Genomic DNA, 144,179 nt, shown 5'->3' with positions numbered 1-144,179 from the left:
CTCAAGTTTGATATCTGTGGGTTTTTTTTCATTGCAAAACCATGTTCAGCCGCAATTTCATTTATAATATCAGTGTTTGAAAATCTTACAACTTTGCCCCGTTATGCCGCTGTGCTTTTTGCGCCATACATGGAGGCATAACTCTGGAAGGCAATGGAGTCATCTGCCCCCGGGCTCCTGCTCCCAAGGGGGCACCCCTTCTGCCCTGCGAGTTTGAATCAGTTAATTGAAAGCCATTGATATCGCTTCTGTGGCTAACTCCCCATTTTTTGCATGTGTCACACCCTGTGTTAGAACCCATGACTTGTCTTAATGGCACCTTACTGGCTGAGCTATTTGGGGGGAGCCAATATTTATTTTGCCTCCGGGCAACTGGGACAAACTTACGCCACTGGCCATACAGTATGTATAATTGTACCAAACACATCTCCCTGATGTTGTGCTATGTATTTTCTGTATATTGTTATATACCCAGTTGCATAGATTTTCTTGTACTGTTGTATACGAAGAGTGCACATGAACATTACATACATTTTCAAAGTTTTCACCTGAGAAGTCTATGCATAGTTGAAGGCCTTTAAGCCACTTGGTGAAGCAGCCTGACCAGGTATGTCTTTTACATGCTGGGTGAATGTCTCTACTGCAGTTTCCAGTTACTCAAAATTAATCCTACGCATTTTGTGCTTAATCTGTGGAGACACAAAAAAAGGTTGCAGGGGCAGGTCTGGACTCTACACCAGATGACAAAGCTCCTGGCACAGAAAATCCACCACCTTCCTGGATTTGTGGGCAGGTGAATTGTCGTGTTGGAGAAGTGCACCATGAGTGTGAGTTCTCCAAAGAGAAGGGCACTTAGGTGTTTTTTTAGGGCGCGCTCCCCACTGGGCAAGTTTTTTTGGGGTAGTGCTCCCTCAACCCCCCCCCCCCCCCCTTCACTGTGTATTCTGGGGCATGCAAGCGTCCCTGAGCACTCCATCAGCTGCCGCCTGGCCCTGCCCCGGCATCCCAGCTGTGACATCCCAGTGTGACATTAGCAAGGTATCCTACTCCTTAGTATACACACCAGTGCTCACACTGCTTCTCAATTAAAAACCACGCTGCCAGCAATACCAGCAGATGTACTTCTTGTCAGTACGCTACACAGAAGCCATAGACTACATTCTAGTGGCTTTGCATCCTCACTTCTGGCGTTTGCCCCAGAGGCGTAGCTACCGTAAGGCAGCCACCGCGGCTGCTTGGGGGAGCAAGCGCCAGCGGGGCGCCTCCGGTGCCCGGGCACTCTGGTCAGACCCCCCCTTACCCCTCCACATGCCGCCGCCACCGCATTCAGTCCGGCACCGCAGATAGCCTCCGGGCTCCGTCTCCTGCAGTAATGAAAAATGACACGACAAAATGGCTGCCCCCTAATAGCAGACAGTTTTTAAGGATGCTAGAGGAGGCCGCCGCCGCCTCCTCTAACATCCCTAAAAAAACTGTCTGCTGTACGGGGGCAGCCATTTTGTCGTGTCATTTTTCATTACTGCAGGAGACGGAGCCCGGAGGCTATCTGCGGTGCCGGACTGAATGAGGGGCCGGCGGCGGCATGCGGAGGGATAAGGTAATTTTTTGGCGGGGGGGCGCCACAATATTAGTTACGCCTCTGGTTTGCCCTTCAGCATCACTAGAAGCATGTGTTCCACCAAAGAATATGTTCCACTGAGACGCGAGTGCAGAACTTGCAAAACAGAGCAGAGGCTGGCTTGCAATGTTCAGCCTGAGGGGCAGACACTGCCAAGTGGCCCAGCTTTTCACGGAAAATGCAGTGCAAAACTAGGCGTGACTGTAATGTTGGGGGCATGGCTTATATAATGTGGGTGTGGTTTAAACAGTAATTAGGTGCGAGTTTACAAAAATAAGTGGCGGTTTACCCACAGATGCAAGATATTTTTTTATACTTAGTTTAGTGCAAATTTTTTTAGCACCTCCAAAGCAAGTCCAAATAAATCTAAAATTCATATTTTAAGAAAAGCTGTCTGTAACCCTCTCAACACCCGCAATTACTAAATAAGTAATTGGAAGTTTCCAATTAGCTTTATTTATCCTTAATTACACACTTTCTGTAGTGCTGTCCTGCTCCTCATGTTCTCCTAAAATACGGGGGATCCCTAGTCATTTTGTCCCCCTTATTTTGGGAACCAGCCCCGGACCTGGAGCCTGGGTCTGGTTTTAAAAAATCGGGGAACCCCTATTTTGTTGGTTTCCTGATTTTTTTAATACCAGCCCCGGCTCTTTCAGCCTGGTGCTGGTTACGGCAGTGAGGGGGACCCCATGCCGGTTTTTCCATTTATTTATTTATTTTTATTTTTTTGAAACACTGAAGCCTGCAAATACAACAGGAAAATAAAGTGTATTTGGCACACCATTCGTAGGCGTTTTACGCCATTTACGGCCGCTTATTAAATCGGGAACACCATTCTTTTGAATGGTGATTTCTGTTGTATTCTATCGATGGCGTATTCATTCGTATTTGTAAATACAAATACGAATGTCCCATCAATACCAATACGAAAATTCTTATTTTTGGCATAGTAAATGCCAAAAATACGAATACGGCAAAAAAAAATTTGTAATTTCGTATGAAAATACAATTTTCTTTCACGAATTTATCTTAGTAAATTTCCCCCGTAGGATCTAATGCTTGTGGCGTGTGAAGGAGACTTTGGCTTTAGACTGCCCAGCTGGCGCTATAGCACAATGTACATAGGGCCTTATTCTGGTTCACTTGCAAAAGCAAATTCTCTCTCTAATGGACAAAGTCATGTGCACTGCGAGAGGGGCAGATGTAACATGTGCAGAGAGAGTTAGATTTGAGTGTTATTTTGATTCTGTGCAGGGTAAATACTGTCTGCTTTATTTTTCACTGCAATATAGATATCAGTTTGAAGTACAAACCCCACCCAAATCTAAAACTCTCAGCAATGTTACATCCACCCCCCCCCCCCCCCCCCCGGCAGTGCACATTTTTTTTGTCCATTATATAGAGAATTTGCTTTTGCAAGTGAACCAGAATCAGGCCCATAAAGTAACGGTTCCATCATGAGTTGTATTGGTACAGCCATCTGGCAGTCACCTTCAGAACTTCACACCCACAGTGACAGCTAACAAGCATGGGGAAAAAATAGGCCTTCATTTTATTCCCCCTGCCCCCCGCCAGTTCTACCGCCCTAGGCTGCAGCCACATCAGGCTACTGGTTAATCAGGCATTGTCAATGTTCACATTTTGCACTACACTATAAGGTAGGTACTTTGTATTCTGTGCCCATAATTATAAACTCCAGAGTACTTTCACTCTGTTTGTCCTTGACCAAATGGAAATATTTGGTATGAATTAGATCATTGCTTCACTGTGATTCTTGGCTCACCCACCAAGCGGTTAAGTGGTGCTACATACATTCTGGTTGAAGCAGTAGTTTGTTTCTTTTTAGTTTTTTTTTTTTATACAATAACCTCTGTTTCACTTTGTCTGTCGTACTTGTCCAGTCATTCTGAACAGACATCATTTAAAAGCATGTATTTCTTTAGAAAATGATATTCTGAAGCTCACCTTGTTGTTCTCAAGCCATCACTGCTAAATGAATTTCTGTGTTCCAAAGCTCTCAGCACTGGGCAATAAGTGGTGTTAGGAAAATCCATCACACCATGTTTTCCTGTCGGTGACTTTGCAACTTTTTGATGACTTTGTCCTAAATTTTCAAATTAATACTGAAATAGAAAAAAACACTGACCCATTTTCTCCTGATATCATTATATATATAGCTGCCCCTGATTTCCAAGGACACTGATAAGTTTTGAAGCTTTGTCTAGGGCCGTGATTATTGTAGGGGGGGAAAATGCTGGGCCCAAAATAAACCTAGTCAAAACGACTAAATTAAATATGATTTTTTTTAAATCTAATTATTAAAAACACAGCACCCTAAAGTATTAGAATTTTTTCATGACACCCCTAGGCATACCTCCCAACTGTCATAGTTTTCACGGGACAGTCCCGTTTTTGGGGACATTCCCACATCCCACCTGCGGCTGGCAGTGTCCCGCCATGCGTGGGATGTGGGAAAGTCCCAGAACAAAGGGACTGTCCTGCAAAAATCGGAACCCCACCTGCCCATCTCTGCTCTGCATGCACACAGTGTCTATTCATTGGGACAGGAAGCATATCCAGTAGCTTAAACAGCGCTGGCCATGCCCCCACAGAAATGGGGCGTGGCCTCACAGGAAAGCTGCAAGCTTAGGTCATGCCCCCTGACCACAAAAACACCCCTATTTTGGCTGCATTTATCGATCCTTCATTTTGTGCAATGTTGGGAGGCACAGATACCAAAAGTTTCTTAATGAGGAATTTAGAAAAGAATATAAAGTAAATTATATTTTTTGGTACTTGTGTATTATCTGGGCGCCCGATTTTTCCACTACTTAAGGCATGCGATGCAATGCGATTTTTCATTGTAAAGACCCAATTTTTAATTGTATAGTCACCCATGGGTGATTTCATACCTGCACTATCCAACTACACATGGAGTTGATTTTATATAGTGTGGCGAGCACAGCGAGCCCCGCGAGGGGACCCGGATTACTTTACATATATTCTGCGTGCGCTCGCCACACTATATGAAATCAACTCCATGCGTAGTTGGATAGTGGGGGTATGAAATCACCCATGAGTGACTATACAATAAAAAATCGGGTCTTTACAATGAAAAATCGCATCGCATGAATTGTATGCCACTATATTGCATGCGATGCAATACAATGAAAAAATCGGGCGCCCAGATGTTACACAAGTACCTATTTCTTTATCCACCTTAGGTTTAGTTATATGATGAGGGACAGGATTTGCTCATGTTTGGCCACATATCTTGTTATTGGCAGCCATCAGCACCGGTTTCACCTATCACATTGACCATACATAATTTGAATTGGCAAAGGATCACCAATCCAAGGCATCCCTGTAAGTGTCCGGAGGAACCCCAGGGTGCCATGGCACACAGTTTGTGAACCACTGAGTTAACATAATGTGATTTACATGAGTGGAACCAAAGAACAAAGGCATATTCCTGGAGTCTGCTACAATGCGTGTGGCCAAGAGAACATTCGAGCTTTGCATTGCCATAAACTGGCCTTTGGTCTTGTCAGATGCACATTTGGTAATTTGAATGTAAATCTCAATATTTAATTGATATCAATCCAATAATATTTATATTTGTAAATAATTAAAATAAAATTATTTTATATGGGTCATTTGCATTTCTGTATAATTTTTTTTTTAAAAGCGGGTGACAGACTGGTGGTGTGGGTGTGTTAGGGGGTAGAAGGTGGCAGGCTGGTGATGTGGGTGTGCAAGGGGGCCACTTATGATATTTTCAAGGGCCATATCAAATTCCCTCTAATCCCATGATGCCAGGAAAGGGCATTTTAGTTGAATTAGCATAAGGTTGAAGAAAAAGACACAAGGATAACTGAAACTGTGTCCAACTCAATATCAGGCCTGATGAGGAGGGATCCTGCCCCTTGAACAGACTCCACCCCCTCAACAAACACCACCTCAATGAGGGCTGCTTCCCTAAATTTCCTGTGCTGATTTTACAACCCAATCCGCCCCTGGAGATATGTCATAGAAATATAGAATTTGACGGCAGATAAGAACCGCTTGGCCCATCTAGTCTGCACTTTTTTTAAACATGTTACCTCAAACCATATTTGATCCTTATTTTTTTGTAAAGATAGCAATATGCCTATCCCAAGCATGTGTACAGTGCTCTACTGTATGTGCCTCTACCACCTCTGATGGGAGGCTATTCCACTTATCTACTACCCTTTCTGTGAAGTAATTCTTCCTAAAATTTCCCCTGAATCTTTCTCTCTCTAGTTTCAGTGAATGTCCTCATGTTCTGTTGCTCCTCTTCCTGTGAAGAATGTCTCCCACCTGTACCTTGTTATAACCCTTGATATATTTGAACGTTTCTATCATGTCCCCCCTTTCCCTCCTCTGCTCTAAAGTATACATATTAAGATCTTTTAGTCTTTCCTGGTACGTTTTGTGATGTAGGCCATGCACCATTTTAGTTGCCCTTCTTTGTACAGTCTCTAATGTATTTATATCCTTCTGGAGATATGGCCTCCAGAACTGAACACAATACTCTAGGTGAGGTCGTACCAATGACCTATACAATGGCATTATTACTTCTTTCTTTCTACTGCTGATTCCGCTCCCTATGCAACCAAGCATCTGACTTGCCTTCTTCATTGCTTTGTTACATTGCCTACCTGCCTTTAAGTCCCCTGAAATAGTGACACCTAGATCCCTCTCTTCCTCTGTAGTTTCCATTATAGTGCCATTTATACTATATTTAGCCTTTGGATTTTTGAGACACCCAAGTGCACTTAATTCCATTTGCAATATCACCAATAAAGATATTAAAAAGCACTGGTCCAAGTACAGATCCCTGGGGTACCCCACTTGTAACCTTTCCCTCCTTTGACTGTACTCCATTTACTACACCTTTCTGTTTTCTGTCCTGCAACCAAGATCTTATCCATTCAACTATCTTAGAATCCAATCCCAATCTTTCAAGTCTACGATGTTGGACAGTGTCAAAAGCCTTACTAAAGTCCAGATAAGCTACATCTACAGCCCCACCTTGATTACTTTAGTCACCAGTCAAAAAAGTCAGTAAGATTTGTCCACCAACAATGTTACCTGTTCATGAATGAGATTGTTACAGGGCAATTTTGGCCCAAATTTGGCCCATGGGAGCTATTATAGAGCCAATTGGATTGAGAAGAGCCCTTCAACTCCTTAATCCAATGAATAAGAGGGCAAGTCAAGTGTGTTACTTATTGGCCTTGTTACCTAGTGTTATGTAATTGGTGTGAAATTGTTATCTAGTAAGGCTCTGGAAAACCCTTGCTGTCAATAATGTTCCAAATCAAGAAAAACCTTTTCTTCACTAAAACCGCTTACCCCTTATAACAGATATGGGATGTGTCCCGCGCACACACACATTGGATTGACTCAGTCCTTCAGTGGTGCAAGTTTGGTTATGTTCTGCGAAACCATAAATCAAAATGATTTTAATATTAACTTAACTTTTAATATTAGCCAAACCGAAATTAACTTTTTAGATCTTTCCATTTATATCAAAGATAATACGATATGTACCAGAACATATAAAAAACCTACCGATTCAAACTCGTACATAGATGTGCAAAGTGAACATCATAAAAGGTGGCTGGACAACATTCCTTTGGGCCAATTTAAAAGGCTCAAGAGAAATTGTGCAGATCCAGGCGTCCTTAAAAAAGAATTGGGGGACATGAAAGGATGTTTCCAACAGAAGGGATACAATGAACATGATCTTGATCAAGCCATTGTAGAACTAGACAAGGTAGAAAGAGAAAAAACTGGAAATAACAGCAAAAAACATGAATGGTCTTTTATAAGCCAGTACGGGAGTCACCACAAAAAATTAGAACATGTGATATATAAAAATTGGAACATTTTAAGAGATGATCCCGTAATAGGCAACATCATACCGCCCAAACCCTCTTTTATTTATAGGAGAGCGAACTCTCTGAAGAATAAATTGGTGAAAAGTGCCCTGCAAGAAAAAACCCCAAGCACAAGGAATTTGGGCTTCCACAGATGTGGAGAATGCCTAATGTGTAAAACCACTACAAAACCAAATATTGATAGAAAGAGTACAGAATTCAATATAAAAGGGAAAAACTATAAAATCAAAGATTTTATTACGTGCCATTCACGGAACGTAATTTATTTCCTTGAATGCGAATGTGGTTACATATATGTTGGCAAAACATCCAGAAGTTTAAAAGTAAGACTATCAGAGCACATTTACAATATTAGAAAAGGTCTGGCAAGCCATTCAGTCTCTGAGCACTTTAAAACCAAACATTCTTGCAAAGAAAAGTATATAAAAAGATTTCTGGGGATCCAGATCATAAAAAATAGTTGGAAAGACAGAGACACTGAAAAACGTCTGGCCCAAAGCGAGATGCGCTGGATCTTTGCACTTGACACTTTAGTCCCTAATGGGTTAAATATAGAGTTTGAACTCAAATGGTTTTTAGAATGACTTTTAATGTGGTTTGTGCTTACTTTTTATCTGTTATTAATATTTTCTTTATTGTCCTTTATATCGTTTTAAAATCAGCCAACCCATCTGGAAAAAAGAGGATGCCACATATAGGGATGGACATAACCTGAATATAAAGTAGGGTTTAGCTTTTAGATGTGGCATCCTGTCTCTTTAGGTCCTTCACCACAAGTATTGGAAATTGCTGTATATAAACAAAAGAATGCCCATTTCCAAAATGGCGGAATCGGCTTCCTATGTCCGGAAGGGAGAAACAAAGAAATAAAAGATCAAACTTCATGGCAGTGTATAGAGAGCTCAACGCACATGTACCATGAAGATTTCCCCACAGAAAAGTTCTATCTGAAAGAAATTAAGCAGCAACACAAGACTGCCACGTTAAACGGAGCAGTGGAACACAGAGAGAATAGCTTGACACGCAAAAACGTCACATCCGGCATCTAAAACCCGGAAATCGTGCGTTCAGTATGGATGATGCTGCAAAGGGGAATCTATTCCCAAACGGACTCATTGGAAAACGTCACTTCCGCTATAACGCGATATGCGGAAGTAGACCACAGGTGTAGGACATCTGTAACAATCAAATGGGTTTAAATACCGGAGCCTTCAACGTATTAGCATCCACGTCTGAAGAAGGAGTTACCTCCGAAACATGTTACGCGGGATGCTAATACAGTGACGGGAGACTATCCATCTGATACCGGTATTGACCAAGCCTGTGCGGTGGTGCACCCAGCTGCTTCCCCGGGATTACCAACTGCCAAGCACCAAGCCCACCGCACCACCTTCTTTTGGTGAGATCAATACCCTATCTGTCCCCGTGTTTTCTGTGATATACATTTGTATATTTATTGCATTTGCACTTTTGTAAAAAATTGGCACTTGCACTTTTTACTGTTTTTAAATTGTGTTTTAACTGTATGTACAATAAAATTTTCTGGTTAATATATTCCCTAAATGGGTCCAGATTCTTTTTAAACATATCAACTCAAACACCCCTGCGCCAATACTCTGCAGACCTAAAAATCCTTTTTGCTGCTTCAGTGGTGTATGCCTCCAGTGGTGTGTTCAGGTAACTGCAACACTGGCTACCTACCTCATAAGGTACAACTACATTTGTTGACCATTGTGGCATATGTGGGCTGCAAGCAATCATTATACATAGTCCAAATAGGATCCTAGTGCAGAAGATTTTACCAGCTAGCACAGGAAAAGCACACGAAATTGAAAATTGATTTCTGTAGAGAATCCCCATTTTATGAGGTCAGAGTAACATAGTAATATTTGTTTCGCTAAAGAAAGATTTATTAAGTAGGCTTTACTGCCGGCAGTTCTGTTTGCTCATTACGGATACATTTCTCGACCATTGATTCTCCTACAGTGACCTCGGTGGCATATTTAGGTATCTGCTTGAATAAATTCCCCTTTCTAATGAGAGGAGATGCTTAAAATATAACGTATTAGAATACAGCGGACCACCAAGAATGTAGATTTTAATTGAGATACCTCCTGGAAGCAGTGACACAAATGGAAATAAGATACATTTAAAAGCAAACAAATCCTGTATTTTATTTTTCCTGTTAATCCAGCTAATAAGAATATTGGTACAAATGCAAATGAGCTGCCAAGGAGAGCAGGAAGAAGGGTTGGGCCTGGGGCATTGACAGGGCTTGCACTGGCCCTGTCAGTGAGTCATCCAGCACCCACATTGCTTGCAGCAGGGCCCTCCAACATCTATGTCTGTCTGTTTTACCCAGTTTGTTCTTTCAGTGTTGTCATCAGTTGTAAAGCGCTATATAAGAAACTAAATAAATAAAAATAAATAAATATGGGTATGGTAACTGCTCTTTTACACTGTGCGTGTGATGCAATCAAAACACAGTACAAAAAGTATGTGCAGCACATGGTGACTGGGTTGACATTCGGGTAAAAAAAACAGTGAACAGCCGTATTGCTTGTGTCGACCTAATGTACTGTCGACCTAGACCCATGTCAACCTTACTGCCTGTCGTCCTAGTAGCGTCGCCCTAACAACCCACACCCTTCCCAACTGCTGAGGTAAATCTCTGGTCGGAGTTGTGGTAGTGATGTAGTTACCTTTGAACACCTAAGGCCCGGTGTAATTGTGTCCGAATTCATCAGCTGTGTAGTATGCCCGACGGACTTGGAGTTTTAAAGGAACGGGGAAATTATTTACAAGGGCCAAAACATAACTTGTACATGACTGTCCCTTTCCAAAATCTTCCTACTTCAGCCTGCATCCCACATGGCCGCTGAACTCTGACGCTATAACATCCGGGCCCCTGGTCTGTTAAGCCGCCTTGTGGGCACAATTTGGTTAACCCTATACTTTTGCACTTTATTTAAATTTGTATATTTACATTGTTTATATGCAGCATTTCCTCAAAGTATGCTTTATAGAGTTTACAGTTTTATAATGTTTGTATAGAGCGAATAAACTCAGCAAAGAGTTTACACAATAATATTACATGTCTTGTGTGAAGACACTTTTAAATAAGGTTTTCATTTTAACTTTGGGACTAAAATAAAATCCAAAACTTTTTCAAATAAATATTTGGGTGTATGTTCTTTTGATCTGTTGATGTTTTCTTTAATGGTGGCCCTTTTCTGTAATGTGGCGCTCTTTTGTGACCGCCCCCTTTTTATAGCCCTTTGAAAAGACCATTTCTAATGTAATCCATCGGAATAAGCAGGGCTGACCCGGGTTTACAGCATTACAGCATTTACTAAAATGTGTAATGGGCATTACAATGTGTGGTATAATGTGTAATACCATGCCCCTTTTTTGTGATGCCAAGCCTCCTTTCCATGAGTCCACGCCCCCTTTCTGAATGTGTACCGATTTCTGCCCTTCAGATGTTGGAGGGTATGCTATGAGCAGCCACAAACAAGATGGCTAGAACAGGGAAAGTACTAGGGCCCTTATTCTGGTTGGTGCGGCCAGAGCCGCACACGGTGCTCTGGCCGCACAAACCAATCCCCGCCCACGAGACGGATCGCCACGGCCGTCCGTACACGGACGGCTGGCGATCCGCATAAAAATGGTGGAGGCGTACGCCTCCACCATGGTGGGAGCTGCCCCCTGCATTCGATGGTCGTCGACCATCGAAGGCAGGTCCGCACGCCCCAGCAGCTCCCGCAAGCTGAGACCACACGGACAATCGTCCGTGTGCTAGCTTGTATGGGGGCTGAGAGCTGACATCCGGCGACGTCAGCTTTCCGCCCCCATCACTGGCGTCATACCCTCATTAGCATGCGTACGCCCCGCGTTTGCATGGGAACGCCCATGAAACGCGGGGCGTATACATAGGGAAATGAGGGCATGAAGCCCCTCACTCCCCTATACGCCCCCTTTGCGGCGTAGTAACGTTATGTGCGGCGAATTCGCCTGCACATGCGCAGATTGACCTCTGCGCATGTGCAGACGGAAAACATCGGCGGTACGGCCGCACGCGGGCCGTACCGCTCGAATCAGAATAAGGGCCTAGGACTTGATACCTACTTTGCATCATCACTGATGCAAACACCTCCATTACTATTTTGCAGCTATTGGTGCTCTCATGCCCAATAACTTGACCAGAGTACTGAAGATACAGTTTTCCCTAGAACCCACATATATCAGGTAGTCCTTGCCTACAAAATGCACATGCATGTAAGAAGTCAGCAGCATTTACCATATCAATATTTGATAGTGGTGTACAAGGACCTGGCGCAGTGCAATGCTGTGCGTCAGGCCCTTGTGTATAATACACTTCCCTGCATGATGCCCCGAGCCCCGCCTCCAAGTCCTCCCACTTCTTCAGTAGAGTCATCTAGTTGCTGCACCATCTCGGCAGCACACAGTCTGTACTGACGGTGCGGCGCCAAGTTTCTTTGCCTGGTTGAAACAGAATCAGGTGAATGTAAAAGCTGAGATTAGAAACAAGGTCAGAAGTCGTGCCCAGGCATTTTTGGGATGGGTCTTTGACGTCACCAATGTTCACTTCCAGCCCTTTCTCAGTCACAGGTCGGTGGAAGCCTCAACCCTACTCACATGTGCTCAGACAACAAAGTCTCCTCGATGCTCTGGGATTTGCATATGAATCTGCGAGTGGATAGCGTCCTGCAATCAGTTTGCACATTTGTGCGGGGTGTTTTCTCTGTCCGGGCGGTGGCTTTCTAATAGCAATCATCTGCAATTTCTCAGATTAGTGATTTATGCTGAATTAGGCCCATGATTGCACGTTCCATTGTCCAAATGTTTATTTTAGTTTGTATAAAGGATGAGAGAGGCTCCATTTACATCGCTGGCACAGACATCAGAAGGCCTTGGCATTGCTGTGGTATTGGGCACTGGATATATAACCGTTGCTGTTAGCTGTGTGTGATCTGGAAGAAAGATGCCATCTGTTTTCCCCGGCACCATCATTAGAATGTGTTAGCTTGCCATGACATTTAGATTTTAATAATATATTTGAACCTCATTACATTCATATTTAACCTGATTTTATCTAGAACATTAGCATATGTGACAGTATAAAGCACCTATCCCCCCACTGCACAAATAAATAAGTTGCACCACATGCCTGGTGCGGGCCAATGTAACTCACTGCCAATTCCTCCTCGAAAGAAGTTCCCTCACTGGCCAAAGGTGGATTTAAAACTCATGGTGCTAGATACGAGTTTGGAACCATCCACCAACAATCCATAGCACTATATTTGTACTGCTGATTGCTGGTGGCATAGATAGAGTGCCTTTAGTCTACCGATAAATGCTCAGCTACATGAACATCGGCATTGAGTATAAATCTGAATCAGGCTCTAGGTCTTTTGGAAGTAGGCTTAATACGTGTGACGCATGTAAATTAAACTGACTTCCCACATAGAGTGGATGAAACCAATTTGTATGTGCAAACATTTTTTATCCTATCTAAGCGACTTTTGGAGTGTGAGCAGGTCTGTGTGATATCATAGCAAAAACACGGTAATTGTGGAATGCTCCTCTCGGAACGTTTTGGACGGCCAATGTATCTTTATGGGGCCCTTCGGGACCTGCTTGGGCCCTAGACAGGTGCCTAGGTGACAGGTGGAAAATCTGCCACTGGCCATTGTCATTTAGGGCGGGATGTATTAATATACATCGCTGCCCTTCACCTGACAGCCGCCGCGATGCTGCCGCATATGTACTAACATATGCGGCTAGCATCGGGTTGCGGTGACGGAGACCCCCGCGATACCTTTGATGTGGTCTGCGGTTGTCTCTGACACATCCCGGTGGCTGCCAGCGCCCCCCTGCGTCTCCTCCTCCCCCCTGCAGCCGGATGTCCTGCCGGCTGTGACACCAGGGGGAGGAGGAGATCTGCCAGGCGAAAACGGGGCGGACGGGTAATGGTAAATAGGAAAATGCAGTAAAACCCCCGTTTGACTGCATTTTCCCTTTAGTACATCCCGCCCTCAGTGTCAGGCTTTCCAGGCAATTATTTATATGGTGACCCAGTTCCGTAGGATGGATAGATAGCTGATCATTCCTGTCCGCAAGGCTGTTGAAGTCGTCCCGAACATTAAAAAAAAAAAAAAAAAAAATTTCCTTTATTTTCCAGAACGTAAACAACCGAATTACTAAATGCACTGATCATTTAGATATTTTTATTCTAAATAACAGGATCTATAATATGGCTGTGTTGTTAAATTAAGATAAAATGTTAATATAAAACAATTCATTTTCTATAATTGCAGCTCTTCCGACACCTCTTTGCTAATTAGTGAGTATCAAGCAGTGAAAGTAAATGAACCCAGAACTTCTGAAATAAATAAATATTGACTTGCAAAAATTGTTGTCGGAACTCTCTGACCAATGTTTCCTGATAGATTTCTGCTGCTGACGGTGACTGTATGACATCCCTTCAGAGAGCAGGCCGACAGCAAACCTATCTGCCTGTGCATTAATCATCTGACCCAGGTGTCCTGCTTCCTATGGAACAAAATAATGACATTTGGAAACCCCAGAAGAGGCAAAGTGCAATGGAAACACAACACTCCGAGGCACAGTTTAGCAAACCGAAAGGAAACTCAAGGGATTCACACTGACACAGTTAGTTTTTTTTTACATAACCAAAGAATATGACAAAAATAGTGTCAGAAAAATGAAAACAGAAATTGGATATATTTTGTGTTCTGGTCTACACAAAGGGGCTGATTCAATCGTAGTGTTTTGAATTTGGCCCTGCCTTGATAATAGGGGTTTGCACATTGGCATGCACATACCTCCCAACCTTTCCTGACCAGAGAGGAGGGACAGCTGCACGCGGCCAAAAATAGGGGTGTGGCTTCCCGGTAAGGGGGTGTGGCCTAAAATTGTGTAAATTTTTGCAAGGGCACCCCCCATTTTCGCCACTTTTGATGCTTAAAATTGTGTAATTTTTGCAAGGGCACCCCCCATTTTCGACACCTTTGGGGCCTGACCACCGGCTCTGTAAGCTGCTGGCCAGCCCCCAGCCTCTCTGCTGCGGGAATAGATGTAATGCGCACAGTGTCTATTCACCGGATTGTAGGGGGGACTCCCAACTCCCCCCCCCCCCCCCCACCGCGGGACACTGCCTTTCCCAGGAGGGACACGGGAATGTCCCCAAAAACCAGGATGTTCCCATGGTATGCAGGACAGTTGGGAGGTATGCATGTGCATGCGCACTTCTGCGCATGTGCAAACCCCAACTATGAATGGCCATAGTGAGTAACGCAGATGCCAGGCCGTTCACAGCAGGGAGGGAGGGACGGGTGGCGGTGCATGGCCATGGGAACTACCAGCGTTTTATGGCATCCCCATGAAAACACTGGGCGTTCCCATAGGTACGCAGGCAGTCCACTGTCTGCCAGGGGAAGGCGGCTGACAAGCATATGACATAAGCCGCCTGCCCTGTCTTCAAGCCGGCGCCCACAAATAGAAGTCGGTTTAGACTGACTTTGATTTGCGAAGGCAGGAGAAATCAATCGATGGTCATTCCAGTGATTTCTCCTGCAGCGCCAGCATGCAAGGGGATGTGTCTACTTTACACATCCCCTCGCATTGGTCGTGGAGGGCATCTATTCGGCGGGGCGGTGACGCAGGTGCTCGGTGCCGAGCTAATCAAAATCACCCTCAAAGTCTGTTTATTAATGACAACCTACATTAGTATATCTGGTGCAAGGCATCTCCAAAGAAGTCAAAGTGTTATAACCTTAAAACATTCAGCAGCAGGTTACAAGAATAAAAAGGGAATCGTTGCCTAATCAAGAAAAAAATTACAAATCTGTGCAGTTAATTTTAAGTAAAAAATGTAATTCCTCAAATGTACCGGACGCAACAAACGTATTTATTAAACATCATGAAGATGCTCTCCCTATAAAAAATATAGAATAATTAAAAACAGCATAACAAAAAGCACAAATTCAGTTAAACCTATTTCAGTGTCCGTGCAAAAGATACAATTTAAAAACATTACATCAAAAGAAAAAAAAAATATTCCTTTTTCATTATTTTGTATTTGGGCATATGCACCTAAATAAACAAATTGGAATTTTAATTCAAATGACCTTTTAAGAATCACATAACTTCCTTATAATTTCAGTTTAAACAAGGCGCCAGACACTGACATAGGGCCTCCTGACTCTTTGCCGTGGTGCCTATGTGTTTTCAGAAAGATGATTTATGAGTTATAGTAAACCACATTTACAGTACTGTAGTATCATTTTACAGGGACTTCAGCCTTTTATGTAGAAATAAAGATAAAGCAATCTACTGCAGGGTTCCGTTAACATTCGTTAGAACCTACTCTACATCCATTGCATTTGTCAAAACACAATTACTGTACTTCAATCGAAAGTGATAAGAAGGTGCAAAGACCTGATGCATCTTTAATTGGGTATCATTCACCTTTTATCCCACTTAATAGAGAGCTTAGATTGTCTGGTCATTAGAAAAGGACAAATACACATCCAAACGGGCAGACAAAAAGCACAGTCAGCAAGGTGGCTAATAATGTCTAGAAGCACAATCAGGCCTTTACTAATTTGAATGCAATTAATTACTTTTCATAGAGTCTTCAGTTCATTAACTTCTTCACTGCTAGGGGTGAATGGAAATAATACAAATACAAATGCTCATTAACAGCATCCATGCAATGATAGATCTAATATTTTGTGTAGCGGCTGATGTCATCACGTGCACAGACAATGACATCACTGTGCTTGCCCAATCATCACAATTGATCCGTTAAGAGCCCAGGGACGGTGGAAAATTAATAAGAAAACCCAAGCTTCCATGGTGACTCCTACAGGTAGGTTCCAACACTTCTTTCATTATTTAATCTGTTATGTAGATACAAAACACTTTACTGCAGTAAATAAAAAGAGCGAAAACATGCAAATCTACATAAAAAAGAAAGAAAAAAAAGGAAATAAAATGGTACTTGTTTCCTAGCACGGCCATAAATCTTGGCCATCGGGGGTAATTTTAGCGCACTGCGACGCGACCGACGCGATGCCCCCGATTTTTACATTGAAATGCATTGAAAACAGTGAAAAATCGGGTCGGTCGCGTCGTGTGCACCTAAAAATGGTAAAATGGTCCAGACGTGATGCCCCCGATTTCCCCATAGGGAACAATGTTAAATGCCTCAATTTACCTGCGATGACCCGATTTCCCATAGGAAACAATGTTAAATGGATCAATTTACCCAAATCAGCATAGGGAATAATGGTAAATGGGCCAGAAACCCCCAAAAAACCCACAGAGCAGTGGAATGTCCCCCCAAAAGTAGTTGACGCCACCCCGCAATCAACGTGAACCCGAAGCGTGGCGAGCGCAGCGAGCCCGCGAGGGGCGGCGGTACGCGTCCTCCGACCTTTTCATGCCCTACTATCCACTAGGGCAGGGGTGGCCAACCAGTCAGAGGTAAAGAGCCGAAAAATATCGGTAGTCAAGCTAAAGAGCCGACATCATGCGCGTGCCAAAGGCGCATGCGCCAAAAAAAGGGGCGTAATCTATTTTGACCCCTTGGGTGGGTGTGATACAAATATGCCTCCAATAGTGCAGTGCCATATATACATATGCCCCCAATAGTGCCAGATACACATATGCCCCCCACGGTGCCAGGTATGCACCACACGGTGCCGGGTATGCCCCCACAGTGGCAAAAAGCTGGTATGACCCCACAGTGCCACAAACTGCTATGCCCCCACAGTGCCACAAACTGCTATGCCTCCACAGTGCCACAAACTGCTATGCCCCCACAGTGCAAATTTCCCAGCAGCAGCACTCACCGTTGTTGTTGCTGCTGCTGCCGGGCGGGGAGAGGACCTGGCGTCCCCCTGCAGTCCTGTGATGTCACCGAGGGGAGGAGAGCACAGCACACCGCGCGTCTCCTTCCCCCTCACTTCCCTGTGACTGGGCCGCCCACCAATCAAAGCTCGCTGGCCGGCTCCTGATTGGCTGCTGGCCCACGAGCTCTGATTGGCGGACGGCCCAGTCACAAGGATGCACAGTAAGGGGTAGGAGAGATGCGCAATGCGTGCTCTCCTCCCCTCAGAATGAGAAGGGATTCAGGGAACCGGCAGCAGGGGGGACTGGGACAGACGGTGGGCGGCGAGCAGCAGTGGGAGCAGGAGCCACACTTTACAAGGGGGAGAGCCGCATGAGGCTCAAGAGCCACAGGTTGGCCACCACTGCACTAGGGCGTGGAGTGAGAATAGAATAGTGTGGCGAGCGCAGCGAGCCACCGAGCCCGAAGCGTGGCGAGCGGACGCGGATACCTTCACAGGTAAACGCGTCCCTTCGCGGCCTTCACAGGTATCCGCGTCCCCTCGCGGGGCTCGCTGCGCTCGCCACGCTTCGGGCTCGGTGGCTCGCTGCGCTTGCCACACTATTCTATTCTCACTCCACGCCCTAGTGGATAGTAGGGCATGAAAAGGTCGGAGGACGCGTACCGCCGCCCCTCGCGGGCTCGCTGCGCTCGCCACGCTTCGGGTTCACGTTGATCGCGGGGTGGCGTATAGTACTTTTGGGAGGACATTTTTATGTTCAGGGGTGTTTTGGGGGGTTTATGGACCATTTCACATTGTTCCCTGTTGAATTGGGTAAATTGAGGCATTTAACATTGTTCCCTATGGGAAATCGGGGGCATCGCGTCGGGAGCATTGCATACGATTTTTTAGCACGCATGCGATGCGACCGACCCGATTTTTTATCCTGCGATGCACAAGATTAGAATCGGTGTGGCCGTGCTAGGAAACAAGTACCAATAAAATCTTCTCAAGACTGCCAGTTATTTATCAAAGGTTTGTCAATTAGTGTAATGCATGCATGTCCAAACTATGGCCCTCCAGCTGTTGTGAAACTACAAGTCCCATCATGCCTTGCCACAGTTGTGCTATTAGCGAATGCTAAAAGTATGGCAAGGCATGCTGGGATGTGTAGCTTCATAACAGCTGGAGGGCCGCAGTTTGGACAAACATTTTTACATCTTTTTTTAGCAGATGTAGCAAAACATAGATTGTAAGCTTGCAGCAGGGCCCTCCTACCTCTATGTCAGTCTGTTATTACCCAGTTTGTTTTATCACTGTCTGCAATTGTAAAGCGGAACAGAATATGCTGCTCTATATAACAAACTATAAATAAATAAAAAAAAAAACATTTATTCGACTTCTATGGTATTTATTAGAGGGGACATATTTAGCACAATCTGTGGATATGATGAATATTTTTGCCTAAATTTGCAATGTGAAAATACATATTGTTATGCAAATCACTATAAAACTGTTGCTGGGCTCCAATAAGAGCTGGAACCAGGATGAAAGTTTCTGCTTCCTGGGTCAGTGTTTATTGGGCATGACCGACAGATGCATCACTTGGAGGCGGCGACAGAGAAGGATCCACTTCAGTGGCAGAACTATAACCACCTCACTGTCACTCCTGTGGTCTAGCTCTAGCTAGATGTTACCACAGGCATATGAGGCTGACTTGAGGGAAACTTGGGAGCCTTGATGAGGCCAGTGGCGTAACTATAGCTCCGCAGCCCGGTCCCGGCCGGCTCCTGCTGCAATGAAAACTGACAATTAGAAAATGGCTGCCCCCATACTGCAGACAGTTTTCTGTCTGCAGTATGGGGGCAGCCATTTTCTAAGAGTCCATTTTCATTGTAGCAGCAGGAGCCGGCCGGGACCATGACGTCAGGAAGGTCCCGACAGAGAGCCGGGCGAGACCCAGACCGCGGGTAAGAAGGGGGGGCAGGTTAGGTGGGGGGGGGGGGCGCCGAATAAACGTGCGGTGGGGGGGCGCTAAATAGTTAGTTACGCCCCTGGATGAGACTGTTTTGTGCATACCAGCAGGAACCCCGTACAGTAGCTTGAGATTTGACCACAGGAGTAAAATGTAAAAGTCTTTATTGACCACAGAAGTCAATATTAATAATTGAAGACTTTGAAGAAAGGTATTGGTAATAGTAACTAATAATAGCCAATGAAGTATATACATTACTGGTAAATAGCAAGATGATAAATAGCTGCAGTGAGAACATTGATGAAGTTTAACAGTATTATATAGCATAGGTGTTGAAGAGAAGTTGGTGCAGGGTAATGATACTGATGAAGTCCAGAGCATATATGAATACTGGGCAATGACTGGTGCAGTGTAGGAGGACTGATAAAGTCCAGAATAAATGCAGTAATGCAGATGATAATGTCAGTAATGGAATACTGGCCGCTGTGGACCTGTAAGATACCACGGAAGCAGGGTCATGATATGGGAGCACATATGGTGAGGAACATCGACAATGGGCTCACCGATGATGAGGAATAAAGCTGATGCTGTACAGATGGTGAATAGTATCAATGAAGGAAGCACCCTTAATGATGAATAGCGGTAAAGAAGCACCGATGGTGATGGGTATCGATGAAGGAGACACAGATGGTGATGAGGGTCAATGATGGACACACCGATGGAACTGAAGTATTGATAGTGGAACACATGACAGGCAGGGATTGCAGCAGTGTCAGGTTATGTCTGGAGACACACTGTAGAGGTAAGAATATACGTCTTATTACCTAGATCGTGACACTCACACAGTATGGCCACAACTATTACCACTGTAGACAATGTGGCGACTATGGGATTCAGAATTAGGGACATTGGGGACGTACTGTGTAGGTGCCACCACTGCACATGCTCAGAAGAAAAAAAAGAGTCATGTCCTTTTTTTATCTTTTTAGTTATGTAATGTAAGAAAAGCTGCCTTGGTCCCCCACACTGGGAAGAGGACATAGCACTTTAACCTGAGTTTCTTTAAAGTGCTGTGGGTGTAAAATGTTCTTGTTATAATTGTGTTTAATTGTTGTAACTGGTCTCAAAAAGATGTAGTCACTAATGTACTGACTCACAAAAGAAGTTCTTCTGGCATAACCTTGTTCTCGGAGTGACAAGTACAGAGTCCTGGAGCTATATTGTATGGGGAGAGGTCAACCCCCCTGGAAGTGGTGGAGAGGTGAAATAAATACTCGAAGAGGTTAATTGCTGCGGGGAATAGACGCGGTGTGCATGCGCACACATCTATTCACCATTGACAAGCAGGTGGCAGCGGGGACTCCCAACTGCCCCCTCCGCCAAAGGACACTGCTGGCCCCGGGTGGGATGCGGGAACGTCCCCTAAAACTGGGACATTCCCGCGGTAAATGGGACAGTTGGGAGGTATGTATCTAGTTGTACTTATGGTTTACTGACGGTCTATGAGGAATTTGTGTTGCTATACAAATACTTAATGATGACGATCCACAATTCTTATTCTATCTTTTTTTTTGTCATTGAAGAAGTTAACTACAATTTGCATCATTAGACATGGCGTGCACGTCTCAAGAAAGCTTGGTTTAAAAAAGAAACAAAGTCTGCAAACTATTATGTGCTCCACTGAAGTCTCCACTGCTGGTTAATCTCTGTTCAGTTCTACTGATTCCACCAGCTCCAAATCATTCTGTTCTCTCCGCTGATACTCTCTGGACAGAACTGCAAATTTAATTTATTTTTGTTCCAAACCTTCAGTTTGCTTAACATGATGTGGACTAGAAAATCTTCAGAGTAATGGAAATGATTTCTGGACATGCGGAAAGAGATATGCAGAAATATTGACTTTGGGCAACTATTTTTGACTTCGTTAAAAGTAATTTTTACCAATATTATTGCTTTAATGTATAATGGCTGAGGACCTATGAAACTTATAATAAATGGCCCATGCTCTGCAGTACCAATGAAATAAAAAAGTGCAGTATCATTATCATCAGGTTTATAATATGTTATGTCATATTTCACTTTTAAATTATAAAGAATATACATTTATTTATTTATCTTTATTGCTTGATGAATGCATCATCTTATTCCTGTTACATCCAAATGACATTGGTTACTTTCAGTGAAGATAATTTGTCAAAATAAGTCATTATTTCCCTGTTCCCTATTCAATAGATAGTAATCATCGGTGAGATATTATTTAATCTCATCTATGTTAGCTGGGCTTTAGCTAGGGTGGTGCTGTCTGTGCTTTCACCAAGGGTCTGATGCCCTAGGGGTGCCCCATGGTGGCTACCCCAGTCCTGGATGGACCTGTCAACACACTCGTATATGGTTGACGGATCGACGGCATCAAGATCGTCAGTCACACAGTCGATCACTTTTAGTCAGCGGCATCTAGTTGACTAGTCTAAAGATAGTTGACAGCATCTAGATCGACAGTGACGAAAGTTAGACGCAAGTGTTAGGTTGATGGGGAAGGGATCGACAGTCAGGCCTAGCAACAGGGGGAGTCAAAGGGGATAGCTAACCTGGGCCCTGACGATCAGAGGGGCCCCAAATTCAGCTACTCATCCCTGCACTCAGCCGCCCGGCAATCGATTGCTGTGGGCAACTGGCACTTAATCCCCCCTAACAAGAATTTTTGCAGGTGCGGTGCCGCTGGGACGCGGGAGGGGAGAAGAGAGGAGGCCTCCAACTGCAGTGGCAGAACATGCAGCTCCTGGCCGCAGCTTACACACACTGACATGAGCCGGTGCTGCTGCAGAAGGCCTCCTCCAATACGCCCACCATCCCTCATTGCTCCACACAACTACTAGTGCTTAATGGGGTGGGAGGCAACCAGAAATATCAGTGTATGGGCCCCCAAGATTTCTGTTGCTGGCCCGTGTATCATAAAATACAGAAGAACAGAAGAAGAAGAAAAGACTAGGAAGAAGGCAGAAGCAAGTAAGGAAAATGCTAAGGGTTGTCCCATCAGAATTTACCTTTGCACAAGCCCCTTATATGCCACTCAGACCCTCCCACTTCCTCTTTTATGCCATCGGTCCCCTCCAGATGCTCGCTATGTGCCATCAGGCCTCCACTATGGGGTAAATTTACTAACATGGGAGTTCTACTGAAGATGGGATGTTGTTCATAGCAACCATATTCTGCTTCTTACATTTTTAGCACCTTCTAGAAGATAATAGATAGCATCTGACTGGTTGCCCATAGCGACCTCCCATCTTCAATAGACCTCCTATCTTAGTAAACTTAAGCTGGCCATACATCAGAAAGATCGATCTTAAGATCGATTGCGCTCATGATTGTGTACAATTTTCCTTGAAATCCCTGGCAGTCCTTGGTGGTTTTTGGACACACAATCTACACACAATCCATCATACAATCAGTCATACAATCCATCTGCTGCATGATTGTGTATACAAGATGTGCACACAATCTGCATACAATCCATCATACAATCAGTCATACAATCCATCTTATGATTGATTGTATGATTTGTGTACACAAGATGTGCACACAATCTGCATACAATCCATCTTACAATCAATTGAGATTGTATGATTGGGTACAATATCTTTCAGATGTATGGCCAGCTTTACTCCTACAGTATAGTATGTCTTTTATGTGCCCCCAAAAGCCTCTTTAGGCATGGTATAAGCAACATAAAACTCTTACACGTTTCCCTTGTGTGTTAGAAATATGGGGATTATTCTGGTTTATTCGCAAGGGTGCGAATTCACAGTCCACCAAATCCCCTCCCCCCCTCGCAGCATGTGTCCCCACGCACAGGCTGTGAATGGATGATTAACATAAACATCCATTCGCATGCTGCGGGGAAGACCCACATCTTTCACCGACCATTGAAAGATGTGGAAGGTGCGGGCATAATAAAGTGACTTTCACTTGCATGCTGGGACGGAAATGAGCTGGAAGCTGACATCCGGTGAGTGTCAGCTGCCCGCACCCGCATCACCGCAGAAATGTGCATGCACACTAAAGAAACATCGGCCCCTGTGCGAACGCAGACTAGCTGCGTACGGACCAGAATAAGGGCCTATGTGTGAACAGACTTGAGGATGTACACACCAGATGATTCCTTACATCTGCATGCAGTCCAGTTACTAAACCAGTGGATTCTTTTAATTGATGAGAAAGCGGGTACAGCCGTACACACTATTATACATACTGGTTGAAGGAGTTGAGCTTCTGTGGGGCAGGGTCATACAGCTCAATAGCCTGTAAGTGTATGTAGGTACCGGATAGCAGAGCAGGATGCTGGAACAGTGTCTACAACAGCAGGTAAACTCATATCTCACTTGAACGAAGTGGAAGACTACTGTCTTACCCTGTAGCACTGTTACACAGTCCCAGGATGTAGTAGCCTCTGTGGCCATCTTGGTAGAAGGAACAAAGCTTCCTTCGAGTAGCAGCTTTATAGTGTGCAGAGTAGCGCACTCGTCTGTCAACTACATGTGCCATTAGAACCCTGCACATGCCGCGCTCAGGAGTTTCTGGCTTTGTTTGGAAACCCGAGTGTGGCCGAACACGGAAGCTGGCGTCAGATTCTCGTGAAACGCCGAGTCTATAAAAGCTTGGTTTCCCAAGAATTCCGCTCCATTTCGCAGTCACGCTTCCTGCTGCTCACAGCTCTGCTGTTCACGGCGGTGGCGGACTTCTGGGGTGTTGTGCACTAGGGTGTTTTAAACTTTAACTGAGGGGTGTTGTGCAGACTGCAGAGGGGTGCTGTGTGTAGTGCATGCAGAGTCAGACTTCAGAGGGGTTTGGCACTGGGGTGTTTAACTTGAAATTGTCATCATCAATCACTCAGAGTCATTAGTGTGCAGAGGGGTGCTGTGCAGTGCAGACAGAGGGGTGTTGTGCAGTGCAGAGTAGACAGAGCGGTGTTGTGTGCAGTGCATGCAGACTGCAGAGGGGTTTGGCACTGGGGGGTTTAACTTGAACTTGTACATTTTGTCATCAATCACTCAGTCATCATTACATTAGTGTGCAGAGGGGTGCTGTGCAATGCAGACAGAGGGGTGGTGTGAACTTGTGCAGTGCAGACTATACACCATATATACTGTCAGAAACAGAACAAGTTCAGTGTGTGATTGTTCTGCATCCACGGTCCACACATTGTTATTCAAGGGCCCTCCATAAAAAAGAAATACAATATAAAAATAAATTTTGCTATAATATAACAATTATATAAAAAAAAAATCCTAATAAATTTTTCTTGTCTTTAATTATTCATTCTTTGTGTGTAGTGCACCCATAGAATACACTGTCAGAAGGTGGCTGTGTGATTGTTCTGCGTCCAAGCAGCGTTATACAAGCTGCGCATTAAAAACATTTTAAAAATCCTCTGCCATTTTTCTCATCTTTATTCTTTGTGTGTACTGCACCCATAGTATTTTTTGCCCATTTTTTTTTACAAGCTAAGGGTGCGTGGGCTATGTGCTTTTTGAGGCCTACTTTTTCAACCTGCCATCCTGTTTGCTGCTGCAGTGACACTCCTAGATGAGCCACGTGTTTGTGCCGCACACTTGTGTGGCTAAGCATAGTTATCCAGCTATCTCTGTGCAACCTTTTGCCCTAAAAACAATATTGTGAGGTGTGAAGTGGTCAAAATTGTCTGAAAAGGAAATTAATGTTATTGAGGTTAATATTACTCTAGGGACAAAAAAAATAAATTACGTGATTTGGGCGTTTTTTGACCATTTTTCATCCAAATCCAAAGCTTTTCACCATTGTTCGACAAAGCCAAATCCAAATCTTCGGCCCCAGCGCTCATCCCTACTAGGTACATCTCGTCCTGTGTAAGGAGGAGAGCTTACAGTAAAAAGTTAATCGGAAAGGGGACATGCTTAACATGTATAAATATATCAGTGTACAATATAACGAACTGTCAGGCACCCTCTTTGCTTTGAGGAAGGACTCTTGGACACGTGGGCATGAGTTTAGACTAGAGGAGAGAAGATTTCGTACCCTTAAAAGAAAAAAACGTATTAACGGTCAGGGCAGTAAAATTGTGGAACACTATTCCTGGAGAGGTGGTGTCGGAAGAGACAATATATTCTTTTAAAATAAGACTGGACAGTCATCTATTGGGAAAAAAACATCCAGGGATACAAATAACTATTAAAATCTGTATATAATTAAATCAGATTTCAGTTATGTAAGGGGTGAAGCAAATATATCATGCACTTTAATAACGATGGTTGAACTTGATGTATTCAGCCTTAACTACTATGTAACTATGTAGAGTGGGAAAAGTTTTGGAATGAAAGACGTTGAGGAGTTTAAGAGCTTTGTAGGTGAGGGAAAGTAATGTTACAAAGCATGGAATCTGTAGAGAACAGGAATCCAATGCAGGTATTGGCAGAAAAGAGAGGCAGAGAAAATGCATCATAATGGAAAGTCTAGCATAAGACAAGTTTAGGAGAGGAGGGTATTGGGGGGGAAGAGAAGGTTGCAATATTTAAGATGAGAAATAATAAGGGAATGGTCAATTGTTTTGGTAGTATCAAGGGAGACGGCTCCTGTGAGACTAATAAACCATCCCCATTCAATGCTTGGAGTGGAAGAGTTGTAGGCAAGGTGAAGCACCTTTAAATATTCAGGGCCGGCGCCACCACTAGGCAAGTCTAGGCATTTGCCTAGGGCGCCGGCCACTGGAGGGCGGCATTTCGCCCCCCATGCCACGGGGTACCTGTTGTGCCGCCTGGGGAGGAAGGGGTGTCTATTCCGGGATCTGACAGGAGCCTGCGCGGGTACCTGTCCTGCGACGCTTTGTGTATAAACCTGGCGGGGGTCCCTGCAGTGAATAATAAATAACTAGCACTATGCGGCAGCGCGGGAAGCGCTTCTATTTTGAAAACACTGGCCGCACGCTGATTCAGCCAATCAGCGTGCGGCCAGTGTTTTCAAAACAGATGCGCTTCCCGCCCGACCGCCGGATAGAGCTAGTTATTTATTATTCACTGCAGGGACCCCCGCCGCCGCTGCCAGGTTTATACACAAAGCGTCGCAGGACAGGTACCTGCGCAGGCTCCTATCAGATCCAGGAATAGACACCCCTTCCTCCCCAGAAGGCGCAACAGGTACCCCCCCACACACACACACACACCATGGCACTGTGGCGCCCCCACCCCAACTCGCCTGGGGCGCTCTGGTGCCTTGCACCAGCCCTGTAAATATTGCAAACAAATAAGAGTAGAATTGTTAATACAGGATGAGTATGGCTTATTCAAAATACTCAGAACCGGAAGCATTTTGGATAATGGATTATTCCATAGTACTAAATATTTTTATATTTCAATGAGGTATCTTGCATTTATGTTGTAAAAACACACACACAAATATATTTTATTTGTGCATAAAACAAGGTTTTAAAACATGAGTTTTGTACTATCAGACACTGAATTTAAATGCCAAGCAATCATTTTCTTGCACATATTTAATGCCAGTTACATATCATGTCCTTAGTAGTGCCAGTTACATATCATGTCCTCAGGAGTGCCAGCTACATATCATGTCCTCAGGAGTGCCAGCTACATATCATGTCCTCAGGAGTGCCAGCTACATATCATGTCCTCAGGAGTGCCAGCTACATATCATGTCCTCAGGAGTGCCAGCTACATATCATGTCCTCAGGAGTGCCAGCTACATATCATGTCCCCAATAGTGCCAGTTACATATCATGTCCTCAAGAGTGCCAGTTACAGATGTCCCCAGTATTGCCAGTTGCATATCATGTCCCCAGTAGTGTCAGTTACCTATCATGTCCCCAATAGTGTCAGTTACATATCATGTCCCCAGTAGTGCCAGTTACATATCCTGTCCCCAGTATTGCCAGTTACAGATGTCCCCAGTAGTGCCAATTACAGATGTCCCCAGTAGTGCCAATTACAGATGTCCCCAGTAGTGCCAGTTGCATATCATGTCCCAAGTAGTGCCAGTTACAATTTCCCCAGTAGTGTCAGTTGCATATCATGTCCCCAGTAATGTCAGTTACATATCATGTCTTCAGTAGTGCCAGTTCCAGATGTCCCCAGTAGTGCTTTTAAAAAATAAATTCTGGAAACTACAGTACGGTTTTTGGAATAATTTAGATAACTGATATCTGGATAAGGGATACTCAACCTGTAATTTGTTCCAGGATTACCTCTCAAAGCAAGATTATTTGCAGGTTTTGTACAGTATACTACATGAACATGTAGATTTCGGGACTGGCTGTAGGTGATGCTCATCTTCCTTTACCATTGCAATAGATCAATGGTCCTAATACAGACCTGATAAGGGTAAATACTGGCTGCTTTATTTTTACATTTTAGTTTCAACACACCCCACCCAAATCTAACTCTCTCTGCACATGTTACATCTGCCCCACCTGACGTGCACATGCAGCCTAATTCAAACATGATCGCTGGGCAAATTTGTTCTCAAAATGGACAAAACCATGTGCCCTACAGGCGGGGCAAATGTAACATATGCAGAGAGAGAGAGAGAGAGAGAGTTAGATTTGGCTGAGGTGTACTGAAACTGAAATGTAAATTGCAGTGTAAATACAACAGCCAGCATTTACCCTGCACAGAAACAAAATAAGTCACCCAAATCTAAAGCGCACACTTATCTTTAATGTTGACACTGGGGACTGCGCATCACTGTCACTAGAGGGTGTACACATGGAGCGACCCATACTTCCATTTATAGTCAGATCACAAATACAGTAGGGCTTAAATTGCCCCGTGTGTATGCCCCTTAACTCTCTATGCACATGTTATATTTGCCTCACCTGCAGTGCACATGGTTTTGTTTATTTTTAAGAACAAATATTCCCTGCAATCAAGTCTGAATTACAGTAGGACAAATATGAGCACTGTCTTAATGCTCTCAATGCTGCTAGTGCGCAATTTCTGCCTGTTGATTCCCAATAACAAAGAAACATTTTTGTTATTCTGTAAGTTAGATCATTCGAAAATCTTTATTGCTTGTTATACATTTTTGCTAGTCTGTAACATAAGGACTGCAAATAAAACAAACTTTATTAGATGTCATGCTTTTTTTGCTGCTGTTTGCTCTGGAACATAAGAAATGCAGCTGTAAAAACTTTATTCATTGTTCTGATGTTTTGATGCTGTTTACTATGGATGAAAAGGAATGCAAATGTAATATCTTTATAAGATGCTGTGCTTTAAAAAAAAAAAAATTAAGCAAAATGATCAATGCAACCAAGGCATCATATACAGTACACAAAAACATATGACAAGCTCCCCATTTTGCACTCGAATTTTTGGAGGTAAAGTAGTTACAGACATAGAGACCGCTGATTCCTTCTGTAGTGCCAGTCACATGTGTATGTTGGCAGTAATGAACAACAGTAAAGACTAAAAAGCTAAATATATGACGGAACTGCGATAAAGGGCTGGAAGAAGCAGTGTAACTTTTTTTTTTGCAAAGCACAGGAAGGTACAAATAATAAATTAACCAAGTATTATAGAAACACCTGGAAGCAGTATTTTCTCACCCTTATGTGGTATCAGGGCCGTGTAACTATATATTTTGGTGCCCTGTGCCAGAAAGGGAATTGTTGCCACCCCACCATGTCATAATAGGAACAGTGTGCACCCCAAAAAATTAGAAGCATGGGTTCCAGGGGAAGGGGCGTAGCCATATAATAGTACCAATAACACCTTAATGCCCATTATACATTATGCTGCGCACGATAATGCCCATTACACAATATGCCACACACCATAATGCCCATTACACATTATACCACACACAGTAATGCCAATAACACAATATGCCACTCCGTAATGACCATTACACATTATGGCACAAACACACATAATTCCCCAGTAGTGCCCCTCATCCCTCATACAATGCCCCTAATAGTGCCCCTTACACAATGCACCAGGTAAATTATATATACAGTATACATATATATATATATATATATATATATATATATATATATATATATATATATATATATATATATAGACGTGCGGATGGGCGTCATGAGTGACGCCCATCCACACGTCAGTATCTTGGTCACCAAACCGGGGAAGGCACCTTGCAAGTTGATATCACGTTTATCTCAGGAGTGCCAACCATCACCACATTGCTATATATATATATATATATATATATATATATATATGTATGTATAGGTGACCTGTTTCCGCAGGCTCTGTTGCTGCTCCCCCTACCCCCACAGCCAAGCACCCATCCACTCCCTGCCGACAAGCACCCGTCCACTCCTTGAGTCCCCGTCCACTGCCCTTTACCGCTGCTCCTCTCGAACAAACATTTCAAATAGCATCGGTTCATGAGCCAATCAGAAATTGTGGTCTGGCAGATAATCTCTAACCGATGCTGCCGGTCCACAAGGTCTGATAGGCTGGCATTTGAAATGTTTGTTGGCAGGGAGAAGCGGCAGAGGATGGGGAGAAGATGGGCGCTTGGTGGAGGATAGTGGACAGGGAGCGGATGTTCGAGTGGTGTAGTCAGCTGGCGCTGTGGGCAAGGCAGATGCACTGTGGGCAAGGCACCACTGGCACACACATAGTTATGGTCCTACGTGGTATGTACAAATGCAAAGTACAAAGATGGTAGTAATTTAACACTAAAGGCTCATACACACTGGGTGACTTTGACCTGAAAGGCGCTCAAAACTACTAGTTTGAGTGGCTTTCCTGGCGATGATGCGTGAGTGCCCATCACCGCTCATCGCTGGTATTAACAGCACATAAGTGGCTTTGATGACGGCTTTGCATAGCGCTGCCATATGTTTGCCATAGAGAAGAGACTATTCCTGGAAAATACAATGTTTGCAGATCGTTTGTTATTTTTTTACCAGGTATATTGATGACCCGCTCATCATTTGGGTAGGTAATAAGAATTATTAATATGTGATGAAGAGATGGTTAACTACTTGGACGTCTCGATTCATAAAGAGGGCCACCTACTCCATACTAGCATTTATTACAAGAGCACAGACAAAAATAATGTACTACACTCCAGTAGTCAACATCCGCTAGCTCTTAAAAAACCATTACCTTATTTGCAGTTTTTGCATGTCAGACGGGTAGCTAGTGACACTGAATCTGCTCAGAGACAAATGGAAGAAATGGTGAAATAATTCCTTCAAAGGGGATGTAATAAAAAAAGGACTTGGAAGCTGCTAAATTAAAGGCCCTCTCTAAAACATGAGAGAAATGTCTAATGATTAGTCCTGTGCAGAAAAAACAAGTACTACCTCATGTAAGTAAATTCACCCCTGCCAGTAACATTATTACATCCACCTCAATCAGCCGTTGATTACAACAGATAAACAGCTACCTGGTTTACAGAACACATGTCTTCTCAATTGCCACGAACATGGGAGAAACTTGCGTGATTACCTGGTAAAGGGTGATGTTACTCTGGGTACCCCAGAACGGTCCCATTACCTCTCACAGGACCTTATTCTGGTTGCGGCGGCCAAACGTACGTACATCCCGTATCAGCGTACGTTTCCGGTATGCGGCCGTGAAGCGAAAGTCTACCCACAAAACATCCGCATACGGACAGCCACAAACACCGAAAAAGGGGAGTGGCGTACAGTTGAGCGTACGCCGCCGTACACGGACGGATCACCGATTAGACTCCGACAACTGGCGTACAACAGAGCGTACGCCACCGTTTACGTCTCTCGTCCGTCTTCCCACCGACATCTTGCGGCTATCTGAGCATACGCCACCGTGCACGGACGGGTCTCTATTGTTTTCAATGGAAAACTCAGCGTATGTCACCGATCGTGAGAGTGAGCGTACGTCCGTGCACGCTGGCATACCCTTCACATATATGGACCTGCTAATCTAGCCTTTCAACTACGATTAAGACAATTAAATGAAATTCTAATTGTTATTCCATTATTGTTTTATATTACCTCAATTGTCTACCTTAATGAACACCCTAATATAAATACATTTTAACCCTCCTTACATGTATATTTATTATGTTCTAATGTTGCATTTTAATCACTATCTATGTGTCCCCACATTGCTTTTACTTTTAAATAAAATCATGGTGTTGTTTGTGTGTATGTACTGAATTATGTCCATAATTAGTTTGTTCCGATTTTTTTACATGTACACCTACACTGATGTTATGTGTGATGATTTCATCTAACAACATTAAACATTCATGCATTTTTACTATGTTATTTTACTCAAAAACACACACATTCACACATCAATCGTTACTCCTCACCTCAAAATACAAATATAACTGACATTACACATCTGTATGTACCTGCCCTTACAAACCCTCAAACATATTTTTGATTAACAACACAGGCAACTTCTAACTGTACCGAATTTTTTTTTTTTTTTTTAACAAACATTAAAACTTTTTTTTTTAAATTAAATGCGGGCCTCCAGTTGGGCAAAAAGTATATGTAAATAGAGGAGGGTCAGGAAGATCTCCCTAATAATCCGTGCCACCTCCTCCTGGTGCTGTTCAGTGTCTGTAGTGAAGGGAAAAAAAATAAAAAAATAATATATAATATACACAAATGTTTGTTGTATTTTAACATAATAACAAGTTGTGAGTTAAGTGTGAAGGCCACATACGTTTTTCAACTACATTGAAGATGGGTCTGCTGTAAACACAGTACTAAAAATTAATATGTTTACACACACATACTGTACATATTACATAACATTAAATAAATTCCTCCTTCTTGGATGAATGTATGCTGTATCCCAATTGGTAGGTTTGTGTTGGGGGACTCACCTCTAACCTCACAATTAGGCTGTGCTATTTAAGGGTTATGACATTGTTGCGGCTTAAGCACTCCTTACTATTTAAAATGTAGGACACTGCTATACAAATTATAGGCCTACAGCTATGTTTGTAAAGCATGCATCCGCATGGTCTCACACACTATTACCAAACCAATCTATAAATTAACGTTGCACATCATGCTTGGAAGTGTAGTTACACAACACCTGGACCCACATAACTTCCACACCACTAATGTAGGATATGTCATTGGATGTACTGTTATGTCAATTATTCAAGGGGTGAGGCATGGCCACACTCAAAAAATCCACCAAGGGGACCCTTGTTCCTGGAGAAGGACAGGCCACACCTCAGGGTCGACCTGCAGTGATATGTTGCAACTAATGATGATGTTGTTGTGATTGTTTATGTGTAGAAATGTGTAGGTAAACATTAGGCACATTATTTACTTACGGCTAGTTGAGGCATCCTGCTCGCCGCTGGTTGGGTGTCCTGTGTTGGTGGTTGGGGGAGTCAGGAGCAAGGGGGATGGGATTGGAGTTGGGATAGAGGTAGTGGGTTGGAGTGGGGATTGGAAAGGTTTTGGGGTGGGTGGTGGGGAGTTGTAGGGGGTTGGAAATTGGGTGGGGGTAGGGGTGTGGGTGGGGGTAGGGGTGTCGCTGGTGAAAGGGGAGGTTAATATGGGGTGGGCACCAGCAGGCCCCAATGTCTCCTCCTCCTCATCCTCTTCCTCCTCCCGGGCTGCCTCCTCCTCCTCTTCCTCCTCCCAGGCTGCCTCCTCCTCCTCTTCCTCCTCCCGGGCTGCCGCCTCCTCCTCCTCTTCCTCCTCATCCTCTTCCTCCTCCCGGACTGCCGACTCCTCTTCCTCCTCATCCTCTTCCTCCTCCCGGGCTGCTGCTTCCTCCTCCTCTTCCTCCTCCCGGGCTGCCTCCTCCCGGGCTTCCATGCGTGCCCTGGCGTGTGCTGAAATGTTCATGTTGATGGTATAGAAATAGAAGGTTGGGTTTCATGAAAATGGGGGACATAAAAATTCACATTAGTCATGCTCATAACATTACAAACGATCATTTCAGATATATTTAATACATTTTTCATGCTAACAAATTGATATGCTACACACAAAATCAGAGGGTATACATATAACCCCCATATACCCCCCATATACACCCCATATACCCCCCATATACACCCCATATACACCCACATACTCATGCAGGTCAGACCAGCGCCGCTGAACCTGCCCCAGGCTTCTGCGGACGCCGGTCCGGCTGTAGATTAAGCGGCGGGCAGCATTATACGCCCGCCGCTTATTTTGATTTGAAAGATATGGGCCCCTGGGCCCCATGCGCTGGTCCATTACTTGGACCAACGCCAGCAGCTCCACATTTGTGAAGGGGTTAGCCCTTGAGGAAAACATATTGGCAATGGCGCAGTTATTCATTGCAGGTACATATATAACTTTTGGTGGTTGCTGATTGGTCTAAAACCGAGTTTTATATTAATTAACTTTATTAATCCATCTTACATTAACAATATGTATGCAAATAAAATTTCCACGGACCGTTCAGATATGCACACCATAACATACATTATGCTTTCAATGTAGAGAGAGACGTACTGTATATACAGTGTGCGAGAAATTATACACGCAACCATCTACTAATACATACGCTGATAACAAGGCACATACAACATGTTGGTGTATGACAAATTTATCCTCATAACAACTGTAAGGAAAGCATTGTAATGTTGGTATGTTTATACATTTGTTTAAAAAAACATACATGTACTCCCAACAGAGACCACCTGAAAACACTCATCATTGGAATAACATGTGCACACATTTCACCATGTAGCACACAATGGTCAACAACCTGTGTATGTGCATGTACAGGTGAATGCTCAGGTGCATTGAGACCTGCGTAATTTAAGCAGTAATTATCAGCCAAGATCATTGGCGGAAATTATGGGCGGGAAATTTCGCCAAAAATTAGCTAATACATTGTGCGTGGAAAATATACGCCCCTTTTTCAAGGCGGGAGTTTTGATTATAAATATCCAGTCAGATGCAGGCCATCATTGCTGCAAACATGTCTAGCTCAGATGATTCCGCAGCTGAGGACGCCCTACAAAGAGCAAGAGCAGAATCGATTATTGAAAGTTTGAGGCAGAGGGAGCAGGAGCGGAGAAGGAGGGCCCAAGAGCAAGGGGGCCCCTCACTAACAACGCCACCAGCTCCACAAGGGCCAAGCAACCAGCCAGAACAAGAGGTTGCATCTTTCCAAACATGTGAGACCCAGCAGCTGCATGGTGAGAGAACTGGGGCCACCAGAAAACGACCTGCACCATCTAGGCCGAGTACTGAGCAGGATACCACCACCAAAAAAAGAAACCCTGCATTTCTAGATGCAGAATTGCGAATTTTAGTTCCCAGGGCACAAGAATGGATAGAATTACCTACCAGGAAGCCGGGTGCCAGTGCAAAGAGAAACCTTTGGGAGAAGATCACAGAGGAAGTGAACCAGGTGTCAACAGTGGTCAGAGATTTGACATCAGTGAAGAAAAGGCAAGTGTGTTTCTCCCCCTGATAATGTCATATGTGTGTACATATGTTACATGTATGTTTGGAGAATAATAGAAAGGTGTGTTTGTAGATAGTGCTACACTTCAATGACACATGTGAACACAACCATGTCTAATAACCCACATTTATATCTGAAACATGCACCATTGGTGTGATGTGAGGTTATGTGCACAGTTCTACTCATGTGAAGTATGTGATGGGACAACAGAAAGTGTGTCATTGAAAAAGAGTTGTAGTAAGTTCCAGATGATGCTACTGAAACAAGGATGTCAAAACTGTGCACATGTAGCTGGTGTGAAACGACACATCCCAGCATGTCTTCCCATAGTTAAATAACTCCATATTATCAACACTGTCAAGCTATGGTGGGATGTGTAGTTTCACAGCAGGTGGAGGTGCATAATTTGGCCATGGATGATGTCATTTCTGCATAGTGATATATGTATGTGCATTTAGTGGCCTAATGAATCAGATGAGACACTGAAATGCCTCATAATGGAGACATTCATGTGTGTGTGGGAAACATATGCTTAAAAAACATAAGATCACCCACACTAGGAAATGTAACGTAGTCATGATGTTCACTAGCACAGTGGTGCACATATCTCATGTTGATATTTGTATTTTTGAATTTGTAGGTGGTCAGACTTCAAAACTGTACTGAAGAGGAAGATGACTGACCGGTACAACCACAGCATGTCCACTGGGGGGGGGGGGGGGCTATGCCAGAGAGCTTGGAATATACCCCCCTGGAGCAGGAGGCCTTGGATGTCATTTATGTGGCCGAGGTCAGGGGGATATCCAATATGGATAGTGAGCTCCCAGTGGAGGTATTTGCTGGTGCTTTTGATGGTAAGTCACAGTAATGCATTGTATTTGGTAAGAGAGTTTTTTTGTGTATGTGAAGGTGACATTGTTTTCAATTATTATCCTAGAAGAAGCAGAAACACATGATGAACCGGCATCTTCCTCTTCAGAGCCACAGGTGGAGCAAGTGGTCCAGCCTCCACCAATACGCCACCCCCATTCACTGGCCTCATATGATGTGAGGTTGTTGGACATGCTGGAGAAAATCGAGCAGCATGGGATGGAGGCTGGAGAACGTCAGCATCAGTTGGTTGAGTTCATTGGGGTTTGGAAGGAGAGCAACACCCAGCAGTTTAAGGCCTTGCAACGCCAGAATGACATTCTGGCGGCTGGCATGCAAAGCATTGCCCAACAACTCAGCCGCCAGAATGACATTCTGGCGGAGCTGCTCACCACCGCCAGGTCCCTAAGGGACAATCCCCCATCTGCTGGCCCACCCCAAGCTGCTCCCCAACCTTCCACCTCTGCTGACCCTCCTCTGTCCACTGGGGCAAGACGGCGCAAGCCTTCAGTGCCAAAGGCCCCTGTCCCTAAGGCCCCATCCAAAAAGGGGAAAAAAGGGCCAAAATAATGACACCTGGGTCACTTCCTCTGTGTTTGGAACCCAAATTTTTAAATTGCACTGGACATCCACTTCCTGAGTTGGCCATCTATCCATTTTCATGCAAAGTGCAGTAAAGTGCTTATTTTGACCTCTAGAAATGCAGGTTTTATTTTTGGTGGTGTGTATCATGCTTAGTATTCTCCCTGGTTGTTGCAGGTCATATTCTGGTGTCCACATTTCTTTCACCATTGCATTTGCAGGGTAACACATGTTTGGAGATATGCAACCTCTTGTTCTGGCTGATTGTTATTTTTGACAATATTTTAAATTTTACTTTTATTTATGATATTAAATTGTGAACTAAGCTGTGATGCTGAACAGCAAATAAATTTTATTTCACAATTAACACACAATTGTTGTATGTGTAATTTCTTGTGTCAAACAAATAATACATTTATGTGTACTTACTGACCAGGGAATGTTTGTGCATTTATTGACATGTTGTAGAAGTTTCCCATGTGTAACCCTCTCCATGGCCATTCACATGTTCATATCCAACTTTTCCCAGCTAATTAGTTTGTGTCAGCACATGTGCAGAGCCAGGGGCGGATTGGGGACCAAAAGTGGCCCTGGAAAATCTCAGGAAGCGGCCTCATGTGGGCGGCACCAAAACAAAATGGGCGGGGCCAGCATAGCAGTAGGCGGGGTTACTACATCAGTATAGCTGCCAAACTTGAAGCTGAAAGATGCATGCTTTTCCACCTAGGCTTCATGGGGAAGGGGCGTGGCAACATAACAGTACCAATAACACCGTAATGCCCATTACACATTATGACACACACGGTAATGCCACACAGTACTGCCTATTTCACATTATGACACACATTGTGATGCGCTTACACATTATGCCACACACCGTAATTCCCCTTACACAATATGTTGCACACTTTAATGCCCATATGACATTATGCTATGCGTAATGCCCCAAGTACTCCTTCTTATACACACAATGCCCAGAGAAGTGCCTTTTGCAGTATGCCTTCAGTATTGCTCACTGTGTAATCCAGTCCTGTCCAGTCCTGAGCCCAGCAGAGGCACTGAATTGATTTTCAAATAGGGCACCAGCTTTTGAGCCATTCAGAGCTCTCGGTCTGACAGCCAATCAATAACTGCAGCTGCTGGAGCACATGATGTACCCACAGTGTAAATAAGCAAGGCACTACTGGCACACACCTAGTCTATTCTGAACACCTCACAATATTGTTTTTAGGCCAAAAGGTTGCACCGAAGTAGCTGGATGACTATGATAAGCAACACAAGTGGGCGGCACAAACACTGGACTGATACGGCACACTTACCTTCACCCCTGGACTGATACGGCACACTTAGCATCACCCCTGGACTGATACGGCACACTTAGCATCACCCCTGGACTGATACGGCACACAGCATCACCCCTGGACTGTTACGGCACACAGCATCACCCCTGGACTGTTACGGCACACAGCATCACCCCTGGACTGATACGGCACACTTAGCATCACCCCTGGACTGATACGGCACACAGCATCACCCCTGGACTAATACGGCACAAGGCAGACTTAGCAGCACCCCATTAATTATACAGCACACTTGGCTTACCCCTGGACTGATATGGCACACTTGGCAGCACCCCATGAATTATACGTCAGACTTGGCTCACCCCTGGAATTATACAACACACATGCAGGCACCCCTGGACTGATACGACACACTTAGCAGCACCCCATGAATTATACAACCGACTTGGCAGCAACCCATGAATTATATGACACACTTTGCTCACCCCAGGAATTATGTGTCACACATGCAAGCACCCCTGATCTGATAGAGCACACTTGGAATTATACAGCACAGATAGACTGGACTAATACAGCACACTTAGCATCACCCCTGGACTGATACGACACACAGCATCACCCCTGGACTGATACAGCACACTTGGCAGCAGTAGCACCCCAGGAATTATTTGGCAGACTTGGCTTACCCTAGGAATTATACAGCACAGATGGTGGCACCCCTGACCTGATACAGCACACATGGAATTATACGGCACAGATGGCGGAAACCCTGGACTGATACGGCACACATGGAATTATACGGCACACATGGTGACACTCCTGCAGTAAAAAGAAAAAAAAAAAACAAGTTTTTTTATTATTTTAATAAAAAAATGGCAGCACCTCTGGATTGATATGGCAGATTTAGCAGCACCCCATGAATTATACAGCAGACTTGGTTCACCCCTGGAATTATAAGGCACACATGCAGGCACACCTGAACTGATACGACACACATAGCATCATCCCTGGACTGATACGGCACACTTAGCACCACCCCTGGACTGATATCGCACACTTAGCATCACCCCTGGACTAATACAGCACACTTGGCAGCACCGTATGAATTATACGGCAGACTTGCCTTATCCCAGGAATAATACGGCACAGATGGTGGCACCCCTGGACTAATACAGCACACTTGGCAGCACGCATGGTATTACACGGCACAGATGGCGGTACCCGTGAACTGATACAGCACACATGGAATTATACGGCACACATGGTGACACTCCTGCAGTAAAAAGAAAAAAATGGTTTTATTATTTTAATGAAAAATGGCAGCACCCCTAGATTGAAACGGCAGACTTAGCAGCACCCCATGAATTATACAGCACACTTGGCTTACCCCTGGACTGATATGGCACACTTGGCAGCACCCCATGAATTATACGTCAGACTTGGCTCACCCCTGGAATTATACGACACACATGCAGGCACCCCTGGACTGATACGACACACTTAGCAGCACCCCATGAATTATACAACCAACTTGGCAGCAACCCATGAATTATATGACACACTTTGCTCACCCCAGGAATTACCCGTCACACATGCGAGCACCCCTGATCTGATAGAGCACACTTGGAATTATACGGCACAGATGACGGCACCCCTGGACTGATAAGGCACACATAGCGGCAGACATGGAATTATACGGCACACATGCGGGCACCCCTGGACTGATACGGGACACATGGGGGCACCCATGGAATTATACGTCACACATGTGGGCACCCCTGGACTGATACAGGACACTGGGCAGCACAGCTGGACTGATATGGGACACTTAACACCCCTTGCAGGTAAAAAAAAAACACCTTTTTTATTTAAATTTAAAAAAATGGGGACACTGGGCGGCACCCCTGGACTGATACGGGACACTGGGTAGCACAGCTGGACTGATATGGTAAACTGGGCAGCACAGCTGGACTGATACCGGGCAGCCCTGCAGTAAAAATATATATATTTTTTAGTTTGTTCCCCATTACAGTTACTTTGTCCCCCATAGTTTTATCCTCCTTGCAGACAGCCACAGACACATCCGTGTTGTCTGACTTTCATATGCCGAATGAAGAATGGCGCTGGTGCCGGGACTTATATAGAGATCCGGATCTAGCGAGAATCCTGACTCCGGGTGATGACGTTTTGCCCATGTGCCCGGATCCGAGGCAGGCGGTAAACTCCGAACGCCACTTGGATCCCCGGCATTCGTGCGGGCTCGGATCTGGGCAATCCGAGCCCGCACATACGTAACGCCCACACCAGTTGCCAAAAGTCTTAGCACTGATTATACATGCACCACACCAGTTGCTGACAGTAGGAGTGCTGCTTATACCTAATGCCCACACCAGTTGCTGACAGTAGTAGTGCTACCTATACGTAATGCCGACAGTAGTAGCACTGCCTATATGTTATGCCCACACCAGTTGCTGACAGTAGTAGCGCTGCCTATATGTTATGCCCACACCAGTTGCCGATAGAAGTAGTGATGCGTAACACCCACACCAGATGCAGACAGTAGTAGCGCTTCTTATACCTAACTCCCACACCAGTTGCCGACAGTAGTAGTGCTGCCTATACAGATGGAGCGGGTCTCTTCTTTGCAGGGGATGGCAATGGCGACGCCAGCTGCCATCCCTCGCCACCCGCCATTGTCGGCGGTCACCCGGGGTCCCCACCGCCTCCCCGCACTAACCCTGTCCGTCTCCCTGAAGCGGAGGCGGACACGGTTCCCGTCGCCCAGCCGCCCGGAAACTGAGACGCGTGCACGTGAGATGCACGCGCGTCTCAGTCAGATGGACGCCAGGCTGCTGGCGGATCGCCAGCGGTGACGTTCTGGCGATTCGCCAGCAAGAGGTAGCCCGGCTTCATCTGTATGTAGTGCCCACATCAGTTGCCGACAGTAGTAGTGCTGCCTATATGTTATGCCCACAACAGTTGATGACAGTAGTAGTGCTGCCTATACGTAAGGCCCACACCAGTTGGCGACAGTACTACGCTACTTTTACAGATGGAGCCAGCCTCATTGTTGCTGCTGGCGCGCCAGATGCTCCAAGAATGCAGGTGGCCCACCAGCATACATGGACACGCCAGCGTCTCGGACACTCGCATGTCCATTGCCGGGAATGGGGGCGGGCATTGGAGACGCACACATATCAGAATCCTCAGCGCACCGCGGCGATTGGCACGCTTGGGACAGGTACAATGAGAATGGCTTCTTCTGGACACAATGCCCACACCATTATGACAGTACACTCACTCACAAACTTTTTTTTTACCTTGCAATCTGTGTGGCAGCCAGGCAGCTCACCCTCTCCTTTCATCAGCCCTGCTGGTGTCCTCCCGTGTAGCTCCGCCCCCTCGCCCGTGTAGCCCCGCCCATTCGCGCCCCGTGTAGCTCCGCCCCCTGTCCAGTCTTTGCTGACTTTGACACTGATGTAGGTGAGGGGGGTTGGAACTTGGGAGCTGGGAATTAGCTCTCAGCCTCTGCTGTCTGCTCTGCTTGATGCTGCTGGCGCTGCTGCCTGTACTGTGACAGACAGCGGCAGCCACAGAGTGCAGCAGCAGCAGGGGGAAAGGCAAGGGGGTCCTGTGTGTCACGGGGGGGGGGCTCCTTTGATACTTGCCCAATCCCCCTGTGGCATCCCCGCTGTCTTCCCAGCAGCAGCTCCACTACCTGATGAGCTGCTGCTGGTGTTCGTTTTGGCTGGCCTCCTGCTCACGCTGTGCATATGCGTGAAGCAGGAAGAGGGGCATGACGTCACCTGCAGTACAGCTTTCGGCCTCAGGGGCGGCCGGCCTCCCGGGAAACCTCCCGGTGACTTTAATGGCCAATCCGCCCCTGTGCAGAGCAACTTAATAGGTGAGAAAGCAGTTTCTGTGCAGGTGAGGGAACTCCTACATTAGCAGGTAAAAGCAGGTCCAGAACAATGAGTTCATCATGTAGTGGGTGAGGTAGGCAAACAAGGGTCAAAAGGGGCATTTGTGTAGGAATGCATATGTGTCCTCCCTAAAAAAAGATGTGTGAATCGGCCAAACATGATAAAATTGCTTGTGAACAAACATGTTTAACTTTTTAAATATATATGAGTTTACAGTGTCATAAGCAGATGTAGGAATCCTTTGTTAGAGAGATGTGATTGCAATAATGTGATTGGTGGCATCTTACATCCAGAGTGTAGTAACATCCAATTCATAGCAGAGCAGAAAGTGGTACAGTTCTGTATTTTGGGTGCTATTCAAAGATTGTGTTCAAAATAGTGGCCATGGGCTTAAAACATTGCTGAAACATCCTTTGTAGCTGTTAGATGTGGTTTATGTATTTGTATCATAAATACAAAAAATATGTTTGTATTCGAGTGAAAACTTTGACACATGTCGACTTGTGTAGATTGAGTGTGCTGCTGTGTAAAGTATATGAAAACACTTAGTGAATGTGTATAAATGTTTAACAAATACCTACCTTAGCATATATAAGCAGGTCTTAAAATGATTCTTACCTTAAATAAAACAAACCTTTACATGTAGAGAAGTGTAGAAAGATATGCTTCCAATGTGTTTGAGTGCTGTGTGTGGCTTGCAGGTAGTGAAATAAAGGTTTTGACTTAATAGCCTGCAGCATTGCTTATTACATTCAGGTGTATGTGTTTGAGTAGTAATCAGCATTAATTAGCAGACACAGGCGTCCGCTCTCATGCAGTATCTGTAGGGGTGGTCTGGAGGTGGCGGTGGCGGCCGCCTGTTTTGTGTCCGAAATTAACGGTGCTTTCGCCGATCGAGCGGTAGTAGCACCGTACATTTTTTGTGCACACCCCCGTGTACGCCCATGTTTACGCCCAGTTTTCCTCATTATTTTGGCCGTTCCCCTCAACACACCCCTATGCCGCCCACAATGACCGTACTCTTGCGGACAGGTTTTTTCGCACGTAAAGACCCGTCCGTGAGTGTTGTGCAGTCGTCATGCCTGCGCATTACGGAAGGTACGCATGCGCAGATAAAAAAAAAACCCGGAACGTATGCTTACGGCCCAGCCGCACAAACCAGAATAAACCCCACATTTCCCTGGATCATATAAGTGTGACGTGTAACTATTTTGAGACTGGTAGTTACATATTACATCCCCACTCTGGAAAGAAGATGGACATACGCCACGTACTCACCTGCAGTAGCTGCTACATTGTGTATATGATTCGACCATGTGTCTCTTCCCCACTCTCCATTGACCCCGCTTCTTGACAATCCAGATTTACCTTTACGGATGACTCCTTCCTCTTATCACCTGTGGACATGGACGGTAGGGTTATGCATCGGCCAATTGGTTTCCCCCACTGGGGTGCTTTTTTCCCACTAATTAGCGAGACATGGGACTTGCCCTCTTCAGAAATCTGGAGATATCTTCCTATCAAACATTTATTTTCCAAACAACCACATCGTGAGGCTGCCAGTAGACCCCTCACATCTTATGAAACATTATGGCCCTTATTTTGATCTGAGCGGTACGGCCCGCGTGCGGCCGTACCGCCGATGTTTACACTCTGCACATGCGCAGAGGTCACTCTGCGCATGTGCAGGGGAATTCGCCGAGTAAAAAATTTAGACGCCGCAAAGGGGGCGTATAGGGGTGTGAGGGGCTTAATAGCCTCATTACCCTATGTATACGCCCAGCGTTTCATGGGCGTTCCCATGCAAACGCGGGGCGTATGCATGGTAATGAGGCTATGACGCCAGTGATGGGGGCGGAAAGCTGACATCGCCGGATGTCAGCTGCCCGCCCCAATACAAGCTTTCACACGGACGATTGTCCGTGTGCTCTAAGCTTGCGTGAGCGGGGGGAGCGTGCGGCCCTGCCTTCGATGGTCATCGACCATCGAATGCAGGGGGCAGCTCCAACATGGTGGAGGCGTACGCCCCGCCATTTTCATGCGGATCGGCAGCCGTCCGTGTACGGACGGCCGTGCCGATCCGTCTTGTAGGCGGGGATTCGTCTGGTGCGGTCGGAGCCGCATATGCGGCTCGACCGCACCAACCAGAATAAGGGCCTAAGTCAGGCTAAGTCCTGTCCTCAACACTTTCTTTTAACAGGCTATAAACTCATTATAGAAGATGCTATTTCCACACTGCCACGTTTCACATCAGATTGTGAGAGAGAGACATGGGTGTCCAGTTAGGTCCTAAGGACTGGGAAAAGATTTTTCAGGTTACTATGTCCTGTTCTGTCAGCTATTCGGGAGTGGAGACCCAGTTTAAGGTACAGTACTAGCTGGTTGGTACAGGTGTCCTTCTGTACTGGCCAATATGTATCCAGGTGTACCTGCGTAATGTTGGAGATGCAATTCAGCTGTAGGATCCCCATTTCACATTTGGTGGGAATGTGCTGTCCTTCGCCCCTTCTGGAAGTCAGTGTTTTCTTTGTCCAAAGAAAATATGGGCCAAGACGTCACCACTGATCCCACGTTTTGGCTTCTCAATAAGACAGATTGCTCTATATCCTCCTAAAAGAAATCTCTACTGAAGCACTTGAATAGTGCAGTCTAATCTGTCATCCCACCCCCCATCCATAGTGGAATGGTTCACAAGACAAGACCATGGATGACTTGTCATTCTTTGGATCTCCTAACTATAAAATTGTTTAGTGCTATCTGGACACCTTGGCTCCTCTTTAAAGACTCCCCTTCCTACTTAAGTTACATTGGGGCAGATGTATAAAGCCTTAACAAGAGATTAATTCAAGTGTGATAAGGAGAGATAAACGTCCAGCCAATCAGCTCCTTACTGACTTTTTTCAAACACAGCCTGTAACATGGCAGTTAGCAGGTGATTGGCTGGACGTTTATCTCTCCTTATCACCCTTGCATTTATCTCTTGTTAAGGCTTACTACATCTGCCCCAGTAGTACATGAGCCTACTTCGGTAAACCGAATCTAGTTTGTACTTACGTATCTTTGCTTGTATGCCTGTGTGTCTTTCCATGCTCCATCCCTTCCTCTCTCCTCCTTCTATTGTCATATTCTTTTTTTGTTGTGATGCTTTAATGGTTGTTTGTTTGTTTGAATGTACTGTATATGGAAGTCTTTTTATATCATTGTAATATGTTGGCATACTATATCTTTATTCTGGCCTTTCCATTGCTTGATATGCCGATCTATATTTCCTGCTATTGTACTGATATTATAAGCACCTTCATATTTGTTGGTGCTTTGTATTTTTTGTTATTCTGTACGCTGACTTCAATAAAAAGTTCAATGGAAAAAAAAACATATTTTATCCTGGATAATTGTTGGGGCACCCCAGGGCGAGGTTTGGTGTGAAAGGTCAGAGAAAAAATACCCATGTAATACCCATGTTGCTGTGGCTGTATTAATTATAAATGCTCAGGTGTTCTTTTCACTGAAACTGAAATTATATTGCATGCAATTCAAGTCTGCTAAGGAACAATCCCATAAAATGCATGACCAATACATATAAAAATACATATAAAACCAGTGTCACGTATTCATTGACCTTATTATGTGACAGTGTATTTCAGCATCTGAGCCCCAGGCACACACATTTCCCATATAATGAACGCGGAGAACCACGATAAGCTTGTACACAACTGATCCTAACAATTGTTTTCCCCATTGCAGTTTACAATGTTTTGAAAAGCAAAAGTTATCCAAAACTCAGCAGCCAATGGAAACAATGGCGATCATATTAAAGTGATGTTCTGCTGTGCAGGCCCAGGACACATGGCTTCAAAGGTTCATCAAGACAAAAAGGGAACTACAACAAATGTTTATGACCCAATGAATGTCAATGCATGAACACATCAAAAGGGAAAACTGGGAGAAGCCCAATGGCTTTTATGGAGCATATGTTTGGTAGAGCCCAAGGGAACCCAACTCCCTAACATCGCTCCTCGATCCATCTATCTATGTTCCAGCATAACTCTGTAATTCCTGGAGCAATTTACACCAAACTGGGTACACATATGACTTACAATCTGGAAAAAAATATTGTGGGGGAAGACCCCCCTAGCAACCCTGTTTGGCCCATTGGCCCGAAAAGGGGTCTAGCCACTACACAAAGTGGGTCAGGGAAACAAGATATGGCATTGTTGCATAAAGGGGACATCGCCTTTAAGATCTGAGTGTCCGCCACAGACGAATTTAGGGCTCAGGCCGACCCTAGGCAAAAAATTTTGTCTGCTTCCCCCTATTTTAACATGACCTTAAAACATGACCATAAAATACTTCCCCACTGGCTAATGCACTTACCCCAGGCAGTGAAGAGTCAGGGCTGGTGTATGCTGTACTGCTGCCTCTAACGCCGGACTACACTGCTTTCCCCATCCCAGGGATTGCCAATCTGACATGGGACACTGCTGAGGCAGTTGCTTTAAGGTGTGCTTTGCCCTCCAGGTGCAGCTGCCTATTTGACAAGGACAGCATTGGTGGCACTAGGCGGCAGTAGTGTCTCACCCTGCATGACATATGCTGCCGAGCAGCCATGCGCACCTAGGAGGAGGTAGGACGGCGGATGGGGGAGGAGGAGGGAGTAAGGAGCAGCTCCACTAGCCCCAGCGATGTGTTTTCTGAGGCCGGCTGCAACAGGCAGAGCAGCATCCTGCTGCCTGGTCACTCAGTCTGATCACATCCTGCTACCCGTAATAGGTGTCACCCCTAGGCCAGTGCCTCACGGGCCTAGTGAAAAATCCGGCCCTGGACAGATGTATGCAATGGGCATAGCAAGTGATTAAGCTTAATACAAAGAAGGATAAAGTCATATTTTTCAAGTAATGCTAATTGCACAACCAAACCCGAGCAATGCCAAGTACCTCAGCTAGTTATGTCCTAAAACAGAAGGTGTTTCTTTCTAAACCTACACTACATATTTTATAATCGGCCTGATTCAGTATGGAGTGTAGTTTTGCAAGGATTTGCTAAACTACAACCTGCAACAGTATGTTAGCAATGCTGCACCACATGCTGTGTCCCCCCTTGCCCCCCCCGTCCCAGGGGCAAACGCAGGATTTTCAGAAGGGGGTTTCCAGAGAGGGGCAAAGCAAAGCACGGAGATGGACACTTAGGTGACCCAGTATATGCCGGTATATGGCCAAGTATAGCGCCAGTCCACGCTGAACCTGCTGTCTGTATGCACGGGGGTGGGAAAGCCTATTTAGGTAAGTGTGTTCACTTTCACTTGTTGTACTCTGATGAAGGAATAAATTTTCCGCAACTAGTCAGCACATGCAAGCTGTCTGTGGTGTAAGCTTTTTTTCGTTTGCAAGTCCCTGTCTGAGTGCCGCCAGCGCCACGCACCAATCTATATATATATATATATATATATATATACATAACAGCAGTTTAGACCCCTGGGCATAGCAATGTATTGGGGCCCCTACCTATCCTCCAGAGGTAGGGGTGGGGGGTGCTATGAGCGGAAGCGTTGATGTCCCACGGGTGGTAGGGGGTATGATATCAACCGCTCAGCATGTAGGGCATGGATCAGTAATTTCCACTAATTACCCCTTTACTGCACAGATGGTGGGAGAAGGGGGCATTGGGCTGAATCAAGGGGTCCTGATACATAACTTCCAGGGTGGTAGAGGATGTCTAATACGCAGAGGAGGGGTGTATAGTGGAGTGGGCTTATTATTCATAATTTTCTGGTGGGAGGACAGCTTGCTTGACTGCAGATATCTCCAGTTCCCAGAACTAGATTTCTTATATTTTAATGGAATTAAAACCTAGAGAATCCCACCTACCAAATGGTATTGGGGACTAGGGGATCAGAGTTCAGGAGGCAGAGCAATCTGCCAACGAGTATATAAAACTACATACCAGGTGTGTGGAGCTGGAGCAGTAACCAGCCGCTGGAAGGATGATATCTCTGGTTCTGGGAATAGTAGAGACAAGCTACTAGTGTCCATTAAAGGGGAAGAGTCCCAGCTTTTGGAATATACCCTCAGAAAAACTAAGTCAGAAAGAACCTGAAATATCTGACTGGGAAGAGCAATTAACAGGCTTGGATGGGGACCACTGTTTTGAAGTCAGATATCTCCGGTTCCCCAGGGCCGATTTTTAAAATTCTTGTAACCATTGAAAGAGGGGACCCTCAGCTTTCAGTCTAGGGCCCTTAGATTCCTGCGTGCACCACTGCCCCCCCCCCAATTTGCGTTGCTAGAGTCCGATTGCTTCGCTAAACATGGAAACCCTGTGTATAGGGCACATGGCAGCCATTTTCCCAGAGTTTTGCACATATGCAGTAGGAAAATCACAGGGAATATGTCTCCACATGCGCAGTTGATTCCTGCACCACTCTAGAATCAACTAGCACCTGGAACTGAACAGTGGCTGAGCTCAGCTGCCCAGCTGCTGGAAAGAGAGAGAGGTGGGAGCCTAAGTCATACCTGACTGTCCCCATGTCCCTCTTGCGTGTGGCAGTGTCTTGCGGGGGTGATGGTTGTGGGGGGGAGGGGGGGGCGGTTATAGCTGGAGATCACTGCTCTGCAGATGGTGATAGCTGAAGAGATGTCATGTGTCTGCTGGGTGAGTGCTGGGCATGCCCCCAAAATGATGAAAACGGAGGTCGCGGGGCCACACTCATTTACAGTGTAATGTGTACAGAGTTCTTCTTGAAAGCACCCCAGCATCTGTGTACTTGATAGTACTGTAGGCACTTTTATGTAACTTATTGGCATGTGTATAGATAATGTGTGCAAACAAAAGTCTAACATAAAAACTATGTTCAAACAATAAAATTAAAATAAAAAAAAGAACTTGACTTGTTCAAGTCAATCATTGAGGGAAGGTCGGCTGTGACGGTGGCATGCATGAGTTTAGCACTGATGTTACCTGCACTAAGTAGTGGTACATTTACTAAAATAAATAAAGGTGATGTTGCCTATAGCAACCAATCAGTCTATCATTTTCTAGGATGCAATAAAGAAACGATAGACAGAATCTGATTGGTTGCTATTGGCAACATAACCTCTTTTAATTTTCCTGCACATTATTATTATTATTATAATTTTATTTATAAGGCGCCACAAGTGTTTCGCAGCGCCGTACAAAGGAACAATACAGGGAGACAAAAACTTGGCATAACATTGAATAAATAACAAAATACAGTACAAATAAAGAGCACCACAGTTCAATACACATTACAGCTTAAATGTAAGTAGTGAGGACCCAATCAACATACAAGTAGAGGCTTGAGGCCAATGATGGAGATGAGTATGAAGATGGTCACTGAGGCCCTTATTCTGATCTATGCGGCCGGAGCCGCATACGTTGCTCCGGCCGCACAAACCAATCCCCGCCTACAAGACGGATCGCCACGGCCGTCCGTACGCGGACGGCTGGCGATCCGCATGAAAATGGTGGGGCGTACGCCTCCACCATGGTGGGAGCTGCCCCCTGCATTCGATGGTCGACGACCATCGAAGGCAGGGCCGCACGCTCCCCCCGCTCACGCAAGCTTAGACCACACGGACAATCGTCCGTGTGAAAGCTTGTATGGAGGTGGAGAGCTGACATCCGGCGATGTCAGCTTTCCGCCCCCATCACTGGCGTCATAGCCTCATTACCATGCATACGCCCCGCGTTTGCATGGGAACGCCCATGAAACGCGGGGCGTATGCATAGGGAAATGAGGCTATTAAGCCCCTCACGCCCCTATACGCCCCCTTTGCGGCGTATAAAATTTATGTGCGGCGATTTCGCCTGCACATGCGCAGAGTGACCTCTGCGCATGTGCAGAGTGAAAACATCGGTGGTACGGCCGCACACGGGCCGTACCGCCTAGTTCAGAATAAGGGCCTGAGTGTTGGAGTAAAGGTGAAGAGAAGTGGGCTTTGACATCAGGCATTATTTTAGTGTCAGCATTATTTCTTTTCAGCAGAAAACACCAATGTCCCTTCAAGGGCCCAAAGCCATTTTCAGCAGTTATCAGGGAGAATCTAAGGGCCCGATTCAGACCCATTCATTCTGGTCCGAATTCTGCTCCGTTTTTGATGATGGCGGCCTGTGCATGCACAAATATGCGCACGTGCATACCCCCTGTGCGAACACTCACCGAGGCATTCACTCAGTAAGGGGAGGGAAGGGTGCGATAGCAGGGGAAGGCTCAGCATCCTATGAACGCCCAAAAAAAACAGCTGTAGATGTTGGGTGTAGCCAAACCATGGTCCCCAAGCCTTATTTAATAACATATTATATAACCTATACATAATGCTGTTTATGGGGGTATTCTGGTTCATTCGCTCGGATACGAGTGAACTAGATTCCGTCTTGCGAATGGTGGTACGTCGGTCCACCAATCGTAAGATGCGTACGTTCGCACTGGCTGCGAATGGATGTTTTACACAAAGTGTGGAAAGATGTGGAAGATTCATGCATATGTGCTCTGAGCTACCTTCCATATGCGTGTAAGCTCGGGGGGAAGTGGGTGGGCAGCTGCCTGCCCCCCGCATGTCCATCATGGCGCCATTAGCATGAGAACACCCAGCGCATCCTTATGCTAATGAGCCGCACAGCCGCCCTCCGTTCACAAGCATGGGCAGGGCCGGACTGGCCATCTGGCACTTCTGGCAAATGCCAGAAGGGCCGATGGCCTTGTGGTCCGATTTTGTGCAGAAAGTTCTCAGAACTTTCTGCAGTAGCACTGAGCCCGCTGCCTCCTGGGCTTCTTTGTGCGCAGCGTGTCATTTGCATATTGACGCCATGACGCCGCAGTGTCAAGACACGGCCGCACCTGACCCGCCGACGCCACATCCAGTACGAGCAGCGCGTGTGGGGGAGCTGATGGGCCAGCCAGGTGAATCATCATATACTGTACATCATTAATTTCCCGCGGGTGGGAGAAGCTGCATTGCGCCACAGCAGGGTGCTACAGTATTTAAGCAGAGGGCCGGGCAGTCGGATCCATTCTCCTGCTGTGCTAGTGCCTCAAGACTAGTAAGTGCCCTGCTCTTGTTTTGTCTATGACTAGTTCTGATTCCTACCCCTACCCATAAGCACCTCTGACTTATCTGTGCTGCCTGTGGCTGTTGCAACCCGCACTGCAGTCTGCAGTGCAGACAGTGAGATGTAACTGCACAGACAACTTCTCTGAGACAAGGTAAATTTGCACCCAGCCTCCAGCCAGCAGGAATAATTGCCATGGCCCATAATAATGTGTAATGGGCATAAAGATTGTGTCATATTCTGTAATGGGCATTACGGTGTGTTCCATAATGTGTTATGGGCATTACGGTGTGTTCCATAATGTGTAATGCCTCCTTTTTCTGATGCCACGCCTCCTCTCCATGAGGCCATGCCCCCTTTTCTCAGTGCGGCTACTGCATGTGGGCCTCTGTGCTCAAATTGCCAGACCCAATTTCTGGTCGCAGTCCGGCCCTGAGCATGGGTGCATGCACTCAGCGAGCAGTTTGGGCGCAGAAATGTGCATGCGCAATGCAAAAACATCGGCCCCGTGCGAACGCACATGGGCCTGTGAACGGACCAGAATAAGGTCCAATATGTGTTTCTTAGTCTCACTTATGGAACTGAACTCCCGAATGTACGCTACTGTATATTGCTTATTTGAAAGCCAGCTCACATACTGTATGCACTTGTTCTTAACACTGCAGCCCAGTACCACAACTCTCCTTGGACTGCAGAAAATGTTATTTTTATCCCGAAAAAAGGGTCAATGACAGACATCAAGACAATAATTTGATTCTTAAAATAAGCTGCTCAATTGCATTTTGCTAATGAGGTTCACAATTGAAAAAAATATTTAGGAAACGCATGAATTATCAATGTAACTTTTTAGTTTATGAGGAAGTGCAAATAATTTATTACCTACAGTATGATATAAACATCGGGAAAGGATGTTCTCACGCTGTTTATCTTCCATTGTTAGCACAAATGGTATAAATCACATTGATTAAAGATATTGTACATCACAATTACAGGTCTTTTGGCTTTGTGCATTGGGCCTGATTCAGACGTCCTTGCTGGGATGCGAGAATTCGGAGCCGAAGGAGCAGGTAAATGCCTCCAAACGCAGCCCCACTCAAATGCCCATGTGCACGGCTGCGAATGCAAAATCCATTCAGAATCACCCCCCCATGGAATGGATTTCCCCCAGTTCGCAAGCGCAGAGTAAGTGTAGACAAGTGTAGACATCCACTAGGGCGCGGTGGGACAATAAAATAGTGTGCTGAGCGCAGCGAGCCCTGCAAAGGCACACGGTACACTTAGACAGTGTCCATGTCGACCTATGTCAACATAGACAACCTATAAAAAAAGCATGTCGACCTTTTTTCATGTCGACCTTTTACCTGTCGACCTTTAGACCCTGTCGACCTCTTGACCCTGTCTACCTTGTGACTGTCTACCATTAGTGGTCAACCATATGACTGTCTATCATGAGTCTATGTTTTATAGCATAACCGTCGATGATGTCAGGGACCCTCCCTTCCAAAGGCCGGGGATCGCCTACATTTTCTAGGGCACTCCCAGAAAACGCTGGTTACCACCCCCAAATGGTCGCAGGTTGTCCACCACCCTGCATAAGGAGAGCAGAGGCTAGCCTTTGCTATATCCCTTCATACAGGCGGCTCACACATGAGCACACTGTACCATGCGCATGCCCGGTCATCTGATTATTTGTAGGGATCATAATTTGCAGCCCTGCATACAGGTCAGAATTGGGCCCATTGAATGGAGAATTGTGACACTAATATGTACCATTGGTAGCGAAGAGCAAACTGACAACCCACAGGACCTGGGCCCTAGACAGGTAATGTAGGAGACGTGATCTAATCACGGAGGTGTGGCCAAACCATCTTAAAAAAAAAACATGAACAAAGTGCAACTTGGCGCCATATCCAGTATACAGATCCAAAAGGAGGTGGGGCATAATCAGTGCACTTAGCCCCTCCCCCTCTCCAGTAGGCAGAGGAGACTACCGCACTGACAGATAAGAGGCGAGAGACCCAGGCTCCCGCTGACCCAGGTAATTAGTACCGGCTCCACCTCTTGGCCCCATTGTAAGTGGCATCCAAATATGTGATTTTATTTTGGCTTTATGAATTATTTTGTAAAACATATACTGTTCGGATCCTACTCCCTGCTTGTGACCCTGTCTTTGTCCTGTTCATGGATATATTTATTATTTTATGAAGTCTTGTAAGCTAATAGGATTGGGCTTCCCTGTCTCAGTTCAATAGGTCCGAGGAGAGGAGGAGTCAGGTGGGCGGAATGAGAGCAAAGCATCATGGTGGCCCCACCCCATGTGATATTTCCTAGGAATTATTGGTTTTGTGGTGCTAGGGGAGGTACCACAATCCACTGATTCCTATCAGATTGTGTCATCAAGACCCAAGTCTTTCCCATTGCACAGGCAGGTTTTGGGTACTAGCAGCTATTTTCCTTGGAACTGAGCAGCAAACCATGGCAGTGGAAGAACTTATAGATAAAGGTCTGTCCCTGCTCCCAGTAGAGATTGTATCCCCCCTCTGACATCATTGATGATCCCTCCCCCTAAATCTATCAGGTTTGGAATAACTTACTGATGGGATTCCGACAGTCGTTTCTCCAACATCGGAATGATAACTGTCAGGAGCCCAACAGGGGGGTGAGTGCATTCAAGCCCCTTGCAGGCTCACTGCAGGGTTGCCACGCTGCTGTCTCAGTGGCAAGCTGTGCTCACGACCAATTCTATAAGGCGTCTATACATTTATTTGGCTTGAACCTTAACATTCACTTTAAGCTAGCTTAACTAAAGAATAAACTCACGCTGACACAATAAAGACACGGACACCAAAGCAACTAGATTTAAAGGTCATAGGATATTTATTAAGTGGTATGACCCTTCTTCGTAAAGGGCTGGCAATAAGGCGTCACGGCTGCCCAGCTCTAGTCACATAAAAAATGGCGGCGACTTAAACGCCCCAACTGACTGATATTAACATGGGGACGACTGAGACGGCCCCATCCGACTAAGGCACAACCTAACGCTGGGAAGTCTCACCACCCCTTCTCTGGCTGGTGTGGACACTCCGCTGACGAAGTGCCCACAGCGCCCCCCCGCAAAGGCAGGACACCCCGCCGTCTTTCCCGGGGGTAGTGCCTCCCAGCGCCCTCTCATGCCACAAGTGACCGCTGGACCGTGACGCCCTACCGCCCCAGTTCTGCTAATGGTAAATGTACCAATGAATTGACTATAAAATTGAAATGCCAAAGGCAAGGGAGGGTGGGTGGGGCTGAAGAAACTTTTGCAAGAGGAAGCATTTCCTGTAAGGACCTGCCTATATACCCCTCTCCTAAGCTCACGCCCCTAAGCTCTCCCATAGTCTGACCACAAAACTGAAACTAACTTTAGCCCACTAGCAGTCATTAACTCTTTCCTGCCAACCCAAAAAATGTAAGCCTCTTAAGTACGCTCTGGCTTAGGCAGCCCTCGCTTTATCTAAGGCGTCTATACATTTATTTGGCTTGAACCTTAACATTCACTTTAAGCTAGCTTAACTAAAGAATAAACTCACGCTGACACAATAAAGACACGGACACCAAAGCAACTAGATTTAAAGGTCATAGGATATTTATTAAGTGGTATGACCCTTCTTCGTAAAGGGCTGGCAATAAGGCGTCACGGCTGCCCAGCTCTAGTCACATAAAAAATGGCGGCGACTTAAACGCCCCAACTGACTGATATTAACATGGGGACGACTGAGACGGCCCCATCCGACTAAGGCACAACCTAACGCTGGGAAGTCTCACCACCCCTTCTCTGGCTGGTGTGGACACTCCGCTGACGAAGTGCCCACAGCGCCCCCCCGCAAAGGCAGGACACCCCGCCGTCTTTCCCGGGGGTAGTGCCTCCCAGCGCCCTCTCATGCCACAAGTGACCGATGGACCGTGACGCCCTACCGCCACCGCCAGGCTCTTAAGAGATTAACTAGATGAGCTCTAAGAGCCGCCGCATGCCACCCACGAAGACCTACCTAAGTGTCCGCTATCCTAAACTAAATCTGAACTATACCTCAACAAAACCCCCTAACCTAATTGAAGGGGAGGCTGAAAGAAAAAGTTCCTGAAAGAAAATGTTCCTAACCGTTAGAAATTATACATTGCATTGATTAGTACGGCAAGGTAAGTTAGTACAATGGACCCAAGTGAAGTCGAAAACTTGATAAAAACCTCTCGTGTGTCCCGGAAGGGGGAGGTGGGCCGAATTGAAATTAATAAGGACCCACGGAGGTAAAAAATGCAAGAAAGTCCTTCACACCCCTGATTCCGGAACACTAGCTGTTCCAAAACCAGCGAGTAAACAGCGTTTTTGGGTCAGCGCCACAGGCGCACTACATCCAAATCTTATCTACCTTATATAAATCCTAATTGCAGCGGACTTCCATCGTCCCCATTGCCTGAACGGAAAAGTCAGGAAGCCTGCTGGCCGCTGCGCAGGTAGCTGCCCGCACAGGCAATTTCAGCACTAAATATTGCAGCCGCCGCAAGGCCTGCGGCGGCGACGCCAAAAGTGGATCAGCACCAAAAAACCCAGGATATTATCCAGGGCCTTTTCGAAAAGCTGGTACTGTCTGAATACCTAGGGGAGGAATTCCGCTTCCCGCCGGCCGATGCGTGAGGGAAGCCTGTACGGAAACCAGTTTATCTCTTGACATCACGTGGTGGGGGGGGCGTCAGGACTGCATCCAACCCGGCTGACGGCAGGGATCCAGAAGACTCCACTGGATCCAGGGGAACACCTCAGAGAAAACAAAAGAAAAATGTTAACCCTGACCATCCGCTAAAGTAACGAACAAGGCCCGCACAAACCGGGGTTGCGCGCGGTTAATGGGGGGGGGGTGTTGCCACGGTAATGTATGCGTGGCGCAGCTGGCCAACAACACCATACACTTACAACAAGGGGAGGAACCCACTGGCCCTGAGGCCCAAGCAAGAACCATATCAAAAATGCAAGCAACGGCCCCGCTACCTGGCCTGCTAAGCTAATGCGCTCTCCATCTGAGCTACTTCCAGGACAGCGGTATAGGCCGGCCGAAAGGGCTGTCCCCAATATATTGGATGTTGCCAAGGCCTGGTGGGGCCTAAACATGGATGGTCATTGAAGTTTGGAAAACATACAGTAGATGGTTTATGGCCGATGTCAACTAGTGTTGACACCGATGTGTAAGAGCCGGATGGCTTCCCCCCCATCGATGTCAAGCATAAAATAATAGTTTTTGTACCTCCCTTTGCCTTGGCTGCTGAGCGAAGCTCCGTCCCAGCACCCGAGAAGCCCCGCTCTGTATTCTGTCCACGTAGGCAATGGACGACCATCGATATGTAACCCATCGACTGTCATCCCTTGCATGGTTATGCACCATCGGTGGTCGGTTGCCAGTCGCCCATGGTGGCAAGGGCAACGGTGGCCAACCCTGCCCTTTTTATAGCGTGGTACACAGGTGGGAATTGAATGACCAGGTGGGATGGGGACAATCGTAGTGGGGAGTGGGTAAGCGCGGGAAATGGGACAGGCGAAAGAGGTGTCCCGGCCACAGTATGCTGCTGGTAGGGGTAAGGCTGCTAGGTGGACACGCTGGGGTGGGACCAGTACCCTTGCCCGTATCCCTGGGCCAGGGAAGGCCCGAGGATGTGTCAAATTTGGCGGGCACTGAGACTGGGTGGACGCCGGCCGGAACAATCCAGGGGCCGGAGCCGTAGTGGCCCCGGCCCTAGTATCCCGCCCGAGACCACTGGGAACTGGTGTGGAGCGGGGGCAGGCACCACGGTTGCCCAGCAGGGGGCCAGGGTGCGGGGTCACAAAGTCCGGCCCCCCTGAACTCCGGGCGGTGGTGGCAACAGTCACTTGCGCCCATAACCCTGCCGTGCAGGGGGAGGGCAGGTGACGTAAGTGGTCCCCTTGTGGGAAGAACGGGTAGGGGTACCCGACCCCAGGCCAGGGAGGGGCCTGTACAGCAGGAAGTCCCACATGGGGGGGAGGGGGTGCTGGGTGGCTGGCCTGGAAACCAGTTCCAGTCCCAGTGGAGGGTGGAATAAGGACCCTTATTTGATGGGTGGGGTGATAGGGGTGAGGGCGGGGCCTGTTGCGGGGGACCCGCGGGTGACCATGCACCCAGCGCTGGGGGGCGCCATCTTGCATGGCGGCCCTGGACCCGGCGCCCTCCTGCCCTGGAACAGGGTGGGAGAAGGGCAGACTGCGGGGGGTATGGGGTTACGGGGGGGGGGAGGGCTCGTCCCGGATACGCCGGATCGGGCTTAGAGTGTGGGCGGAAGTGCTGCCCGCTGTACAGGAGCGCCGGACCCACGCGGCAGCCGCATGCCAGCCGGGGAACCTGTGGGGGAACCTGTAAGGACAGCGACGGGCGGTAAGGTAGAGAGCCCGGGGGAGAAAAGGGAGGGGGAGCCGGCGCCGACGCAGAGGTGGGCGGGCAGGATAATGGCGCGTACCCTGGTGGTACCGTGCAGGGAGAGAAACCTGCAATGGGGGAGTGGGACAGGGTACTGTGGGTCCCGGGGCGGGTGGAGGTGGGGATTTGGGGGGGGGGGAGGGGGGGGGGGGGCGGATAATGCTGTGAGGGGTGGGGGGGCCCTGGAAGGAGGTGCACTGTCTAACTAGAGGGGAAGGTTGTCATAAAGCCAACAGTGGGGAGGGGGAGACAGGACATGTTGGCTAACTGTACCAACTGGCCAAGGGGATAGCATATAAAATGCACAGGCAGGCACTTAGCTTTGCGGAGAAGCTGCTGGGCTGTGTCTGCATGCTGCTGGGCTGAGACTGCAGGCTGCTGGGCTGTGTCTGCATGCTGCTGGGCTGAGACTGCAGGCTGCTGGGCTGTGTCTGCAGGCTGCTGGGCTGAGACTGCAGGCTGCTGGGCTGTGTCTGCATGCTGCTGGGCTGTGACTGCATGCTGCTGGGCTGTGACTGCATGCTGCTGGCTGAAGAAACTTTTGCAAGAGGAAGCATTTCCTGTAAGGACCTGCCTATATACCCCTCTCCTAAGCTCACGCCCCTAAGCTCTCCCATAGTCTGACCACAAAACTGAAACTAACTTTAGCCCACTAGCAGTCATTAACTCTTTCCTGCCAACCCAAAAAATGTAAGCCTCTTAAGTACGCTCTGGCTTAGGCAGCCCTCGCTTTATCTTCTCCCTTTTTGGGGGACCTGGACCTGGGTTAATCTGGATTTCAACTGTCGGGCTACTGACAGTCAGGATTCTGATGTCTGAGAAACTAACATAGTTGCCAGATGCATGAACTGCTGCTCCCATCCCCCGAACCGGTTGGGACGTGGGACCATCCCAATTAAAACGGGACGTCACACCAAAATGGGAAAGTTGCGAGGTATGCATTATGTTACACCAGGCCTGGCCAACCTGTGGCTCTCCAGGTGTTGTCAAACCACAAACCCCATCATGCCTTGCCACAGTTTTGCTATCAGGGAGTGTTAAAACTGTGGCAAGGCATGCTGGGATTTGTAGTTTCACAACATCTGGAGAGCCACAGGTTGGTCTATCCTGTGTTACACAGACAACCAGATCCTGTTATTTCACACAGATACCTCAGTTCCTGTTATGTCACACAGACACCCAGTTCTCATTATGTCACACAGATACCCCACATTCATATTATACCACAATGTTCCCACACTGGTGATGTAGATTTATTTACACCCCTTTCCCAATGTGTCAGCCCTACCCCAGGCTGAACTGTGGGAAACTGTGACCCGTATTATTGGTAATAATTTAGGCATATAAAACATTTGTATATTAGAAAAGCACCCTAGCTGGCTAGGAGCGGTCGGTTCAATTCCCTAAATTACCATTGGAAACAATTTAAAACTCAGGCTGCCGGTACATTGCCAATATCTGTGACTGTGCGGAGTAATATAACGACTTTCTTATTTTCTTATCTAGAGAAAAGATTTAGTGATGTTGTCTGGTAGAGCAGCCAAGGACATTATTATACAAATTGTCAGCAACTCATGAATACACCATAGAACACTATCCTAACAGCAGTATGCACCTGGCAGCTCTGCAGGAAAAAGAAATATGTTGTATTCTGAATAAAGCATAATTGACAAGTGCTGTGTGGCAAATATCAAGGGCCTGGTTCAGACTCATACAGGATAGGATGGTGTTATGATTTGGCTGCAATTGGCCGATGGCTTTTCAGCTGCAGATAAGGGCATGATTCAACCCTGATTGCTGATTTGCAAAGTTGCGGTTCACTGCGAGTAGATAGCCGCTGCCCAGACAGAAAGAAAACCCACCCCATGTAAATCAGCGAGTCAATTGCGAATGGTTCTCTATTAGTGATCCACTCACAAAGCCATACGCACTTCACAAACCATCTAATGATTTTCCCAGTCTGTGCAAATGTCAGTAACTCTGACCCTTCCACAACTCTGTGACAGATATAGACCGACCAAGGCCGATGTCATACACCCTCCCTTAAAACGCCTGGGCACGCCAGCATTTTTTACGACACTCCCAGAAAATGGGCGGTGCCACCCCCCAAAAGCCAGCTTATTGCTCAATCTGAAATAAGGAGATCGCAGTAAGCAATCGAAACGCGTTGGTGTTACCGGGCCGTGGAGGGACTGTGGAGGAAGGATGTGGAAATTGCCAGAAAAGGGGATACAGTAGTTCATGGACTGATTCCGGACAGAACCAGAACTATCAACCCAGACTCTTGCTTATATGAAAATCTCCCTAAATAGAATTCTCATATACATCTGGTAATTACAAACCGTCATCTCTTTTCAACTTCCCTGTCACTACCCATTGTACTTGTTATTTATATGTCTATATGTGTTTTATATTATTAAAAAAGGATTAGCCCTGTCAGCACCCCAGGCAATCCCCCCCCCCCCCCCCCCCCGCTGCCCCCTCCCCACTCCCTCCGCTCCCCCTCTCCCCTCTGGGGGGATTCCAGGTCGGAGATTGAAAAGGATTGCTGTGTCTTGGTGTCCAGCGCACTGGGAAAGGGGGGGGGGGGCGGCAGTGGATTGGGGATGACTACCTGGCGGGGGCTGGGGTGGCCACCGCCCGCACGCCGCGAAAGATTGCTGCTGGCTGCTGAAGACCGGCAGCCAGGGATGGGGACTGTCAGGCTGAGGCAGCAAGTTTAACACGGATGGGCTGCGGCAGGGGGAGGGGAGGGGGAATCACTCACCGAATAGCTGCCTGTGATTCTGTCTGTAAGTGCTGTGCTTGTTGTTGGCAGATTGCTGCAGCTTCAAGTTCCTTCCTCTGGCTCTCCTCTGCGGTAGCTTTCCTACTGCTGCTGCTGGCCGGCTGCAGCTTAGTATCGCCATCCAAATGCCTAAACCTGCCTAGTGGTGGCGCCGGCCCTGCCCTTATAAGGGATGCACAATTCTTCCCCTTTTCTCCTGGCGCCGAAAGGGGGCACCTCACAATCTTTCTTTTTAGCATTATTCCATACAGGTGGGAGGACTTAAGGGAGTCACCCTATTGGCAGCCTAGTGTGCAGGAGGGACTTACACAATTTTACAACAATGTTTTTGAAGGCATCTGCTTCAATTTAGTAAAGGTAGAGACATTAATGATATAGGTGACCCCTTCATGTTCATGTTATGCAATTTGTGGCAAGTTCAAACCATTAACACCCTTATCAACAACCTCCTCCATAATTACCAGAGGTAGTCCTACCAAGAAATTGTTTTGTGAGGGCCCAAACAAATCAAGCACTTCAGCCACAATACCTGTCATTGAAGTTCTTGGTTTGTTAAACTGCGCACGTCCTTTTTTTTTCTCTCTCTCTTTTTATTGTTTTACGAAGATTATGACAATCAGCATTACTCAGAAAACATTACAAATTAAATAAAATATAATAAAAATAAAAGCAAAACATTAGGATATATACGATGAACAAAGAAAACATATAGTTGCGCATGTAGTTTTTTATATACAACATAAGTGTGGGTGCGAGGTCCATAGGACAATTCCATCTGCTTTTCTTATAATTATTATCTGCCTTAAGCCCATCATTAAACACTATTAGCTGCCTATTAGTAGTTTGTTGTGTGGGGGCCCAAACAAACCAAGCACATCTGCCACAAAAGTAACAGTCCCTGTTGCTAAAGTGCTTAGTTTGTTAAACTTTTTAATTTTCTAAAAAATTTATTGTGTGATGCCTCATTCGATAAGTGAAGCCATTTACAGCAACCGAGAAAATAAAAGACAATAGAAGTAGAATGTTCAATTCCTATCTGCCACTGCGCTGCCACTCTGTTTCCCAGACGTGCCATATTTGAAGATGAACACCCATGTGTGGGTGATACACACTGCTGTTGCAACCTTCTGGGATAAACTGGATGAAATTAATATTGTGAGTTGGATAAAATTGAGTGGAAATAATTAGAAATGAATGCTACTGGGGTTAATAATATTATAGTATCAAATACAATTGTGAGTTAAGTTGTTTTTGTCATTTATAAAACAAATACAGATCTAAAACCACAATCATCCTCCATGTCATTTCCTCTGGCCCTCTCTGGCAGAAATAAAGCTTCTGTCACTTTACAAGATATGCTGGAAAAATGTCAGGAACTGATTTGATGATACTTTATTTGCCTCTATTTTATCTCTCTCCAAACTCTGATAATCACCCCGCAAACAAACAGATATCTCAAACCTTATCTTAAAATTCTGTCCCCATGCCGTTTTGGATCTGCTTTTGGACCATTTTTGCCTTCTGTCTTGGAAGATCCAGGGGAGTGTGATTAATTCATATTGGATTGTCCCCACGGGCTTTGTGAAGTGTATGTCCACCACCCACACACACATTGTGTGTGGTTTGTGTGTGTCTCTGAATCATGCCCCTTGTATATTCAATTAGTGTCTGATCCATTCCGACAATCATTTGTCGGAATTGATTCGACAGTAATTATTCAATCAGCGGGCAAACCCGACTGTCGGATTTGGCCGCTGCTGCTCCTGCTCACCCGGTCGCAGAAGCGGGCGCCAGGACCGGGTGAGCAAAGGGAGGTGGCCAGAGGTCGGACAGCGCTGGGTGAGCTGCTCTTACCGAGCCGGTGGAACAGGTGAGCGATGGAGGAGGCGGCAGGAGGCGGGCAGGCTCACCCAGCTCTGTCCTCCATGCCTCAATCCAACTTTTTTTAAAGATGGATTGAGATTGTTTGAAACGGGGACAAAACCTGTTGGGTTTGCTGCGTTCCCGACAAAAGCAGGTGGATCGGCGGCTATCCTGCAAATCCACCTGCTTTCCGACAGGTCCTCCTTACCCTCCTTACCACTTGTTTCCACATCTCCATGAACTTGGTGCACCTTTTATGGCCCTGTTTCATATACTCTGCTCTTCCCATTATCCAGATCCCCCATTCTGTTCCTTTATTTGAATGGTGGGGAGTTGTTGTTTTTTTCAATTCTAAAAAATAGAGAGAATGCTGCTATGGACCAATGTCTAGTATATGATGACATTATTGCTCCATCTAGTGGCAATATTGCTACATAGCAATATAGTGATTAATCAGTGTAGGGCCTAATTCAACGGGGATTGCTAATTAGAGAAAAAGCAGTTGAATGCAATCAAAAAGTCGCCACCCACACAGAAAGGAAAAATGTCTCTTGCCAAATTGCAAACGCATCGTAAATTGCGATGCACTCTCAGATCCATTCACTAATGCCAAACCATCAAAAATGTTTCCATCTGAGTAAGTCTATGGCTATTCTGCTAAAGAACTAGATAGGAACTGCTCATCGCTGATCTCAGAGGCCCAGCCAAAAAACGCCTAGGGACGCTTGCGTTTTATTACAAACACACCTAGAAAACTGCTATGCGTACGTACGATATTTATTCCATAGTTGCCTACCCTCCTGCATTCTGCAGGAGACTCCCTGAAATAGCAGCAATCTCCCTCATTAGTCTAGCAATCTCCCTCATTTCACCTAGCCCACATTACACTGTTACATTTTTTTGGATGAAAGACAGATACATTTACACTGAATCATCAGCACCATTTCATAGCACTATACCAAGTATAGCATCTCTTAATAACTGCTTTGGGGCTCATCTACATTTAGATTTACAGTAAGTCAATTTAAATTTAACACCCACGCTTCTAGGTGCCACGTTCACAATCTCTTTTCACAATCTCTCCATATATGGAACTAGACACACCCTTGGGTGGAGCATGACACGCCCCCTCAAAGGGGAGCTTTGTAAAATTCTACTACCAATTATAATCTCCCTGAAACTATTTTTCAAAAGTAGGCAAGTATGATTTATTCACATAAATTTAAATTCTATTCTATTCTATTCTATTCTATTCGCACGCACAATGTGAATGTTTTATAATTAAATGGTGTGTGAATTCTCTAATTAGCGATGCATGCTTAATTAGGCCCTTAATGCGGATATTCACCCACATGATAAGTTGTACACATGCAGATGTGAATGCACTGTCATGATGGTTTCCCAGCAGAGCTGCATTTAGACCTCATGGGGCCTAGGCAAGATACAGGTTTTGGGCCCCCTTCCCACAAACAATCTATATCACTGTATTTTCGTTCCGTCCACACAATTCATACTTGTCGACTTTTTTTTTTCTCCTCTCCGGAGAAGCCCGGAGAGGAGACCCGACAGCAGCATGTCAAGGGGGTGGGACAGGCCGCCATCATCAAGCCCCGCCCCCATGACAGTCAAACAATTTAATTTGCGGGTCCGCGAATTGGGGGAGAGGCTAAAATGACACAAAATTACGTGATTCGCGTCATTTTAGCCTCTCGCTGCGGACCTGCGAAAACCAGTAATTTTGTGCTGCAGGGAAGGGGGTGCGGGGGCTGCCTGGCCAATGCGGGAGGATTGCCCACCTTCCCGGGGGGGCCGGGAGGGGGACCCGATTTTCGGGAGCCTCACGGCAATTCCAGGAGGTTAGGCAAGCCTGACACAATTAGGACCCAGAACAGCCACCAAGACAGAGAAAAGCAGCACCGCACCGAGTACCTGCATGCTGCAGATGTAATCCAGACACACTGGGTTAGGTTGGAGGTGGTACCACTGCTTCTTCCTTCATAACTCTGTATGGAAATGCAGCAGGAGGCATCCTATTACAAGCAAAGGCCTGATACTGCAGTAGTGATCCGGACCACTGACAACATCAGGTGGCTTGAGGCCAGGGCCGGCGCCACCACTAGGCAGCTCTAGGCCTTTGCCTAGGGTGCCGGCCACTGGAGGGCGGGGGTTGGAGCTGGTGTCCCCCCGGATGGCATGGAGGTGAGCCTAAAATTACCCCTTCCCCCCCTCCAGCCGTCGCATAGCCAGGTGGGGCAGATGTAACATGTACAGAGAGAGTTAGATTTTTGTGAGTTTCTGTGCAGGGTAAATACTGGCTGCGTTATTTTTACACTGCAATTTAGATTTTAGTTTCAACACACCCCACCCATAATTAACTCTTTCTGCACATGTTACATCTGCCCCACCTGCATTGCACATGGTTTTGCCCATTTTGAGAACAAATTTGTACTGCGATCAGATCTGAATAAAAGCCATTGTGTAGCACTTCTGCATCAATATCACTGACATTACACTAACATTACACACTTTACCAATATCACTGATGTTACACTAACATTACACATTGCATCACTATCACTGACATTATGCTAACATTACACACTGGACCAATATCACTGATGTTACGCTAACATTACACACTGCATAACTATCACTGACGGTACACTAACATTACACACTGTATCACTATCACTAACATTATACTAACATTACACACTGGACCAATATCACTGACGTTACACTAACATTACACACTGGAGCAATATCACTGACGTTACACTAACATTACACACTGGACCAATATCACTGATGTTACACTAACATTACACACTGCATCATTATCACTAACATCACACTAACATTACACACTGGACCAATATCACTGATGTTACGCTAACATTACACACTGCATAACTATCACTGATGGTACACTAACATTACACACTGTATCACTATAACTAACATTTTACTAACATTACACACTGGAATAATATCACTGACGTTACACTAACATTACACACTGGACCAATATCACTGACGTTACACTAACATTACACACTGGACCAATATCACTGACGTTACACTAACATTACACACTGGACCAATATCACTGACGTTACACTAACATTACACACTGGACCAATATCACTGATGTTACACTAACATTACACACTGCATCACTATCACTAACATCACACTAACATTACACACTGGACCAATATCACTGATGTTACGCTAACATTACACACTGTATCACTATAACTAACATTTTACTAACATTACACACTGGACCAATATCACTGACGTTACACTAACATTACACACTGGACCAATATCACTGATGTTACACTAACATTACACACTGGACCTGCCTTTAATGTTACGGGCTTTCCAGGAGTCATTACGTTACACAAATACCCCATTCACACCAATGGTCGTAGTGTTAGTGTGAATGGGTCCCGCTCCAAAATCCTGGGAGCCATGTCTCGGCATTTCAACACTGCTAGCCACCATGATTTCTCCCAAGATCTTCCTGGGGTACAGTGTTGTAAACGGGTAACCCTGGTTGAGCGACCCAGGTCCCATTCAAAGTATGGAGGAGGCAACGCTGTCAGCTCCATGTGCTGCCTCCTCCCCCACCCTAGACAATGTGCCGCTGCTCCGCCCTGCCCCGTGAGACATCACCGACCTGGGAATAAGCCAGGTCACACAGGGAGCTTACAGACCCCAAATGCCAGGGCCGCTCCTGGAATGGACCCGTGTCCTAATCCTGGTATGAATGGGTTATAAGGAAGCCGACGATCTTCTCAGCGACCCCTGCTGGCACCCGTAGGCAACTGCTTTGTGAGAAACCGGGGAAGATGCCTGCGAGTTCTTCCTTATCAGGACATGGTTGTATCCATAGCTGCAATTCAAGGCCGGATTTTGGGGGCCCCTTGAGACCAGCCGGACCCTAGGCGTTTGCCTAGGTTGGCTAGTGGTAAATACGACCCTGTTTCATAGCTATGATCATTACCGGAGCACACTGGCACCAGATCTACCCTTGGTACAAGTGATGCATGTAAATCAGTGGGTGTGACCAGCAGGTGAATGAAAAAAATCATGCTGAAATCGGGAGAGCATTGTTGGTCACCTCTTAATCAGCCAGTCAGTAAACACTTACAGACAGACAGTCTTTCAGGTCACAGATAGTCGGTCTCTTGGACCATGGGAAGCCAGCCTATCGGGTCAGAGACAGACAGTTTTCCAGGTCACGGACAATGGGCCTCTCGAGTCACAAGAGTTCATTTACTAAGATGGGAGATCTGTTTCAGATGGGATGTTGCTGGGTTGATGGGAAATTGGTCAAATTCTATTATCTTCTAAAAGGTGCAAAATAAATAAGTAGATTCTGATTGGTTTCCCATAGCAACATCAAAACTGAAATAGAACCTGGTCTCTCGGGACATGGATAACCAGTCTCTCGGGTCACGAACAGCTGGTCTCTCAGGTCACAGACAGCTGGTCTCTCGGGACATGGACAACCAGTCCCTTGGAACACAGATAGTTGCTAAGTCAGTCAAATGGATAAATCTATGAGTTTTCTCACGCTACCTTACCGTACCCCATGATCTGTAGTTATACTGATCGTTGGTTCCATGGAGTTTGCCAGACAGGGCCGGTGCAAGGCACTGGAGCGCCCCAGGCGAGTCGGGGTGGGGGTGCCCCGGTGCCTGGGAGGGGGGCGGTGGTGGTGGGGTACCTGTGTAAAAAACTTGCGGCGCCGGCGTCCCTGCAGTGCTGGAGCGGGCAGGGGTGTCCGTGCCGCGGGGGTACCTGCGGCGCTGTCATTGTGTACAAAGCTGGCGGCGGCCAACGGGGTCCCTGCAGTGAATAGAAAATAACTAGCGCTTCCCGCGCCGCCGCCAGCTTTGTACACAATGACAGCGCCGCAGGTACCCCCGCGGCACGGACACCCCTGCCCGCTCCAGCACTGCAGGGACGCCGGCGCCGCAAGTTTTTTACACAGTTCGCTAACCCTCCATGCTGGGGGTGAGGGGTGCCCTCCAGGTGCCGGCACCCTAGGCAAATGCCTAGAGCTGCCTAGTGGTGGCGCCGGCCCTGTTGCCAGAGCCGCCAAATTGATATTCGGAAGGGACTTCCACCACTTGGTAAGCTAGAGAAGACAGTGTACTCCATGTTCTGCACCTGAACCATATGGTTATAAGGTGGCATAATATTCTCTAACATATGGTAACCTCTGCCACCAGGTTTGGGAACACCTTTATACAAGGTAGAAAGATTCCTTCAACTCCAATAATATTATACATTCAATTCATACTTTAAATATTAACAGTTTCACATTTCAAAAATTCTGTTTCACAAATGCACAAACCGTATCTGAGGGAAAGCCGCTCTGTACCCAGGGAGCTGTCACTCAGTCATAGGGCCATTGACAGCTCTTCCTCTATCGGCTGTAATTGTAAGGCCGTATGATGCAGACTGCAGGTAAGACTATTCATGTAACTGAAGCCCTGAGAAGGAAACTGTGTATGATGTGACAGGGCAGTGACTACTCGCTGACATCCAGTCCCTCAGAGAGATTTATTGCCCGTGGAAATGTAAAATGATGGAGAAAATTGCAGCTGTGACAAGTTTTGAGAGTCGGCTAAAAAGCCACAAATCTGATAGTGACACTGACAGCTTCGCACATGGCTGACAATGGGAGTTTTCTGGCCTGTATTTATCATGTAGGCCTATACATATTTTATGGTATTATTTCTATGTAGGGGCAAATTCAATTAGCTGATGTAAATAATCGTTGCTTATTGATCCCCAGGGGGCACGGCCACAAACAGGGGGGGCTGCCAGGACTGCAGCCCTGGGCCCAGACAAAAAGAAGGCCCAGGACTGGAGTGTATCAAGTATAATTAGTCATAAAACTAGTTTGCATTTCCCTTAAGGCAATGTAGTGCGGCCAGTGCTGCAGGTACCGGCGATCTTACCAGCATGCTGTCACACGTAGCCGCGACGGAGCGCGGCGGGTACAGTACTCACCCGTCCGCGCCCGCCGCCGGCTAGCGTGTGCAGGCTCCGGTCTGCGGTGTGCGGGTAGCGGCAGCTCTGGGTAGGGATGGCAGCAGTAGTGGTGCCGGGAGGCCGGCGTCGCCATCTTGGTTGAGGGCAGGAGACAGATTGGCCCAGAGTGGAGGTTCCCTCCTCATCCTGTGCTGACAGCCAATGGCAGCCATCCCCTGGGGATATAGGGGATCTGCCTAGGCTGTTCAGTGTCAGTGCAATGAGTCTTTGGAGTCATTCACAACTCCTAGCTGATTCCCGGATCCTGGCTCTTTCTCTCCTGACTCTGGTGCCTTGCTCCCTGCATCTTGCTACAAGGAAGTTTTCTCCTGACACCAATGCTGCAAGTCCTACCTAGTGCTTGTTCCTGCTTGTGTCCCAGAATTACCCTGCACAGCTTTCCGCTGTCCTCCTTCATACAGCTCATTCATTCCATCATCTTTCAGTCATCCGGATCCATTTCTTCTGTCATCAAATCAACCTCCTTCCGGATCCTCATCTATGTACTCTGGCTCACCAAGTATACGTTTCCAGATTTCCCTGCCCGTTATTAGTATTGTGCTGGACTCTATTTAATTTATTCCAACTGTCACTTAAAGAAGTATTTGAGTGAAGTTTATCATTTATGAAATCAGTTATTAAACCTGCACGTTTCAATCCTACTCCTCCTGGTCCGTCTCCGGTTCCTGTGCACCGCACGACTCCATCCAGCCCTTTAGCCGTGACAGTTTGCACTGACCCGATGGAATCGGGTGAAGCACAGGCCTCCATGACGGATGTTCTTCAAGGCATCATGGCTCGATTGGAACAAGTAGAGACTACCCAGCGTCAAGTGGCTCAATTTCTCCAGACCTTGTCATCACCTCAGGTGGCTCCCTCAGTTTCAGCAGCACCAACCTCCGGAGCTTCGGCCTCTGCTGCTCCCCCTGGGCCAGCTGCTCCTCACCATCTACACCTGTCAACCCCCAGTAAATATGACGGGTCCCCGAGGGGGTGTCGAGGATTCCTGAATCAATGTGACGTCCATTTTACCCTCCAGCCTTCCAATTTCCCCTCTCCCAAGACTCGGGTGGCTTACATCGTGTCCCTACTGGCGGGTCCAGCCCTGGAGTGGGTGTCCCCCCTTTGGGAGCGTGCGGATCCCATCCTCAATAACTATGAAGAATTTGTGGCCTCCTTCCGTCGCATCTTCGACGAGCCTGGCAGAGTGTCCTCCGCAGCCACAGAGATCCTAAGGATTCGTCAGGGCAGTCGCCCAGTGGGACAATATGTCGTACAATTTCAAACCCTGGCTTCCGAACTCAGATGGAACGAAGAGGCTCTCGTTTCTGCCTTCTGGAACGGCCTAGCCGGGCGCATCAAGGACGAGTTAGCAACTCGCGATTCTCCTTCCACCCTGGCTGAACTCATTTCATTATGTAACAAAGTCGATCTGCGACTCCAAGAACGCCAACTTGAGAGGAATCGCTCTGATCGCCTTCGCCCTCGATTTCCTTCCAATGTCGCACCAGCCTCCAAACCAACCCCGCCTCCTGCGGTGTCAACAGATGAGCCCATGCAAATCAACCGCTCCCGTCTCTCTCTCGAAGAGAAGTCCCGAAGACGGCGAGAGAATCTATGCATGTACTGTGGTTCCTCAGCTCACTTATTGGCTTCCTGCCCGCTGCGGCCGGGAAACGACCGCTCCTAATCTCCCCGAGGGAGGTCCGATTAGGAGTCTTGCTTCCATCTCCCTCTTCTTCTGATTCCACCATTCCGGTTACTCTTGTGTGTCCACAAGGGAGAAAAAGAGTTCAGGCCCTATTGGACTCTGGAGCAGCGGGAAACTTCCTTTCTTCTTCTTTTGTCACCCAACATGCCCTGCCTGTGCAACCCCTGGATCACTCGCTGGTCCTCACTGCAGTGGATGGGAGTCGAATTCGTAGTGGACAAATCACCCATCAGACCACCCCGGTGACACTGCTCATAGGAGCTCTACATCAAGAGACCCTCGAATTTTTCATTCTTCCACAGTCCTCACACCAAATGGTCCTGGGCCTTCCCTGGCTCTCCAAACATAACCCACACATCGATTGGACCAATATGGAGGTCAAGGCCTGGGGAACAGATTGCCAGTCTACTTGCATTCCTCAGATCCTTCCGGTCTACCAGACCCATCCACAACGTGAGGGTAACTATCCTTCATCCTCTTCAGCTCCACCCTTGTCGATACCCGCACCATATCGTTCATTTACAGATGTATTCAGTAAAGGTGGTGCCGACACCCTGCCTCCTCACCGTCCTTGGGACTGCCCGATAGAGCTGGTGGCCGGGAAATTCCCTCCTCGTGGCCGCATCTATCCCCTGTCGCTACCTGAGACTGAGGCCATGTCCTCGTACATTCAAGAGAACTTAAACAAAGGTTTCATTCGACCATCTACTTCTCCGGCCGGGGCCGGGTTTTTCTTTGTGAAAAAGAAGGATGGCGGTCTTCGGCCATGTATCGACTATAGGGGCCTGAACGACATCACCATTAAAAACCGCTATCCCTTACCCCTTATCGCAGAACTATTCGACAAGATCAGAGGGGCAGCAATCTTTACTAAATTGGACCTGCGAGGGGCCTACAATTTGATCCGGATCCGTCCAGGTGACGAGTGGAAGACGGCTTTTAACACGCGCGACGGCCACTATGAATACCTGGTGATGCCCTTCGGCCTTTGTAACGCCCCCGCCGTCTTCCAACAGTTTGTAAATGATATCTTTCGGGACTTGCTGTACCACTCCATCGTAGTCTATCTAGACGATATACTCATCTTCTCTCCAAATCTTCAACTTCACAGACAGACAGCGTCCGAAGTCCTACGACGTCTTCGCCAAAATCAACTGTTCTGCAAGTTGGAGAAGTGCGTTTTTGAGGTCACGTCCATTCCATTCTTGGGTCACATTCTCTCCGCCACTGGGATAGAAATGGACCCAGAGAAGGTGAGAGCCATCCAAGACTGGGCAGCCCCCACAACACTCAAAGGAATTCAGAGATTCCTAGGGTTCTCAAACTATTACCGGCGATTTATCCGGAACTTCTCTACTATCGCTGCTCCCCTCACTGCTCTCACTTGCAAGGGAGCTGATCCAAGCCGATGGTCGCCAGAAGCATCCTCTGCCTTCCAGCAGTTAAAGAGAGCATTCATAACGGCACCAATCCTCCTCCAACCAGACCTCGACAGGCCCTTCATTCTCGAGGTGGACGCATCCTCGGAAGGGATCGGGGCCATCTTGTCACAAAAAGGTGAGGATCAAGAATTACACCCTTGTGCCTTCCTCTCCAAAAAATTCCTCCCGGCAGAGAAGAATTACCCCATCGGGGAACAGGAGTTGCTTGCAGTCAAAACTGCGTTAGAGGAGTGGCGATACCTTCTGGAGGGGGCACGGCATAAGATCACCGTGTATTCAGACCACAAAAATCTGTCCTTTCTTAAACAGGCTCAGTGCCTTACTGCCCGCCAAGCCCGTTGGGCCATGTTTTTTGAACGCTTTGACTTCCAAATTAAATTCCGACCTGGAACCACGAATACTAAGGCAGACGCTCTATCCCGCTCCTTTGAGACGACCTCTGACCTAGAGACACCTCCTCGTCCAATCCTCGATCCGCTGGTCTTCGCCCAAGTAACCGTACAGCCATCTCCTCCTCCAGGTAAAACATTCGTTCCCCCCGAACTCCGCAAGAAAATATTGTCATGGGCACACTCTTCCCGCTTCGCAGGGCACGCAGGAGCACAAAAGACCTTGATGTTCCTGTCACGTTCTTATTGGTGGCCAACCATCCGCCACGACGTAACCAACTTCGTCGCTTCTTGTGTAAGATGTGCTCAGCATAAGGTGCCCAGAACAACTCCCGCTGGTCCTCTCCGCCCTCTAACCATTCCCACAGAACCATGGACCCATCTGTCAATGGACTTCATTTGCGAACTACCTCCCTCAAAAGGTCATACCGCAATCTGGGTAGTGGTCGACCGATTCTCGAAAATGGTCCATTTTTTCCCACTAAAAGGTCTCCCCTCTGCTCCAGTACTGGCTCAGCTATTTATCTCAACCATTTTTAAACTTCACGGACTGCCCAAAGAGATTGTATCCGACCGCGGAGTACAGTTCGTTGCAAAGTTCTGGAGAGCTCTCTGTGCCGCGGTACAGGTCAAACTCAAGTTTTCCACTGCCTTTCATCCCCAGACCAATGGCCAGACAGAACGGGTGAATCAAGACTTGGAGGCCTTTATCCGACTGTTTGTCTCGTCGTCCCAAGATGACTGGGTGGATCTTCTCCCGTGGGCAGAATATATGCATAACAACTCCTATCACTCTTCCTCCGGAACCACCCCCTTCTTTACAGTATTCGGCAAACATCCACGATCTCCGGATTTCTCAGAATTATCCTCTTCCGAAGTTCCTGCAGCAACCACTTCATTACAACGCTTTGCTAAAATCTGGTCGGATGTCCACACCGCTCTTCTTAAATCTTCCGCCCGATACAAGAGGATGGCAGACAGGAAAAGAAGGGCAGCACCCAGATTGAAAGTCGGAGACCGGGTATGGCTGTCTACCCGCCATATACGCCTCCGTCTGCCCTCTATGAAGCTGGCTCCCCGGTTCATTGGGCCATACCCTATCATCCAAGTCATTAATCCTGTCGCTTATAGACTTCAACTTCCTCCTTCCCTAAGGATTTCGAATTCCTTCCATGTGTCCCTCCTCAAGCCTTTAAGGTTGAACTCTTATCAAAAGAAGATTCCCAAACCGCCCAAGATTAACTCCGAAAGTGGGTCTGAATTCGAGGTAAGACGCATTATAGACTCTCGTTGCCGCAATTCTCGTACCCAGTATCTGGTGGAATGGGTTGGGTTTGGTCCCGAAGAGAACTCTTGGGTGGATTCCATTGATTTGCACGCTCCAAAACTGGTAAAGCAATTTCTCCAGAGAAATCCGCACAAGGCCCATAGGCGCCCTGGGGTCACCCTGAAAAGGGGGGGTACTGTCACACGTAGCCGCGACGGAGCGCGGCGGGTACAGTACTCACCCGTCCGCGCCCGCCGCCGGCTAGCGTGTGCAGGCTCCGGTCTGCGGTGTGCGGGTAGCGGCAGCTCTGGGTAGGGATGGCAGCAGTAGTGGTGCCGGGAGGCCGGCGTCGCCATCTTGGTTGAGGGCAGGAGACAGATTGGCCCAGAGTGGAGGTTCCCTCCTCATCCTGTGCTGACAGCCAATGGCAGCCATCCCCTGGGGATATAGGGGATCTGCCTAGGCTGTTCAGTGTCAGTGCAATGAGTCTTTGGAGTCATTCACAACTCCTAGCTGATTCCCGGATCCTGGCTCTTTCTCTCCTGACTCTGGTGCCTTGCTCCCTGCATCTTGCTACAAGGAAGTTTTCTCCTGACACCAATGCTGCAAGTCCTACCTAGTGCTTGTTCCTGCTTGTGTCCCAGAATTACCCTGCACAGCTTTCCGCTGTCCTCCTTCATACAGCTCATTCATTCCATCATCTTTCAGTCATCCGGATCCATTTCTTCTGTCATCAAATCAACCTCCTTCCGGATCCTCATCTATGTACTCTGGCTCACCAAGTATACGTTTCCAGATTTCCCTGCCCGTTATTAGTATTGTGCTGGACTCTATTTAATTTATTCCAACTGTCACTTAAAGAAGTATTTGAGTGAAGTTTATCATTTATGAAATCAGTTATTAAACCTGCACGTTTCAATCCTACTCCTCCTGGTCCGTCTCCGGTTCCTGTGCACCGCACGACTCCATCCAGCCCTTTAGCCGTGACACATGCTAGGGTTTTGAGATGGGGGAAACAGGGGATGGGGACTTGGACAACCTGCCTATTGTGTCAGTCCCCAGTCCCATTACTTCTGATGGCAGTCCTGCTGGAGGGTAATGCAATTGTTCCCAATAGCAGCATTAACAGGGATTTTGTTTCACCTGCCTGGAGACGGGAGAAATAAAATCCCTGATAAAGGCAGTTTTCGTTAGACAGTGAGTGTGAAAAGACCTGGACTAGGGGACTAATCTCGGATCCATGTGTTTTTGCACAAACACAGGTCAATTTTCATTCGAAAAAAAGAGGGTCTGGAATTGCATTGGGGGATAACACCTTCATGCAAAAAGATCGTAAAAAATTTGTCTTTTTTCAGACTAAAAAGTAACAGAAACAACTGAAATTCATGCTCAATCTTTTTATTGTTATTAGGATTTATGTATAAGTAGAGATGTGCAGGTTTAGTTTTACATGGATATACTTGGTTCTCAAATCCGGTTCGTATTGGCTGTCATGTGTTTTTGAAAACGAATACGATGCCGATTTGAGAACTGTGTAAATCTGAGTAAAATTGAACCCGCACATCTCTATTTATAAGGCATCACAAAGTGTCCACAGACCCAGGATATAAGACAGGGGGAAGGTATATTGTATAAACCCATACTAAAGTATGGGTTTATACAAGTGGAGATATTTCCCATAGCAACAAAACTGATTCTAGCTATTGTCTTTCAGAGGGTGCTAGATAAATAAGTAGAATCTGGTTGGCTGCTATGGACCTCTGCACTTCTATAGTAAATATACCCCTTATACCTTTTAGACATAAGATTAAAACCCAGGTTGTTGAACGCAAGTGCTCATCAGTCTGGGTCCAGATGTCTCAAAGGCTTTACCTGGATTCACAGTCCCGGGTCCATGACCATGCTCACTATCAGGATTTTTCTTGGGACTGAGATGAGTTGAGTCAACGACTTGACTTAGGTCTGAAAGATGTGACCCAGGTCATGCCGAAGAGAAATTGATTGGCTTGGGACAGTAGCACTTGGAAATGACATCATCCACAAACAACCCCTCTATGCAGGAAGACTTGAATCACTGGAAGATCTAGATCTGGTGTAAAGTGTAAACCACCCTGGGTCGTCACCCATGTGTGCAAAGGAGGGCCCCTGGCTTCAACCGAGCTCCATGTCCAGAGGTCGATTTAGACCTCATGGGGCCCTAGACAAGTTACTGGTTTGGGGCCTTCCTCACTCAAACAATCTATAGCACTATATTTTTGTGGCTGATTTCAGGTGGAATTGATAGAGTACCTTGGCATTTACACAGTCGGTTCTTGTTTAGTTTCACGGCGGCAGCATGGCCGCCCGCTACTTCCGGGTTCGGCGCTCGGAAAACTATCTAAAATAAAGTCCATGCCAGCGGGAATTGGTTCATACCCCCACTATCCACGTTGGCATGGAGTTGATTTTAGATAGCGTGGCGAGCATAGCGAGCCACCGAGCCCGTAGCGTGGGCGAGCGAAGCGAGCCCCGCAAGGGGACACAGACGCTGCTGCGACTGAGACACTGCCACCGTGAAACTAAACAAGTACCACACAGTCTACCGATAAACGCTCAGCTGTGTGAACATTGGCATTGCGTACAAATTTGAATCAGATTCTTCTGGAAGTAGGCTTAATACCTGTGTCTCATTTAAAATAAACTGACTGGCCACATGCAGTGGATGAAACCATTGTGTGTGTCCAAACATTTGTTATCCTATCAAAGGGACTTTGGGATTGCAGGCAGGTCCATGTAATGTCATGACGTCATGTGGTAGTCACGCAGTGCTTGTCTGGGAAGGTTTTGGATGGCCAGGATGTCTTTATGGGGCCTCTTGAGACCTGGTGGGCCCTAAGTAGGTGCCTAGGTTGCCTCTGTCTGTCTCCCGAGTTGAAGCCTGGCATAGAGCACTTGTTACCTATCCAATTCTGCGAGTTATAATGAGTTGAGGCAGAGAGGTGAATAAAACTTTAAAAGCACTGACATCTACAGTTACTGAGGTACCAATGGCTCGACAAGGGGCAGCATAATGAAGACCCTTCGCGCAGTCATCTAATGCCTCCAGGCTTCAGTTTATTTCTCTCTAGAATTAATAGCGTAATTAGGGTTTGCTAAAACGCTTTGGAGAAGAGATTGAGCCATTCTTCCACGTCAAAGACTACATAAATTAAAAGAGCTGCGTGGTTAAATGAAGGCTAAATAAATCTCCTGAAATGTGTTGGGACATTTAAGGATTTGATGGAGAATTTCATGTGAAATGTAAATGTAATTTGGTGTAATCTATTACAATTAGACATCGGTTCTAAATATAACCATTATTGGTCGTCAGCGCAATTGAGAATGATGTTTCATTAGCGATGAAAATCATTTGTGTAAAGAAAAAAAATATATTGAAAGTTCAAGGTGATTTGTTTTTTCATTCAGAAATGAACATGAACCTAATTTCACATTGCAGTGGTTGTGAGGGGAACATTCTAAAGGTCCATACACACTGGGCGACAATGTCCAGCTCGTATTACCAGCAGATGAACGGCTTTCCCGGCGATGATGCGGGAGCGCACAGTAGCGCTCACCGCCGGGGCATACACACTGGGTGGTTTTGAGCTGAAAGCCACTCAAACATGCTGTTTTGAGCGTCTTTCAGTTTAAAGTCGCCCAGTGTGTATGGGCCTTTAGACCTAAAGGACATGTAATTCCCCTAAAATGGCACCGCAACATAAAACTGATTGTATTTTTTATTTTACTGTTTGCAGACTCCAGAACTTTCAGCAGGGGTCCTCACCACTGACCTAGCGGGGTACTCAGTGCTTGGATCTTCTGATGGTCTTACGTGTAAGTTTACTAAAGCTTCTAAATGTGAAAATGTAGGCTTTGCCCATAGCAACCAATCAGATTTCAGCTTTCATTTCTCTATTGCTTCCTATAAATTGATAGAATCTGATAGGTTGATTTGGGCAACATCCCCATTTTTCACTTTTAGAAGCCTGTTCATCGCAACTGGGATTCTGCCCCACAGATACATTCCCATCTGAGCTTCCTCTGGCTGCTTCTTTCCTGCTGGATCTGCTGGGTGACAGAAACCTCTCCTCTATGATCCTGGCTGGGGGGATTGTCTTAGGGCCCTTTTCATCCGATTTCGACGCATCTCGCAGAGAAATAAGATGAAAAGTGTCACGCCAGAGTCTTCGCTAACTCTAAGCTGTATGGCAGAGGACAAGTGGGGTGGATGGCTTTTCCCTAGAGAGGTTCAAATCTATTGTAAACATTCTCTTTATCTCCTCCTATAGACCCAGGTATTATTTGTGAACACATGTATTCTGCAGTGATTTACATGTGACATTTTTCTCATCTGCATGACCCTCAGGGGGAAATTTACTAAGAATACGAATACGAAAATTTGTATTCGTATTCTAAATATGAATGAATACGACTGTTATAGTCGTATTTACATTTGTATTCTGGAGGTTAATTTACTAAGCTTCCGTATTTGTCCCAGTCTGGGGGCGGAGCTCCAGATGTAAACGAACCCACACGCAGATACCGGACAGCATTGCGGAGGGCAACTACCCTGCTGGCTGGTTGGGCCTGGGGCTGGTTTTCAAAATACGGGTGACCCCTACTCATTTTGTCCCCCGTATTTTGGGAACTAGCCCTGGCCCTGGGGCTGGTTTTAAAAAATCAGGGAACCCCTATTTGAAGGTTTTTCTGACTTTTTTAGAACCAGGCCCGGCTCTTTATTAGCCTGGTGCTGGTTACGCGTTTTTTGAAAAAAATATTCCTTTAGGTACTCCATCGTAAGGGAAAAAAAATCGCATCGGTCGCATCGCATGCGACCAAAAAGTCACATGCGATGCGACCGACGCGATGACCGCGATTTTCCATAGGGAACAATGTTAAATGGCCCACAGAGGCCAAATAGGCACCCTGAAGTGTGAAATGGCCCCCCCAATTGTTAACGCCACCGCACGATCAACGTCAACCCGAAGCGTGGCGAGCGCAGCGAGGGGCGGCGGTACGCGTCCTACGACCTTTTCATACCCCCACTATCCACGTCGGCGTGGAGTTGAGAATAGAAAGTATGGCGAGCGCAGCGAGCCACCGAGCCCGAAGCGTGGCGAGGGGACGCGGACACCTGTGAAGCCCGCGAGGGGACGCGTATACCTGTGAAGGTGTCCGCGTCCCCTGCGGGGCTCGCTGCGCTCGCCACGCTTCGGGCTCGGTGGCTCGCTGCGCTCGCTACACTTTCTATTCTCGACTCCACGCCGACGTGGATAGTGGGGGTATGAAAAGGTCGGAGGAACGCGTACCGCCGCCCCTCGTGGGCTCGCTGCGCTCACCACGCTTCGGGTTTACGTTGATCGTGGGGGGCCATTTCACACTTCAGGTAAAGAGTACCTTTCTTTATTTTTCACTTATTTTGACACTGAAGCCAGCATGGATCTGACTGACCGGCCAGGTGGAAGCCAATATGCCTGGAAAATGAAGTGTATTTTCCAGGTGTATTTTATTGGCAATTAGTGGGCGTATCCCGCTAATTGCTGCTAATTAGCGGCCGTATTGAAAATAAATTAGAAATCAACATTATTTTGAATGGTGATTACTATTCTTATTCTTCCGATGGCATATACATTCGTATTTGTAAATACAAATATGATTGTGCCATGAACATGAATACAAATGGATGTATTTTCGGGATAGTAAATCCCGAAAACACGAATTTGTAAAAAAATAGGTGTATTTCTGGATACGAATACACCTATTTTTTTTACGAATTTGTCTTACTAAATTTCCCCCCTTAATGTCGATACACTTTTGCCTCCTCTGTATTAATAGTGAAAATCTCTAACTTTATTTATATAAATCTGTGACCCTAGACGAGATGGAAAGCCTGGTCCACATCATTGGCAATGCGGCATGCCCCTTACTACATTGGCTTATGAAGGGTTACACCCAACATGTAGAGTTGAGGGAATTAAGCCCAAATCGTTCTGGTGTGTACCCAGCATCAGTGATGATTCGACCAATGGTGCACATAAAGATGCACCAAGTGGTACCACCCTTCTTGGAGGGGGTGGTACTAAATGACGCAATTTGTGTCATTTTAGCCCCGCCCCTCCCCAAAAGCCATGAATGCCGGTATTTGACAGAGAGAGGGGGTGCAGGGCTGATGCAAGGGGCCCCACTAAATGCGGGAGGCTTGCCCACAATTGCAGGGGGCCGGGAGGTGGCCCTGCTTTTTTGGACCCTCCCTGCCATTTCGGGAGGGTAGGTAATTATGTCTGACATACTGCCTCCCGGTCCCTATCTTACATATGACTCCCAGTTCGATACTTATCGCAAAGAAGTGACTGTCTCCCCAATAATCCCATACCATAGGAAATAACCCACCTTTAAGATGCATAAGGCACAACATGCAGCTCAGCACAGGCATGTGAGCCACTGCAGCAGGGTGTGGAGGCGGGACCCTGGCCAGCAAGGCCCCTTCTTGAGCTGCCAGGCACCGGACACAGCTGCTTTATTGGCCAAAGCCCAAAGCAGCACAATGTGGACCAGGAGTAGAAGTGTGGGCATAGTGCAGGGTGGCTGGGGGGAGATGGGCAACAGTCTCGACAATTACATGGTGGTGACTGTTGCTAGGGATGTTCTACATGCACTACAGTCTGACCTGTATTATGTATATTACACTACTCTGTAACAATACACTGAAATCTATTGCAGCAGACAACGTTCATTTGCATACAGTTTGGCACCATCTGGTGGCTGCTGGTTGACATAACACCCTATAGAGTACGAGCAGTGTTATGGTAACATAGAAACATAGAATTTGACAGCAGATAAGAACCATTTGGCCCATCTAGTCTGCCCCTTTTTTATCCTTCAGGTAATCTCAACCCTTTTTGATCCTTATTTCTTTGTAAGGATATTCATATGCCTATCCCAAGCATGTCTAAATTGTTCTACTGTCTTAGCCTCTACCACCTCTGATGGGAGGCTATTCCACTTATCCACTACCCTTTCAGTGAAGTAATTCTTTCTAACATTTCCCCTGAACCTACCGCCCTCCAGTTTCAGTGCATGTCGGGAGCCCAGCAGCTAGCTTTCGGGGAAAGTTGCACCCCTTTCCGGGGGGCCAGGAGGGGGACCCGATTTCCGGGACCCTGGGGCATTCACTTTGGCACATAGGGTTTAATGGACCTACTTAAAGCAACGCTTACAGTGAATGTAGCTGAAAGTGATTATACCAGGGGTTCCCAAACTTTTTTGAATCACGGCCCCCTAGAGCATCAACATTTTTTCAAGGCACCCCTAGACCAAATGTTTCTTATTGAGATATGCAGTACATAAACAAATATAAAATGTAATAACTTGTGTTTATATGTCATCCTTATGGTCAGTTATGTGGTAAGGAACAGGATTTGCTTCTATTTATCCACATATGTTATGATTGATGGCCACAAACATTGGTTTTGCCTGTTGCATTGACCATAAATAATTTGAATTGGTCTTTGACCCTCAAACCAAGGCACCTCTGCAAGTACCCCAGGGTGCCTAGGCACATAGTTTGAGAACCACTGGATTATACTATGAGCAGAAAGCTAAATGTAACTGAAAGTGAGTGAACTATGGGCACATACATGTTTCTATACTGGATGTAATGTATGAAGTGCACACGGGCCCCTGGGTCCAGAGGGAGGGAGCACACCGCACTCACCACACCCCTGTCCTGTTACTTACCTTTCCAGAGCCCCAAGGTGGAGCTTTAGTCAGGGCAAAAAAATGGCCACCGCGTATGCACAGTTAAGAATTTTGTCTTCAGAACATGGAGGGCGCCATGTTTCCGGAGACCTGTGCATGTGTGGTAGGTTTTGTTTTGGCACACTACTACTGCGCCATACAGAGGAAGGGTCCCACCCGTAGCCTGCAAACGGGCCCCCTACTCTGTGCTTCCAAATCAAAACGCATTTGTTTTACCTGTTTCTATGTTTTAATAATAGAGTTACACAGAATACTTTGATATCTGGACCCCACAGCATACTGTTCTATAAGGAAAGTGTTGTAATATATAATAAATGTGAAACTTTATTAAACAACCTATCTCAGCTTAATATTCCAAATGTTATTGACTTTGTGTTGGTTGATCTTTTTCATAGACTTGAAAAATGTATTTTATTCCTTTTTCTTCATGAACTCCCGATGGAACACCAGGGTATCTGCAATGGGACAAAATTAATATTTAAATGGAAGTAAACATTAATCTGCTACACTATTAAAATGTGATAATGTAAGCTGGTCGTATGTGGGCCGGTGCAGCCCTGACCATGTACCCGGTGATCCCTGATGATGCTAGTGACACACCTGATGAGGTCATAAATAGTGTAACACTACCCAGATATACGTTAGAGTGTTTTGATTGTGTTACACTATTTATTGTACAAAGGGACCGATTGTAATCTGTAAATCCCACTGTTTTATTATATGCTTTAGTGTCGCCAGCAACTGCTGGCAGCTAAAGTGATTCATGGGGGATTATAGCCGTACTGCTCAAATAAACTATAAAGTGTCAAGGCTTAACACATCTAACTATATGTAAGAATATACGGTACTTGTTTCCTAGCACGGCCACACCGATCAGAATCGCGCTCATCGGGGGTAAAATCGGGGCCATCGCGGGCATCGCGGCCGCTAAAAAAATCGGGTGCGATGGCCAGACGCGATGCCCGCGATTTCACCATAGAGAACAATGTTAAATGACTCAATTTACCCGCGATGACCACGATTTCCCATAGGAAACAATGTGAAATGGCTCAATTTAGCCAAATTATCATAGGGAACAATGGTAAATGGCCCAAAAACACCCCTGAACATTGAAATGTCCCCCCAAAAGTTATTGACGCCACCCCGCCATCAACGTGAACCCGAAGCGTGGCGAGCGCAGCGAGCCCGCGAGGGGCGGCGGTATGCGTCCTCCGACCTTTTCATGCCCTACTATCCACTAGGGCGTGGAGTGAGAATAGAATAGTGTGGCGAGCGCAGCGAGCGGACGCGGATACCTTCACAGTTATACGCATCCCCTCGCGGGCTTCCCAGGTGTCCATGGCGACGCGGACACCTGGGAAGCCCGCGAAGGGACGCGTTTACCTGTGAAGGTATCTGCGTCCCCTCACTGCGCTCGCCACACTATTCTATTCTCACTCCACGCCCTAGTGGATAGTAGGGCATGAAAAGGTCGGAGGACGCGTACTGCCGCCCCTCGCGGGCTCGCTGCGCTCGCCACGCTTCGGGTTCACGTTGATGGTGGGGTGGCGTCAACTACTTTTGGGGGGACATTTCAATGTTCAGGGGTGTTTTTGGCCCATTTACTATTGTTCCTATGCTGATTTGGGTAAATTGATCCATTTAACATTGTTTCCTATGGGAAATCATGGTCATCGCGGGTAAATTGAGGCATTTAACATTGTTCCCTATGGGGAAATCGGGGGCATCGCGTCTGGACCATTTAAGCATTTTTAGGTGCACACGACGCGACCGACCCGATTTTTCACTGTTTTCAATGCATTTCAATGGAAAAATCGGGGGCATCGCGTCGGTCGCGTCGCAGGCCACTCAAATTACCCCCGATGGACAAGATTTGTGGCCGTGCTAGGAAACAAGTACCGAATATACAAATAAACGGTTTAAAAATCATATGATGTGATTTCCTCCCCCCCCCCCCACCCCCCACATTCTGTCTCTCACAGTTGTTGTGTACCTATGATGGAAATGACAGACCTCTCTCATCTTTTTAAGTGGGTCACCCTGCACAATCGGCGGTTGTCCAAATACTGTGGGATAACGCCAGAAACGCCAGTTATCCCACAGCCCTAGTAAGGGTAGTGGACAGCATCAGGTACGAGTACCGGCATCAAACCCTCCCCCTGATGTTCCCAGCCATTGAGCTTAATTACTAAGCACTTAAGGAGGACGGGTGACCGTCCATTATTACTCTGCCAGGAGAAGTCGGTATCAGTGCCTGTCAGTTAGCCAGTGTATGATCTGAAAGCACTGCAGGTAGTCATATACCACAGTTGCCTGAAGATCCTGGCATAGACAATACTGCTACGAAGCATTGCACTATATTTAGACATAGACTGGCATTATACCGCTGGTGCAATACAAGCACCAATGGTGAGTGACGGTGAGCCGGATAATTGCAGGCTAAGGCCAATTTCCATGTGAGGGCCCGCAGTGGATTAACGCCAGCCACGCTAAGACGGTACATAGTACTGACCCCCACATATATCCCGGTAATATCTCTGGGTAACGGGAACTAGTCAGTTACGTGGCAATACAGTCTGTAGCGGCATTAATGTACCTGATAGTGGGCATTTTTCACTATCAAAGAGTTTTTTGACATATTAAAACAATGTGCCCGATAACATACTAAACACACTGACCAATTCAGACTACCTAAGTGTTTAGGAGAGAGCGATCTGCCTGCCACCTTCATTTTAATTATTTGTAATTTCCTACTATCGTTGTTTGTCGCCTCTATTTTTTAATACATTTCGCAGTATTTTATAATTGTCTATTAAAGGTTAGATTTTATTACTACTAGGTGCACTGATACTATAGGACATTCTTTCTCTTTTTGCTTCCTGATATCTCCCATTGTCCTGGGGTAGCACACCTCCGCTCAAAGAATTATTATTAATAAAAAAATTGTACTTGGGGGTCCTAATAATATTTGGTCTTGTGCGACTGACACCCTCCTTCTATGCTCCCAGGGGCGGATTGGCCTGGCGGGAAACCGGGACATTTCCCGGTCGGCCGGTCCTTAAGACCTCAGATCCGGCCGCTCTCCCTCCTGTCTGGGCCGCGGACCGCGTAATCGCGGCCACAGCGTTTTGCCCAGATCAAAGATGGCCGCGGGAGGGCTGCTGCGCATGCGCGTCCACAAGCAGCTCCTCCCGCGGTGCTTTGATAGTGTGCCCCTGATCCCCAGCAGCACTGCAGAGCCGGCCTATGGGGGAGCTGGTGAACGGTACTTTCTCCGGCTGCAGCAAGACGGTTTCCAAAAGGGGGCGTGGTCACGGGGGTCCGCGATTAGGCCACGCCCCCAAATTTGCCTGGCCCTGCTCTGCAGTAGCTGGTTGCTGTAAGGTCCACATCCAGAAGCCAGGTAATGTGTGTGTGCATGGACTGGGGACCACGTCACCACACTGTGTGATACTGTATATCTGTGTGTTGATATACAGCATGTGTGCTGACATGAAGGAGAGGGGCACGGCAGCAATTTCATACTGCCCACCCCCCCCCCCTCCTCCCCCCACCAAAAACACCCTTAAAAGTACCATTTTCATATATGTTGGATATTGAAAGTAATTACAATTATCCTAGCACTACAAGTCCCAGCATGACCAGTTTCTATTAGTATACAGATTTGAACATTCATGTATACCTACATGCTGAGGATCAGATAGCCTGTGGTCCTCTGGCAGCTGCTGATAGACTGCTGGTAGAAACTGACACGTCATGCTGGGACTTGTAGTACAAGGATAACTATCTATTATGTCCCTGGCAGTCTGCATGGCTTACTGCACTGCTTTGTCTTAATACGTGCGCAGCGTGGCCTCCCTGTTCACTCCCCGACCTCTCTGCACCTTCTCCGCCCTGTCCGGCTCTTCCTCCCTCCCACATCACACACATGTGCAGTCGATGGTGTCATGATGTCATCCGCGCTGCGCAACAGGAGGAAGGAAACCGCAAATCACCCCAGGCACAAACAGGGACCTCGGACAGGGCCGGGATTTTGATAGCATCAGTGGGACTCTGAGTTGGGTGGCGGTCAGCAGTCAGCCAAGAGTACCGCAGGCAGTGGCCAAATGTAATTTAGTTCTCCCCTAATCCAGCACCCAGGTCAAGTGACCCCCTTAGCTAGGGTTACCACCCGTCCGGGATTACTCCGGACAGTCCGGTAATTGAGACCGGAGTCCGGACGGGTGGCTGACCCGGACTATACAATGCTTCCCCGCCCGCCCCCCTGTCAGTGTGCGTCCATGTGCGCACCGCCCGCCCGCTCACGGCTCACCCGCTGTGCACTGTCCGGGACTCGAGAGATGTGCTGTGCTGCTATGCAATAATCATATATCCCGCTGGACCACTAGCCAATGGGCGCTTGCGGTCCAGCAGCCAATCAACTGGTAGCTGCTGGACCGCGAGCGCCCATTGGCTAGTGGTCCAGCAGCGGGAGATATGAATATTACATAGCAGCACAGCACGTCTCTCTCCCGTACATAGCGGGGGAGCCGTGAGCGGGTGGGCGGTGTGCACATGGACGCACACTGACAGGGGGAGGGGTCGTCGGTGTGTCAGCACAGGCAGGAGGGGGGGTTTGCACACGGACGCACACTGGGAGGAGGTGGGGGGGGGGGGGTGAGGTGAGCGGCCGGCTAACCATCGGCTGGCTAAGTATGGTGTACTCCCTCCCACCCCACTGCAGATACCCTCCCACCCTACTGCTCCCACCCTCCCTCCCTGCTGCACACTACCGCGGTGCATTGAATTGCAAATAGCGGTGGGGAGCCAGGAGTGGGCCACTGCACAGTTCTGTCCCCCTTGGCAACGAGCAAATTCAGTCCACCTTGGCATCGAGCATGAAGCCCCTTGGCATCGAGCATGAAGCCCCTGGCATTGAGCATGTAGGTAAGTGGCACTTATGTGTCAATTGTGTATGGTGTGTTATATAGTATGTCATGGGTATTGCGGAGTGTTATATAGTATGTCATGGGCATTGCGGAGTGTTATATAGTATGTCATGGGCATTGCAGAGTGTTATATAGTATGTTATGGGCATTGCGGAGTTTTATATAGTATGTCATAGGCATTGCGGAGTTTTATATAGTATGTCATGGACATTGCGGAGTTTTATATAGTATGTCATGGGCATTGCGGAGTTTTATATAGTATGTCATGGGCATTGCGGAGTGTTATATAGTATGTAATGGGCATTGCGGAGTGTTATATAGTATGTAATGGGCATTGCGGAGTGTTATATAGTATGTAATGGGCATTACGGTGTGTTATATAGTATTTCATGTGCATTGCAGAGTTTTATATAGTATGTCATGGGCATTGCGGTGTGTTATATAGTATGTCATGGGCATTGCGGAGTGTTACATAGTATGTCATGGGCATCATGTGTGGGCTTATGTGTAATCGGAATTACAAAGTTCGCTAAAATGTGCAATGGGCATTACGGTGTGTGGCATAACATGTAATGGCCATTATGGCGCGCACTGTCCATATTATCCCTCGTTTGCAAAAAATTTGTTGAGTCCTGGCATAATGTGTAATGGCCATAGCAGTATATGGAATAACATGTAATTGGCATCACGATGTGTGGCATAACTTGTAATGGCCATTAATGTGTGTGATATAACATGTAACTGGCATTATGGTATGCAAAATCAAGAATGAAATTGAAGCAAAGGTTTAAAAAAATCAACATAAGGCGGGGCTGGGGGCGGGTCAGTGGGTGTGTCAAGGGGTGGGCCAATGTCCGGGAATCTCTCAACAATAAGGTGGTAACCCTACCCTTAGCCCCCCCCTAGTTACGGCCCTGATAGGCCCTCTCCATCATGTCGGCACTAACACAAGGGTTAAGTGAGCTGGAACTGCATTCCGATTGGAGCCAGAACCGATTTATTTTATAACATGAACATGGATCAATGCATGCAGTGTAATGTGAATATGGGTCACTACATGCTGTGTAATGTCAATAGGAGTCCCTACGTGCTGTGTAATGTCATTATGGGTCCCTACATGCTGTGTAATGTGAATATGGGTCACTACGTGCAGTGTAATGTGAATATGGGTCACTATGTGATGTGTAATGTGAATATGGGTCACTGCGTGCTGTGTAATGTGTATATGGGTCACTGCTTGGTGTGTAATGTGAGTATGGGTCACTACGTGCTGTGTAATGTCATTATGGGTCCCTACATGCTGTGTAATGTGAATATGGGTCACTACGTGCAGTGTAATGTGAATATGGGTCACTACGTGCTGTGTAATGTAAATATGGGTCACTACGTGTTGTGTAATGTAAATATGGGTCACTACGTGTTGTATAATGTGACTATGGGTCACTACGTGCTGTGTAATGTAAATATGGGTCACTACGTGTTGTGTAATGTGACTATGGGTCACTACGTGCTGTGTAATGTAAATATGGGTCACTACGTGCTGTGTAATGTGACTATTGGTCACTACGTGCTATGTAATGTAAATATGGGTCACTACTTGCTGTGTAATGTAAATATGGGTCACTACACGCTGTGTAATGTGAATATGGGTCACTACATGATGTGTTATGTTAATATGGGTCCCTATGTGCTGTGTAATGTAAATATGGGTCACTACGTGCTGTGTAATGTGAATATGGGTCCCTATGTGCTGTGTAATGTAAATATGGCTCACTACGTCCTGTGTAATGTGAGTATGGGTCACTACGTGATGTGTAATTTCAATATGGGTCACTACTTGTGTAAGGTGAATAGGATTGGTCTACTCTAGCATAATAATTTGAACTGGGGGTAATACTCTGTGACGACACTAATTTCTTGTGATACTCTACCCTTTTTATTTGGTGTGCACCTTCAGCGTGCACTATTCCTTTATAACATTTTGGCGGTAGGGCACAGTTTATAATTTGTAGGGGGCACCGAACACACTAGCGCCAGCCCTTGGGGAGGGCGTTGGCAAGGAAAGTGAGTTCTACCACCTCTCCATGACCATTCAAGCCCTGCCGCTGGTGGTGGAGCCTAAATATGGGCAGTCATCCCTGTGCAGCAGCTCTTGCCTGTGGGCTCTCTTAAAGAGTAGGGCCCTAGGGTACTTACCCCCTATTCTCCCCCTTAATCTGGCACTGCTCCCACCCTAACCCTAAACCCCTCCAAGTGCTTAACCCTGCCTTTGCTGGGAGAATGTTTTGAAACATAGGTGAAACTAGCAGCAGGACTAGGGGGCACCAGCCAAAATTTTGCCTAGGTCACCCAATTGGCTAGGGTTGGATCTACCCAGCAGGCAATGCAGGAGTTTTTCACGCGGCCGAGAATCATCAACAACAGCATGGGCGGCACCTGGACAGCACAGCTGCATAATGAGGCGACTGCAGATGAGAGTTACATAACATTAAACTAATAATTAATATATGATGCAGCGCACCCTGGCTCTGTGTGGCTGGAAGCAGTGGTACAAATATATATTCCTCTCAAGTCGCCCCCTATTCCTCCTTCTCTCTAATCTCCCCCTGTTCCTCCTCCTTTCATGTCTGCCCATTTCTCTCCCTCTCTTACATCTCCCCCTGTCCTCTCCTCCGCTCACATCTCCCCCTGTCCTCTCTTCCTCTCACATCTCCCCTTGTTTCTCTCCCTCTTTCATCTCCACGTTTCTCTCCTCTCAAATCTCCCTGTTCCTCTCCTCCCACGTCTCCCCATTCCTCTCCTCCTCTCACATCTTCCTCTATTACTTTTACATCTCCTCCTCTCACGTCTTCCCCGTTCCTCCTTTTACCTCTACCCCTGATCCACCTACTTTCACGTCTCCCACTGTTCCTTCTCTCATGTCTCACCCTCTTATGTCTCCCTGTTTCCCCTCTCAAGGCTCTCCTCCTTTCACATCTTCCCCTGTTCCTCTCCTACTCTCATGCCTCCCTCTGTTACTCTCATGCCTCCCTCTGTTACTCTCATGTCTCCCCCTGTTCATCTCCTCCTCTCAGGTCTCTCCCTGTTTCTTCTCCTCTCTCATCTCTCCCTGTTCCTCATCTGAAGTGTCTCCGTTCCGCCTCTCACGTCTCTACCTGTTCCTCCTCCTTTTAAGTCTCCCCCTTAAGGGAGCTGTTGCTTTTGATAAGGGGTTCCCTGCCTTTCCCGCATTAAAAGACTCCACCCTCTTCATTGACTCCACCCCTTTTGTAGGGCTGCTTTTAGAAATTTCCCGGGCTGGTTTTTCATCCCAATCCGCCCCTGTATGCTCCTAGTTCAAAAGAACCAAGATGCCCTGTCTAGGAAACTAGTAAGACCACAAGGACATCTGACGGACATCTGACCCCTTTGAGGAGAGCAAGGTGCATCCCCACTCGTGGAGAAGCAAAAGGGCGATGTGCGGTGAAACCGGATTAGTTTCACAAGGGAATGTAGTATTTCCCTGGTCACACCCTCCCTTTAGAGGGTTAAAGAGAAACCATCTAGCCTCAGAGATAGTGCTATGTAGCAAGGTAAGAGAGACTGGTCCAGTGCAAAGCCAGGATGGGGACTCTGAGGTATGGTCGAGGGAGAGAAGGGTGGGCTCTCAACCACACGGCTCAGGTCCAGGCTTTAGGATCTTCACAGCTAAAGCTGGGAATTGCAGTGATTGCACTGGCAGGGAATAAAACCCTGCTCAGCCTGCTGCTCAGGGCACTGATGCCAAAAAGTGGCCAGTTTGTAGGCCCCAAGTATTGTAGCACCAGGAACTTGGACTGTCAGTGCCAGAAGGCACTGAGACACCATGCGAATACGGAGTCCTGGTTGGAAAATGTATTTCTTTTGTTTTTTATGTGAAGGTTGTTTGCTGTGACGTTTGTTTATATATATATATATATATATATATATATATATATATATATATATATATACACACACACACACACCATATTTGCATTGCCTTTTACTTCCAGGCAACTGGGATGAACGTATGCCTCTGCCAGTAGCTAAAATATAGCTAATAACAGCTTTTCTTTGCAAACCAATGCATTTCTGTGACTAGACTTACCATGTGAAATATAAGCACTGTAACAAATTGCTTCTTCATAACATTTTTTATTTTTTATTTTATTTGCATTTAATGTTGGTCAGGCTGTTTTATGCCCCATGTCCATTGCTGATCCACCCTTTCACTATTTATGCTACTGTACATATCCTGAATAAAGAGTGCTATTACTATGCAGACTAGCTGCTAAATTACTATAACAAATGATGTACTGTAAATAGTCAATCTGCGTATATAACCAGCCTTGGGCCCTGTTGGTACTGTAACTATAATGAAGTAGTTTCCATATAAACTTGAATATTGTGTAATCAGCTGTATAGATCCAAGGGAACTGGGCAAAACATGGTAGATCTCTAGGAATAAATTCTACTAATTATATTCAGTATAAACATAATTTAATTTTTACAGCCATTTATCATAACATAGAGGCCAAACCACTCCAGCGTTAACTAAAACAAATTATCATCAAATAACTAATATAACTTAAACATAATAAATCTTCCCCAGATATATTACTTATTGATTATGGTTTGGCTCTAATTATAAAAGATTAAAGCACCGCTTTCCTATCACTATTAAAGAGATATTGCATCAGATTAGGAGCCTGATTCTGAGACGCAATCAGTGGCGGCTACAGCACAGTTCACAGTTCAAAATTCAAATAAGGGAGCCACACCCACTACCTGTGAGTGAGTTTGGAATGGCTGTTGGAATTGCTCCCCTATTTGAGTCTTGAACAGTTCTGCTGTCCCACCTCTGGATCCGCCACTGGATGCAATAAAAGCCAACAGAATTGCTGAAAACCCCACAGAACATGCGTTACACAAAGGTGCTGCTGCAATCTGGGCAGACAGTATCAGAATTCTTGTAGAAAAGTGACAGAAGTTTCTGGGCAGGGACTGGGAGGTGGCTAGCAGTGAACTAAAAAAAGGGATTTTTGTAAGAACTTACCGTTCGAATCCCTTTCTCTGATATGGTCCTGGTGACACAGCTCAACACTGGGATGTAGGAGGGTCCGAAGGAGCCAGGCACCTATCCTAAAGCTTTAGAGGGTAGGCTCCTCCCCTACTGCATCCCTGGACTCTTCAGTTCAATCTTTCAAAGCCACTGGAATACATTAACTCAGTACAAACGCCTGCACATATTATATGCACATTTTATACCAGAAAAACTGTTAACTTTTAACCATTTTAACATGAACATCATGAAACTTCTGGCATACTTACTGAGCGTAAGGGAGGGATCGCTGTGTCACCAGGACCATATCAGAGAAAGGGATTCGAACGGTAAGTTCTTACAAAAATCCCTTTTTCTCTTTCAATGGTCCTGGTGACACAGCTCAACACTGGGACGTTCCAGAGCCGGTCCTTTGGGAGGGTACGCTCAGGTCTGCAGCTCTCAGCACTGCTCGCCCGAATGATGCGTCCTCCGACGCGAACTCATGGAATCTATAGAATTTGGCAAATGTGTGAACAGATGACCAAGTGGCAGCTCTGCAAACCTGCTCAGCTGTGGCCCCATGTCGGACCGCCCAAGAGGTGGCAACTGACCTGGTGGTATGCGCATTTATTCTGGCCGGTACAGGCCTACCCACTTTGGTGTATGCAAAGGCTATCACAGAACGCAACCACCTAGCAATGGTCTGCTTAGATGCAGGCCAACCAATTTTATGTACGTCATACAGTACCAATAAAGTGTCAGTTTTCCTAACACTCTTCACTCTGTCCACATATATGCGTAAGGCACGCACAACATCCAAAGTCTTCAACTTGTCCCTTTTCTTGGAACCCTCTGGGGGTTGAAACACAGGTAGAACTATCTCCTGATTTAAATGGAAGGCAGAGACTACCTTCGGTAAAAATTGCGGCACTGTTCTCAGAACAGCCCTGTCATCGTGAAAAATTAAGAAGGGAGATTTGCATGACAATGCTCCCAGCTCTGACACCCTCTTAGCAGATGCTACTGCTAACAAAAACACTAGCTTCCACGTGAGGAACTTAAAGTCAGCCGACCTTAAAGGCTCAAAAGGTGCCTTCTGAAGGCAATCCAAAACCAGTGACAGATCCCAAGGTGCTACTGGTTGCTTGTAAGGGGGTTTCAGTCTGGATACCCCTTGTAAAAAGGTTTGAATCTCCGGTAAAATAGCAATTTTCTTTTGAAAATAGATGGACAAGGCCGAAATCTGCACCTTCAACGACTGAAGGCTTAGGCCCGAAGAAAATCCATCTTGTAGAAAATCCAACATTTTTGATAATTTGAAGTGAGATGTGTGAGCTTTTTGCCTCTCACACCATCTAATATAAGTCTTCCAGACTCTATAATAATTTGCCGAAGAAACAGCCTTTCTGGCTTTTATCATAGTCTGCACTACTGCGTCAGAAAATCCTTTCTTTTTTTAAAATGGCGGTTTCAATAACCAAGCCGTCAAAATCAATCGATCGGAATCCAGGTGATTGAATGGGCCTTGTCTTAACAGGTCTGGTCTCAGAGGTAGACGCCATGAATCCACTGATAACCTCTGAAGCCTCGAGTACCAAGACCTCCTTGGCCAATCTGGGGCCACAAGGATCACCGGAACCTTCTGGTCCTGTATCCTCTTCAACAATCTCGCTAACATTGGAATTGGAGGGAATGCATAAAGAAGGTCTCCCTGCCAATGAGTAGTCATGGCATCCACTGCCTCTGCTAGCGGATCTCTCGTTCTGGCATAGAACCTGGGCACCTGATGGTTGAACCTGGATGCCATTAGGTCCAAATCCGGAGTTCCCCACATTGCTGTGATCTGGTGAAACACCTGAGGATGTAGGCTCCATTCTCCTTCCTTGAGCTCCTCCCTGCTCAGGAAGTCTGCTTCTATATTCTCCACTCCTGGAATGAATATAGCCGATATGGCAGGAACATTCTGTTCCGCCCATAGGAAGATTCTGGACACCTCCCACATGGCCAATCTGCTGCGTGTACCTCCCTGGTGATTCAGATACGCCACAGCTGTGGCATTGTCGGTCTGAATCCTCAAGGGGAGGTTCCTTAACCTGTCTTCCGCTAAGGAGATCACTTTCCAGACAGCTCTCAGCTCCAAGATGTTGATTGGTAACACTGATTCGTCTGCCGTCCACAGGCCCTGCAGCCTGAGATCCAGGGCTACTGCCCCCCAGCCCCTGAGACTGGCATCGGTAGTTACTACCAACCAGTCCCAGGTCTGTAATGACCGACCCCATTGAAGGGAATCTACCTCTGTCCACCATTTCAAGGAGTCCCGAGTGTCCGCAGACAGCACTATCAACTCCGTCTTCATGGACAAAGTGTTTCCTGACCAGGCTGACAAAATGTTCCATTGGAATACTCGTGAGTGGAACCTGGCAAATTGAAGCGTTTCGAATGACGCCACCATCTTCCCCAGGAGTTTGAGGCACCTCCATACTGACAAGCTCGGAGCTCTGAGAATCTCCTGAACTAGGGTGACCAAGTCCCTGGCCTTTATCTCCGGGAGAAATACCCGATGGAGATGGGTATCCAGTATGACTCCCAAGAACTGGATCCTCTGTGATGGTACCAACTGAGATTTTTGTAAGTTTAAAATCCAGCCGTGAGCCTGCAAAAAACTGATGGCCTCTCTCAAGTGACTTTGCAGTAGGATTGCTGACTCCGCCTTGAACAGGAGATCGTCCAAATAGGGTATTACTGTGATTCCCCTGAGTCTCAGCACTGCCGCCATCACAGACATTATTTTTGTAAATACCCTTGGTGCGGTTGCTAGCCCAAAGGGTAACGCCCGGAACTGTAAATGCAGTTCTCCTATGGCAAATCTCAATAGCGTCTGATGTTCCGGGTGAATAGGAACGTGCAGATATGCGTCCTGGACATCCATGGACGCCAAAAATTCTCCCTGGTCCAGACTCAGGAGTACTGACCGTAGGGACTCCATTTTGAAATGGTCTACCCATAGGTGAACATTTAAGGACTTCAAATTTAGTATTGGTCTGAAAGACCCGTCTGGTTTGGGCACCAGGAACAGCGTGGAGTAAAATCCTTTCTTCCACTCTGCCCTGGGAACCGGAATTACCACCCCTTTTTCCAAAAGGGAATGAGCCGCTCTCATAAGAGCTGTGCGCAGGAGCGCCTGCTTTGGTATGGGTGTGGGGATGAACCTCTTCGGAGGGCGCCCTCTGAAAGGGATTTTGTAACCCTGGGTAATAATCTCTAAGACCCAGGTATCCTGGTCTAGAGAAGCCCAAGCGTCCCTGAAGTGTGAGAGACGCCCCCCCACCTTTATCCCTGCCGGGCATATCCCCAGGCAGTCATGCGGAGGGTTTATCCTCTCCTTTAGAGGCAGGCTTCTTATGGAAAGAGCCAAACTTGGACCTTTGAGATTTGCCCCTGGAGGTCTGAAACCTTCCCCTGAACGACTGTCCCCGAAAGGACGCACCACCTCTAGGGGAGGGCCGAAAGGACGGCCTAAAAGCAGCGAATCTGGATGACTGCTTTGTTGAGGAGGCCGGCAGAAACGTACTCTTGCCGCCTGTGGCTTGTTTTATAATCTCCTCAAGTTCAGAACCAAAAAGTAACTTTCCCTTGAAAGCTAACAATTCTAGGGCCTTTTTGGACTCATTGTCCGCTTCCCAGGCCTTAAGCCAGAGTACTCTCCTGGCATTAATAGAGACTGTGGACACTCTGGTAGCCATTTTAAGAGCTTCCTCCTCTGCTTCCACCGCATATTCTGCCGCGGCCTTAATCTTTTCTGCTACCAGCAAAGCGCCAGGGTCAGCCTGCAGCATGGTGCATAACTCACCAGCCCACTCTATAATGGCCTTAGAGACCCAGGCTGAAGCAATAAGGGGGCGCAGGGTAAACCCCACCCCTTCAAAAATAGCTTTGAGGTTTCCCTCGAGCTTTTTATCCACAGAATCTTTAAACGCTGCACCACCCTGTACAGGCAATACTGTAGCTTTTGATAAACGTGCCACAGAAGCATCCACAACAGGCACTTTTTCCCAGAGTTCAGAATGAGACTCCGGCATGGGGTACAGACTAAGGAATCTTTTAGGCATCTGAAGCCTCTTATCTGGGGTTTTCCAAGCCCCTTCCAATAGTTCCTGTAACCCCTCATCTGAGAGAAAAGTAACAGCCTCCTTCCGCTGTCGCTTAAAAACACCCTTAACAGGGGTCTTATCCTCAACAGACAGTTTTAACGCCTGCTTAACAGCTACAATGAGATCCTCTATACCTGCAGCAGAGGTCTCTTCAAAATCATCACCCTGGTCCCAGGGTGTGTCAGCATACTCTCCTTCCTCCTCCTCTAACACATTAGGTATAGCATAAGACCTTTTAGGGGTCCCTGCAACATCATCCATTTTGTCCAGTATTTCACTGAATCTGTTGATCCCTTTTGCAGTATCCTGCATCACCTGAATAAGCGCAGGATCTGCCTGGGTAAGAGGCAAGGAGCCAGACGACTGCTGAGATGATGGCATAGGTCTCTGTGATTCTACCAGCACATCACTCTGCCTGTCCAGAAGCTGCACCAAAGCGTTTACAGACCTGCCTAGGGCACTGGCCCACGCAGGTTCACTCTGCTCTGCCCTATGGTGTTCACTGCCCATGGGTCTCACATCAGCGCAAGTAATGCATAAGCCCCCCTTGGCCATCTGCTCAGGGACAAACTTTTGTGTGCAAACATTGCACGCGCTCAGTGCACTAAGGGCTCCCTCCCCCAAAACCACAGCCTGATGCTCAGACATGATGCCAGTGAAAAATATATATATATCTCAATATACACAGTGCAAACAATTGTACAAGCGCTTATACAAAGTCAATGCACCCAGTCACTTAGCTGTCTGTAGGTTTCAACTGCGGGGAAGCGATGCCCAGGAAATCCAAGTCACTCTGCCAGGATCAATTAGCCAGCTCAGCTCCGCTGCAAGCGTTCTGAAAGGCGCCAAAGTCAGAGTGAAGGAAGAGACCAAAAGTCCCTGCTGCTGCGGGGTCCGTGACCTCTTGGCGCCAACCACCCCCAGCTAGCCGCTCCTTAGGTAGGATTTCCTTGTTCCAGTGTCTCCCCCTCAAATGGGGACCACTTGGAACATGCCTGTCACAGCGCTGCTGTCCTCTCAGTCAGGAGCTCAGCGTGTAAGCTCCGCATAAAATGGCCGCCGCCATCACGGAGCGCCTGTCCCCCATGATCCCCACCTAAACGTGGAGCCGGTTTCAGGCTACTCCGGAGCCCAGGCAGCCTCTTAATAGAGGCTATGAGCGCAGCACAGGGAGACCAGACAGTGTCTACCCTGTGCACAGATAGCTGACAGGACGCGCTTCTGTCAGCTCCTGCTGCGCCAGCAGTGTGAGGATTCACTATGAAAATCCTCACACTGTGCCTACCTAGCTAGGGTAACAGTTAATAAAATAATAAAAATCCCCTAACTACTCTATTTCTTCGGCTGCTCCGCAGCCCTTTAGAATAGCACCCACTCCAGTGGGCACCTAACACGAACTGGAGAGTCCAGGGATGCAGTAGGGGAGGAGCCTACCCTCTAAAGCTTTAGGATAGGTGCCTGGCTCCTTCGGACCCTCCTACATCCCAGTGTTGAGCTGTGTCACCAGGACCATTGAAAGAGAAAATGGCTTATTCAGTGGGTGTGTCATGGGAGTGCCATGGGTATGTCACTGCAAGTGGCTGCATTCACAGAAGCACAGCTACAGACATGGAGGCCATGGTCAGATTGAGAAATGCAAGATGCCATGGTGCAACCAATGGTGCTGCATAAGGAGGCACTAATTGGTATTATTACAGAAAGCATGGGCACTTAAAGTGGGCATCACCTTCAGCCGCACAGAGGGGGAGAGTTTGTTGCTGCCGGTATGCAAACTCTGATTGGCTCACCAAACAGTGCTGCATTTTAATTGTTTGCCAGTGTCTGGAGGTGAAGGAGAAGCCTGCGCTCCGAGAGCAGTGGGCTTCAGCAGGGGCAGCTCAGCGGAGACAGTCAGGGGTGCAGTAGGCGCAATGAGTGGCCGGGCCATTTATTCTCCGTCAGAGTAGCCAGGCCCGGTACAACTGTGCTCGCAGCACCCCCTTGATGTAAATGTGTGTCCAGCAATTGCTGATTACTGAGGCCATGCAATACTGCAGCCGGGGCATTTGATAGGAATTATCAGCAGGAAAAAAAGAGCTGAATTAACTTTGGAGTACAAAATGATTATTTTGGTAAGCATAGACAATAATACTGTAACAGTCAGTCTGCTTGAGGAGAGCTGATGGAATGAGGGGACTATGACTTATAATAAACAATTTCATTTTAATGCCATCTATCATAGTATAGCGGCCGGACCACTCCAGTGCTAAGTCAAGCACATTATCATCAGATAACTGTAATATAACTTAAACATAATAAATCTTCCACAGATATATTACTTATTGATTATGGTCTAAATAATGAAAGATTAATGCACCGCTTTCCTATGAGACATATCTCTAAGAATATTTAGATCCCATTGGCAAAGTTCTTGATCAGATTATTACTTTCTTTAAAATTATAGCAAGAATGTGATTGGTTGGTGTAGACCAGTGGTCCTCAAAGCTGTCACCATCCAGGTAACTAAACACTTATTCTCACCTTTAAAGTGTCTCTCTAGACTGTCACTGTGCTCCAGGCCTGCATATCATCAGTGCTGTTTGCATGCAGTCCATAGCACAGCTTCCCCACAGTCTCTCCAAAGGTCACCTGGTGCTGCTGATGCTGCATATCTCTGCAGTCTTCTCTGATTCCATTCACAGCTTGCTGCGGCTTTCCTCATGGCCACCATTGCAGTAAGCCGCAGCCATGCTGCAAACATACACATTTTCCCTCCATAACCAAACATTGGCGCGGCCATCTTTGCCAGTATCACCTGAGCTTTCCCAGCCAATCCACACCAGCCAGCTTCCTGGATAATTGGTCAACCAATCCCTGCTTCTCAGCAGGTATAAGTTTCCTGAATCAATGCTTCCTGATTGTCAGTGCTTCAATTGTCTAACCTTGTGTTGGATGGTTCTGTTTCCACTGGTTGTTTGCTCCAGGATTCCAGCACCTGTGTCCGCATTCCTCCTTAAAGAGACCTGCACCTATTTCCTACCTGAGGTGCCGCCTGACCTCCTTTGATGTCCCAGCATCACCCACAGCTTCAAGTACATTGATTCTTCAACTCCTCACCATAGATTGTCCATCCGACATCGATTCTTCAACGCCTCACCACCGATTGTCCATCCGACATCGATTCTTCAACTCCTCCCCATTGGTCCACAGCTCTATCATCGTTTGTTCGTCTCAACATTGATTCTTCAGTTTAATCATCTCCTCTTCAGTTCATCACTCCAGCATCGAAAAATTGTTAAACATCCACTCTACACACTCTGGTCAGTACAACTAAAATCATAGTGCAATTCTCTGAACTGTCACCATCGATGCTTTAACCCCTTCCTGACGCAGCCAGTTTTTGCCTTCCTGACAGAGCCATTTTTTTCAAATCTGACATGTATCACTTAAGTGGGTATAACTTTTTTTTGCTTTTACTTATCCCAGTGATTTTGAGATTGTTTTCCCGTGACACATTGTACTTTAAATTAGTGGTGAAATTTGGTCGATACAGGTTTTTTTTTGGGGGGGGGGGGGGGGGGAAATACCTAAGTGTCGTGAAAAAAATGGATCATTTTGCTATTTGCAAAATGTTCCATTTTCTGCTTGTGAGACAAATAATCATATCACTCAAAATAGTTAATAACTAACAAAGACCATATCTATTCTTTATTTTTAAATCATTATTTAAACCGCCTTTATTTTTTTGGGACGCTAGGGGGCAGCAGAGTCTAAATTTTACACTACATGCATTTCAACGCTACTTTTGGCTATTCACTTTTTAACAGCCAATAGCAGCGATCGCCCAAGACGGGAGGCATCGCTGCCCCCCCTGGGCAATGAGGGAGGATGTCTGCTGTCAGGGACAGCAGACATTGTCCCTCTGCCACCTCGCCTCGAGACGGGGTGGCAATTTAAAGTCATGACGTATATATACGTCATGTGTCGGGAAGTACTTCCCGGCCATGACGTATATATACGTCAAATGTCGGGAAGGGGTTAATCATCATTTTCATCATCTCCACCCCTGAGTGTCGAGTCATATTGCGTTTGAGACTGTACTTCTTGTGTTATTTGTGTGGATATATTTGCTCATTGAAAGATTGCCGCTGTCATCATCTTGCATGCTTTAATAAAGACTTTATACTTTTACATACCCTGATCTCGCCTTCGGTCTCTCCTTCACATGGTAGTAGATGTCTAAAAACCCTTTACAGGCTCCCAGGTTTATTCATACACATGCCTTTACCCCTGGGTCAGCCTCAACCCCCAGACGTAACTAAAGCACACCAATAGTCCAGGTTTTATTGCTATCCCTGCATTTTTTTCAAATGGTTTAATCAAGCTGAATGAGGTACAAATGAAGTCACCTGTGCCTAAGCCTGGATAAACATACAACCTGGACTATTGGTGTGCCTTGAGCACCGTGGATGAGGACCATTGCTGAAGATAAAACCTCCACCTTTCTCGAGCAGAAGGTTTGATACATCTTCCCGTATACGGTAATCATTTTATTGTTTATAACTTACTTTTCCTTTAACTTAAAGACTTCTTTGTCAAACGTGGGAAAGAAGGTGTCACATTCAAAATCTGCCATAATCTGGGTAAAGTAGATATGGTTACACCAAGGGTGCCTCATCATGTTCTGGAACGAGAGGTAACAGGTAAGTATTCCAGGGCAGGGGGGCCTAGCACATGGCTACCAGTAAAAATACTCTATTTCTATTGCAGAGCCTTTCCGGTAGGACCTTTTCCTGTGTAGGATCGTTCTCTTATACCCCTTTCACACCAGAAAACGCAGGGACTTACCCAGGAATACAGTCCAAGGATCAAACTAGGACATTCCCAGGTTGAACCCTTTCACACCAGCCTAGTCCTTGCATTTTCTGATGTGAGGGGGGAAAGACAGCGCTGGGAGGGTGCCCATGTGCATCAGCGGGGATCCGGGCAGCGGCGGCTGGGAGCTTGTAGCGCTATTTCCCGGGTGTCGGGGTGGGAAATGCTGCTGAAATGAAAAACTATTTGTTTTGGCTGAGAGCGTCCATCCAGTCTTTTCAATATGTTTTCAAATTCCTGCCCCGCCACCCGGCAAATAGCGTTACAAGTTCCCAGCCCCAATGCCTGGACCCCGCTGCTCAGACCCTGTTGCCCAGGTCAGTAGCTTTCACACCAGGCAGTTACCCGGGCTGATCGCAGGAGCAACCCTGCTAGCTAACAGGGTTGAAATCCCGGCAAATTTTCGTGTGAATTTGGCCTGGGAACCTTTCACAGCGCTAGTCACGGGTTATTCCCGGGGCCATCCCGGGAATTTTGGCTCGTGTGAAAGGGGTATTATTATGGGGTTTTCTAACCAAAACAGTAAGCCAGTAATCTGAGACAGTGTTAGATTGTCACATATCTGCATCTACTGAGATCATCATTTTCTCTAATACCCAGGGCTATTTTTCAGTAGGCTCCAGCAGGAACTGAGGCCCTTATTCTAGTTCACTCTTTCTGACAAAATATTTCTTGGATGGACAAAACCATGTGCACTGCAGGTGAGGCAGGTGTAAAACCCCACCCAAATCTAATTATCTCTGCACAAGTAACACCTGCCTCACCTGCAGTGCACATGGTTTTGTCCATCTAAGAAATATTTTGTCAGAAAGAGTGAACTAGAATAAGGGCCTCAGTTCCTGCTGGAGCCTGCTGAAAAATAGCCCTGCTAATACCCCATTACTTCCCAAGTTACAGAAAGCTGGGTCACACAGGTGCAGATGTTTCAAGACTTGCTGGTAAAGGGGTAAAGCTATTCTTAACTCTGGTAGCCAGCTCTATATAGGACATGCAGATAAAAGGCTATATACATTTCTTTAATAGGCAGTACACCTGAGCTGCTAGATAGATAAACAGAAAGAAACATTTTACTGTGAAACCATAAAACCAAAGATCTTACTATACTGGTTTCCTGCTGCTGTAGGACTCTATTCTGACTGGGCAAATGATCAGAAGCAGATGATTTAACGTGTTGCCATTCATCATGCTAAGCTGACTCTGTCTGCACCTCTGTAGGTTGCATGCAGATTCTGCCTTCTGAAGCTCACACGCCAGACACTGGCACCCGCTCTGCCAGTGTCTGTGGCTAGTGCATCACCCTAAGTGTTGTATATAGTTGGCCCTGGAGCTCCCTCTTGTTACATTATGCTGCATGACTTACTGTATAGCACTCCACTCCTCCTAACACCCATATCGTTTCAATCTGGTCGCTGAGAGCTGGCGATGACAGGAGTTTCACAACTTCTTCTTCATCTCGACAAATATAATCCACATATTTTGGCAATTCGCTAGACGTAAAAAATGTATAGGAGAGATGAGTCAGCCTGAAGACAGAATCATATAAGCTGCATGTAATGCATAAGACAGACCACAGGGAGTCAGAGGGAATAAAGGGTTCTGGTTTATAATGCTGCTTTCCCACTGCAGAGCCGGTTAAAGTACCGGTATTTTTAAACGGTATTTAAAACGGTATTAGCATTCACATTGCACTAGATTACTGTTTTAAATACAGTTTAAGTGCTATTCCCACTGCAGCATACCGTTTAAAAAAGAGTGCCTGTCTTTCCTGCCCTGCACCCCCCCTCCCTCCCCTGGTACCTGCCCTGCACCCCCCTCCCTCCCCTGGTACCTGGCCTACAAACTACAAACCCCGTACCTGTCTTGCACCCCCCCCCCTCTCCTGGTACTTGCCAGTGCGTCGGATCGTGCTCCGTTCATTGAATTCCGGTGGGTGACAGCTCCTGACTCTTGCAGTGCCGGCGGGTGACAGCTCCTGACTCTCAGAGAGCACACTCTCCTTTGGACGCTGTGGTGGCTCCGGCTGTATCACCCCCCGTGCTTGCACCATCATGTATGCTGGCAGCAGGATCTGATAGTTGGGCGGGGGGGCTCCACACAGCAGGGGGTGCCGGGTATTGCGGCGGCTACGACCAGCCCTCATCCCCGCTACTGCTATAGCCAAGTGCGTGCTGCCCGGTAGCATGTGTGTATGGGATGGATGTACCGCTGTCCCGGGACGCACCTGTGCCATGTCCCCCCTATAGATCGCATACTAGGCTGCAGGTCAGGATCGCTATGCTGTGCCGGGTGCCCGCATGTGCAGCCAGCACCGAGCATCCCTGCGCTCCCGGGTACCTGTGCTCTGAGGCTGCTGTATGCTCAGCGCTTGTAGTAAGGGGAATGTTGCTGGGAGAGTGATGAGCAGTGGGGTTGCTGTTCCTGCGCTGTCAATCCCCATTATGTCCCTGCATTGCCCGGCCGGGAGGTCATACATGGCAGGGGGTCACTGGGTCACGGGGGGGGGGGGGGGTTTACCCAAGACAGCCCTGACTGCAAGCAGAGATCAGTCAGGAGCTGTCACCCTCAGGGATCCAATGAACGGACCCCGCTGCATGATCCGGCGAGCTGGCAAGTACCAGGGGAAGGGGGGGGGGGGTGCAGGATGGACAGGTACGGGGGTTGCAAGCCAGGTACCAGGGGAGGGGGTTGACTGGTGTTGGGGTCCTAAATACCGTTTCAGACCCGTTCCCACTGCCAAAAAAACGGGTCTGAAACGTGTAGGACTCTGCTTTTTAAACGTGTTGATATCTTTAACCGGTAAATCAACTCTGGCACTTTCCCACTGCAGCCTTAAACGGTAAATAGGGGGGGGGGGGGGGGAACGGCAATTTACCATTTAAGACCTGCAGTGGGAAAGGGGCATTAACCATTTAAAGGTCTGGACTTCTGTCACTGGGGGCTTTGCCTCCAAACTGCATTCTCATTGGTGCAGCTCACAAATCGTCTGCTCTAACATACCTGATATTAGCTGCAGCTGACATAGGGCCTGATTAAAGGTTCCAGGTGCCCTAGGCCAGTTATGCTAACCTTGACAATCCAGCTGTTGTTGGACTAGTGGAAACTACACATCCCAGCATGCCCTGCATCAGTTTTAGCATGGCCAAATAGCAAAACTGTAGCAGGGCATGCTGGGATGTGTAGTTCAACAACATCTCTAGTGTCAAGGTTAGCCATCACTGCCCTAGGCTGTAGCCTACTCAGCCTAATGGTTAATCAAGCACTAAGCTGACATATATAATGTCAGTTGTAAGTTTGTAAGCAGGGACCTCTTCCCTTTTGTCTGTTTTACCAAGTATTTTATTAATGTTCTGTTACTGTTTTGCTGACAAATATAAAGTGCAAAATTGATGCTACTGTATATAACTAAATGCTAATACATAAATAAAAAACAAACAAAAAAATAAGATATCTAATACCACTTTCCCATTGCATTTGCCGGGTGGAACCCAGGCTCTTGAATCCGGGTTTGACCTGGGTCTGACACTATCACATTAAATCCGGGTAGCCCATTATACACAGGACAACCGAGTTTGAGGTGTGGTGTGAAAGGGGTGCTCGTTTCTCTGGCATAAGGTAAACATAATGAACTGTGGTGAAACAGTGCCCTCCAGTGGTCAAGTTATCATTGAGCCTGTATCGCTTTTAACATATTTGATAAGTTATCATTGAGCCTGTATCGCTTTTAACATATTTGATAAGGGTTTACCAAATCATTCTCTACATATGACAATCTGTATAATACAGACAAGCCAGCACAATACAATTAATATTGTTTTTAGAATCCCTAATATAGTAGTAACTTTAGGGCAGTGCCACACAGCAGGCAAAAAAAAGCAAATTTATTCAGCTAAAAGACAAACACTAAGGAGTAAATCAACTTGAATACATTGCTGAAGCTCAAATTATAATTTTTTCTGTTCTGTCTACAGGTTCAATGTGAACAGTTTATTGGAATTGGGAATGGGGGCTGTTGCAGGTGCCCAGCTATTACAGGCTATGACGAGTTGTGTCTGATTGCAGATGGGTCTTTTGTACCTAGGTTAGGGCTGGCAGGGCTATAACAGGGCACTAATGAGCCCAGTGCTTGCCCTGTCCCATTTGTACATGATGATATGATGCTGTGCATAAATGAAAACCCTAACAAAGAGCATGTAACCCTGAGGCAATAAGCATGTATCCCCTGGCAATGAGCATTTAACCCCTGGCATCGAGCAAGAAACCCCTGGCAACGAGCATGTAGGTAAGCGGCAGTTATGTGCATAATATGTAATAGGATTATGGTGTGTGGTATAATATGTAAAATGCATTACAGTGTGTTGTATAATATGAAATAGGCATTATGGTGTGTGGCATAAAATGTAATAGCCATTATAGTATGTGGCATAATATGTAATGGGCATTATGGTGTGTGGCATAATATGTAATAGGCATTACGGTATGTTGTATAATATTTAATAGGCATTATGGTGTGTTGTATAATATGTAATGGGCATAATGGTGGGTTGCATAATATGTAAAGGTCATGAGCATTGCTGTTTGTGTGTGTGACAATGTGTAACAGGGCACTAATGAGACCTGTGTTGGCTCTGTCCTATTTGCACATGATGATATGATGTTGTGCATAGGGGACTCGGCACCTAGCGCTTTGCTGCATAGCAGTGCATGCTCCCTGCATCTGTATATAATGCAAGGTGCCTGGCTGTACAATACCAGCTGCACTGCTGGTGATTTCTCAGCATATGTATTGCGGTGGCTCGGTCACATAAATGTAGCAAACAGGAGGAAATCTGCATTTATTTCCAAGCACGCAATAATTCAAAACAGTTAACTAAAGCCTATTTACAACTTGTACAGTATTTCTCCTATTACATTTAGGATAATTACCCTGTACAGCCTGGGAAATCAGTTTTGGAAACCAGTTGTTAGGTTCCTGGGACCTCTCCTGCCACCCTACCTCCGTTGTTTCTGAATACCTTTGGTGGATGCGTGCTAGTACTAGGCTTCGCCAATAATAGCCGCGTTCGAAGGAGCCCGTTAGTCAGGCTCCAACCCCGATGCCACCTGGTCTTGAGAGGGGACAACGCGACCACCAAAGTTAGGAGAGAACAAAGGGATGAAGCTAACTACCCCTAAGGCAGTGGTCCCCAGGAACCCGGGATGATGAAGCAATCCGGGGAAAATGGCTGGATACCTAGGGGTATCTTTCACATAGCCAAGTAAAGACACAAATAGCATAAATACCGAGGTAACGTAATACTGCGACACCGTCGCGCAACGTAAATGAACCTAGTCCCAAAAATACCTATGAGACCAAAATGTAACTAAACAGAGTTGTGACCCCACAACTAATCGTACATAAACAACCAATAAGGAGGAACAAGGCCCACCTCCTACCAGGGCACACAACATAGAAATAATGCTACTCGGCGGTAGCCCAGGATAACTCACGGCACCCAACATGGGTGGAAGAGATGTGGGTGTCCGGACCGCGTGGGTACAGCCGATCGTACACCAGGGATGGCTGCCTGTAACAGAGACAGCTGACCCGCAAGTAACAGGAATCTATCACCGGCGTCTGAGAGCATTCTCAGACCGCTGATAAAGGGAGCGGGACCAATGAAAGAGAGGCACCTGAACCGAGCCTCTAACAAGGTGATAGGTGCGCGAAGAAAAGGGCGCCAAGCAACCGGCGTCCTGACTGCCAGGAAACAGTCAGGACTAGGTTTGAATCGCCCGGCGTCTGCTGTTACCTGGCAACGCGCCGGGACCTCGTCAGTACCGCCGGAAGCAGCGCGCCGGGCTGGTTGCCTAGCAACCCCCGACGCCCGGCGTCCGGAAGCTGCGGAGGAAGTCTCTGCCGCGCGGCTGTTCCCCTGACGCGTCCTATGACTCCAGTATGTAGCGGAGGTCTGGGGCGTCTGTGTGACCACCACAGTACTGCCAGTGGGTGCGTCCACGGCACCCCGGGTCCTGACAGTACCCCCCCCCTCGACCAGGGGTCTTAGTACCCCTAAATCCGGGCTTATGAGGAAATTGTTGAAAAAACTATTTTTTTAGCCTAGGGGCATGTAAATCCTCGTCAGTGACCCAAGACCTATCCTCTGGACCAAAGCCTTTCCATTGAACCAAGAATTGGAGTTGCCCGCGGGACACCTTGGAATCCAAAACCTTCTCCACCCGGAACTCCTGTTGTCCCTCAATAATGACTGGAGAAGACCCTTGGCTGATTTTGCGGGGAAACTTTTTGGACGTGACAAAAGGTTTCAAGAGAGAACAGTGAAACGGATTATTGATCTTCAATGACCGTGGCAACAACAGACGAAAGGCAACCGGATTGATTTTCTTTAAAATCCTAAAGGGTCCTATAAACCTGGGCCCTAGTTTGGCCGACGGCTGTTTCAATTTGATATTGCGTGTTGACAACCAGACTTTATCGCCGACCTTAAAGGGGCAATGTCGTCTATTGAGATCTACTCTCCTTTTCTCTTTGAGCAAGGTTTTCTCCAGGACCATGCGGACATCTCGCCAGACCTTTTTGAGATGCGTGGCCGTAGAAAAAGAAGAAAAAGAAGAATTGGGATCCAAGGCATTCGACCTGGGATGACAGCCCAAGACCGCGAAAAAAGGAGAGACTTTAGATGCAGAGTGACAGGCGTTGTTGTAGGCAAACTCTGCTAGCGGAAGATGTTCCACCCAATTGTCTTGCAGTTTAGAGGCATAGCAACGCAAATATTGCTTGAGGGATTGGTTGAGTCTTTCCGTCTGCCCATTGGACTGGGGGTGATAGCCTGACGTGAGACTGAGATTAATACCCATGGCCTTACAGAACAACCGCCAAAATTTAGCAACAAATTGTGGCCCACGGTCAGAAACCACATCCGTGGGAAGACCGTGCAACCTGAAGACATGCCGGATAAACAAACTGACTAATTCTTGGGCAGACGGTAAGTTGCGGAGTGCCACAAAATGTGCCATCTTACTGAAGCGGTCCATAACCACCCATACTACCTGATAGCCTGCAGACAAAGGTAACTCAACCAGGAAATCCATAGAAACATGGGACCATGGCCTCCAGGGAGTCCCCAACGGTAGTAATTTGCCTAATGGCAAAGACCTGGGCACCTTATGCTGGGCACACACCGGACATGACAAAACAAAGTCTTTAACATCTTTCAACATCTGCGGCCACCACACCGAGCGAGAAAGAAGTTTGTGTGTTTTCCAAATCCCGGGGTGTCCCGCCAGTTTACTATTATGAAACTCCAGAAGAATACTTTTTCTTAGAGAAGAAGGCACAAAAAGACGACCGACCGGAACTCCTTCCGGGGCTTGCTCCTGAACCTGTGTTAACTGGGTCTGCCAGTCTTGCAGAACGCCCGCATGAATGCATCTGGCAGGAATGATAGAGACTACTGGGGCCCGAGTCTCCTGTGAGGCCATGAAAGATCGGGACAGGGCATCGGCTTTGACATTTTTGGCGCCTGGCCTGTATGTGATAAGAAAGTTAAAGCGGGCAAAAAACAACGCCCATCGGGCTTGCCGGGAATTCAACCGTTTCGCAGACTCGATGTACTGAAGATTTTTGTGATCAGTAAGGATGGAGATCATATGCTTAGCTCCCTCGAGCCAATGTCTCCATTCTTCTAACGCACATTTTACTGCCAGTAATTCTCGGTTACCGATGTCACAATTAGCCTCCGCCTGTGAGAACTTTCTAGACATAAAAGCACATGGGTGTACGTCTCCTGAGTCAGGATCCTGCTGAGACAAGACGGCCCCAACTCCCACCTCTGAGGCATCCACCTCCACCAAAAAAGGCAACTCAGGATTAGGGTGACGCAACACCGGGGCAGCCACGAAAGCTTGCTTAAGAAGGAGAAAAGACTGTTCCGCCTGAGGAGACCATTCTGCAGGATTGGCTCCTTTTTTGGTGAGTGCCACAATAGGCGCCACCACTTCAGCAAATGCGTGTATAAACCGCCGATAATAGTTAGCGAATCCTAGGAACCTCTGCACCGCTTTGAGGTTGCCAGGTCGCTCCCACTCTAAAATGGCTTTGAGTTTTTTGGGTTCCATGGAGAACCCCTGGGGTGAAATAATATAACCCAAGAATGCAATCTCAGAAACATGGAACTCACATTTCTCCAATTTGGCATACAATTTATTCTCCCGCAATTTCTGCAAGACTTGATGCACATGAGCGTAGTGTTGGGTGACTGAAGACGAAAAGATTAATATATCGTCAAGATATACGACCACGAATTTCCCTAAAAAGTCTCTGAGTACATCATTGATAAAGTCCTGGAAGACCGCTGGAGCATTGGATAATCCAAAGGGCATTACTAAATACTCGTAATGACCGGAAAGTGTGCTAAAAGCAGTCTTCCATTCATCCCCGGACTTTATACGAATAAGATTATACGCCCCCCTGAGGTCAATCTTGGAGAAGATGGTAGCTCTTCTGAGCTGATCAAAAAGTACTGAAATGAGTGGGAGGGGGTATGTATTCCTGACTGAGATTTTATTTAATGCCCTGTAATCAATGCATGGCCTCAAAGACCCATCCTTTTTCCCGACAAAGAAAAAGCCTGCACTCAGAGGGGACCTAGATGGACGTATAAACCCTTTGGAAAGACTTTCAGACACATACTCTTCCATGGCTTTAGTCTCCGGAGCACTAAGGGCATATAACCTAGCTTTAGGCCATGGGGAACCAGGAATTAATTTAATGGTGCAATCATAGGGTCGATGCGGGGGAAGAGTATCCGCTTTTCCCTTGGAAAACACATCCTCAAAATCCCTATATACCTCAGGAAGGTCTTTACAAAGTACGGTGGGGACCCGCAATGGTTGTGATAAGCACCGAGAAAAACAATCAAAGCCCCAACTAACAATCTCCCCCTTTTGCCAGTCAATTACCGGATTATGCCTGACCAGCCACGGATGGCCAAGCACAAGGGGAACCGATGGACAATGTGTGAGGAAAAAAACTATTTGTTCGTGGTGTAACGCTCCAACTGTTACCTGCATAGGTGGTATACAACTCACTATCTGACCATTGGGCAACGAGTTACCATCTAACCCACGAATGGAGATGGCCCTGTCCATCTTGACTTGAGGGATACCTAGAGTCTTGGCCAAAGAAATATCCAGAAAATTTCCTGCGGCTCCGCTGTCAATAAACGCCCTCAATGAGTCAGCAGAGTCTCCCCAGGAAATCTTCGCTGGTACTAAGCATGCATTTTGCGAGGAGACAAATTGAAGACCTGAGCGAACCTCCTCACCATCCGCTAGGTCCGGGAGTTTCCCTGACGCTGAGGACAATTCTGGACAAAGTGCCCCCTTTTGTTACACAGAAAACAAACACCAAAGTTTCTTCGGCGAACCCCTCCTCCCGCTGGGAGCCGAGCCAGGCCTACCTCCATGGGCTCTTCTGACTCTTCAGCCGAAGAATAGACGACAGGGTGAGGGATTGCCGCAGAAACCCTTTCAGCTTTGCGTTCCCTAAAGCGTCTATCAATTTTTATAACCAACTCCATAAGTTTATCCAAGGTGGGGGGAACAGGATATTGTAATAGACTATCTTTGATGGATTCTGATAGCCCTAACCTAAATTGACTCCTTAACGCGGGGTCATTCCACCCGCAATCGTTGGCCCATCTGCGAAACTCTGTGCAATAGGCCTCCGCGGGATTTCTACCCTGTTTAAGGGCTCGGAGATGGCTTTCCGCGGAAGCTTCCCTGTCAGGGTCATCGTATAGTAGTCCCAAAGCTTTAAAGAGGTTATCCACGGAGGACAGTGCCTCATCCCCAACTTTAAGCCCAAATGCCCATGTTTGGGGGTCGCCCTGAAGTAATGAAATGATGATCCCCACCTGTTGGGCCTGAGTACCTGCAGACCTGGGTTTTAAGCGGAAGTACAATTTGCAGGACTCTCTAAAATTAAAAAATTCTGTACGGTCCCCAGAAAACCTATTGGGAAGGTTGAGTTTGGGCTCAGGGGGTGTGCTCCGAGCATCACGCGAAATACCTTCCTGGACTGATACCCGGAGAGTAAGGTCTTGCATCATCTGAGTTAAACCCTGAACCTGCTCAGGGTTCATGTTGGAAGTTGTTAAAGACTTGTCTCCAACTTTAATTTGGCCGGTGATACTGTTAGGTTCCTGGGACCTCTCCTGCCACCCTACCTCCGTTGTTTCTGAATACCTTTGGTGGATGCGTGCTAGTACTAGGCTTCGCCAATAATAGCCGCGTTCGAAGGAGCCCGTTAGTCAGGCTCCAACCCCGATGCCACCTGGTCTTGAGAGGGGACAACGCGACCACCAAAGTTAGGAGAGAACAAGGGGATGAAGCTAACTACCCCTAAGGCAGTGGTCCCCAGGAACCCGGGATGATGAAGCAATCCGGGGAAAATGGCTGGATACCTAGGGGTATCTTTCACATAGCCAAGTAAAGACACAAATAGCATAAATACCGAGGTAACGTAATACTGCGACACCGTCGCGCAACGTAAATGAACCTAGTCCCAAAAATACCTATGAGACCAAAATGTAACTAAACAGAGTTGTGACCCCACAACTAATCGTACATAAACAACCAATAAGGAGGAACAAGGCCCACCTCCTACCAGGGCACACAACATAGAAATAATGCTACTCGGCGGTAGCCCAGGATAACTCACGGCACCCAACAGGGGTGGAAGAGATGTGGGTGTCCGGACCGCGTGGGTACAGCCGATCGTACACCAGGGATGGCTGCCTGTAACAGAGACAGCTGACCCGCAAGTAACAGGAATCTATCACCGGCGTCTGAGAGCATTCTCAGACCGCTGATAAAGGGAGCGGGACCAATGAAAGAGAGGCACCTGAACCGAGCCTCTAACAAGGTGATAGGTGCGCGAAGAAAAGGGCGCCAAGCAACCGGCGTCCTGACTGCCAGGAAACAGTCAGGACTAGGTTTGAATCGCCCGGCGTCTGCTGTTACCTGGCAACGCGCCGGGACCTCTGTCAGTACCGCCGGAAGCAGCGCGCCGGGCTGGTTGCCTAGCAACCCCCGACGCCCGGTGTCCGGAAGCTGCGGAGGAAGTCTCTGCCGCGCGGCTGTTCCCCTGACGCGTCCTATGACTCCAGTATGTAGCGGAGGTCTGGGGCGTCTGTGTGACCACCACAGTACTGCCAGTGGGTGCGTCCACGGCACCCCGGGTCCTGACACCAGTCATCATTCTACAAGAACAAGTGAGGGCCGATTAGGCACAAGAGGGGTTAAGACTCCTAGGGTTTTTTCTGTTAATGTCATGTGACAAACTTGTCTAGCTTCATGGGGTGACCGGTCAGTCACCCTTAGGGCCCAATTATAGTTCATGAGGAGGGCTCTAGGGGTTTAGTTTAAATAGGGATTGGGGAGATGTAAGCTCTCTTGGAGTTTTGATGAGTCAGTCATTTCAGTCGCTTCTCAGTCCTTCCCCAACCGGAAGGGCTTAGGTTATGACCAGCGTCACCTGCCCACCTTTTCCTCGTTAGGTCAATTAATAATCTGAATAAAAATCTGTGACCTTTTAGCCAAGCCGCACTGTGTCCGTGTCCTTTATTTACTATATAAGGGTTTAAGATAAGAAACGTATGTATACTTGTTGCTTATGCTACCGGAAAGTAGGTTTTAGGTGGTTTCGTTACCGTATGTGTTAGGGGTTCAAGTTTTGAACGGTTTTTAATATGAACATATTTATGGAGCTCTTATCCATTGTTTGTCTTTATAAACAATAAATAATCCAAAAATAAACAAAGGGTTCACGGGTGTCTCCTCCTACAAGGATTTCTGAAGTTGTTCTTTAGAATGTGAAAAACTCGTCCAACTTGCCCTTAGCACTAAAGGGATTATCACAAGGTGTAAGATAATACCTGAGTTTTCTCGTAAGGAGTACAATGACGGTATTTGCCAGAGGTAATAACTTCTCATCAAATGTCTCAAACGACTGCCGGCCCCAAACAATCAGATTCTTCTTTTCTAAAAAAAAATTAGCATATTTGATGGGATTAGGTAAATAGCACTGCAATCTCTAGAGGAATGTTGCTCTGTATAAGGTTACATAGCAATTATTCTAAATGCATGTCACAGGTCACTGAGGAGTCCTTCCACATGTTCACCTGGCACCTGCTTTCTGCATAGGAAAATGTTCTACAAATCGATTTCACTGAGTAGAAGGGATACATATGGACTGGTGGACGGGAAGCCTGTGGTCAGGCATCCGGATGGAGAGAATCCCAACAGAGGTCCTTATATAGTATACTTACCTTCTTCCTACACCCCCAACTCTAACTCTCTGCAGCCTAAACCTTAGCTACCCCCCCCCCACCCCCCCCACAGCCTAACCTTAACCTTCCTACCCTGCACCCTAACTCTTCATATTTGTCTTACAGCTGGGGACTCCATGGCCTTGGATGTAGCAGTTTGTGGAGCATTGTCAGAATGACTTAACCCAGACTGTATCATTGATTTGGTGGCATGACCTGATTCATACCCAATTTGCAGGGCTGCTTTGAAGCTCTGTGATCAGAAAGCCGCCGCCCCACCAGAGTTAACTCAGAGTTAACCCACCCTCTGTGCAAGCCTACGAATAGGCTGTGAAAAATGGACAAATTCCCAGCATGATTTCCCCACTGTGTACAGTGTCAGAGTACCCCTGGACTTACTCAGCAGTTGCTATGAAACAGGCAGATCACGGCCGGAGCTGACGTCAAAGGCCCTCCCTGAATACGCCTATCCAAGCCTGCGTTTTTCCATGACATTCCCATTAAATGTCTGGGTGCCATCCCCAAATGTCAGCCGCCTGACAATCACCATGTGAATGGCCAGCAAATAAAGAAGATGCTGGATTTTATCGCACAGAGGCCTCGCACATATGCACTACACTCATATTCATTTGGATGTTGTATACTAAAGGGGGAAGCTTTGAGAAGGAAATAATGAGTCATTCACACCTGGATAACAATGCAAATTAGAAGTAAATGACTGTTTGGATTGGGGTTTTGAACCAGAGCAGAGGTGCAGTGATAAAGTGGCCATTGATAACGCAGCAGACAGTTAGTTCATAACTGTCATTTTTTAAACCTCACCTGTAACTTGAAAGTTAGGAGCTGATTGGCTGGTGCGTTATCCACCTTCCATTTTATCACTTCACCAGGCTTATTAAATCTGCCCCTGACTTACAGAACTGAATTCAGTATAGGGGCGACCTACCTTCATTTATCCCCTTCATTAGTAGTAAGTAACCCAAACTACATCCCTGATAATAGTTATTCAGTAAGGAGTATGTCTCTTTCTTATTATTATTATGTACAGTATGGTGCGATATGGGCACCTCTAATCATACGTTAGTCTATCATCGGGCTGCAAAACAACAACCAAACCAACTTACCGGGCTGTTCCACTGTAGTTATCTTGTCTAAAAAATACTCAAATTCCTTCCTGCAATTAAAATGTTTCACATTATTTTAATCAATTACATTTGTATTCGTTTAGCATGTATCACATGTATGATAATAATAATTGCCCAATTTCTGAGTACAGGTATTTGATTGCAGCCTATAAAATGGCCTCAAAATGGTCACAACACTTCTGCGTTTTTGACGACACTCCCCGTTACCTCCCAAAGCCTACTGACTGTCATTCTACAAAGGAATCCTCACTGTGAGTGACATCACTAATACCCCTTTTACACCAAAAATCCCGGATCCGAGACGGCATTTGGAACAAGGATCCAAGCTGGGTCGAATCCGGATTTACCCCGTTTACACTGTGATGCCTACCCGCAGTGTAGACGGAGGCGGCGCTTGGAGATGACATCATCCGCAGGTTGAACGTCCCCGATTTATGTAAACGGGAGCCGGGTCGGATGACTCGGCATACCCGTTTACACCGCCCTCGACCCAGGTCCTAGCCGTGTTCTAACCAGGTCAGGACCTGGGTAGAAGTCCCGAGTAAAGGATCACGGCATGACCCATTTACACCGCCGCTGACCAGGGTCTGACCCGCCGATGACCCAGGTATTTGCGGTGGTGTAAAAGGGGTATAAGCTATCTTGGCGTGTGGAGTGCAACTTAGGTGAACACGCAGTTTAGCGCTAATTGCAGTTTGCCCCTTAAAATAAGTATTGCATACATCACTGAATTAGGCCCTAAGTGTTATTAGGGTTTACTGTCACAATCCAACTCCTAATGCCCTTGTACACCATCTTAAAAATGCAAATTGAGGCTCAGCCAATTAGAAGTTCACACTGCAACTCTGCTGACTTACAAGTCATAAATAACATTGCATCTATCAGAAATACATTCATCACTGTAGTAATCAATTTGGTTATTGTTTACTTCAGTCATGTTGGGACACTACTTAATCCATTGATGGTGGTCCATATGCGAAGGAGCAAGTCAAATATGCATTTAGATTATTCCTGTGCAGGGTAAATACTGTCTGCTTCAGTTTGAACATACCCCACCTACTGTAAATCTAAAGGGGCCTACACATGGGCAGATGTTGCTGAACAATCTGAGCAATGTAGATCGCTCAGGATGGCTCAGCACACTGCGCTGCACACCGATGAAAAAAGGTAGACCGGAGTACAGCAGCATTAATCTTTTTAATCTCATTTGCATAAAGTGCCACCAGCATCAGGGACAGTTCCAGGTAACAGTAAGCTTTAGCATTCCTTTAACAAATTAATAAAATACACAAGTGGGGCTGGTGTATAAAAATGGCAAATCACTTTAGGGAAAAAAAACCATTAATGATTTTCACATTTATCTTGCATTCGCCAAACCTTCGGCAAAATCAATTGGGCAATCATCAATATCTTTTGACTATCACGACAGTATATTGAAAATTCCCATTGCACATGACTGCACAAGTTAAACAGTGACCAGTTTAAGGAAGATACTTACGGTAGATCCCATGGTAAATTCCCATTCAACCCCATTCCCATATTGTTGCAAGCAGCAGCTATCAACTTTATTGGCTTGACTGGTTTTGGTAAAGTAGTTTCAGACATGATGATTACTGGAAAGAAACAGATTAGACAACAATTCAATATATGGATATTTAGACCAAGGGCGTGTTATATAACCATTAAACCTATGATTCTCAATTAAAAGTGACATTGCAATATATATAAATATACTGCATGTGAAAGGTCATGTTACCGTGTCAGAGGCCTGATTCAGGAAGAAACAGTCTGAGGGGGAGAACTGAAAGTTTAGTGGGTGTGCTAATCCTATTTATAAGTGTCACAGTTGTATAATAGATCGTCAGAGGTTATAACAAAAAAAAATGAAACGTACTGAAAAATTATTTAATTAATTAAAAAAAACACAGCATTACTTTTTTTTTTAAATAAAAACAACTTCATTAATTGGAGCTACATAGCAAGAGATTTTGGCCATTATTCTAATTACATCGGTCCCCCGCATATTGGACCGATGTTTGTGCCCTGCGCATGCGTATAATTGGTTATGCGCATGTGCAGGGCTTCTGTGCGAGCACTGTTGCCGACCCGCACTGTTGGCATGGCGCTCGCACAAGAGGGGCGGAACAGGGGCGGTGGCGGCTCTCTGACATGGGAACGCCCATGCAAATAGGCGTCCCCATGTAAATCCGGCTGTGGCGCGGTGTTCCGGGGGTGGGCGGCTGACGTCACATGGCGAAAACATCTGATGGTTTCTCCTGCTGCGGGACATGAGGGGATTCCTTTGTACGGCGCTGCGAAACACTTGTGGCGCCTTATAAATAAAATTATAATAATAATAATTTTTTCGCATGGTTGCGAGTAGATACGCATACTTGACAAATTTTAATTTTGTCTCCCCGGGAGAAGCCCGGAGAGGCAACACGTCAGGGGGGCGGGGATGAGGATGATGTCATTAAGTTCTGCCCCCACTTCGTACAAATGCCGTGATTCGCAGGTACGCGGATAGGGGCGGGACTTAAATGACGCAAAATGACGCTAATTGCGTTATAATAGCCCCGCTCCCTCCTGCGGACCCGTGATTTTTGGGATTTTAGTCGGCGGGGAGGGGGGGGGGGGGCGGGTGCCGGGGCTCTTGTAAGCAAGAGGGAGACTTCCCAGGTGGCCGGGTGGCGGACCCTATTTTTGAGAGCCTCCCGGCCATTCCGGGAGAGTAGGCAAGTCAGGGGATACGGCGGCGGCAGGGGACACAGAAACACCCCCTGCCGCTCTGTAAGCTGTGAGCTTCGCAGCTTACTGAGCCAACCAGAATCAGGAACTTTTCGCAGTATCCGATTCTTAAGGAAGTAACAAATACAGTAGTCAGGACTTCCTGTCTGTGACATCCTGGGTTTCTAGTGTCTCATGTCTGTAATTATAGTAACCCACGTAATGAGCTGTTCTGTTTCAAATCAACTGCTTTCTATTACTGTGCAGCACTGAAACAGCTGTGTGACAAAACGCATTAGTTCTGTTTAGCCATGCCTCCAAATACATGTCTGTGTCAGAGAGCATGTGATAACCAGTGCGCCAGGTTATTTATGTAATAATTGTTTTACAATACAGAAATTACACAAAAGACCTATTATTTCTGACAAAAAACTGTAAAAATAAATTTTAATGCTACAATGTTCACAAAAGGATATAGATTTGTAAAAGAACATTCATTATGAAATCCTATTTTTATATTCATATTAGAATACGCACTATGGGGTTTATTTACTAAGATGGGAGTTCAGAGTGAGGATGGGATGTTGCTATGGGCAACCAATCAGATTCTACCTATTATTTTCTAGAACGTGCTAATGAAAATAAGTAGATTCAGATTGGTTGCCCATAGCAGCATGTGGTATTATATATAATGGGCATCACAGTGTGTCATAATGTGTATTGTGCATTACGGTGTTGGTATAATGCGTAACGGGCATTACGGTATTTTATATAATGTGTAATGGGCATTACGGTGGGTGGCATAACATGTAATGGACATTATGAAATGTGGAATACTATGTAATGGGTGTGTGACGTGTAATCGGCATTATGTTGACAATTTTTGACGAGCACCTTCGGCGCACACTGTCCATTTTATCCCTCCTTTAGAAAAAAATAGATGCATCCTGGCATAAAGTGTAATGGGCATTGCGGTGTATGGCGTAACATGTAATGGGCATCATGGTGTGTGTCATAAGATGTAATGGGCATTACTGTATGTGATGTAACATGTAACTGGCACTATGGAACTGGCATTATGGTGTGCAAAATCAAGAATGAAATTGAAGCAAAGGTTATAAAAAAAACATAAGGCGGGGCTGGGGGCGGGTCAGTGGGTGGGCTGTCGGTGTGTCAAGGGGCGGGCCACTGTCCGGGAATCTCTTAACACAAAGGTGGTAACCCTAGTCTCCGGGGGGACCTACCCCGCTCTCCCCGCCTGATCACCCTGTGTCCCAGGCGCTAGCCGTACCTGGATATCAGCTCCGACGTGGATGAGACCATCGATGTGGGCAGCAAGAATAACCAATATGGGGAGGGATACCCGGGGCATGCCACAAACTCACACGCACAGTGACACAGGTGTGTGCAGGATACATCACACCCCATTCACTCACACTGTTTGAGGTGGGGGGGTGGGGGTGAGAGGAGGGGGCCCCCACAACTTTTGTTGTCCAGGGCCCCCACAGACCTTAATCCGGTCCTGTATGCAGGCATATGTATACTATAGCAGTAGGGATAGTTACATGCAGGCATCCGTATACTGTAGCAGTAGGGATAGTTACATGCAGGCATACGTATACTATAGCAGTAGGGATAGTTACATGCAGGCATACGTATACTATAGCAGTAGGGATAGTTACATGCAGGCATACGTATACTGTAGCAGTAGGGATAGTTACATGCAGGTATACGTATACTATAGCAGTAGGGATAGTTACATGCAGGCATACGTATACTATAGCAGTAGGGATAGTTACATGCAGGCAATGCCATACGTACAGTATACTATAGCAGTAGGGATAGTTACATGCAGGCAATGGCATACGTATACTATAGCAGTAGGGATAGTTACATGCAGGCAATGCCATACGTACAGTATACTATAGCAGTAGAGATAGTTACATGCAGGCAATGGCATACGTATACTATAGCAGTAGGGATAGTTACATGCAGGCAATGGCATACGTACAGTATACTATAGCAGTAGGGATAGTTACATGCAGGCATACGTATACTATAGCAGTAGGGATAGTTACATGCAGGCATACATATACTATATCAGTAGGGATAGTTACATGCAGGCATACGTATACTACAGCAGTAGGGATAGTTACATGCAGGCATACATATACTATATCAGTAGGGATAGTTACATGCAGGCATACGTATACTATAGCAGTAGGGATAGTTACATGCAGGCATACATATACTATATATATATATATATAGTATATTAGTTCTCATTGCATACGGCTGTGGCCGGATAGGCTGTGGCCATAGTTTTAGCTGTGGCCCTGTATTGAAGTGGACCGTTTTAAAGTGGGAAAACAGAGTCATAACTACAAGCGTTATACCTGCGTTGATTCATCTGACCCCTCCTCTATCCTTGTCTCCAACAGGTAAATTCAACTTTGTCACAGGCATACGTGCAGACTATCTCTCTCTGCTGTAACATCCACATGCTTTTGAACTCTATTGGGTACATTTGCAAGCAAGTGTCTTCACTGCAGAACATTGCATCCCTTGTGTGTGGGATTGTCTTATAGGTAAATTCAACTTTGTCACAGGCATACGTGCAGACTATCTCTCTCTGCTGTAACATCCACATGCTTTTGAACTCTATTGGGTACATTTGCAAGCAAGTGTCTTCACTGCAGAACATTGCATCCCTTGTGTGTGGGATTGTCTTATAGGTAAATTCAACTTTGTCACAGGCATACGTGCAGACTATCTCTCTCTGCTGTAACATCCACATGCTTTTGAACTCTATTGGGTACATTTGCAAGCAAGTGTCTTCACTGCAGAACATTGCATCCCTTGTGTGTGGGATTGTCTTATAGGTAAATTCAACTTTGTCACAGGCATACGTGCAGACTATCTCTCTCTGCTGTAACATCCACATGCTTTTGAACTCTATTGGGTACATTTGCAAGCAAGTGTCTTCACTGCAGAACATTGCATCCCTTGTGTGTGGGATTGTCTTATAGGTAAATTCAACTTTGTCACAGGCATACGTGCAGACTATCTCTCTCTGCTGTAACATCCACATGCTTTTGAACTCTATTGGGTACATTTGCAAGCAAGTGTCTTCACTGCAGAACATTGCATCCCTTGTGTGTGGGATTGTCTTATAGGTAAATTCAACTTTGTCACAGGCATACGTGCAGACTATCTCTCTCTGCTGTAACATCCACATGCTTTTGAACTCTATTGGGTACATTTGCAAGCAAGTGTCTTCACTGCAGAACATTGCATCCCTTGTGTGTGGGATTGTCTTATAGGTAAATTCAACTTTGTCACAGGCATACGTGCAGACTATCTCTCTCTGCTGTAACATCCACATGCTTTTGAACTCTATTGGGTACATTTGCAAGCAAGTGTCTTCACTGCAGAACATTGCATCCCTTGTGTGTGGGATTGTCTTATAGGTAAATTCAACTTTGTCACAGGCATACGTGCAGACTATCTCTCTCTGCTGTAACATCCACATGCTTTTGAACTCTATTGGGTACATTTGCAAGCAAGTGTCTTCACTGCAGAACATTGCATCCCTTGTGTGTGGGATTGTCTTATAGGTAAATTCAACTTTGTCACAGGCATACGTGCAGACTATCTCTCTCTGCTGTAACATCCACATGCTTTTGAACTCTATTGGGTACATTTGCAAGCAAGTGTCTTCACTGCAGAACATTGCATCCCTTGTGTGTGGGATTGTCTTATAGGTAAATTCAACTTTGTCACAGGCATACGTGCAGACTATCTCTCTCTGCTGTAACATCCACATGCTTTTGAACTCTATTGGGTACATTTGCAAGCAAGTGTCTTCACTGCAGAACATTGCATCCCTTGTGTGTGGGATTGTCTTATAGGTAAATTCAACTTTGTCACAGGCATACGTGCAGACTATCTCTCTCTGCTGTAACATCCACATGCTTTTGAACTCTATTGGGTACATTTGCAAGCAAGTGTCTTCACTGCAGAACATTGCATCCCTTGTGTGTGGGATTGTCTTATAGGTAAATTCAACTTTGTCACAGGCATACGTGCAGACTATCTCTCTCTGCTGTAACATCCACATGCTTTTGAACTCTATTGGGTACATTTGCAAGCAAGTGTCTTCACTGCAGAACATTGCATCCCTTGTGTGTGGGATTGTCTTATAGGTAAATTCAACTTTGTCACAGGCATACGTGCAGACTATCTCTCTCTGCTGTAACATCCACATGCTTTTGAACTCTATTGGGTACATTTGCAAGCAAGTGTCTTCACTGCAGAACATTGCATCCCTTGTGTGTGGGATTGTCTTATAGGTAAATTCAACTTTGTCACAGGCATACGTGCAGACTATCTCTCTCTGCTGTAACATCCACATGCTTTTGAACTCTATTGGGTACATTTGCAAGCAAGTGTCTTCACTGCAGAACATTGCATCCCTTGTGTGTGGGATTGTCTTATAGGTAAATTCAACCAAATATCTGATCTGTGTAAATAACAACAGTACCTTGCCTGTGTGTAGTGAGGCATGTATTTTTTATTCTAAAAGAGATATAGTATCCTGGAATGCCAGAACTGTTTTTGTAAGCCACTTTTATTGCTCTGTATAGCAGGGGGTGGGGACTGAGGGTGTAGATTCTTCCAATTATTGGAAATTGGGAAGAAGGCATTGTTAGAGTATATTAGTTCTCATTGCATACGGCTGTGGCCGGATAGGCTGTGGCCATAGTTTTAGCTGTGGCCCTGTATTGAAGTGGACCGTTTTAAAGTGGGAAAACAGAGTCATAACTACAAGCGTTATACCTGCGTTGATTCATCTGACCCCTCCTCTATCCTTGTCTCCAACAGGTAAATTCAACTTTGTCACAGGCATACGTGCAGACTATCTCTCTCTGCTGTAACATCCACATGCTTTTGAACTCTATTGGGTACATTTGCAAGCAAGTGTCTTCACTGCAGAACATTGCATCCCTTGTGTGTGGGATTGTCTTATAGGTAAATTCAACTTTGTCACAGGCATACGTGCAGACTATCTCTCTCTGCTGTAACATCCACATGCTTTTGAACTCTATTGGGTACATTTGCAAGCAAGTGTCTTCACTGCAGAACATTGCATCCCTTGTGTGTGGGATTGTCTTATAGGTAAATTCAACTTTGTCACAGGCATACGTGCAGACTATCTCTCTCTGCTGTAACATCCACATGCTTTTGAACTCTATTGGGTACATTTGCAAGCAAGTGTCTTCACTGCAGAACATTGCATCCCTTGTGTGTGGGATTGTCTTATAGGTAAATTCAACTTTGTCACAGGCATACGTGCAGACTATCTCTCTCTGCTGTAACATCCACATGCTTTTGAACTCTATTGGGTACATTTGCAAGCAAGTGTCTTCACTGCAGAACATTGCATCCCTTGTGTGTGGGATTGTCTTATAGGTAAATTCAACTTTGTCACAGGCATACGTGCAGACTATCTCTCTCTGCTGTAACATCCACATGCTTTTGAACTCTATTGGGTACATTTGCAAGCAAGTGTCTTCACTGCAGAACATTGCATCCCTTGTGTGTGGGATTGTCTTATAGGTAAATTCAACTTTGTCACAGGCATACGTGCAGACTATCTCTCTCTGCTGTAACATCCACATGCTTTTGAACTCTATTGGGTACATTTGCAAGCAAGTGTCTTCACTGCAGAACATTGCATCCCTTGTGTGTGGGATTGTCTTATAGGTAAATTCAACTTTGTCACAGGCATACGTGCAGACTATCTCTCTCTGCTGTAACATCCACATGCTTTTGAACTCTATTGGGTACATTTGCAAGCAAGTGTCTTCACTGCAGAACATTGCATCCCTTGTGTGTGGGATTGTCTTATAGGTAAATTCAACTTTGTCACAGGCATACGTGCAGACTATCTCTCTCTGCTGTAACATCCACATGCTTTTGAACTCTATTGGGTACATTTGCAAGCAAGTGTCTTCACTGCAGAACATTGCATCCCTTGTGTGTGGGATTGTCTTATAGGTAAATTCAACTTTGTCACAGGCATACGTGCAGACTATCTCTCTCTGCTGTAACATCCACATGCTTTTGAACTCTATTGGGTACATTTGCAAGCAAGTGTCTTCACTGCAGAACATTGCATCCCTTGTGTGTGGGATTGTCTTATAGGTAAATTCAACTTTGTCACAGGCATACGTGCAGACTATCTCTCTCTGCTGTAACATCCACATGCTTTTGAACTCTATTGGGTACATTTGCAAGCAAGTGTCTTCACTGCAGAACATTGCATCCCTTGTGTGTGGGATTGTCTTATAGGTAAATTCAACTTTGTCACAGGCATACGTGCAGACTATCTCTCTCTGCTGTAACATCCACATGCTTTTGAACTCTATTGGGTACATTTGCAAGCAAGTGTCTTCACTGCAGAACATTGCATCCCTTGTGTGTGGGATTGTCTTATAGGTAAATTCAACTTTGTCACAGGCATACGTGCAGACTATCTCTCTCTGCTGTAACATCCACATGCTTTTGAACTCTATTGGGTACATTTGCAAGCAAGTGTCTTCACTGCAGAACATTGCATCCCTTGTGTGTGGGATTGTCTTATAGGTAAATTCAACTTTGTCACAGGCATACGTGCAGACTATCTCTCTCTGCTGTAACATCCACATGCTTTTGAACTCTATTGGGTACATTTGCAAGCAAGTGTCTTCACTGCAGAACATTGCATCCCTTGTGTGTGGGATTGTCTTATAGGTAAATTCAACCAAATATCTGATCTGTGTAAATAACAACAGTACCTTGCCTGTGTGTAGTGAGGCATGTATTTTTTATTCTAAAAGAGATATAGTATCCTGGAATGCCAGAACTGTTTTTGTAAGCCACTTTTATTGCTCTGTATAGCAGGGGGTGGGGACTGAGGGTGTAGATTCTTCCAATTATTGGAAATTGGGAAGAAGGCATTGTTAGAGTATATTAGTTCTCATTGCATACGGCTGTGGCCGGATAGGCTGTGGCCATAGTTTTAGCTGTGGCCCTGTATTGAAGTGGACCGTTTTAAAGTGGGAAAACAGAGTCATAACTACAAGCGTTATACCTGCGTTGATTCATCTGACCCCTCCTCTATCCTTGTCTCCAACAGGTAAATTCAACTTTGTCACAGGCATACGTGCAGACTATCTCTCTCTGCTGTAACATCCACATGCTTTTGAACTCTATTGGGTACATTTGCAAGCAAGTGTCTTCACTGCAGAACATTGCATCCCTTGTGTGTGGGATTGTCTTATAGGTAAATTCAACTTTGTCACAGGCATACGTGCAGACTATCTCTCTCTGCTGTAACATCCACATGCTTTTGAACTCTATTGGGTACATTTGCAAGCAAGTGTCTTCACTGCAGAACATTGCATCCCTTGTGTGTGGGATTGTCTTATAGGTAAATTCAACTTTGTCACAGGCATACGTGCAGACTATCTCTCTCTGCTGTAACATCCACATGCTTTTGAACTCTATTGGGTACATTTGCAAGCAAGTGTCTTCACTGCAGAACATTGCATCCCTTGTGTGTGGGATTGTCTTATAGGTAAATTCAACCAAATATCTGATCTGTGTAAATAACAACAGTACCTTGCCTGTGTGTAGTGAGGCATGTATTTTTTATTCTAAAAGAGATATAGTATCCTGGAATGCCAGAACTGTTTTTGTAAGCCACTTTTATTGCTCTGTATAGCAGGGGGTGGGGACTGAGGGTGTAGATTCTTCCAATTATTGGAAATTGGGAAGAAGGCATTGTTAGAGTATATTAGTTCTCATTGCATACGGCTGTGGCCGGATAGGCTGTGGCCATAGTTTTAGCTGTGGCCCTGTATTGAAGTGGACCGTTTTAAAGTGGGAAAACAGAGTCATAACTACAAGCGTTATACCTGCGTTGATTCATCTGACCCCTCCTCTATCCTTGTCTCCAACAGGTAAATTCAACTTTGTCACAGGCATACGTGCAGACTATCTCTCTCTGCTGTAACATCCACATGCTTTTGAACTCTATTGGGTACATTTGCAAGCAAGTGTCTTCACTGCAGAACATTGCATCCCTTGTGTGTGGGATTGTCTTATAGGTAAATTCAACTTTGTCACAGGCATACGTGCAGACTATCTCTCTCTGCTGTAACATCCACATGCTTTTGAACTCTATTGGGTACATTTGCAAGCAAGTGTCTTCACTGCAGAACATTGCATCCCTTGTGTGTGGGATTGTCTTATAGGTAAATTCAACTTTGTCACAGGCATACGTGCAGACTATCTCTCTCTGCTGTAACATCCACATGCTTTTGAACTCTATTGGGTACATTTGCAAGCAAGTGTCTTCACTGCAGAACATTGCATCCCTTGTGTGTGGGATTGTCTTATAGGTAAATTCAACTTTGTCACAGGCATACGTGCAGACTATCTCTCTCTGCTGTAACATCCACATGCTTTTGAACTCTATTGGGTACATTTGCAAGCAAGTGTCTTCACTGCAGAACATTGCATCCCTTGTGTGTGGGATTGTCTTATAGGTAAATTCAACTTTGTCACAGGCATACGTGCAGACTATCTCTCTCTGCTGTAACATCCACATGCTTTTGAACTCTATTGGGTACATTTGCAAGCAAGTGTCTTCACTGCAGAACATTGCATCCCTTGTGTGTGGGATTGTCTTATAGGTAAATTCAACTTTGTCACAGGCATACGTGCAGACTATCTCTCTCTGCTGTAACATCCACATGCTTTTGAACTCTATTGGGTACATTTGCAAGCAAGTGTCTTCACTGCAGAACATTGCATCCCTTGTGTGTGGGATTGTCTTATAGGTAAATTCAACCAAATATCTGATCTGTGTAAATAACAACAGTACCTTGCCTGTGTGTAGTGAGGCATGTATTTTTTATTCTAAAAGAGATATAGTATCCTGGAATGCCAGAACTGTTTTTGTAAGCCACTTTTATTGCTCTGTATAGCAGGGGGTGGGGACTGAGGGTGTAGATTCTTCCAATTATTGGAAATTGGGAAGAAGGCATTGTTAGAGTATATTAGTTCTCATTGCATACGGCTGTGGCCGGATAGGCTGTGGCCATAGTTTTAGCTGTGGCCCTGTATTGAAGTGGACCGTTTTAAAGTGGGAAAACAGAGTCATAACTACAAGCGTTATACCTGCGTTGATTCATCTGACCCCTCCTCTATCCTTGTCTCCAACAGGTAAATTCAACTTTGTCACAGGCATACGTGCAGACTATCTCTCTCTGCTGTAACATCCACATGCTTTTGAACTCTATTGGGTACATTTGCAAGCAAGTGTCTTCACTGCAGAACATTGCATCCCTTGTGTGTGGGATTGTCTTATAGGTAAATTCAACTTTGTCACAGGCATACGTGCAGACTATCTCTCTCTGCTGTAACATCCACATGCTTTTGAACTCTATTGGGTACATTTGCAAGCAAGTGTCTTCACTGCAGAACATTGCATCCCTTGTGTGTGGGATTGTCTTATAGGTAAATTCAACTTTGTCACAGGCATACGTGCAGACTATCTCTCTCTGCTGTAACATCCACATGCTTTTGAACTCTATTGGGTACATTTGCAAGCAAGTGTCTTCACTGCAGAACATTGCATCCCTTGTGTGTGGGATTGTCTTATAGGTAAATTCAACCAAATATCTGATCTGTGTAAATAACAACAGTACCTTGCCTGTGTGTAGTGAGGCATGTATTTTTTATTCTAAAAGAGATATAGTATCCTGGAATGCCAGAACTGTTTTTGTAAGCCACTTTTATTGCTCTGTATAGCAGGGGGTGGGGACTGAGGGTGTAGATTCTTCCAATTATTGGAAATTGGGAAGAAGGCATTGTTAGAGTATATTAGTTCTCATTGCATACGGCTGTGGCCGGATAGGCTGTGGCCATAGTTTTAGCTGTGGCCCTGTATTGAAGTGGACCGTTTTAAAGTGGGAAAACAGAGTCATAACTACAAGCGTTATACCTGCGTTGATTCATCTGACCCCTCCTCTATCCTTGTCTCCAACAGGTAAATTCAACTTTGTCACAGGCATACGTGCAGACTATCTCTCTCTGCTGTAACATCCACATGCTTTTGAACTCTATTGGGTACATTTGCAAGCAAGTGTCTTCACTGCAGAACATTGCATCCCTTGTGTGTGGGATTGTCTTATAGGTAAATTCAACTTTGTCACAGGCATACGTGCAGACTATCTCTCTCTGCTGTAACATCCACATGCTTTTGAACTCTATTGGGTACATTTGCAAGCAAGTGTCTTCACTGCAGAACATTGCATCCCTTGTGTGTGGGATTGTCTTATAGGTAAATTCAACCAAATATCTGATCTGTGTAAATAACAACAGTACCTTGCCTGTGTGTAGTGAGGCATGTATTTTTTATTCTAAAAGAGATATAGTATCCTGGAATGCCAGAACTGTTTTTGTAAGCCACTTTTATTGCTCTGTATAGCAGGGGGTGGGGACTGAGGGTGTAGATTCTTCCAATTATTGGAAATTGGGAAGAAGGCATTGTTAGAGTATATTAGTTCTCATTGCATACGGCTGTGGCCGGATAGGCTGTGGCCATAGTTTTAGCTGTGGCCCTGTATTGAAGTGGACCGTTTTAAAGTGGGAAAACAGAGTCATAACTACAAGCGTTATACCTGCGTTGATTCATCTGACCCCTCCTCTATCCTTGTCTCCAACAGGTAAATTCAACTTTGTCACAGGCATACGTGCAGACTATCTCTCTCTGCTGTAACATCCACATGCTTTTGAACTCTATTGGGTACATTTGCAAGCAAGTGTCTTCACTGCAGAACATTGCATCCCTTGTGTGTGGGATTGTCTTATAGGTAAATTCAACTTTGTCACAGGCATACGTGCAGACTATCTCTCTCTGCTGTAACATCCACATGCTTTTGAACTCTATTGGGTACATTTGCAAGCAAGTGTCTTCACTGCAGAACATTGCATCCCTTGTGTGTGGGATTGTCTTATAGGTAAATTCAACTTTGTCACAGGCATACGTGCAGACTATCTCTCTCTGCTGTAACATCCACATGCTTTTGAACTCTATTGGGTACATTTGCAAGCAAGTGTCTTCACTGCAGAACATTGCATCCCTTGTGTGTGGGATTGTCTTATAGGTAAATTCAACTTTGTCACAGGCATACGTGCAGACTATCTCTCTCTGCTGTAACATCCACATGCTTTTGAACTCTATTGGGTACATTTGCAAGCAAGTGTCTTCACTGCAGAACATTGCATCCCTTGTGTGTGGGATTGTCTTATAGGTAAATTCAACCAAATATCTGATCTGTGTAAATAACAACAGTACCTTGCCTGTGTGTAGTGAGGCATGTATTTTTTATTCTAAAAGAGATATAGTATCCTGGAATGCCAGAACTGTTTTTGTAAGCCACTTTTATTGCTCTGTATAGCAGGGGGTGGGGACTGAGGGTGTAGATTCTTCCAATTATTGGAAATTGGGAAGAAGGCATTGTTAGAGTATATTAGTTCTCATTGCATACGGCTGTGGCCGGATAGGCTGTGGCCATAGTTTTAGCTGTGGCCCTGTATTGAAGTGGACCGTTTTAAAGTGGGAAAACAGAGTCATAACTACAAGCGTTATACCTGCGTTGATTCATCTGACCCCTCCTCTATCCTTGTCTCCAACAGGTAAATTCAACTTTGTCACAGGCATACGTGCAGACTATCTCTCTCTGCTGTAACATCCACATGCTTTTGAACTCTATTGGGTACATTTGCAAGCAAGTGTCTTCACTGCAGAACATTGCATCCCTTGTGTGTGGGATTGTCTTATAGGTAAATTCAACTTTGTCACAGGCATACGTGCAGACTATCTCTCTCTGCTGTAACATCCACATGCTTTTGAACTCTATTGGGTACATTTGCAAGCAAGTGTCTTCACTGCAGAACATTGCATCCCTTGTGTGTGGGATTGTCTTATAGGTAAATTCAACTTTGTCACAGGCATACGTGCAGACTATCTCTCTCTGCTGTAACATCCACATGCTTTTGAACTCTATTGGGTACATTTGCAAGCAAGTGTCTTCACTGCAGAACATTGCATCCCTTGTGTGTGGGATTGTCTTATAGGTAAATTCAACCAAATATCTGATCTGTGTAAATAACAACAGTACCTTGCCTGTGTGTAGTGAGGCATGTATTTTTTATTCTAAAAGAGATATAGTATCCTGGAATGCCAGAACTGTTTTTGTAAGCCACTTTTATTGCTCTGTATAGCAGGGGGTGGGGACTGAGGGTGTAGATTCTTCCAATTATTGGAAATTGGGAAGAAGGCATTGTTAGAGTATATTAGTTCTCATTGCATACGGCTGTGGCCGGATAGGCTGTGGCCATAGTTTTAGCTGTGGCCCTGTATTGAAGTGGACCGTTTTAAAGTGGGAAAACAGAGTCATAACTACAAGCGTTATACCTGCGTTGATTCATCTGACCCCTCCTCTATCCTTGTCTCCAACAGGTAAATTCAACTTTGTCACAGGCATACGTGCAGACTATCTCTCTCTGCTGTAACATCCACATGCTTTTGAACTCTATTGGGTACATTTGCAAGCAAGTGTCTTCACTGCAGAACATTGCATCCCTTGTGTGTGGGATTGTCTTATAGGTAAATTCAACTTTGTCACAGGCATACGTGCAGACTATCTCTCTCTGCTGTAACATCCACATGCTTTTGAACTCTATTGGGTACATTTGCAAGCAAGTGTCTTCACTGCAGAACATTGCATCCCTTGTGTGTGGGATTGTCTTATAGGTAAATTCAACTTTGTCACAGGCATACGTGCAGACTATCTCTCTCTGCTGTAACATCCACATGCTTTTGAACTCTATTGGGTACATTTGCAAGCAAGTGTCTTCACTGCAGAACATTGCATCCCTTGTGTGTGGGATTGTCTTATAGGTAAATTCAACTTTGTCACAGGCATACGTGCAGACTATCTCTCTCTGCTGTAACATCCACATGCTTTTGAACTCTATTGGGTACATTTGCAAGCAAGTGTCTTCACTGCAGAACATTGCATCCCTTGTGTGTGGGATTGTCTTATAGGTAAATTCAACTTTGTCACAGGCATACGTGCAGACTATCTCTCTCTGCTGTAACATCCACATGCTTTTGAACTCTATTGGGTACATTTGCAAGCAAGTGTCTTCACTGCAGAACATTGCATCCCTTGTGTGTGGGATTGTCTTATAGGTAAATTCAACTTTGTCACAGGCATACGTGCAGACTATCTCTCTCTGCTGTAACATCCACATGCTTTTGAACTCTATTGGGTACATTTGCAAGCAAGTGTCTTCACTGCAGAACATTGCATCCCTTGTGTGTGGGATTGTCTTATAGGTAAATTCAACCAAATATCTGATCTGTGTAAATAACAACAGTACCTTGCCTGTGTGTAGTGAGGCATGTATTTTTTATTCTAAAAGAGATATAGTATCCTGGAATGCCAGAACTGTTTTTGTAAGCCACTTTTATTGCTCTGTATAGCAGGGGGTGGGGACTGAGGGTGTAGATTCTTCCAATTATTGGAAATTGGGAAGAAGGCATTGTTAGAGTATATTAGTTCTCATTGCATACGGCTGTGGCCGGATAGGCTGTGGCCATAGTTTTAGCTGTGGCCCTGTATTGAAGTGGACCGTTTTAAAGTGGGAAAACAGAGTCATAACTACAAGCGTTATACCTGCGTTGATTCATCTGACCCCTCCTCTATCCTTGTCTCCAACAGGTAAATTCAACTTTGTCACAGGCATACGTGCAGACTATCTCTCTCTGCTGTAACATCCACATGCTTTTGAACTCTATTGGGTACATTTGCAAGCAAGTGTCTTCACTGCAGAACATTGCATCCCTTGTGTGTGGGATTGTCTTATAGGTAAATTCAACTTTGTCACAGGCATACGTGCAGACTATCTCTCTCTGCTGTAACATCCACATGCTTTTGAACTCTATTGGGTACATTTGCAAGCAAGTGTCTTCACTGCAGAACATTGCATCCCTTGTGTGTGGGATTGTCTTATAGGTAAATTCAACTTTGTCACAGGCATACGTGCAGACTATCTCTCTCTGCTGTAACATCCACATGCTTTTGAACTCTATTGGGTACATTTGCAAGCAAGTGTCTTCACTGCAGAACATTGCATCCCTTGTGTGTGGGATTGTCTTATAGGTAAATTCAACCAAATATCTGATCTGTGTAAATAACAACAGTACCTTGCCTGTGTGTAGTGAGGCATGTATTTTTTATTCTAAAAGAGATATAGTATCCTGGAATGCCAGAACTGTTTTTGTAAGCCACTTTTATTGCTCTGTATAGCAGGGGGTGGGGACTGAGGGTGTAGATTCTTCCAATTATTGGAAATTGGGAAGAAGGCATTGTTAGAGTATATTAGTTCTCATTGCATACGGCTGTGGCCGGATAGGCTGTGGCCATAGTTTTAGCTGTGGCCCTGTATTGAAGTGGACCGTTTTAAAGTGGGAAAACAGAGTCATAACTACAAGCGTTATACCTGCGTTGATTCATCTGACCCCTCCTCTATCCTTGTCTCCAACAGGTAAATTCAACTTTGTCACAGGCATACGTGCAGACTATCTCTCTCTGCTGTAACATCCACATGCTTTTGAACTCTATTGGGTACATTTGCAAGCAAGTGTCTTCACTGCAGAACATTGCATCCCTTGTGTGTGGGATTGTCTTATAGGTAAATTCAACTTTGTCACAGGCATACGTGCAGACTATCTCTCTCTGCTGTAACATCCACATGCTTTTGAACTCTATTGGGTACATTTGCAAGCAAGTGTCTTCACTGCAGAACATTGCATCCCTTGTGTGTGGGATTGTCTTATAGGTAAATTCAACCAAATATCTGATCTGTGTAAATAACAACAGTACCTTGCCTGTGTGTAGTGAGGCATGTATTTTTTATTCTAAAAGAGATATAGTATCCTGGAATGCCAGAACTGTTTTTGTAAGCCACTTTTATTGCTCTGTATAGCAGGGGGTGGGGACTGAGGGTGTAGATTCTTCCAATTATTGGAAATTGGGAAGAAGGCATTGTTAGAGTATATTAGTTCTCATTGCATACGGCTGTGGCCGGATAGGCTGTGGCCATAGTTTTAGCTGTGGCCCTGTATTGAAGTGGACCGTTTTAAAGTGGGAAAACAGAGTCATAACTACAAGCGTTATACCTGCGTTACACCGAAGGAAAACTGAAGGCAAACTACTACAAATCAACAAAAACACACATGGACTGCATTGATACCTCAAGAGTATGTAATTCATCTCCAATATGCTCTCTTTATTTCTGTGTTATGCAAACTCTTGTATGATTTGAAAAGTTCTGATTTAATGAATTGTTTGTAATTGTTATTACTTGTTTGGTGAAGTTGTTCAGTGAAGCATAGTTTAGTGTTGCATTCTGCCTGATGTCTACTCAAACACAGTGCAAATTATCTCCTTTGACCATTTGGCCATTAGTGTTCAGGTGTAGCCTGACCAGAACAGACTCACTATATTCTTAGAATTAGTGACCTGCAGCTTTTCTGAACAGTAAAAAATAAAAACAGACATTGAACAACATCATCAAACAGGTAATTTCAACTTTAGATTTCAATTTTGTACTGTATGAACATGGCTAGGAATAACAGATGCACAGGCAAAATGTTTAAAACTATGTGTGCAAATGCTAGAAGCCTAGGAGACAAAATTCCTGATCTAATAGCAATAATGACAAGGGATGACCTAGACATTGTGGCTATCACAGAGACATGGTGGAATGAGAACCATGGCTGGGACGTAGCTATACCAGGATACAATTTATTTAGGAAGGACAGAATGGGAAGAATCGGAGGAGGGGTAGCAATGTATGTAAAGAAAAACATAAATGCTACTTTAATACAAAATATTGAAGAAAAAACTGAGGCCCTTTGGGTGACCATAGAAATGGGGGAGAAGGACATTATTCGTACTGGGGTCATCTATAGGCCACCAGGCCAGGGGCAGGATTTGGACAGGAGCCTATTGCTTGATGTCACTAAAATGGCTTTAAAGGGAGAAGTCATAATCATGGGAGACTTTAATCTACCTGATGTGAATTGGGAGGAGTCTTTTGCAAGATCATCTACAAGTGGCAAATTTCTAAATTCCCTACAGGGAGCCTCTCTCAAGCAATTGGTGAGGGAGCCTACTCGCAAAGACTCAATATTAGATTTAATACTCACAAATGGTGACAGGATATCAGACATATATGTGGGTGAGAACCTGGGATCCAGTGATCATCAAGCAGTATGGTTTAGTATCAAGTCAGGGTCCAACTCCAGTCACACAAAAACTAAGGTGTTGGATTTTAGGAAGGCTGACTTTGCAAAAATGGGGAGATGTTTAAGCGACTCATTAGCGGATTGGACGAACTTGAAAGGAGTGCAGGAGAGGTGGAGAAAATTAAAAAGTGCAATACTAAAGGCAACGGACCTTTGTATCAAAAGGGTTAAGAAAAGTACCAGGAAAAGGAAGCCAGTGTGGTTTACAAAAGAGGTATCAACTAGTGTAAAAGCAAAAAAGATGGCCTTTAGGACATACAAGCAGACTCAAAATAATAATGACAAAGAAGTGTATCTTGCCAGACGCAAAGAGGCTAAGAAAGTGATCAGGCGTGCCAAGGCACAAGCTGAGGAGAAAATTGCTCAGTCGGTAGATAAAGGAAACAAAACTTTTTTTAAGTATATAAATGAAAGGAGAAAATCAAATGGAGGAATAATAAGACTGCGGACAGACACTGAGAATTTGGTGGAGGGAGACAAGGCAATTGCAGATCAGCTAAATAATTACTTTTGCTCTGTATTCACTATAGAAGGAGAAGGGAAGGGACCACAGTTAAGTTGCAAGGACATTTATAAAAATAAGGTAGATGGAGGTACATTTACTAGGGAGAAAGTCCTAACAGAACTTTCAAGACTGAAAGTGGATAAATCAATGGGGCCAGACGGAGTGCATCCAAGGATACTAAAAGAACTAAAAGATGTGTTGGTAGCGCCATTAACAGATTTATTCAACCAGTCACTAGATACAGGTGCAGTTCCAGAGGACTGGAGAAAAGCAAATGTAGTTCCACTGCACAAAAGCGGAAGCAAAGAAGAAGCAAGTAACTACAGACCAGTGAGCCTTACATCAGTAGTAGGGAAAATAATGGAAACACTATTAAAAGAAAGAATAGTGGAATATCTTAAATTAAACAACTTACAGGATCCAAAACAGCATGGTTTTACTGCAGGGAGATCATGCCAAACAAGTCTCATTGACTTTTTTGACTCCGTGACCAAAATACTAGATGAAGGGGGGGCTGTAGATGTGGCATATCTAGACTTTAGTAAGGCATTTGACACTGTCCCACATCGCAGGCTGCTAAATAAACTTGAAAGCGTGGGATTGGATTATAAAACAATTAAATGGATAAGAACCTGGTTGCAGGATAGGAAACAGACAGTTGTCGTAAATGGAGTGCATTCTATGGAGGGACATGTTACCAGTGGAGTACCCCAGGGATCTGTACTTGGACCAGTGCTCTTTAATATCTTTGTCAGTGACATTGCAAATGGTATTGAAGGGAAAGTATGCCTTTTTGCAGATGATACAAAGATATGCAACAGAGTAGACACACCAGGAGGGGTAAATCAAATGACTGATGATCTAAGTAAACTTGAGAATTGGTCAAGAGAATGGCAACTACAGTTTAATGCTAAAAAATGCAAAATTATGCACTTGGGACTCAAAAACCCAAAGGCTCAATATAGTATCAAGGGTACTATAATGGAAACTACTGAGGAGGAAAGAGATCTAGGAGTCACTATTTCAAGTGACTTAAAGGCAGGGAGGCAATGTAACAAAGCAATGAGGAAGGCTAGTCAGATGCTTGGTTGCATAGGGAGAGGAATCAGTAGCAGAAAAAAAGACGTAATAATGCCACTTTATAGGTCATTGGTACGACCTCATCTGGAATACTGTGTCCAGTTCTGGAGGCCATATCTTCAGAAGGATATAAATACATTGGAGAGTGTACAAAGAAGGGCAACTAAAATGGTTCATGGCCTACATCACAAAACTTACCTGGATAGACTAAAAGATCTTAACATGTATAGTTTGGAGCAGAGAAGGGAAAGGGGGGACATGATAGAAATCTTCAAATATATCAAGGGTTTTAACATAGTACAGGTGGGAAATTTTCTTCAAAGGAAAACAAGTAATAAAACACGAGGACATGCACTGAAACTGGAGGGAGGTAGGTTCAGGGGAAATGTTAGAAAGAATTACTTCACAGAAAGGGTAGTGGATAAGTGGAATAGCCTCCCATCAGAGGTGGTAGAGGCTAAGACAGTAGAACAATTTAAACATGCTTGGGATAGGCATATGAATATCCTTACAAAGAAATAAGGATTAAAAAGGGTTGAGTTTACCTGAAGGGTAAAAAAGGGGCAGACTAGATGGGCCAAATGGTTCTTATCTGCCGTCAAATTCTATGTTTCTATATCAGTAGGGATAGTTACATGCAGGCATACATATACTATATCAGTAGGGATAGTTACATGCAGGCATACATATACTATATCAGTAGGGATAGTTACATGCAGGCATACGTATACTATATCAGTAGGGATAGTTACATGCAGGCATACGTATACTATAGCAGTAGGGATAGTTACATGCAGGCATACGTATACTATAGCAGTAGGGATAGTTACATGCAGGCATACGTATACTATAGCAGTAGGGATAGTTACATGCAGGCATACATATACTACAGCAGTAGGGATAGTTACATGCAGGCAATGCCATACGTACAGTATACTATAGCAGTAGGGATAGTTACATGCAGGCATACATATACTATATCAGTAGGGATAGTTACATGCAGGCATACATATACTATATCAGTAGGGATAGTTACATGCAGGCATACATATACTATATCAGTAGGGATAGTTACATGCAGGCATACGTATACTATATCAGTAGGGATAGTTACATGCAGGCATACGTATACTATAGCAGTAGGGATAGTTACATGCAGGCATACGTATACTACAGCAGTAGGGATAGTTACATGCAGGCATACGTATACTATAGCAGTAGGGATAGTTACATGCAGGCATACGTATACTACAGCAGTAGGGATAGTTACATGCAGGCATACGTATACTACAGCAGTAGGGCAGTGGTTCCCAAACTGTGCGCCGTGGCACCCTGGGGTGCCTTGGGGGACTTGCAGGGGTGCCCTGGGTTGGTGGTCCAGGACCAATTCAAGTATTTTATGTCCATTATAATAGTTAAATTGTAGACAAACAGAAGCGAATCCTGTCCATTACCACATAACTGATCCTAAGGATGACATATAAACACAATTTGTTTTTTAGATTTAACTTAATATTTGTTTCTGATTTTCTCAATGAGAAACCTTTAGCCTAAGGGTGCTGCGAAAACATTTCTGATGCTTTGGGTGCTGTGAATCAAAAACTTTGGGAACCCCTGCAGTAGGGATAGTTACATGCAGGCATACATATAATATAGCAGTAGGGATAGTTACATGCAGGCATACTGTAGATATACTATATCAGTAGGGATAGTTACATGCAGCATGGCTTCTTCCCAATAGCTGTCCACCAACTAAACCGTATTGAACATACCAAATACCAAATACTAACTCGAACTTTTCTAGATACATGTGAATTGTATGTGATGTATGTTTATGCCTCTCTTCCCACCCCCTTTGTGTTCCCTGATTGATGCTGCACTGTTACCACAAAAAATTCCAAGCATACGCAAGTATACCTGGCCAATAAAGATGATTCTGATTCTGATGCAGCATGTATTGGGGGTTATTCAGTAAGGATCTCAAAAGCTAAATCTTTTTCTAATCAGCAAAACCATGTGCACTGCAGGTGGTGCAAATGTAACATGTGCAGAGAGAGTTAGATTTTGGTGAGGTGTGTTCAAACTGAAATCTAGATTGAAGTGTAACAATAAGCAGACAGTATTTACTATGCACAGAAACCAAATCTACTCTCGCTGCACATGTTACAGCCCCATACACTCGTCAGACCTGATTTCCCTTGAACTTCCCTGGGAGTGCTTCCATGCAATTTGGCAATTGATGTGACATTTTTACATGTGATTTATCACATGCAATTTATCACTTTTTAGGAAGTGCTCCATACTGGGTGAGTTTTTTAGGGGGAGCGCTCCCTAAAATAAACCCACCACATGGCCGGGTTGCGCGCTGAGCACTATGTCAGCCACTGCCTGGCCCTGCCCCCCGGCAACCCGGCTCTGCTCCTGGCAACCCGGGATTACGTTGCACGCCGCACACTGTCACACAGCCGGGGGGGAACACTCTGTCAAGCAGCCGGAGCCGGGCAGCACTGACGCTGATTTCAGCCACCAGCTCCGCAGCACTGCTCGGCGCTAAGCAGTGGCAATCCCGAGAATTTTCTGGGCTTAAAGAAAGATTTTGCTTTTGCTTTTGAGATCGTTACTTAATAATCCCCATAATAAGGTACTGTGCTGCTACACTAACATCGGATAATACATTTGGAAATGTTCTATTTGTCCAGACTACATAACAACTGAAGTTGGTAAGATTCAGCCTCATTGATAGAATGGAGGCAGTCTCTGGAACTCAGAGAGAAGTGCTAACTCTGTATATAGCCGCAATATAACAGCTGACTGCTCTTCCATAGGTGACAGCACCAATTGTGCAATGGATTCTAGTGTTGTGGTCAGTCTATAGAGAGAATGGTTTATGTAATGAGAATTTCTCCAACATCCCATTCCTTTAATCCTTATGAAACACTTAGGAAAGCAGCAGCATAGCCGACAGGATGGCTCAGAGTTCCTACAAGGCTTACCTGCGACACAAAGCTCACACACTGCCTCTCTGTGTTTGCAGCCCTCGATGTGCTACTCAGCCGGGAAGTCTGAATGACAGTAGTATCTGAGCAGCAGAACAGAACATGAATGAATACAAAAGCAGGGGGCGGAGCTACACTTCACTCCTTCTGTCTTGTGCCTAGAAGCAGGAAGCTGGTGTTACGTCGTATCCCAACCGTGATTATATCCCGCACCCTGAAAGATAGTTTTCCAGGAATATTATTAACATGATGGACTGGCGGAGCCATTAATAAAACACTTAGTAAATTAAGGTTATGGTATATAAATAGTACACAAAGGGGGAAATGTACTAAGATGGAAGTTCTATTTCACATGTCACTAAGTCGACTTAGACATGGTGGACAGTGACTAGGTCGACACCTTGAAATGGTCGACATACCCAAGGTCAACATTGACAGATGGTCGACACAAGCTGATGGTTGACATGAATAAATGTTGATACATTGGGCAGCTTCCCATCCCCCATAGAAACCTATGGGGGAGGTGGCCGCTGGCGGCGCAGGAGGGTTCGAAGCAGGGACCGGAGATTTCTGCTGCGGTCCCTCCTGATACACTTGGGTGATACTTAATATTTGCGGCTAACCCCAGAAAACGGGTGTTTTCGGGGATTTAGCTGCAAATATTGATTGATAAATGTGATGTGATGGATTATTCTGGTGATAAAAGTTTTAAACTATATTACCAAAGATGATAATAGAGTGTACTGTTTGCAGAGAGAAGGCGGCAGCGCTCAGTACCACGGAGAACCATGAGAAAATAAGCTCCGTACCAAATACTCCAGTGCTCCTGTGAGGACCGGCTGGAGTAAAGCTGGTTACATACATAGTAATTCTGTTAGGCAAATATTGCATGCAAGACCTTCAAAGCGTGATCAGTCACTGCACCACAGAAGTGATTGAATTCTGTCTGCTCCGCTCTGTCTATTGGATAAACAGATATTTTGCATACATATGAATGGGGTCACAAAGTTGAATCCCTAATGAAAGTCACTTGACATTGTTTTGGGCCACTTTGGGTGGTGTGTAAGGCCTATATGCTCTGTAAATGGTACCGGAGGAATGCATCACTCTTCCACAAGAAACTGACCCTTATTCAGGGCCAGATTATAAGGGGTAAATGTATGACACAGTGACAGGGCTTAAAGTGGTCATTGAGAGGTGGTGGAACTCCTTTCCCCTGACATCAACCACCCCCCCTCCCAATTTAGGCAAACTTGAGCCAGTGCCAGGGTTTTTGGCACCACCTGCAACTATAAGTTTATGTCCTACCTCCCCTTCTTTATGAAGGGACAGTGGTCATACAATTTAAATGATTTCACACAGTAGCACAATCGCATACACATTACACCACATGCAATGCCCCTTACTCACTTTTCATGTTGCGCTGCACAGTAGTACTCTTTATACATGTATGCAACACAGTAGCTTTGCTTATACACAATGCCCACAGTAGTACAGCTCCTTACACATAATGCCCACAGCAATAGTACCATGTGACAGCTTGAAATCTCATATGCTGTGCCAGAGAAGAAAGCTGCTGGGACAGTCTTTTCTGTTGGAATTACTGTGCAGGTCTGTGCTGGAGGTGGAAGTAGTTGCCCCTACCATTAGAGGTGGTGGAACTCAGTTCCCCCCAGTTCCCCCTCACTTTAACCCCTGCACAGTGATAAATTAGGAGAAGTGAGCCACAGGAGATGTGGCCAATGGCAACCAATCAGTACTGAAGTAATATCTATAATTTGCATACTATACATTTATACAGAGCAGCTGATTGGTTGCCATGGGCCACTCCTCCTCTGGCTCACTTCTCCTACTTTATCACTGCTTTATACATCTACCCCTGAGGGATGGGCGATAGGGGCGTCCGTTCCGGGGTCCCCACAAATTAAGGGCCCCACATACTCAGAGCCTCAAAGGCAACATCGCCAGAGCTTCATATAAGTATATCACATCCCCTCACATGGCTCGCTATGGTCGCCATGTTTTGGGCACGGTGCCTCACTGTGTATTATATTCTCACTCTATACACCCTTGGATAGTAAAGTATGAACTAAATTGGTCTTAACCAAAAAAAATTGTTGACCTTTTGAGTATCGTCCACGTCCATGTGGACCTTAAGCTTGTGTCGACATTCTGTCAATGCCGACCCATGGTATGTCGACCATTTTCAGATGTCAACTTAGTCGCTGTCAACCGGATACAAAAATGCTGTAGGTACATTCACGCGTAAACCCCATTCAATAAGGAACATACTGTACATAGTCCATACAGGTTCTCCCACAATGAAATGTTACATTATACAACTAGCAGCACAATTGCTTACGCTGGTAACACACTAGAACAATTTGGCCTCAATTCCCCCAATTTTGAAACAATCTCGACCAATTGTATGTAAATTGGGCATGTTTTAGATCTGATTCCGATCTGATGCACGTCCCCGCTGGTTGTTTGGCAGATCCTACCTGCTGCAGTCAGGATTTGAAAACAACCCCTTCCACTGGGCACAGATCGGGATCGGAATCAGATCTGATGCAGATTGCGAGCAGATCGCGAGCAGATCGTATGCTCCAGCAGATCATGCTTCCATCGTATGGTCGTCTCACGATCTGCTTTTGATCATGATTGTTCTGGTGTGTACCCTGCATTAGACCTGAATATCCATGTACTCTGCCATCACAGTCAGTGGATAAGTGCAGGAAACACAGAACGGCTGTTTCAAAAACAATTATTTAAAAAGAGTAATACAGACCTGGTCAGGCGAGTCGGGCAAGTTTCACATTCTGTGTCATCACTAGCCCTCCAGTGTCTGCAGCAGAGTTACTGTCCCCACCATCCCCACTAACCCAACGCCTGTTAGCTTAGACTCTAATCAGATCACATCTGAAATACGGAATTATTTGTAAAAGTAAAAAATTCCAGCATGAGAAAGCAGACTCGCTTCCTGTCGTTGAAGACCAACAGAAACTTTCAGTTTGTTAGACTTACGCAATACTATTAGACAGATACGAGGAGAGATAATGATTAACAGAAGTGCTTATAAGCACATCAATAAAAATGGCTGACTTCCCATGTACTGGTGAATACTCCTCTTATCTTACTTTGTGCCAACGTCCAAACCTCAGCTGGGATACGGTCGTATTGTCGACCCGACTTAGGTCGACAGTGATTAGGTCGACACCGTTGGGTCAACAGGCAACAAGGTCGACAGGGTTCTGGGTCGACATGGTTTTAGGTCAACATGGGTTAGGTCAACAGGTCGCGAGGTCGAGATGGGTTTTTCACTGTTTTCTGAGCCGACATGTGCCGACAGGGGGTATTTCATGCCCTACCATCCACTAGGGCGTGGTGGGAGAACAAAACCGTGGCCGAAGCATTGCAAGTGAAGCGAGCGATGCGAAGGGCTGCGGTTGACTTCCAACCGTGTCAACAATACAATCCACACCCCCTCAGCTGCAGGTTTTGCATTCCTGATAGCAGAAGCTGCACAAAGGCAATTTTGGAACCAATCTGTTTTTTTTTTTTTTTAAATAGTACCCCTTTTACACCTACAAGCCGGGTCGCACTTGGGGTTTTGTACTTGGCTAAAACCCAGTTGTAACCTGGTTTGTGACCCCTTTTCCACCAGCATCACCACCTGGCATAATCAGGACCGGCGAGAGGTATGCCGGGCCACGGTAAAATTTTGGGGGCTTGGCCTAACCATGGGAGGCGTGGCAACCTTCTGTGATTAGGCCACACCTCCAAACTATTTAAGGTGGGTGAAAAAACACTCTAAAGTCAAGTGGGGAGTGCTATTGCCCACCACAGCAGCAGCAACACGCACCTACAGCTTTAAGTGAGACGCTCATGCTGAGCCTGCTGTCAGCACAGCACATGCTGTAGAGGTGTGTGCTGCTGCCCGGGAGGGACGGAGGGGGAAGGTATGGGGGGGGGTCGCACCAGGGCCCCTGCCGGGCCCCTCCAGCAAGCCAGAGCCCGCAGGGGCGAATTTAGGGGTCAGGCCGCCCCTAGGCACAACATTTTTGGCCGCCCCCCCCCCTATTTTAATATAATCATTATTACGGTATAAGTCTATATATATACAGATGGAGCGGGTCTCTTCTTTGCTGGCGCTGCGCCAGTGCCAGAATCTGGTGGAGAGGCGCCCCATCTGACTGAGACACGCGTGCGTCTCACACGCACGCGCGTCTCAGTTTCCCGTTGGCGGGGGGACGGGAACCCTGTCCGTCTCCGCTTCAGGGAGACGGACAGGGTTGGGGGGGGGGGGGGCGGCGGGGACCCCGGGCGAACCTCTGCGAGGTGGTGGGGACCTGGCGGGAGCTCCGTTGTAAGGCGATGCGCACGCATCTCGTGCGCGCGCGTCCCCTTATACGGCGGCTGGCGGGGGATGGCGGCTGGCGAATATTCTGCCATCCCCTGCAAGAGCGAGACCCGCTCCATCTGTATATATATATATATATATTCTCACGCTATATATATATATATATATATATATATATATATATAGAGATTACATACAAATTGTACTGTAGCCCACCTCAAAAAAATGTAAAGCAGTCTGGACTGCTAACTGTATGGAGGACCCGGACGGAGGGAGGGTGAATTAACTTTATGTGCAGACTCAGTCAGTCTCTCTCACACTGACTGACTGCAGGAAGGTTCGCGCTGCTCAGCCTAGCTGCTTTCCCCGCCGGCGGCAGTGAGCCAGAGCAATTCAGCTCAGCTCACCCAGCGGCGGAGCCGGACGCGCAGGGGGACCGTCGGAGATAGCCGGTGATGTAATCTGCATGGCAGAGCGGGTGGGCAGCGGCGGATGACGAGCGGCACTGCCGCCGGTCAATCATGTCGGCGGATGAATCATGTCGGCGGCGACGCCGCTTGTCACTTGCCGCTGCCCACCCGCTCTGCCATGCTGCTATTTAAAAAAACGTCAGCCTGCTGTGCCGCCCTTGATTGGTACCGCTCTGAGGCCCGTGCCTCACGGGCCTAGGCACAAATCCGGCCCTGCGGGCCCAGGTAAGTTTGATCAATTACGATAAATCACCATGTGGCGCCGCTGAATGGCTCCCTAAGTACTGCACAGTTTGGTGAATATGTTCCCCATGTTCGTGTCCCTTATTAGAATGCGTCTTGTGCATATCTGTATGTGTGATGTGTATCTGTACTGCCATTGTTGCCTGTTCCTTGTACTGATAACCCTTTGTATTACAGTATGTGCATTGTTATTTTTAATGTCTGTAAAGCACCTTGAGTTCTGTTGGAGAAAGTGCGCTATATAAATAAAACTTACTTACTTACTATAAATAAAAATAAATAATAAAAACCAATTCTAAACAGAAATTCGGATTTAAAATAGGAATTCCAAACATTGGGAAGAATTTAATCAGGACTCGGTTTGGTTCACATGTCTTAAATCACAGCTGCTAGTGTGGTGCCCCGGACTTCTACTGGCCACACAATCCTCCTTCCAGGGCGCAAGGGGTTAACGGTGCAAGCGCCGGCCCCAGTGCGGGAGAGTAGGGGTTAACATTCCCCCGGGACTTTGCGCGCTTGGAAGTGACTGACAGGTGGATCGACGAAGGGATTGGCTGAATGGAGGAGACTGGAGAGAGGAAGGAGAACTCACGTGGAGAAGAAAAGTGAAGGAGCGTGCCGACGCCGGATGGAAGAAGCGTGGTGCAGAGGAGAGAACCCCGGGCAGCCGTGAGGAGAAGATCAGAGGACGATATCAGCCGGGCGGCGCGGTGAAGCAGCGTCACAGCCGTGCTGCGGAGACCCTGGTGTGAGCCGCGTGACCAGCCAGCCGCTTCCCACAGTCAGGAGAGCCGGTGGAGCCACGGAGTGGGGCAACGCTGCGGCTGCAGTGCCACCACTAGTGTGTCCCGGCTAAGAGAATCCGGTCCACAGAGGCGCCAGCGGGGTGGAGGGCCGAGCCGCCGACCGAGACAGGCAGGAGCCTGCAACTGCATCCAGATGACAGGTACTCACCCCCTGGTCAGCCCGCTAGCAGCCGGTCCCCAGCGTGGTCACCCCCCTTATTGACCTTTGGCAGATCAGGCCCCGTGCAGCCACCCTCCACTGACCAGCTCAGCAGACCAGGCCACAGTGTTACGCTTCCTACCCACAGCTGTGGGGGTCCCAGTGCTCCTCTGCCCTCCTGCAGCCATATACTGGGAGAGTCTCCCTTTGCTACCTGCACCTTCCGCATAAAACAAGGGGAATCCAGTACTTAAAATCCCCACCCTCATCCAGGAACCTACTGGAGGTTGGGAACATTAGAAGTGAGGTCCCAAAGGACCCGGATACTCTCTGAGGAGTCACTACCCCTATTCTAAGGTACACGGGGTTCAGTAGCATAACGTTTAGTGCACCTTGTGTTAGTGAGGAGACAGTGCCATCTTGTGGCCGCCCTGGGAAATTGCATCCTAGGCATCCAGAGACATTTCCTCAGGACCCACTGTAAGCCTTGATTCCCGGAATCGTCTGGGACATTGATATTCCGCTAGGAGCCCAACGCATGGGCGGACAACCTAAATGATCTCATAGGTCACTCAATTGCAGGTGGCCCTTGGGGAATCGTATTGTATTACAAATTCTGTTCGTGTTTTATGTATTATGATAGATGTCTTAATGTTATGTGGTTAAGCACAGTATGTAGAGTGAGACCGACGGAGAACTTCTGTGTTAACAGCACCGGTGTGGTATAGCGATCCAGTGGTAATATTAAAGCAGGGGTGTTTGCCCCACAGCGCACCGTCCGGTACTTGTAACAGAAGAAGCCTCTGTAGTCAATTTAGATTTGCGGGAGTGCATAGACCCCGATTTATTGCTGTTTTCAACACTGCCGGCCAGGTTGGAGTTAGTAAACTCCCCATGTTAATCTGTTGGGATGACATTGTAAGGTAGCGTTTATATTTGCCTAATCTCTAGGGATAACCCTGAATTGATTTATTATTGCCGTGTAATTATTGTGCCCTATTCCTGCACTACTGTCTGGCCGAGGGGGTAAGTGGTCAATGGTGACCTTCCTTCCAAAAATAAACCTGAGTTATCTCATCAGTCAGTGTCCCTTTCATTGAAGAGTAATCTCCTGTCCACCGGAGAACGGGGAACCCGACGAACCTAAAGTGCCCAGAGGACGCAAGGTAAGAGGGGAATCCTTGGTCCGCACCCCGGTCACCACACTAGTAGAGCACTGGGCATGCCCCCGAAAATGATAAAAACGGGGGTTGCGGCGCTAGACCACGCCCAATCACACCTCCCCCCCCCCCCCCCCCCCAAATTTGGAATTGTAGCACCTTCTGTGGCATTGAAAAATGAACATCAAAGTCCATCAAATTCAACCTATAAGATCTCCTGAGGACACATTGGATTTGCAAAGGCTTGAGCTACATTGCATGCGCACAACATGTGTCCATATACAGATTGCTATGTTTCTCTAGGCTCCCTTGGCTCTTTGGGAGGCAGATTAAGTATTAGCATGTGTTTGCAATTGTTTTTTACCTACATTTTGCAAAGCAAACACAAAACATTGAAAATCGCCATGTCACAAACGCTTTTGTAAAGCGCAGCGGAATTTGCTGCGCTATATAGGAAACGGTAAATAAATAAA

At 46.2% G+C, this 144,179-nt stretch overlaps 1 protein-coding gene and 1 long non-coding RNA gene across 5 annotated transcripts; one reads left to right on the top strand and one right to left on the bottom strand.

The window, feature by feature from the left end:
• Positions 1–13,915: 13,915 nt before the first annotated feature.
• LOC146072302 (uncharacterized) lies at positions 13,916–21,391 on the top strand. The gene is made up of 3 exons (XR_014473047.1): positions 13,916–14,241; positions 16,332–16,462; positions 20,985–21,391. It is a non-coding gene; the product is annotated as an uncharacterized LOC146072302 (long non-coding RNA).
• A 59,249-nt stretch (positions 21,392–80,640) lies between these two features.
• Positions 80,641–139,537, bottom strand: LOC146073998 (dihydrofolate reductase-like). Of its 4 annotated transcripts, none has more exons than XM_083181654.1 (8): positions 139,317–139,537; positions 136,526–136,742; positions 114,284–114,398; positions 112,765–112,814; positions 111,248–111,353; positions 100,672–100,798; positions 99,005–99,120; positions 80,641–80,789 (listed from the first exon to the last, which is right to left on the bottom strand). In XM_083181654.1, exons 3-8 carry the CDS (start codon positions 114,388–114,390, stop codon positions 80,696–80,698), a joined length of 600 nt encoding a protein of 199 aa, XP_083037780.1. In that variant the 5' UTR covers positions 114,391–114,398; positions 136,526–136,742; positions 139,317–139,537; the 3' UTR covers positions 80,641–80,695. The 4 variants fall into 4 exon arrangements, with proteins under 4 accessions (XP_083037780.1, XP_083037779.1, XP_083037781.1 ...); XM_083181653.1 differs by having other exon boundaries at positions 136,526–136,686; XM_083181655.1 differs by having other exon boundaries at positions 136,526–136,611.
• Positions 139,538–144,179: the final 4,642 nt, after the last annotated feature.

This window comes from Crinia signifera, chromosome 4, assembly GCF_055691185.1.
Source record: "Crinia signifera chromosome 4, ASM5569118v1, whole genome shotgun sequence".
Lineage (NCBI taxonomy): Eukaryota > Metazoa > Chordata > Amphibia > Anura > Myobatrachidae > Crinia > Crinia signifera.
This window is presented reverse-complemented; position numbering and strand designations above follow the sequence as displayed.

Excerpts from the sequence above, each read along its gene's own strand:
- LOC146073998 (XM_083181654.1), bottom strand. The coding sequence starts at position 114,390 with ATGTCTGAAACTACTTTACCAAAACCAGTCAAGCCAATAAAGTTGATA. Across the intron at positions 99,121-100,671 it reads GAGGAGTGGAGTGCTATACA|AACATGATGAGGCACCCTTG; the intron begins GTAAGTCATGCA and ends CTCTCGTTCCAG. Across the intron at positions 80,790-99,004 it reads GTCTTTAAGTTAAAGGAAAA|ATACCCTGGTGTTCCATCGG; the intron begins GTAAGTTATAAA and ends GTCCCATTGCAG.